The 108,477-nt window shown below is 34.8% G+C and overlaps 3 protein-coding genes and 3 long non-coding RNA genes across 11 annotated transcripts; 4 read left to right on the forward strand and 2 right to left on the reverse strand.

Moving 5' to 3' along the window:
* Positions 1–3,327: 3,327 nt before the first annotated feature.
* Positions 3,328–5,000, reverse strand: LOC127867270 (uncharacterized). Its single transcript, XR_008043412.1, has 2 exons — positions 4,338–5,000; positions 3,328–3,861 (listed from the first exon to the last, which is right to left on the reverse strand). It is a non-coding gene; the product is annotated as an uncharacterized LOC127867270 (long non-coding RNA).
* A 6,935-nt stretch (positions 5,001–11,935) lies between these two features.
* LOC127852206 (uncharacterized) lies at positions 11,936–70,978 on the forward strand. 5 transcript variants are annotated; one of them, XM_052386091.1, is made up of 21 exons: positions 11,936–12,055; positions 12,803–12,867; positions 14,330–14,454; positions 15,199–15,361; positions 15,699–16,007; positions 34,279–34,392; positions 34,739–34,810; positions 38,177–38,386; positions 38,889–38,989; positions 39,123–39,196; positions 44,171–44,341; positions 45,777–45,988; positions 50,103–50,203; positions 61,708–61,848; positions 62,140–62,242; positions 63,563–63,673; positions 64,940–65,063; positions 66,034–66,731; positions 68,355–68,629; positions 68,963–69,103; positions 69,257–70,978. In XM_052386091.1, the coding sequence occupies exons 2-21, from the start codon at positions 12,846–12,848 to the stop codon at positions 69,371–69,373; spliced, it is 3,384 nt and encodes a 1,127-aa protein (XP_052242051.1). In that variant the 5' UTR covers positions 11,936–12,055; positions 12,803–12,845; the 3' UTR covers positions 69,374–70,978. The 5 variants fall into 5 exon arrangements, with proteins under 5 accessions (XP_052242051.1, XP_052242074.1, XP_052242066.1 ...); XM_052386100.1 differs by lacking the exon at positions 11,936–12,055 and adding an exon at positions 12,291–12,313; XM_052386096.1 differs by lacking the exon at positions 11,936–12,055 and adding an exon at positions 12,404–12,495.
* LOC127852284 (uncharacterized) lies at positions 16,938–18,520 on the forward strand. Its single transcript, XR_008036161.1, has 2 exons — positions 16,938–17,448; positions 17,739–18,520. It is a non-coding gene; the product is annotated as an uncharacterized LOC127852284 (long non-coding RNA).
* A 328-nt stretch (positions 70,979–71,306) lies between the features above and the next one.
* LOC127852235 (probable tRNA (uracil-O(2)-)-methyltransferase) lies at positions 71,307–90,894 on the reverse strand. 2 transcript variants are annotated; one of them, XM_052386126.1, is made up of 12 exons: positions 90,757–90,894; positions 84,082–84,552; positions 83,399–83,504; positions 82,400–82,529; positions 79,012–79,098; positions 78,301–78,369; positions 76,991–77,098; positions 76,387–76,458; positions 75,298–75,404; positions 74,494–74,695; positions 73,139–73,808; positions 71,307–71,938 (listed from the first exon to the last, which is right to left on the reverse strand). In XM_052386126.1, exons 1-12 carry the CDS (start codon positions 90,791–90,793, stop codon positions 71,718–71,720), a joined length of 2,280 nt encoding a protein of 759 aa, XP_052242086.1. In that variant the 5' UTR covers positions 90,794–90,894; the 3' UTR covers positions 71,307–71,717. The 2 variants fall into 2 exon arrangements, with proteins under 2 accessions (XP_052242086.1, XP_052242095.1); XM_052386135.1 differs by lacking the exon at positions 90,757–90,894 and adding an exon at positions 86,322–86,414.
* On the forward strand, positions 73,728–77,167 carry LOC127852287 (uncharacterized). The gene is made up of 3 exons (XR_008036162.1): positions 73,728–73,822; positions 76,510–76,596; positions 76,915–77,167. It is a non-coding gene; the product is annotated as an uncharacterized LOC127852287 (long non-coding RNA).
* Positions 90,835–108,035, forward strand: LOC127852282 (uncharacterized). Its single transcript, XM_052386184.1, has 8 exons — positions 90,835–91,062; positions 96,379–96,609; positions 102,595–102,686; positions 104,417–104,487; positions 105,148–105,262; positions 105,710–105,768; positions 106,526–106,653; positions 107,410–108,035. Exons 1-8 carry the CDS (start codon positions 90,901–90,903, stop codon positions 107,692–107,694), a joined length of 1,143 nt encoding a protein of 380 aa, XP_052242144.1. The 5' UTR covers positions 90,835–90,900; the 3' UTR covers positions 107,695–108,035.
* The last annotated feature ends 442 nt before the right edge of the window (positions 108,036–108,477 follow it).

The following is a 108,477-nucleotide window of genomic DNA, read 5'->3' on the forward strand; positions in this document are numbered from 1 at the left end:
TTAGAATTACCTATTATTCTTTATATATGTATTTTCCAGAATTAATCACTATTTAGATGTGTCCTTTAATTTGTAGTTCGACGTAGACGATTGTTATTGTTTAATTAATTCAAAGTCAAACATGACAAACGAAATTGTCTTCAGTCAACTCCCAAGGCTAAATTTATAATAAGCAATCATCGTAGTATGAAAAAAATTAACGATAACAACAGAACTCTACAAATTATTAAATCGTTTAATGTTGTTAATTTACCATACGTGAAAATGTCCCTTTAATGTCGTCAGACTTGTAAATTGAATTAATTTAATACACTGTCAGATCCTACATCATGAATAACTTACATGTTTAGTGGTTACCTGTTAGCCTGGGCCAGTAGATTTAAGCACAGGAAACTCAATTTCAAAAGTAGGTTACAGTTGGGCTTAAAAGCAGGGAAACTGGCTTTTCAAAGTTGAAACAAATCATTCCAATTTAATATAGAATACAAATTGGCGACTGTGGATCAATTAGGCCTAGGAAATGATTCAATTTCGACTCACAAGAAGACATGATGCATTAAAAGTCTGTAATGTCGGCAAACGTGTTGCCCAATAATTTTAAGAAAATAGATAGTATAAGATTGATATCCGTTGTGTATAATGTAAACACAAGTTTGGCTCTATGAAAATTTCGCCTTGTATAATTACAGTTATTAATGAATCCTTGTTTGCTTTTGAGTAAACTTGTATCGTTGATAGTTTTAGATTACGTTGTCCTAAAACAAGTACTAGTATTATTTCTGAAAAGGTTTTCATAATGAAGTACAACTTTGTTTACATCATTACTACCAATGTTGTTTAACTGTTATAATCATCTAAATAAGCAGAATTTTCTGTACAGGTAAGTTAAAGTTGATGAAAACTAAGCAAACAATTTTCACATTCATTGTTTACCCACCGTTTCTGCGTTTATATATTTCATATATGCTCATCTTATATTTAGTGTGACCTTCCGTGAAAACAAAACGTTAAACTAACAGGACAATAAACATCATATATCATTATACAAAATACCTCGACATACATTTCAACTACACAATCAAACAGTTTTGATCAAAACAGATAATATCTTTATTCGATTCTTGGTACATTTCATCGTATTGAATGTCTGACAATTTATAATATTTCAGATCTTTTATCCATTCATTAAAGGAACCACATATTCTTATTTTACCATACTTTTTACATAGAAAACGGTATTCCTTTTAAAGACGCAAAAATGCTTCCCCATCCGAATGTACATAGGTTGTGGAGGATTATATACAACACCATTTAAAATATCACAAACCAGCGATAAAGTTATAAGAAAATAAAGCCAAAGAACTAGCTCACTGTCGGTGTTAATGATCTGTATACATGGTAAAATGTTATTTCGAGCATAAGACCAAAACTAAATATAAAAATCATTGACAAATTAAATCAAATCAAAATGAATTTGGTCTGATATTAGTCCACATTATATTAGTGACATACATTTACGATGGGTATAAATGTACAAATTGCTCGGACCTTGATCGTAAATACTCTAAATGTTTCTATGATAGCCTCAGGTCAATCGTTATCTCTAGTGGGATAGAGATTCGCAGTGTTCTTGGATATTGATGTTACTGTCTGTGTCATCATATCCTCTGAATAATTTTCCGGCATGCCTACAAATACCAGATTGTCGACCCTGTTTTTCAGTTTATGTTTAGGCATTTCTTATTTGTGAGTGTTAGTTCGCAATTAGAGATGATGAGTGCTTTCAAACATTTCACCTTGAATGATTTAACTATCTTTCGAGATATGCGAAAAAGTTTTTGTATTGAATAATTGCAATCGTCGATGAAGTCAATTAGAGACTAATTAAATGCTAGGAGTTCTTTCGCAGCAGACCTCATACATGTGCACTTGTTTTTGGCTGCTAACTGCCGATTTACGTTTGAAGAGCCAACATTTTAATTTTTATGAAGTCAAGTTTTGATATATTGTTTTCAATTGACTGTTATTTCGAGTCCAGCTTCTGGATGATGTTGATCAGCATGTGAGTTTTGTACGTTCGGTGCATTGCTCTACATATGCTAGTAGGACGAAAGTGGCAATCCTGGATGAACACAATTGTATTCGGCTATTCTTGCCAAAGTGTAAGTTTGGGCAGAGTTTGCATGTTGTACAGTTTTCATATGAGTGAAAGGTTAACCATCGGCACATGTACATTTCGTTGCTAAGGGTGTTTTTGCAATGGTTCACCTACTTGACGCAGTGCTGAAAGGTGAATTCGGTTTTAGTATTATAAACAACATTGTCTATAGAAATGTAAGTAAAAGAGTTCTGGCTCAACCGGACACTTTCACAAGTGTGTGCATATATCCGTACCATCGCTTGCGCTTTGTCAAATCGATAAGCGATATTCTTTGTTTTTGGAGTTTTACTGTCCATGTTTTGTTTATCCTACATTATTTTGTGTTTTTCTCAATCGTTTAATTATAACAACGTGTATTTAAATGCAATCATTGCAAATAAGCACTGTTTATTGTACATTTACTATACTGTAAGCAAAAAAGTCCAGAATTTCGGTCGAAATTAAATCAATATACTACATCATATCATCAGTCCTTTAATTTGAACGTCTATGGGGTGTGGACGAGAAGTATACGCTTCACATCGACAGGACAAGGGATTAAAATCCTGCCTTTAGAAAACACGTTTTATCAACTTGTTTGTTTGCTTTTATAACTATTTTTTTAATTTTCCAAATATTTAAGTGCTGTAAATAAATAAATAAATAAATAAGATGACAATAAAACAATTAACAACGTAACGTGTGAAGAAGTAAATTGTTTCTCAAGTAAAACAAAATTTCCCCTGTCCTGTCACATATATTTTGCAACACATGTATTATTAATTTAAAGGTTTAAGGAAGTAATATATTACTGATCTGTTAAGGTTCCATATACACATATCGCTTGTTATCAGACGAGTTGTTAATGAACTGTCAGTGAGTTTCACATATATCAACATAATGTTTCCGAATTAAACTACAATGTATTGAAACCCTGTAATTCTGAATATCAATGGTTAGTTGAGAATTACTTTGCTTTGCTTACAAATGATGTAATACATGTTATTCATAATTGTAAGCAGTCTATGTAGTTATATATAAATACAATATGCTTCATATGTTAATGCAACACCACATCCTCAAATCTGAAGCAAGGTTATGGCATATTTATTTGTGTGAACGTGGATGCAATAGCAAGTGAAGCTGGAACTTTAAATGTGTACAATAAGGGGAGATAACAGCATGTCCTCGCTTATGTTTTCTTTATTCCAATTGTCAAACCTCATTTATTATCAGTAATACACATATTATAGATTTATGTATAAATATATGTACTACCAAACTGTTACTTTGTCAATATTTATGTTTATAAATATTTATGTTTATATTAGTACCACCAACATTCTCAGCTGAGAACCGCCTTTCAACAAGTGAATCGGCCCTTTAATCACAGGATACTCTCCAGGCGGAGGGCCCGCAGTGTTGATCAGACACTACGTGTTGATGGTAGGTTTCCAGGTCCTGTCCTCTCTCTTCATCCACAACCAACTGCATGCACTTTCTGCTGCTGGGCTCAGTTTGCCCACTGCTCTCTTCCTGTCTGCTCCTTTGATGCCCAAGGCACTGAACATTCTCCACAGCGACTGTGCGGGGAATCCTCTAGCACCGATTTCCACGGGTAGAGCCACACTCGCCGTCCCTTCTCTCTGCACTGTTCTTACAGGTATGTATACTTGGCCTTTTTCCGTCCGAAGGCCTCTTCGCAACAAGATTCAAAGGATCTGTCAGTTCAACCATAATCAGACACATATTGTTAGTAGACCACATAGAGAATACATGGTTGGTGCCGAGATGGAGAAAGTTTATCCGGTGAGGCTTAGAAAAAGAAAATAGGGCGAGCTTTAGCGAGCCCTATTTTTCTTTTTCGGGCCGAACCGGATAAACTTTCTCCATCTCGGCACCAACCATGTATTCGATTTATCCTGCTTCATGCCGTTGACACATTTTATCAAAGACAAATGATTAATTTACATAACAAAATAATTATTCTTGTCGGGCCTCCTACATTCCTGACGACCGAATAACTACCGATTGTGTCACGCTAAAAATAGTTCCACATTAAACTGTTCCTTTTAATACTTTCCTATCGAAACTATTAAGAGAAGAAATAAAAAAACGAATCGAGAATGTGATATTTTTCTTGGTAAAAAAAGGAAATCAAAATGCATCAGCAAAACAAAAACTAAATTTTATTTACCTTAATGACAACTTTAATCCATTGCTTATAACAATAAATGTACAACGATATACACATTCATTGTCTGTTCTTCCATCCCTTTGTCGGAATCCATTTTCTGTTTTTCCATCTCTATTATCGGAATGTATTTTAAACCACACTCTTTTTTGATAGCGTTTGTATCGAATGCTAACCATTCTGACCCAAAACCCGATTAACGAAACCGTAATCCTGTCGTAGCGAATTATTTTATTCCTATCGAAGTTAACATTTATGATTCGTTCGATGCTTTAAAATATTAAAAAATACTGTTAAAACCACCACGTCAAAATTGTTGTCCCTAAAATCCTGAGAGAAACTAGATAGTATGTTTTGTCAGAGAAATGACGTCACACTAGATACGTCATAAATTGCGTAATCAAGTAAATGAACATGATAAATACGGAAGTCTGGTTCGGTAATATATTTTTAAGAAGATAAAAATGATGATATATAATATTACGATAACTTTCATGATGCGTCCCAATAAATTTCAAAGGTCAAATATTAGAACATGTTAATCGGCGCGTATGAATACATACTTACGGTTAGATCACGGTCACGTGATGTACTGCCGGATATCAACTAGTTTATCCGACCCTGCTTTATTTGGTCAATGTTTGCAACTGAGGCAGGATAAAACACAATATCAGGCTTTAATGTAGTCTGGATAATGTTCGGGAACACTAGCTTTTGCTTTAGGTCAACAGACATTTCACACTGATCAGATTCATATAACACAGAACTGGTAGGCTGCTGATTTTTAGGCGCCTTTTGTCCTACCTTCACAAACTGAATCATTCGGGGTTTCTGTCTGGGCCTCGTCTTGGTCCTCTCACGTTCCAACTTGTCCGTGAGTTCCTGAAGAACACTGTCGTGTCTCCACCCGTAGCGTCCTTGGGTGAGGGCTGAGGTACACGATGACAGAATATGTTCCATGGTTCCTGTTCTGTCACACAATTGGCATATTGGGTGTTCCTGTAGACCCCATCTGTGCAGGTTTGACGGTAGCAGGTCAAAGACTGATCCGAGCAGGAACGCTATCCTCAGTGGATCGTAGCTCCAAATATCAGCCCAGGCCAGTTTTCTTTCTGTCGTTGTCCATTTCGTCCACGCACCATGTGCACCCATAGCCACAGCTTTTGCTATTCTATCTTCTTCTTCTGCTGCTCTGACTTCATCTTGCACCATTCTCCTCCTTTCTATGTTTCCAGCAGAGCTCCATAATGTAATGTTGGAACTGCCTAGTCCCTGTCTTCCTACAGATGTGATACCGACAATGTCTTTTTGCTGGAGTCTTCTCTCAGCCTGTTCGACTGCTTGGCTTGCTAACCACTTTCTTTCTGTCCTAGTTTTAACTCTTGCGTTGCGGATTGAACTGTCATGCGATTGCTTGAGCGTCACTACCAGTCGTGTGTTCGCAATTTTGAACTCCTAGTGATGATTGTGGGAGTTGTAGCTGGTTGGATCGCCCATACAATCCGATGCTGGTAAAGCTTGGTGGTACCCCCAGCCATCGGCGCAGGTGTCTGCTGACCGTTCTCTCCAAGCAATCCACAGAGGATGTAGGTATTTCATATGGCATAAGGAGCCACATCAGTTTGGGGAGATGCGCATTCTGGAAGAGCCATGTCTTGAACTTTCCTGGTAAAGAGGACTTCTCGATTTGTTTCAGCCCTTCCTGGAGCTGTAATCTGATGCGCTCTACATTTGCTTTGTCACTAAGGCTCGAATCAATCCACTTGCCCAGGCACTTAATGGGGCTATCCATAATTGATGGTATGTCTCTGCCTTGGACTTGTAGGATGAACCGTTTTGAAATAGATCCGCGCTTGATTACCGGCATTCTGGACTTCTTGGGTTTGAAATTCATTCTAGCCCAGATGGCTGCCTCCTCCAATGCCTTCAGTACCCATCTTGCTTGTATGTGTGTCTGTGTTGTCTCTGTCAGATCGTCCATGAAGCCTCTGTTTGTTGGCAGGTGAACCCTGTAGATGTCTTTGGCCCGCGTGTTTCTTTGTTTGCAGGGTTGATTATGAGGTCCATGCCCATCACAAACAGGACAACTGAGATGGTACACCCAGTCACTGTTCCATTCTCCAGTCTCTTCCAAGCTGTCATCTTTTCGCCAACCATGAAGCGCAGTCTCATTCCCCTGAAGTACGCATTGATCATCCCGTGGATGTGATCAGGGATATGGTAATAATGGAGGGCATATGCGATGAGCTTTTGTGGAATAGATCCGTAGGCGTTTGCAATGTCCAGCCATACTACAGTCAGGTCTGCTTTGTTCACCTTTGCTATTCTAATGAACTGGCTGATTGCACTGATATGCTCCACAAACCCTGAGAAGACTGGCACTCCACCCTTCTGAACTGCCGTATCAATGTACCCATTTGTGGTAAGGTATGTTGTCAGCAGAGCTACAGATAAGCTTTTTGGGGTAATTGGGTAATACCCTTCAAAATAAGAATGAATTGGGTAATGGAAAACGTGATTGGGTATCCAAAAGTATGATACCCGCTCATTAAAAAAAATAATTGGGTATTTGTACCAAAACAAACAATTGAATTGGGTATTTGCAATAAAACGTGAATTTAGCTTCTCAAAACCGCACCTACATAAAGTCACTGTTATGTATTCAATCGCAGTATAGGTTGTTCCATCTTTCTGCTATCAGATTCAACAATCTGAAGACAAGGGAATTTCTCAACCCACTCATCGAAAGTGTTTCTACTTGTTTTTGTTCCAATAATATGGGCCAGTACTTTTGTTTTAGAAACCCAACACACCCCATCATAGGGGTTTGGAACGGTATTGTGGTAGTATAATATAGTGTATTTTGACCGAAAATGCCCCAAACAAAATTCATTATAGTTATCAACTATGCCCTTTGCAATTGTTTTATATTTAGATTGATTTACCACGACAAAGGAATCTAAATGTTTTTCTATTCTTTTGCGAAACTTTTTGTCTGCCTCGAGACGCCATTTTGTTTGACTCGCTTTTGTTATTATCTAAACGATTGGTAAATACGTTACCAGATAAAAACAAGCGCTTGTCGATTAAGACTCGATTCAAGACGGCCAAAACAAAACGGGATTTTTCATTACGCATAGAAGGCAGCTCGCATTGGGTATCGGCGATTTGTTTTGCGTACCGGTACGCACAGATTTTGAAAAAATTGCGTATCCATCTATTTTTTATTGCGTATTTACGCAAATACGCACCTTATCTGTAGCTCTGTTTGCACCATGTCTGTGAGAAATCAACCCCTGAGACATCTTAGTGCACAAACATATAAATGTTCACTCTATTTTAGTTTTAAATTGTAACAGCTAGAAAATCAACATACAATGCTGAACATTTCTTACTCATTTTATTGTTACCAGATAAAATTGTTTGAAGTCCCGGGACCCAAATAATGAGTTGGGCATTCTGGGATGTTTACACAGCTCAGAAATTGTATGACCAGTTTGCGTTTCAAAGCGCTCTTAAATGTAAGTTTACTATTTCACATGTTAACTTTAATAACTCAACTGATTACTTTAAGGGTTTAATTTATAAACTTAAGTAATAAGTTAAAACCAAAACTTTCTATAATTTTGGGAGCCCCAGGGTGCACCGTAGTATCCAGGGTGTCAAAGGGTATCCTGTGGTGTTTACCCCGGCCCCTATGTGATGATCAATTTAACCCCAGGGAACATGATTTGAACATTTTTTTGTAAAAAATATTGTTTCACACTTTTTAATTACCTGAGTTTCCTTGTTTCCAGTCTGTTTCGCGGCCTTTTTTGGTACCTTTTTTTTGTTTTTGTTTCGATCGAATGTTTTCCAGCATTTGTTTTATCCGCTTTCTTCTATTAATGTCCTGTAATATATACGTTTGTAAATGAACAATTTTATAGATCGTTTCACTTTGCTATAGATCTATACAATATATACTAAAGGAATATATTTAATTTATTTTCAGCATAACATCCCTACTCTCTCTCAGAGGTCATGTGGTAACTCCCCATACAGGGCTGCACCATAGTCTATATATTATATATCATATATGATTTTTTGTCTGCCGGGTCCCTATGGGCTGCACGATATGCCCAAGCCAAAGCATACCACGATTTGTTGTGATGCATAGTTAATGTAAAACGATATGTAGATATATCATCATACTTTACCTCATGAAGTTAACAAAAAGTCTTAAATCATCATTATAATTACAGTAAAAATAATTATCAAAAAAATGATCGCATGTAAACAATGACTAATTTACCGGATTCAAACTACAAATGGCGTTAAATGAAGAAGGGATGCTACTTTTTGAAAATACCAATAAGTCTTGTATGAAAAGTGGTACCTGACTTACTCTTAGCAATCGGTTCTGATTTCAAAAGTTCACATTATATTAATAAAAGGGTCAGAGAGATATCGCTAGAATCTCCCGTACATGAGATATAAATTGTCCTTTAACATTGAAATGTTTCTTACATCGTCAGAAGAATCGTTGTCTGCCATTTTATTCAAAAACGCGCCAAAATATGTCAGACAGGTAATTCATAAGTCGAAAGTCACAAGTCGAAAGTCATAAGTCAAAAGTCATAACTCACAAATCAAAAGGGCAAGTTTATGCTTCCATACCATCCAGCGCTGCCATTAATATAAGGAATTATAAATTGCATTATTGCACAGATTTGCCGATAGTTTTTTTTTTTGGCGAATGCTTCCGAATGTCCGTCGTAGTATTGTAAATGATAATTAACAATTGAATATTTTTTTCATGAAAAAACGCATTTAGTGTGCATATAACCGTTAATATATGGAATGATAAACTGCATTATTGCAAAGATTTGCCGATTACTTTTATGGCATATTACCACCGGTACTTGACTATTATAAAACGAGAAAAAATAGCAGACAGGTTGACCTATTTACTACATTATTTCTTTATTTTGTGCGCGGTCTAATTATCGCTTTCCCGCGCATTTTTCAAAATGCATTCAAACAATTTTGCGTTCCAATAAAATGAACATTTTATAGAAATACACTTATAGGTACTTTAAATAAATCACTTCTTCTGGTATTTTGGTATATGGATAAATAAAAACATGTAATCTTATTAAACTTAGTCAAACTTAGACAAATTAAAAAATATGCTATCTTGTCAAAATACTACAGTAATTAACAATGTTGCCAGATTCATTACTGAGGCAATGAAACTCCGTGATGAAAAATTAAAGTATTTGCTGCTTCTTAAATTAATATTGTATGGAATCGGTAGGGACTTATGGTTTGTGCTCTGTGTGTCCGTCAGTCCGTGTGTCCGTCAGTCCGTCAGTCCGTGAGTCTGTCACACTTTTGTGGATCCTGCGATAACTTTCAAAGTTCTTAATATTTTTTCATGAAACTTTAAACATGGATAGATGGCAATATGGACATAATGCACGTCATTTCATTTTGTTCCTAAGTCAAAAATTCTGGTTGCTATGGCAACAAATAGACTAGAAATACTGCTGAAAGTGGTGGTTTTCTGGATCCTGCGATAACTTTAAAAGTTCTTCATATTTGTTACTGAAACTTGAAACCTGGACAGATTGCAATATGGAAACTATGCACGTCATTTAATTGTGTTCCTACGTTAAAAATTATGGTTGCTATGGCAACAAATATATAATAAAAAAAACAATCTGACAATGGCGGAGCCGGTAGGGGACATATATTGATGGCAATAGTCTTGTTTCTTCTTACATAATTGTCAATACATTTGCTTTTGTAAATGATTATTGAACACTTTACATAGTTATTTATGTGTATAATTATGTGCGTTTTTAGTATTGTACTGATGCACTTCGATCATAATTTGTTAATTTGAATACGTACATGGTCAAAGGCATTTTGCCGATGTTCCAATAAAAACTTGAAACTTGAATTAAACAATGTATCTTTTGTAGTTTGGCGGTATTATTTTTACTTTCCTGATCTTACAGTTGTTCTGTATGTCTTTTCAAAAATGACTTATAGCGCGATCGAAGAGGTTTTGAAAAGAATTTGGTTGTAAGCTGTTATTATGAGAAATAGCACAAGTTCATCAATTTTGATTGAATAGTTAATGTATATATATATATATATATATATATATATATATATATATATATATATATATATATATATATATATATATATATATATATATATATATGTTTATGTGGTTCATTATGTCAATAAAAACCATCAATAACAACATTGATGCACTTAAGTCACCCTTTTTGACAGCCGTTCACTTCAAAAAAGGTTGCTTCAGATAAGTTGTCATTAAACTAAGTGCAGGATTGTCTCAAAGCCATCTATTATTATTGAACTTATCTTATGACAAAACGTTTTGCCATAGTGATCTTCTTGTGGTTGATTTTGTTATACAATTATTTGTTATCAATAAAAAAATAAAATTGTGTATACATTTTCACCTGAAATGATTGTGTGTCATATTCTTGCCTGGAGTTTAAATAGGCAATAAGTCGAACTGTTTTTGGTTTTCATGGCCGAATTTGTTTACTGTTCGTGTTTGATTGTCCGATAAGTGAGAGAAATAAGATGCCTCATAAACACACCAAATCCATTCAAAAAATTTGGATTAACTCAAATCAAGTTGGTTAACATAGACAAACCGCTTATTCTTTTTACTTCGAACAGTGTCGTCAGGATTGGCAGAAATGTACTCGTAATGAACTGTGTCGACCTGATAAGAACTGTAATGATGTCCGACTTAACTTGTTTGTAGTTTCATTTCATCGTTCCTCAAAAAGTTGTAACTCTGTTGCTCTGGTCTCTTTCCTACCATTGAATAATTAAATGATAATTAATTCCCTTGTATTATTGTTTAATTTGAGTTGCAATGCTATGAGTTTAAACTTTATTTACACTTATATGTATCATGAATATTGCTAAGCCAAATGTGAGGTTGAGTGCTCTAAAACCGGTTTAAACCCCCAATGCTTTGCATTGATCGTTCCAAGGCGGTGACCCCAGCTTTATTCTTTTATGTGTTAATGTTGTTTTGTGTTGTGCTGTTTTATGCTGTTTTGGCAATTGGTCACTTGTCTTAAATAAATTACCAACTAATTGTATATATAATGAAAATGCAATACTGCTCCAGCAGCTGTAGTTTCCCTTCTTTATATTAAGTTATACAGAAATTTATGAATTACCTGGAAGATGTTTACATTTGGAACTTTTGTAATCAAAACGCGACAATTATGTTTGAATCGAAATCAGATATAGGTCTTTAATATTATAATTCCTAACAATTCAAGTAGTGTTTTTATCCGCCATGCTCTTAGAAAAAAAGATTGTATAAGATCATTTACATATAATTATTGATGTATGGAAAGTTGTTAGTCATGTCGACTTATCAGAACCTACACGCACACACATGTACGGTCGCACGATCGGACAAGGGCAGTGCTTAAAATAAATCAAAGAAATTACTTAAGCCTTCTAAAACATTTGTCGACAACTCCTTTTTCCTTAATCGATACGCCAGATATAATCGATGTTACGCAAGATTCCGGAAATAGTCGATATAGCACGATTGTAACCTGACTTACCGATGGATACTTGTATGAATTGCAATGTTTGGGTATTTACCGTGTAGATTGTAGATAATTATGTTTATTTAGGGATAGTTCACACTTTTTGCAATAAAGGTTGGTGTTTAAAGATTATATTTTGCCATAGTAATGCTCCAGTAAGAAAAAGTGTATCAAAAATGTATTTAAATAGTAAATAACGATACGTTAAGATCTAGTTTCTTTTTCCATTATATACTCGTTATAGTTTCGTTTTCCATTATAAATTCGAGCGGACCTATGTACAGCTTGTTTATGACACCTTATATATTAAGTAAAGATTAAATGTAGTATGAAGGTTTGTTTCATAAGTTCTCTACCTGATACTAAAAAGAGGTAATCGAAGTTGCTAAAAGTTCAATTAAGAATTTCAAGTAATAAATTAGTCGTATTTAATGCTAGAAGGGAGACAACCCAGTACTACCTGTGACACCAATGATTAATAAGTCAATGTCACCACAAATGAACTTAAAATATGTCTTAAGCTGCAGCTCGGCGATTTATACCATATACCCTAGGTAAACAAAATTCTTTCTAAACACTTCGTTTATTTTTTTATATGTTATCTAGTGATAAGTATTCTCATGTGGTATTTGGCAATAAATACACAAGTAGCACACGTTTATCAGTTATTTAAGCGTAAAGGTTGGACTATTTTTCATGAGCAAATAATTCATAACCATAAAAAATCGTTATTGACAAGTCTAGACATTTGACTTTGTATACAACTTTAAAGTATGAAGGCATTTCGATGTAAATAAGCAGTAAGTCTGCTGACGATGTGGACTATATTGTGGACACACATATACATCATTTTCCTTTCAGATATACTGATGTCCAAATGTAAACTCGTGAACAAGTCGCGTTGATGATGACTTCATACCATTTGAGTAAGTTGGCTTTGCAGCTTATCTGGACATTTCATGGTGAGCTTACATTCTCCCCTTTACGACGTTGATTTTAAACATCCACCATGTGAACATCTGGCACATGCAAGAAACTTATAGCAAATATTCCTGGTCGCGTTTAAACATTTTTTTTGTATTTAAGAGTGACTTTTGCGACCATGATTAAAATGATCTCAAATACAAAAAAAAATATTTAATGCATTTTATATCCACATGAATCTTAAAAACAAGTCAAAACTGGAGGCCAAATTTATCAAAACTTCAAGAAAGGTTTTTAACGGACTAGGAGTCCTTGAAAAAAATTTGTAATACTGCATGAGCGCTCTAGAAATTGCGCTGTTTGCCACAGAGTCTTTAAACATTAAACTGAAAGTAGGTCACGTCGAGTTTAAAACTACTACACCGAGCTATTGATAAAACTCTACTTACACGGCCGAATAGCACAGTTGATAAAACGCCTGGTGAACCTGACACATTTTATAGAATTAATGATCAACCATTCAAGCGTAAATAATCGTTTACATAACAGGATTGCTGTCATAACTAAGTGGGCACAAAACATAATATAAATTTAACATCGTAACGTCGTGTTGAGTTGAGGCCCAGATAAAACATAAAAAGATAATCTTACGACTCTTTTTTGTCTTTGATTTACGAATGTTCTAGTTTTATAACCAAACTTGCAGAAAGGAGTAGTACTATTTATAAATATTAGTTATTGATAGCAGCAAAACTAACACAATGACACATATACATAATTCTCGTTGTCAGTGTTTCAAGAAATATCGGTATAAAAACGGATACACTATATGCTGCAAAATTTGTCTTTCAGATTTTTAACACATACAAATTAATCACACATATCGAATACTATTGGTACAAATTTCAAATATGAACGAACATTTAAATAATAAGCTCAAATCGAATTTCTAAGAAGACAACAAACACTCAGTTATTGTGAGCTGTTAACATTATGTTAACGGCTAAGGTCGAATTCGGGCCACTCGATAACTTTGTTTACAGGTGTCTTCAAATATTAATAACCCAGAATGTGTATTAACTAATTAAGAGTCGGCTACGAATATACGTATGGTTTAAGTTAAATATATCTTATAACGCCTTACAAAAAGGCTTTACGACCAATCATCTTCTTGTTTTATTATTGAGTTTACGAATGTGCCACCGTTAAGTTACTAAAGGTTTGTCCATCCATCAAACCTGTGAGTATGTTCACAATAGGTTTTGATTAGAATACGCTATGTACGTCAAAACATACACATGCGTAAATAACACTTTCTGTTTTGACCGGTTTGAGACTCATGAATGGCCTGCAATACCACTATTGACATCTAAACAAAACCATGTAGAATTCCGATACGGAATCCCTTTGCGAAAACAGAAAAATACATACGAATATATGTCAACAAATTATATGTTTCGGTAGATGATGACGGTTGCCAACGCGTGTTGTCTAGAGCTCACAATGACCTGATGGCAAACATAGATGTAGACAAAGCGCTAACGTTTCTTGAGGGCTTTCTGAAGAAAGACGACGTGGTTGATATCAAGGTAGACAACACACGGCCTATAATTTGTAAACAATTGAGATTTTATACGGTATAATTAAGCTGCAGTGGTCGTCGTCTTCTACGATACTACTTAAAAATACCCCGACTACTTTTAAGTATACTACACTATACTCTGGGTACAAAAAAAAACTTACGGAACCGACCATACACCTGGGTACATTTTAGTGTATGTCCGTACCTCGAGTACTTTGAAGTATACTTGATACTATCCGAGCTACATGTATTTATTATAAGTAGTACCATAGCCGACAATAACCATCCGAGCATTACTTTAACCAAACTTCAGCTGGATAATAAGTATGTAAAAGGACATTGTGCTTCTAAGTCTGGCCACGACACATTTGTAGTTCACTCCTTATGTGTATGCGTATCTTCTATATTTTCTCTCAGCTAAATAATTAGGAGTTGAATACGATGTATTGATCGCAGCTTATACGTGTCCGCTGTCCTCAGCAGGTTGTCAGTACACAGACGTACGATATCTATTTGGAAGCAGACTCTAATACAGAAGGATTAAACTAGGCCTTTAACTTTCATTTATACGAAAGTCGTGCTCGAAAAATGTGGAATGATAAAACCCTCAGTTGTATGGTTTTGTATATAACCATTTTAACAGTTATTGGCGCAGCTTGAAATCGAAAAGGAAGGCCACACATGCAAATGTGCTTACATACTTATTATTATTTTTTACACTGGTAATGCTTGTTTTCATTTTATTTTACAGAATTTATTCACGAATAGAGCAAAATGTCGTGTGTTGATTAGAGGGATATGTAAAGGTGGTGTGAACACCTACAGAAAGTTCAAAGAATACCTAGTCAGATACCACAGCGATTTGTTGAAGATCCTTGAAAAGCATGAAGAAGAACCAACTTTGGAGCACCCAGGTAATGTCAAATATACACTGATTTGGTCCCAAAATTATCTACTAGCATTGTACATGCATGTGTATGATTTAGTTTTGTCATTATACGTCTTTAAACGAATCAGAAATGTGTCCCACTCATCAACAAAACTGAAATTGAAATATATCTCTTTACTTCATTAAAAAGAGCATATAAATACAGTTTTAAATATGATATATGATTGTACTCTCTACATTTAGAATGACTCAACGACCGACTCTTTTTTATGTTTCGAGTTATAACTAATAACATTATGGTTCATTTCGCTTTCAATCAAAGTGTTACAAATGAACTGAAAAATTAATTCTGTTTTTGGCAGATAACGAAGTTGTAAATTCGAGCACACAGATTACAGACATCCATCTACAACGAATAACACTTCGGATACACCATAATTTTGACCTCTTATCAGCCAATTTGAGGATTGCAGAACAAACCGTAAAACAAATTAAGAAAGACTACAATTATTCTCATTACGAACAAGTTTATCAAATTCTGCGTGAATGGAAAGAACAAAACAAGTCTGATGCTACATATGGGTTTCTAATATCTCAAGTACAGAAGTGTCCTGGACTTCGGCCCTTGAAGTTGTCGGATTTCGGTAGACAGACACTCGAGGATGATGGAGGTTATATAATTGTATTACTTTTATCATATTAAAATTGAAATTTAGCAAATCATATAAGGCTTTAGTGTATTATAATGTAACAAATCAAAATATGCGAATTAACAAAATTACAGTACACCCCAAACCTGAAAAATTAATTTTATTACACCGAAACACACACCTTTTAAAGTGTTCATAATTATATTTTTTTCTAATAACCTGTCTTTTTGGATACAAATTTCTTCTGATAAACGGATAACCGAAAAATTAAGAAATAAATCCGCTTAAATTTTCCTTTCCTAATGTAGAAACGACAACAGCTATTGATTTGAGCAATTAAAGTGCATGTGCTTTTTATAGAGTTGTTTACATGCATGTACATTTTAGCCATTACTGAAAGATTTTAGTCAGTATTTTAAAATGTAAATAATATTTTATTGCTTAATTATATAAACACATTTATGAATTTTAATTTGTATAATAAATCTAATCATATAAACATAGAAGAGAAATAAAAAAAATGACAAGCATGTTAATTAAGTTGCAAATTAACACATTCATAAGTTTCGGCTTTGTCGTATCAATTTAATTTTATTCAAATACAGGAGAAAGTAATAATTTGACAATGATTCTACCTTTTATAATGATTATGTTACTAATCTGCATACAAAAAAGATTACTCAGGAAAAAACGCGTATGAATAAGAAGGTGTACTGGTAAATACATCCACATTTTACTGAACTCTTATTAACACTTCATATGAAAGCAAACATGAAGCAAGAGTTTTGAAATATAAAAAAGGCTAGGTAAAAAGTATTAAATGACATTAACCACTAATAATACCTTCAAAACATACTTCAGTTACACATTAACAAATTAAATGGACCCCTCTGTATTGTAAGTATCAAAGTGCATCAATTATTAAGTGAGTTGTAACGTTAAATTACCAAGTATTAAATTAAAATGTACAATAACGAGATTTATCGACCGATGTTTGATGCTTGACCGCTAATGACATACAAACGAAATTACCAGCCGATTGAAGAATATTATATACGGAATGGCAAAATCTAATTGGCGTTGTATACCTGAGGCAAGGCAATGAAGTGACTGTGGTAAAACTAATCATAATTGCCAGGTTTATGCGTAACTGTCTTTTAAAAAATGTATGAAATTTGGGTTATGTCGTTGCTAAGGAAATTCGATTTTAATATTTATACAATGATGCCCAAAATTTTCGTAACTTTACATAAAGAAAGAAATCAAGGTTCATTCGCCAAATACCTTTATTATGCCCCCCTTCGAAGAAGAGGGGGTATATTGCTTTGCTCATGTCGGTCGGTCGGTCGGTCCGTCCACCAGGTGGTTTCCGGATGATAACTCAAGAACGCATACGCCTAGGATCATGAAACTTCATAGGTAGATTGATCATGACTTGCAGATGACCCCTATTGATTTTGAGGTCACTAGATCAAAGGTCAAGGTCACGGTGACCCGAAATAGTAAAATGGTTTCCGGATGATAACTCAATAATGCATATGCCTAGGATCATGAAACTTCATGGGTAGAATGATCATGACTTGCAGATGACCCCTATTGATTTTGAGGTCACTAGGTCAAAGGTCAAGGTCACGGTGACCCGAAATAGTAAAATGGTTTCCGGATGATAACTCAAGTATGCATACGCCTAGGATCATGAAACTTCATGGGTAGATTGATCGTGACTCGCAGATGACCCCTATTGATTTTGAGGTCACTAGGTCAAAGGTCAAGGTCACGGTGACCCGAAATAGTAAAATGGTTTCCGGATGATAACTCAAGAATGCATACGCCTAGGATCATGAAACTTCATGGGTAGATTGATCAAGACTCGCAGATGACCCCTATTGATTTTGAGTTCACAAGGTCAAAGGTCAAGGTCACGGTGACCCGAAATAGTAAAATGGTTTTCGGATGATAACTCAAGAACGCATATGCCTAGGATCATGAAACTTCATAGGTAGATTGATCATGACTCGCAGATGACCCCTATTGATTTTGAGGTCACAAGGTCAAAGGTCAAGGTCACGGTGACCCGAAATAGTAAAATGATTTTCGGATGATAACTCAAGAACGCTTTTGCCTAGGATCATGACACTTCATAGGTACATTGATCGTGACTCGCAGATGACCCCTGTTGATTTTCAGGTCACTAGTTTATTCTGTTTTCACACTGTCCAGTAAAGAGACTTACAAATTGAATTTTTGACACATGTTCATTCATAATGATGTATAAGCCTTTGTTTCTGTGCCAGTAAATACTATGTTTATGGAAATGACGTGAGAATTCAACATTTAAAAAACCAATGTAATATGATATGTAATATTATATGGCAACAGGACAGTTGTGATTTGCTGGGTCAATTCTATTTAGCTTGACCATCCATGCGGTTGATAGCTTTGACAAACTGGTGGTCTGAAACATTGAGAAAATGTCACGATTCACTGACAATAAATCTAACATGTAATTCTTGCTACGCAACTTGCATTTAATTGTGTCAATTCAAATTATACATAAAAATATAATTAATTTTTAATCTGCTTGTTAATTGAAAAACAGCAACACAGTTTGTATGTATACAACAATGTAAATACATAAATAGGATCAAGCATATTAAAATATCAACTTAGATTTAGTTTCCTTTACTGTACAGGATTTGTGAAGTTAGGTTAATATTTGTGTATTGAACAAAAATAACAACAGTGTAAAGAAAAGTTAATTTGTGGATGTTCTATCCAAACCCTGAGAGTTCAGATTTCCTCAAATGCCAAGTAAAGATTGTAAATTTCAACCCACTCCTCTGGTTAGTTTTCAGAGGCACATATAATTAACTTTTGAGCTTAGTGTCTCATTTGTACATGCATTACTGTATTAACTCCAAATCAACTAGTACAAGTGGTAGGCCAGTATTACATGGACTGGTGTTCACTGTTTACACAGTTTCACAACCCCATCTGATACTGGTCAGTATCTTGGCAAGTGGCCAAAGTTGGAAGCGGAATTAATGGTCTATTACATAACTGACTTCTGTGTGTGGTAAACACATGATACTGGTCTTGTGGTCAAGTTGCACTTGTATACATTTGCCCAATACACAACACTAGCCTTGGCTATTTTTAATCAGATTGCATTGCTATCTATGGTTGTCATTGACTAGGGGAGTTAACTGCTATAAATAACATGTTTCATTACCATTAATATATAAAACATTACAAATTGTTTGCACGTTTCACATATTGTAAAATAAGTCAAAATGTGTGAAAGGAATCCAAAAAATCAAAGACTCAATCATATAATGGATATAATTGATTAGTATAGGTCCTGATTGGTTTTTGCACTATTAATTGGATACATTTCACAGGTCATTGACATACAGTGACAAAAAACATATTCACACAATGGCTGTCACTACAACGGAGAGCCCATATGGGGGGCATGCATGTTTTACAAACAGCCCTTGTTATTATTTTATTTTTGAAATACCGTCCAACCATCGCACCCAAGAATCCCCTCCCCCCCCCCTCCCCCTCACCCACCCCCCCCCCCCACCCCGAATTTATTTTAATGTTTTTGCTTTTTTTTCGGATTTTTTTAAGATAATGTAATAAATGTCCTCACCCCCACACTATACACCCCTCTTCACTCCACCCCTCCCTCCTTTTTGATTGAAATTGAGAGTCCCTTCACCTTTAAAAAGAAAATAGATGAGCGGTCTGCACCCGCAAGGCGGTGCTCTTGTTCTGGAATGTCTTGTTAACGCAAAATAAAATAACACTTAAAAAATATGTTTATAAATATCAAATATAAGGTCTTCAAAAATGTCTAAGAAATTTTTTATCTTACTGTCTCTGTAAACACTTGTGTCTTTTCGGCCTAGACCGTCAAGTGAGGAACTTATTCTCGCATGAATATGTAAACAATAAAATGTATGTCGTAGCCAATGCTTAAGCAGTTTTGCTTCAATAATATTTTGTTTACACTTTTTATGACACTCTCATGTTATATAGTGATGTTCTGTATTTACAATGCGGGTTAAAGAGATCTGCGAAGAACTACTTTGCTGCGCATGAATTAAGCGGTAATCGGAGTTTTGGGAATTTGTTTTTTGGCAGCCAGTCAATTCGGATAAGCTCAGAAGTTGGTTTCATTACTATGGTCTTGGGGCTCTGCCCCAGTCCAAAAAGCACAACTTAACAGTCAAACAGTGGAAGCCGTGTTTTTAGACCACGACTGCCTTTGATAAACTATGGAATAAGCAAATATTCAGCTTCTTTATGAGTAAGGAATAGAGGGTACCATGCTGAAATGGCTATCAGCGTTCCTTAAAACTCGTAAAATTAAGGTGCAATCAAACATCCGAGGCAGTGGAAACTGTCAACGGTTGCCCCCAGGGCAGTGTACTGTCGCCGATAATATTTTCAATTGCTATTAACACGCTAGACAAAGCAATACAGGAGCATAACTCTGCAAATAGTACCGATCGGATACAGTTATCACTCTTCGTAGATGATAGTGCGATATGGGCCACATCTAAATCACCGAAATTAGCCATAAAGAAAATACAAGCTGCCCTCACTGCAATAGAAAAATGGAGCAAACACTATGGTTTTCTAATTAATCCATCAAAAACACAAGCCATTTTATTTTCTGCCAGTGCACGAATCCCAAAAATGTAACGACCTTCCGCATCTCACACTATGCGACATACCACTTCCGTTCCTCGAAATCATTACGTTCCTAGGAATGACATTTGATAAACAGTTAACCTGGAAAGATAACATAATTAACCTAATTACTCGATGTAAAAAGACCTTCTTTTTTTTAAAGCAATTCAAAGACACAACTTGGGAACTGACAAAAAACCTCATGCGCATATATCCACTATCTGGGCAAAAATAAATAATGGTAGCATCGCGTACCACTCTGCTAGCGACTCACTACTAACTACGTAAAACTATCTGATTCGCTCAACGCTTTGCAAAGGTTAAAAGCAGGTACATCAAACACGCGACCTGACACAATATATTCTGTGTTAAAGGAAATAACTAAATTAACAACTAAACAGATCTCGCTTAAATTTCTTTGGAATCCGAGTCACGTAGGTATTTTGGGAAATGAACACGCTGACCAACTCGCCCGCGTAGGATCTCATGAGGGTCTACCTTCAAACCTACAGCCTAGCGCACGCGAACTGATCGCAATAATTAACCAGAAAGGTTATAGCGAACAGGACCACCGCTGGTCAATATACTGCGGTGATCATGATTTCCTGCTATGTAACAACCGTAGTCATAAGATCTACATATACAGTCCAATTAAACGGGAAGATAAGGCTTACATGTACACGCGCCTGAGACTTGAGGTGTCGCGGCTGCATGGGGACTATTACAAACCCCTCCCCTGTCTGCAATGTAACATTCCTAATACGTTTGAGCAGCTTTATACCCCACAAACAAAGTTTAGGGGGTATATAGGAGTGAGCTTGTTTCTTTTTATGTCCGGCTAACACCGTGCAACACATATATCTGAGCAGTGGTATACTAGCGGCCTACAAAAACACTTAATATAGATCAAAACTTTTGTCGATGCCGCCCAACGACATCGCCTCACGGTTGCGGCTTCATGCGTTTAAGTTCCTGCGTGACACGGGATACCTAGATAAAATATGACCCTTTTGCTGAAACGTTCACTTGAGAGCGCGCGCAGTTCCTTTAGTAGTAATAGCGATACTAGCGGTTCTCGTTTAAACACCATACACTCTATATAATGTACTTATCGGTATATATTCAAACAAATAATCACTTACACGCAAACTTGTGATAAACCTCCCTTTAATTAACAAATTAACTGCCCTATGACCATTTGTACTGAATTTATAAAAAAGACGCAAACTGATGACCGCCTACTGAAACCAATCAGTCGAAAGTAACACCCGCAAACAATTTGAATAACACCTTGCTACTTAATTTTCCTACCCGGTGAGATCTTCAGAAAATCACTACCGTCCCCTCTGTATCGCTATTACGTTCGTACCACGTTGCCTGTGCCGATCGTTCCCCAATCTATTCTCTGACTATAAGCAGCACTAAACAAGACAGTGATGACGGGCTGAAAGGGAATACCCATAAGCCCAGTTGTCTACACACTCACTACCACGTACCACGTGCCCTTGTCGATCGTTCCCTTCATTAAACCAATGGGTACATATCTAAAATTACCGTGAAAAAAAGATATACCGTAATTACTCTATGTTTTCGGACACTAATTTTTTTTTTCGTCTCCGAAAACTTAGATACGACAAATATTCACAAAATACAGGTGTCCGAAAACTTAGAGTCGAAAATCGAAGTGTCCAAAAATAGCGTCAATTAGATCAACGGGTATCCGGTGTTTTTTTGCATACCCGGACAGTCGGCACCCTGTAAATTTGTCGACCCGGACAATCGTATCAACGACTGCCGGTAATAGCACACGCTTGTAAAATACCATGCCGTATAGTATAAATTACAGTTATATATGTTTGCACTGCATTTTAAATCCTTTTAAATGCTTAATTTATTGACAGAAAGTTACTAAAAGGTAGTACTTTGACCAACGAGTTCAAAGATGAGCATGTGATGTACCGATACTAGCTAGTATGAACCTGTAATTAACATAATAAAAAAGCAAACTATGAATTCTTTGTTTGTTCATTTCCGATAGTTGTTGTCTAACACCTTCCAATGTTCGTAAAACTTGCAATAGGGTGCGTCACACTTTGAAGCGTTTAGTATTTGTCACAGTTATTTTTCTGAGAAGGGGTAGTACCATTGCGATAGATAATTGAACTGTTAATTGGCACTACCCCTGGTAATTGTCATAACGCTTATGCCATCGGGCGAAACCATTGTTTAATACCGGTTTACAAGGTTATTTTGTCGCATAATTGATGCATTTAATGTCGCATAATTGGTGTATTTCATGTATATTCCTTGTTCGGTGTAACTGAATACATAATATCTGTCTTCATGAAGAAATGCATAAATGGGCATCATATGTCGTCGTCAAATTAGACGAAAAAAATGCACCAAGTTATTGCCCATGGCTGGGTTCACTAATTAGTTATGTCTATGGTAAGCACGTGCGCACTGTTAATTTGTGTATATTTTCATGTTAAATGACAGGTGAACTTTCATATATGCAGTTAAACAAACGTGGTCTCGCTTAATTATTGGCATATATATGCACAAGATGTGTAAGTCACACATAAAGCCATCCCGTATCAGGTAATTCAACTCATGTTAAAGTCAATCATCCAGACAGCCGTCACCCAATTTATTTGTCCATTATTGTATAAATTGGTATCTGCGTTGTATGAAGAAGAGTCTTACTTAAACGGCCGAACATACAAGTCGCATTATTGCTGGCTTTCGCGGGATGGGCCCGTTGCGGGCTTCGCATGTATCTTGTATTTGACAAACATTTTGGAAACGTTGTGTTGTGTTAATAAGCAGAAATAAAACGCAAAGAAATCAGAAATGAACTTTGTTGGTTACTGTGTGTTCTCCACGAACAATACGCAATTACGCTACACAGTACATTTTATGGAGCCGTGTACCATGGATACGACCGAAGTACGAGCACAAGTGCGATCACGTGCCGAAAAAATGAAAACATCACAACCACAACGCGACATGAATTCAGGTCAGTTGTTTAAAAAAATTGTGGCAAACTTGGAGAGGGAATTTCAAAATTTATAAAGTAGAAAATGAAAGTAAAAGGCGTCATGACAACGAAATTTTTAAGAATTGTTTTAAAGAATTTAATGTAGTTAGATGTTTAAAAAAATAGTGTTGATAATAAATTATGTACGAACAAATTTAGCAAATATTAAAATCATGCCAATTTTGCATTTATCGGTACATTTTTATAAATATCGGGAAATTAAGAATAAAATAAATAAAAAAGAAAGTAATTTAAATTTACAGAATTTTCTGAGTTATAGAAATAATGAAATTAGAGGCGAACAAATCATTGAGAATATTTAAAGAATTCTGAATAAATTGTGTATGATTATAATAAAGATTGTATACGAACGTGCGTTTTTTTGCGCACAAATCCATTTTAAATTGTTGGTATTTTTTATAAAGTTCCATTTAATTAAAACGTACAAGGAAATAATAATATCTTATATAGTTTTGTTTATTATTTTAATAAAGAAACTTTGGCGGTGGTTTTATTTATTAATATAGTAGAAAAAACTCGGAGATGATACAAATATTCAAAGAATTTACCTAGTATTTTACATTGGCAGAATTAAGAATTTAGGAATTTAGATTATTTAAGACAGTTTTGTTTCTTATTTTAATAAAGAAAATAAGGCGGGTTTTGTTTATAAGAATGATAGAGAAAATTAAAGAGGACGAATAGATAAAATTATTGGAAAATTTAAAAATAGTTTTCCGAATTGTAAAAGAAAGAAAATAGGAAATAAGAAAAATAATGTTAATTGCGAATATGAATAGGGCAGACACTTAAAAAAAAATTTATGTAAATATGTATATACGTCATTGTGTAGATTGCAAATGTATGTAGGATATCGGTAATATTGAAGGTCTTGAGTAATTTTAAGTAAGAATTTAATGCGATCTGACGCGTATAGCGCAGTGAAAATATAACGATATGTACGCATTAAATTTCTAATATAATTGTTTAAGGGTTACAATTATATTTTATGAGCACGGCTGACTGATCAGCGTTCGGACATACCGAGCCCGAGGTTGTGATAACCTTAGCGTCCTCATGAGTAAGAGAATTTATCCCTGTGCCATCGAAGCAAATTACGCTATGGACAGAAGATGCGATGTCGCATAAGAATTATTTGAGTAGTTCGATTAGGAGCAAAGACCTGAATTTTGAAGTATACCGATACGTGTTCTTATATTATGAATGCATATATATAAAAGTCTGCCTTGTCATATTTGCGCATTTTTACAAGTGCACAGGTCAAACATGTCAATAAATCTATGCCCAACGGCAAAACTATAGTGATAAAGATGAGGTTTATGAAACCATGATATGAACAGGTACGTCTATCATTACCCATTACTCTAGGTCAATAAAGTGGTGCGCGCCTGTCAAAAATTTACCGGCCGCACGTGCGTAAAATGATTATGCCTAAGGAGGTACACAAGTCATATTAAGTAAATGGCTTGTCAGATGTCAAACTGTCATGTACTTATCCGAAGTTTGTTTTGAGGAATTGACGAATATTTTTTCGTTGTAAATAATTTATTTTTTTGAATAAGATATCACAGTAAGTTGTCATGACGATATTTAACAATAAATAAGGGGATATTTATAAATGTTTGCCATGATTTTGAACAACTGATACTTGTATCACCACGACGCAGATAAAAATATCGAGATTTGAAGACAACGCCGAAGAAGAGCGACTTCGCGAGAGAGCGCCTTCCACAACGAATAGAAGAAACAAACAACATAATTAGAATGGAACATCACGGCGTTTACTCTCAAAGTGAATACCTGGTTCTATCGCTAAAAGAAGACCAACGCCAGAAGATTTCGAAGGACAACAAGTGACGCAACACTGGACACAATACTTGTGACGTTAAACACTATAGAGTAGATGCAGCCGTTCAACTGTTTGACGTGCGTAGATAACGCATTTGGAATGATACTTCCGAGGCCTAAGACATCAAGGAGAACACTGCTATAGTTAATACCTCGTGAGCATTATGGCAAATAGAAGATCTTAATGTCCCAAGAGAAATGAAGACGCTGGAACCAAGAACAAAAGTACAATCAACAACAACAGAAACAACAATGCGATCACAAAGGTTTAAACATACGTCACAATTGATAAGCAACGCGGTACGCATCAACACCATATCCAGAGACAATATCACGATGGATTCAACAACAGAAACAACGACGTGATGACGGCTGGTTCAGCGACAAAAACAACAGAAACCACGATGACATATCCAGCCTCGATGTGAACCTTGATACGCAGATGAGTGCAATCGACCACGTGCGATTTGCCTACACAGCTTGGCGATAGATAGAGCTTCTTCACGACAGCAATGGTAGATAACATCACCCATGAATCAACATAGACAGAAAACAACAAACCAAGACATCTACTTGACAGCAACAGGTACATATTCAACCCGGGCAATACCTTCTTCGAATGGACAGCACAGGAGGTCACTAGTCAAACAACGCCTGTAGTGTTACGTGGACAATCGATCAACGTCATTTAACATTGATACATGATATTGTAAGACACTTGTCATTCAGGATTCGATCTTTCTAAAGATTTTAAATCATAAAATATAAAATCTTTCTTTAATGAAAATGAGGTGTGTCGCATAATTGATGTATTTCATGTCGCATAATTGGTGTAGTTCATGTATATTCCTTGTTCGGTGTAACTGAATACATAATATCTGTCTTCATGAAGAAATGCATAAATGGGCATCATATGTCATCGTCAAATTAGACGAGAAAAGTGCACCAAGTTATTGCCCATGGCTGGGCTCACTAATTAGTTATGTCTATGGTAAACACATGCAGCACTGTTGATTTGTGTATATTTTCATGTTAAATGACAGGTGAACTTTCATATATGCAGTTAAACAAACGTGGTCTCGCTTAATTATTGGCATATATATGCACAAGATATGTAAGTCACACATAAAGCCATCCCGTATCAGGTAATTCAACTCATGTTAAAGTCAATCATCCAGACAGCCGTCACCCAATTTATTTGTCCATTATTGTATAAATTGGCATCTGCGTTGTATGAAATACAGTCTTACTTAAACGGCCGAACATACAAGTCGCATTATTGCTGGCTTTCGCGGGATGGGCCCATTGCGGGCTTCGCATGTATCTTGTATTTGACAAACATTTTGGAAACGTTGTGTTGTGTTAATAAGCAGAAATAAAACGCAAAGAAATTATAAATGAACTTTGTTGGTTACTGTGTGTTCTCCACGAAATGAGGTGTGTCGCATAATTGATGCATTTAATGTCGCATAATTGGTGTATTTCATGTATATTCCTTGTTCGGTGTAACTGAATACATAATATCTGTCTTCATGAAGAAATGCATAAATGGGCATCATATGTCGTCGTCAAATTAGACGAAAAAAATGCACCAAGTTATTGCCCATGGCTGGGTTCACTAATTAGTTATGTCTATGGTAAGCACGTGCGCACTGTTAATTTGTGTATATTTTCATGTTAAATGACAGGTGAACTTTCATATATGCAGTTAAACAAACGTGGTCTCGCTTAATTATTGGCATATATATGCACAAGATGTGTAAGTCACACATAAAGCCATCCCGTATCAGGTAATTCAACTCATGTTAAAGTCAATCATCCAGACAGCCGTCACCCAATTTATTTGTCCATTATTGTATAAATTGGTATCTGCGTTGTATGAAGAAGAGTCTTACTTAAACGGCCGAACATACAAGTCGCATTATTGCTGGCTTTCGCGGGATGGGCCCGTTGCGGGCTTCGCATGTATCTTGTATTTGACAAACATTTTGGAAACGTTGTGTTGTGTTAATAAGCAGAAATAAAACGCAAAGAAATCAGAAATGAACTTTGTTGGTTACTGTGTGTTCTCCACGAACAATACGCAATTACGCTACAATTTACCCAATAACGCAAATGTGATGGTCCGTTGCCCTCAGGCATGCACCTGCCATGTTTTATGATGTTAATCTAGTTGTTTAACCCCATGATCGAAGTGTCATTAGATATCGAAAACAGGACCGAAATTTTGAAAAAAAGCGCTGTACAATATACTGTCCGAAAACTTAGAGACATTAATTGTGGACGAAAACTCGTGTGTCCGAAAATTAAGACTCACGAAAAATAATTATTTTTGCAAAAAAGGGTGTCCGAAAACTTAGAATGTCCGAAAACATAGAGTAATTACGGTACAACGAGAATTGGCTGAATATTAGTCATACGCATAATCCTACCTATCTATTGCCTACGTACCCCGAACCATAACCTGTCAATATTCTCAACTATTCTCTGACTATAATCAGCACTAAATAAACCAGTGATGACGGGATGAAAGGGAATACCCATAAGCCCGGTTGCCTATGTCAGTCAAACACTCAATACCTCTAACGATAAAAACTAAGCAGGACACCGACGACGGGCTGAAGGCGATTACCCATAAGCCCTTATGTCGTTGCCCTGCTTACACACCAATGGTAGTGGCCGGGGACAGGCTGATATAACGCATTGCAAAACTCGCACACTTAAACGACGGAAGGGTACTCACAATACACATTTCATTAGGCCGAATGACCACTGTGGTCACACTTTAATAAAATCGCTTTATGTAACAAAACCAGGGTTCCACGAGACCCTCTTACCTTCCCTCTCTTAAGCTGTAACTAGCTACCGACTACGCGTATAACAAAATTCCATCCATCGGTGCAATATGCAATAAGTGCGAACATGGGTCCACCTCATCTACCCACAGTGTTCTCTTAACAAAAAGTACGCGCACAGAAAGTGTAAATAATGTTGTATCTAAATATGACAGCTTTATGTTAGATTCAAAATGTAGTTATATGTATTATAATATTTTGGGTAGAGCATGTCAGCGGCGCTAGCGGCGCACACCTGGCGAATTTCCATGACGCCCGCGCGCTTTGGCACTGATGACATGAACCACTTAGCATTCAAAATTTTAAAAAATGGTGGCGGTTTACACTTGTCTATCGCATGCTCTCTCGTACTTTTCTCTTTAGCATTTGGCTTACAGTGCTTGATATTTATACCCCCATTACCATTGGTAATGGGGGCTATATAGGAGTTACTGTGTCTGTCTGTCTGTCTGTCTGTCGGTCTGTCCCAAAAAATTCATCCGATCTTCACCAAACTTGGTCACAAGTTGTATCTAGATGATGTCTAGGTCAAGTTTAAATATGGGTCATGCCGGGTCAAAAACTAGGTCACGGGGTCACTAAGTGCGCTTTAAACCAAAAGTTTGTCTGGACCATAACTATGTCATCTATCGTTAGATTTTAAAATGACTTGGTACATTTGTTCACCATCATTGGACGGTGTGTCGCGCGAAAGAATTACCTCGATATCTCCAGTGTCAAGGTCACACTTTGAGTTCAAATGTTCAATGCTTGTCCGGGCCTTAACTTTGTCGTTAATTGTGAGAATTTAAAATCATATGTAACATTTGTTCAACATCATTGAACGGTGTGTAACGCGAAATAATTACGTCAATATCTCCAAGGTCAAGGTCGCACTTTGAGTTCAAAGGTCAAAAATGGCCATAAATGAGCTTGTCCGGGCCATAACTATGTCATTTATTGTGAGATTTTAAAATTATTAAGCACATTTGTTCACCATCATTGAACGGTGTGTCGAGCGAATAAATTACGTCGACATCTCCAAGGTCATGGTCACACTTTGAGTTCCACGGTCAAAAATAGCCATAAATCAACTTGTACCGGCCATAACTATGTCGTTCATTGTGAGATTTTAAATCATTTGGCACATTTGTTCACCATCATTGGACGGTGTTTTGCCCAAAAGAATTACGTCGATATTTCCAAGGTCAAGGTCACACCTTGAGTTCAATGGTCAAAAATGGCCATAAATAAGCTTGTCCGGGCCATAACTATGTTGTTCATTGTGAGATTTTAAAAAAAATTTGCACATTTGTTCACCATCATTAGACGGTGTGTCGCGCAAAAAATTACGTCGATATATCCAGGGTCAAGGTCACACTTTGAGTTCAAAGGTAAAACATGGCCATTAATGAGCTTGTTCGGGTTATAACTATGTCGTTCATTGTGAGATTTTAAAATCATTTGGCACATTTGTTCACATATCATTGGACGGTGTGTCGCGCGAAAGAATAACGTCGATATCTCCAAGGTCAAGGTCACAATTTGCATTTAAAGGTCAAAAATGGCCATAAATGATCTTGTCCGGGCCATAACTATGTCGTTCATTGTAAGATTTTAAAATCATTTGGCAAATTTGTTTACCATCAATGTACGGTGTGTCGTGCGAAAGAATTACGTAAATATCACCAAAGGTCAAGGTCACACATTGAGTTCAAAGGTAAAAAATGGCCATAAATGAGCTTATCCGGGCCATAACTATGTCGTTCATTGTGAGATTTTAAAATCATTTGGTACATTTGTTCACCATCATTGGACGGTGTCCCATGCGAAAGCATTACGTCGATATCTCCAAGTTCATGGTCACACTTTGAGTTCAAAGATCCAAAATGGCCATAAATGATCTTGTCCATGCCATAACTATATCATTCATTGTGAGATTTTAAAATTACTCGGTACATTTGTTCACAATCATTGGAGAGCATGCAAAATATTCTGTGTCAATGCAGCATGTGTGGGTATACGTCAAGTCTGTGACAAAGCTCTAGATGTTAAATGGGAGACAAGTAAGCAGTAAAATTTAGGGGGAAAAATGGTAAAATCGCCCTGCATTTTTCTCTCAAAAGAAAAAAAAGAGACTACTATAATATCACCACATGTCTTCATATAAAATGTACCATGCCCCTCTTGAAATATTAAATTGCATATTTGTATCTCAGTGTTCGAGTATTGATTTATATTGACGGGCAGCATTAATACTCCATTCAATGCCATCCTCTAATTACTCAGAAACTACTTCTTTCTAATAATTCCTTAGTCTCATCATGCAAGTATTTATTACTAAGTTTTCATTCACTGCTCATATATATGGTTTTTATTTTTGTGTGCATTTGTTTAACTAATACTGTAAATACTATCCTAACTGACTAACATGTCTTCTGCGAGGGACATTAATTGGGGGTGCAGTATATCGGTGCTCTACACCGGGCTGTTAAAAGAACCAGTGACGCCTCTGGAATCGGGGCGTTTCCTGTACCCCGCTCGATCCCCCACATACACCTCTCTTGGGGCGGAGAGCACAGTAACAACACACACAATTTGATAAAGAAACTGTACACAATCGTTTATAAACATGATAACGGTAGTAATAATTATAATACCAATAATGGTGGCAGTACGGAGAATAACAATTATAATGATGATGATGATGGTACTTATAGCGATGATGGTGATGATTACTACCAGTAAACATTAAGGTCTCATTGGCCAACATGCACTGGTGTATTTGTACTCAAAAAATAAATATAAAAAAAACCTGGGAAGCCGGGATAAATTTGACCAATGGGAAATTAATCACCCCTAAATAATAAGAAACTCACGTTAATAGGTCATCACATCCTTCAGGCGTATTATCTTACTTTGGGTTCTAATTAGTATTTTAGTTATATAAATTACAAAGCTAGTCCCAAGGCTAAAAAGGCAGACTTTTATCTTCAAGACGTCGAGCCAACTTTAAAGAAAAAAAATACAATGACTCTGGTGTATGTGCACACAGCACAAGGTGGGATATTGTCATTCTTTGACAACGGAACTGTTTAAGAATGATTTACATTCTCTGTGAGCCTAAATAAACTAATCACAAGACGAGATAAGAGATCAGCTTGTATTCCAGTCATGGACCTTTCTAGGCATTTGAAACAAAAATAAAATAATAACATGCAATGTATAATATCATATTTAAAACAACGAAAGAAACTACGGCTTGAATTTTCTTATCTGTTTAACACAAACAAGTGAAGATTGTTAAACTAGTAAAATGCCTTTGCATTATAATAACAAAACATAAACTTATGTCAGACTAACAACTATCAAAACATAAACTAATGTAAGAATAACCACTATCAAAACATAAACTAATGTTAGACTAACAACTATCAAAACATAAACTAATGTTAGACTAACAACTATCAAAACATAAACTTATGTTAGACTAACAAATATCAAAACATAAACTAATGTTAGACTAACAAATTAACTATCAAAACATAAACTTATGTTAGACCAACACTTATCAAAACATAAACTAATATTTGACTAACAACTATCAAAACTTAAACTAATGTTTGACTAATAACTATCAAAACATAAACTAATGTTAGATTAACAACTATCAAAACATAAACTTATGTTAAACTAACAACTATCAAAACATAAACTTATGTTTGACTAACAACTATCAAAACATAAACTTATGTTAAACTAACAACTTTATTAGACTCACAGGTGGTTTGCGTGTGGCTGTGATAATAATTAGTGAAAACATCATTTTGAATGATTAATAATCATATAATAACGAAAAATTAACTTTTCTGAAGAAAAAAAAATCATTATCAAATATATATATACATAACAAGGTATTAGGGCTGTCACGATTCACCGGTATATCGGTATATCGCGGTGCATGTCGTGAAAAAAATCGCACCGCGGTACGGCGTTGCCGCACCGGTTTTTTTAATATTATTATATAAGCACAGATATAAATACATTACATAATTATTTTGATATAGATATTGTTTTGAAAACTGTAGAAGCGATTCAAAAGGGCTAAATAAATAATCCGTTAATATCCAGGTCAAGCAAGCGCTTCCACTGGTAGATGTTTAACTTTCACGTTAAAAATACGGCGATGTATGGGTCCGTACCTTTTTTGGAATTTGGGACAGATTTCCTTTGCAAATAAGTTCATAATTATCCAAACGATGTTTACTCTATTTCTTATTTTCTTTCTTTAGTATATCGATCGTTCAAAGCATGGCACTTCCGAATCATGTTATCTTAAGATTATGAATTAGTCGAGGAAGAGTCAGAACGCTACGGATTTTCAATACTGGGCCTGCTGACTCCGCATTTTAAACATGCCCTTGAAGCGTTCGAATTACACAGATTTAGTCACAGCTATTGTAAACAACATGGCGGACATTTTAGAAAAAGACGCGAATAACAATAACAATAACAATGACTACTTCTATCAAGTTTATTACAGTTTCTTTTACAGTTTCTAGTCATACTATGATACCAGTGTTTTCTGATTATTGAGTTCAATAAAGTTTGTAAAACTTGTTATTCTGCTGTTTTCTTCACAGATACATATTCTGTAAAATATCGATACAGTGTTGCCGTACCACGATATACCGCGGTACGCTCACGGCGTATCGTGACAGCCCTACAAGGTATTCAACTCGAGATCAACCGAAAACAGGGTGCATCGCTTTGAACAAAGCGATGCACCATGTTTTCGGTTGATCTCGAGTTGAATACCTTGTTATATATATATATATATATATATATATATATATATATATATATATATATATATATATATATATATATATATATATATATATGATAGTGAATTTTTTTTTTCATAAAAGTTGATTTTTCTTTATAATATGATTATTTATCATTCAAAATGATGTTTTCACTAATTAATATCATAGCCACACGCTAATCACCTGTGTATGGTGGCAAATGCTTATCCAACAAAATTTGGATGGCCAACGTCGAAAACATGCAGTCTGGTAACAGCAAGTATTAGGGATGAATTTACAAGGATTGTTGTCTTTCAGTAAGTGAATTATAGCCAATGTTCAAGCTTAAAAATGCCCAATGCTAAGGTATAATACCTTCACACTGCCTTCATAAAGCCTTATCAAAAACATATGTTAAAATATTAAATATTAATTTTAATCAAATGTTCAATATGACACGTGTTTCATATAAAGATATACAGGGAGTCAATCTCCAGAGTGACATATACATGGTGTTTATTAATGATTTATACAAGTATAATATTATTCTAGTATGTTAAACCATAACAATAACATGAGTAAAACCTTTTATATGTTGACACACTTAAGGACACCTGAGCTCATAGTGCTTTACGTGAGCTATTGTGATTACCCTATGTCCGACATTCTTCGTTGTGCGCTGTACGGTGTGCGTTGTGTGGTGTGTGATGTGCGTCGTCATGTTTGAGGTTTTGACCACTTAAGAAGCCATGTTTTTCATCCGATCTTGATATAACTAAATCTGTATGTTTTTGTAGACAGTATCTAGCCCGAGTTTGAATCTGGTTTACAATCGTCCTAAATCTAGGTACCGTAATAAGAAAATTAGTTCACGGTAATACCACGAAAATAAGCAAATAACCTCTATATATTGTATGCATAAACAAAGCATTAAAATACCAGTAAAATATATTTTGGTAATATAAATAATCACATCGAAGGAGCAGGAAAAGGTTTACAATATTTACTAATATTTCATCTTAGTTTAATCTTTTAAGGGCCTCGAATTGAAGTACTTAAATCATACTACGATGAATCAAAACAAATGCATTTTATTGTACTGCTTGTGATGAAACACACAGCTACGGACGAAAACTGGACATTTTTAGTAGGTAGGTGATACATGTCAAGCTAGAACAATTTAGTAATTAGTGTAAATGGAACCCTGAAAATACGCAAACAGACAATTGATCTAATTAAAAGAATCGATGATATTAAATGTGGACATTTTTGTGGTTTAAATTTGAAATATTTAATAAGGTAATGCTGTGTAATTAAAAATAAATACATAAATAAATAGCATAAATAAATATATATTTATTTACTTCATATTTCCTTTAAAATCGATTCACCACGTTTGAAAACACAAACATATCATGTTTATTTGTTCTGTTTTTCACTTTCATAATAGCATAGATACATGATGAGTTAGATGAAACTATTTTTTTTCCCTTACAGATCAATTCAAGTGGTGCAATGAAGACGGGTTTGCAGCGAATTGCGAGTGTTTTGTAGTCTACGAACCAGATGGTATTTGCATAAATGTTATAAATAATTTTAACTAAAAGATTGGAATTGAAGTTTAAACTTAAAGAAAATGAATGCTCGTCAAATCAAACACGACCGAAGGATTCTCTGGCTGCCTTTTGTCAACTTTCTACGTAAACTGTATGCAAATCTCTTTTACATATTTCGGTCATGTTAAATAAGTTATTATGATTACTAATGATACGAAGGAAAGGAACAGCTCTTTGTTTGAGTGCCATTTTTATATGCCTTTACTTTAAGCAGTAAGCATTTTGTCTAAAATTGATAGTAATTTGGTAATAATATTAAATTAGTATTAATTGTGAAGACACTGATAAACGTATTAACTTAGGTCACAACAAATTGATGATGTGTTCTACGGATTTTAGCCAACCAAAAATTGAGCAAGCGAGCGAAATAAAAATAAATTTACTTTTATTCCATTTTTAGCTCATCTATTGTTTGAAAAAAAAAATATGAGCTATTGTCATCACCTTGGCGTCGGTGTTGGCGTCCGGTTAAGTTTTGCGTTCAGGTCCACTTTTCTCAGAAAGTATCAATGCTATTTCATTCAAACTTGGTACACTTACTATCATGAGGGGACTGGGCAGGCAAAGTTAGATAACTCTGGCGTGCATTTTGACAGAATTATGTGCCCTTTTTATACTTAGAAAATTGAAAATTTTGGTTAAGTTTTGTGTTTAGGTCCATTTTATTCCTTAAGTATCAAAGCTATTGCTTTCATACTTGCAACACTTACTAACTATCATAAGGGGACTGTGCAGGCAAAGTTATGTAACTCTGACTGGCATTTTGACAGAATTATGTGTCCTTTTTATACTTAGAAAATTGAAAATTTGGTTAAGTTTTGTGTTTAGGTCCACTTAATTCCTACAGTATTAAAGCTATTGCTTTCATACTTGCAACACTTATTATCTATCATAAGGGGACTGTGCAGGCAAAGTTATGTAACTCTGACTGGCATTTGGACGGAATTATGGGCCCTTTATACTTAGAAAATTGAAAATTTGGTTAAGTTTTGTGTTTTGGTCCACTTTACCCCTAAAGTATCATAGATATTGCTTTCATACTTGGAACACTCGCAAACTATCTTAAGGGTACAGTAAAAGGACAAGTTGTATAACTTTGGTTGTCATTTTTACGGAATAATGGCCCTTTTTTGACTTAGTAACTTTGAATATATGGTTAAATTTTGTGTTTTGATCCACTTTACTTCTAAAGTATCAAGGCTATTGCTTTCAAACTTCAAATACTTTCATGCTATCATGAGGTTGCTGAGGTTGAATTTTACCTTGACCTTTGAATGACCTTGACTCTCAAGGTCAAATTATTAAATTTTGCTAAAATTGCCATAACTTCTTTATTTATGATTAGATTTGATTGATACTTTGACAAAACTAATCTTACCTGACATACCACAATAGACTCCACCCAAACCATCCCCAGTGCCCTCCCCCCCTCCCCCCCCCGAATCCTCCCCCCCCTAGTTTTTTTTTTTAAGATCATCTCACAAATGACCACCACACCCTCACACTTTACCCCCCCCCCCCACCCCACCCCCTAAATTTTTTTTGTGTAAAAGTTAAAAAACACAAATATTTATTTTTATTATTTTATTTTTGAAACCATCCAACCATCGCACCCAAGAATCCCCTCCCCCCCCCCCCCCACCCAACCCCCCCATCCCCGAACTTATTTTTTTTTGCATTTTTTTCCGCATTTTTGGAAGATAATGTAATAAATGTCCACACCCCCACACTATACACCCCTCTTCACTCCACCCCTCCCTCCTTTGTGATTGAAAATGAGAGTCCCTTCACCTTTAAAAAGAAAATAGATGAGCGGTCTGCACCCGCAAGGCGGTGCTCTTGTAATTTTTCTGCTATACACAATGTTTCCTATTTGTTTGAAACTGAAGTCATAAGACATTTTCAAAATATTAACACTGATTGCTTTAAAAGATAATGCATACACATTTTTATTCAGTTTTTATGCTCCCCCCAAAAAAAATTTGGGTGGAGCATATAGTCGCCGTTTTGTGTGTCCGTGTTTCCAAGAGTCCGTCCGTCGGTGCACAATTTTTATGCCCCCCTTCGAAGAAGAGGGGGTATATTGCTTTGCACATGTCGGTCGGTCGGTCGGTCTGTCGGTTGGTCCGTCCACCAGGTGGTTTGCGGATGATAACTCAAGAACGCTTGGGCCTAGGATCATGAAACTTCATAGGTACATTGATTATGACTCGCAGATGACCCCTATTGATTATGAGGTCACTAGGTCAAAGGTCAAGGTCACGGTGACCCGAAATAGTAAAATGGTGTCTGGATGATAACTCAAGAACGCTTAGGTCTAGGATCATGAAACTTTATAGGTAGATTGATCCTGATTCGCAGATGACTCCTATTGATTTTCAGGTCACAAGGTCAAAGGTCAAGGCCACGGTGACCCAAAATAGTAAAATGGTTTCCGGATGATAACTCAAGAACGATTATGCTTAGGATCATGAAACTTGATAGGTAGATTGATCATGACTTGCAGATGACCCCTATTGATTTTCAGGTCACAAGGTCAAGGGTCAAGGTCACGGTGACCCGAAAAAGTAAAATGGTTTCCGGATGATAACTCAAGAACGCTTATGCCTAGGATCATGAAACTTCATAGGTACATTGATCATGACTTGCAGATGACACTTATTGATTTTCAGGTGACTAGGTCAAAGGTCAAGGTCACGTTGACCCGAAATAGTAAAATGGTTTCCGGATGATTACTCAAGAACGCTTATGGCTAGGATCACGAAACTTCATAGGTACATTGATCATGACTGGCAGATGACCCCTATTGATTTTGAGGTCACTAGGTCAAAGGTCAAGGTCACGGTGACCCGAAATAGTAAAATGGTTTCCGGATGATAACTGAAGAACGCTTATGCCTATGATCATGAAATTTCATAGGTACATTGATCATGACTGGCAGATAACCCCTATTGATTTTCAGGTCACTAGGTCAAAGGTCAAGGTCACGGTGACCCGAAATAGTAAATTGGTTTCCCGATGATAACTCAAGAATGCTTATGGCTAGGATCATGAAACTTCATAGGTACATTGATCATGACTCGAAGATGACCCCTATTGATTTTCAGGTCACAAGGTCAAAGGTCAAGGTCACTTTGACAAAAAACATAATCACACAATGGCTGTCACTACAACTGAGAGCTTATATGGGGGCATGCATGTTTTACAAACAGCCCTTGTTTGCTCTTTTATTTACCTTTGCAGCGAAAAATTATAATTAAACATATTACAGAGAAAATGACAAACATACGTTCAAAAATTAAATTTATTTTACCTTTAGTTGCACCCCAGCCTGGTCCTTTATTTGTAACCCGGCCTGGTATCATTCAGTGTGATTATTGTCGAGAAGGAAATGAACCCAAAGAGATTTCAAGCCACGTTCATGACGGCAGACTAGTTGAGCTGCGAAGGGAGTACATTTCTCATCTGAAGATGTGTCTTAGTGCCACGAATCCAATTAGTAACGGTGGATTTGGAAAAGTATTTATAAGTAGGTTGCTGATGTTAAGTTGCACTTTGTATTACGTGTTAATAAAACAAATACAAACTAAGTGGGTCACTCACTTGTCATCAGCACGCTGTCTTCCATTGGCAAGTAACAAATGCAGATAACACACATGATAAGTTAACATAACCAAAATAGGAAATAAACTAGCGGATAGCGTTCAACCAAATAGAAAACTTACGTTTTATTAAATTAATTACTTACTTAATTAAACTTGTAAGAGTTTACAAAAAAATCAAATTGAACCGCTTTGAAAGCAAGATGCAAACATGATGACACAAGTTTTAACAACAAACTTCTTTTTTGCAGTGTATAATACATATCATTGTGAAGTAACATTCCATGATCGAGTCATGAAATTGCAAATATACATTGGTAAACTTGTTGTAAAAAAATTCATCTTGCATGCATCGATGTTTGAGACTATTGTATCAATGATCGCATTTGCCGATAGCAATCATATAATCATATTCAACTTTACTTTTAGCACATTCTGAAGTTCCCGCATTTAAGCAGCGAATAGTTCTTAAGGAGATCGATGTTGGATATCCGTATAGAAACAAGGAACTTCTTGGATATGTTACCAGCGTAAGAACCAGAGTTGTGTATTTTTGAATATATATTATTTTCATATTTACGATGTAAAAAAATTAATGTGTTCATGGCCATGATGTATACAAATTACAAAGCATCTCATTTCTTAATTTAAACTTTGTTAAAGGAGAAGCTCGCCTCACGTATTATGCACTTTGGCATTGTACCACTCTTGGCCTATCATGACGACCATGTGAATGGGTAAGTTTTGTTTTAACAACCTATATTACTGTTTGACTGACACGTATCTGTTACCATTTTAAGAAAGTTGTCTTAGTAGAATCTCCGTTTTCTACTAAAATAATTGTAACGGATGTAATATTTCATCTTGTTGGACATTATTCCACAATCTGTTTAATACTAAATTCTTATTTAGAATTGTACTTTCGTCATCAAATGACGTTTAAATACTAGCACGTTTAGTATGTAGACGAAGCTATGCGCTTTCGAGCACTTTTTAAGCTCACCTGATCATGAAGTTCTCAAACTGAGCTATTGTAAGGAACCTATTTCCGGCGTAATGCGATGTGTGGCGTGCGATGTGTTACGTCAACTTTTAGCTCGTTATCACTCTAGAGACCTCATCACTCATCTAAGTTTGATGAAACTTGGTCATAGCGTTTATGGGGATATACCTAGGCTTTATCCAATAAAAAAGTAAGTGCAACTCAAAATTATATCACCAGTTCAAATCTTAGAAAAGCTGTGTTACCTGTCTAGATGCCACATGTATGACTCAATCTTAATAAATTTTCTCAGAACTTTATCTTCACTTAATTTACGCTAAGATTGAAACACTAGATCACTAGGTCAAATGTTAGTTAACCTTGTTGCTACTCGGGAGGCCATATGTATGACTCGGTCTTGATTAACTTAGAGCAATTTTATCTTGGCATATTCTATGCTGAGTTTGAATCTTGGTGAGGTGTGTCAGAAAGTAGGTCACCAGGTCAAATCTATTAACCTTGTTACTACTCTAGAGACTAGTATATTCACCATATCAAGATAAAACTTGGTAAATATGTTTGGCTGAACAATATCTTTGCTGTGAATAAGGGTCACAAGCGCCCTTAAACTAAGTCCCCAGATCAAATCATTGTAACCACCCTTAATGCCACATTTATGACAATGACTAAACGAACCTTACTAAAATGTTAATTTAGACAATAATTAGGCCGATTTTGAATCTTAGCCAAACGCGTCAATAATAACGTCACCAGTTCGAATCTTAGAAAAATCTTGTTTTTTTTACAGAAGGCATATTTATGATTCAATTTTGATTAAACTTAGTTTATGACTGTATAAGCCGCGTGTGAATCCGGGTCACGTGCGTCTAAAATCAAGGTCACAAGATCAATTCTTAGCAAAACGTCGTGTCCACTCTATAGGCCACATTTATAACTTAATCTTAATGAAACATTATTATATGTTGCTCATGAAACTTATAAATGCCATTTATTTTTCTCGAACATCAGATACCACGATCCCCAAGACTTAAGTATTTTGAAAGAATCGGACTTAATTGTATTTCAGATAATACATAGATGACTTTTTTTTAAGAAATGTAAAGAGGTGCATCACAACTATATTACTGTTCTCTTAAACCGTTATAACATTTCATGACGCCTTCAATAACGAAATTATACCTAGTGGGATTAAGTCAGTGTGTGACAATTAAAACGTGATTTTGTGTAAGCATTTTGATGCGTTAATTGACGGTTTCGAGTTACTCAGTTATTTGTTGGGAAAAGTTGAAAAACGTGTTGTTGCTTTGTAAGCAAACTCATAATACTTCATAGACTAGTACGTTTACTTATCTTTGAATAGCATCTACATGCAAGGACATTTTAAAATAGTCTAAACGTTAAACTGCATACGCTATTTTGATGAAGTTGGATCATGTTAAAAATATATAACTCTAATCATTCGTATTTAAAAAAATGTATATTCATGCTTGGTGCATTAATTAACATGAATCCATTTAGAAGAATAACCCACTTCTATCACCATATTTTAGGTAAAAGAAATGTTTTGAACAGTCTTGAAAGGATAATACTAGTGTTAAACATGTTCATGTCTTAACAATTTAATTATAAAAGGACACCTAAGCATATTTAACACGTTTGTATATAAACGTCTATTGATTTATTTCGACAAGGAATGCATACATTGGCATTTACAACATGCACAATATATAAAAAAAATATCACATACATTTGTTTATTTTTCCAGGAACCCCGCGAGTCTTCGTATTTTAGCGTTAAATAATGCATTCAATGGTCACCATATAATTCATTTCTCGATTAAGTCATTTCCAAGATGCATTTGTAGCGCATAATTTTTAGTTACAATTTTTAACCGTAGAATTGTTGAAATCAATAGACGTTTTGACAGCTAAATTTGAAAAGATCTAAGAAGCCTGTCGGCGCAAAATGGAATTTGAATCTTTGTTATAAATGGATATTTGTTTTTTTTGTATAATGAAAAATTATTAACCTGGCACCCTAATCCGTATAAAATCGATACTTATTTATGGATATTTGATACTGAATTATTGTTTTGTAACTTTTGTCATCGTTATTAATGTCTGTTTAAGCTATAACTTTAAAAGATATCATGACAAAATGATGAAACCAACTTATTGTGGGTTGAACTTCCAGTCCATTAACCTTTTTCGACAATTATCTAAATGGCTTGAAAAACAATTTGATTTACTTGAATAAATAATCTTATGAAAATGAAAATACATTAGATGATTATTAACGGAATGTTATGTCAGCTTCCAAAAATGACTGAAATCAATAGACACCCTTCGACTTTTGCCGAAGACTAATGAGTCACTGGTTAATAACTTTGCATTATACCACGATTTATAACAATTTCACATTGTACACAGCATTTCCAACAGACTGCGTTGTCTTTTTGTTATATCCCTGAACAACCATTTTTGGATCCCCTAAAGGGTTTTCCAGCAACAAAAATATCAGCTATGGTCAAGACATGATAATTTTTTGTTGAATGACAAGAAAACAAATCATTTCTACAAAGCAATGTAGCTTTTTTTGTAGTTTACCAACACTTAATGGCGTCTGTTCTGCTCAACAAACATAACTTTCCACAATGTTTTAATTATGTCACACTTGACACTAGGCATGTCCTCTTAAACAGTTTTTATAATGAATTTATAACGTTATAACATATGATCAGGTGGACGTCAACGTTAAATGTTCATCAACTGTGACGGATCTTGAGCATATAATGGGCAAATAAGTACATCTTTTATCTTCAACGTCCTGGTATATATTGCTAAGGACTTTGAGACCATAGGGCCAGTAGTTTGTGGTAATAGGGTCTTAATGAAGCCTTGAGTGTTATATGTTTCTGAAATTCGTTTAGAAAAAAAAGATAATTTGTTAAAAATAGTGAATAAATAATATATTAAAGTAACCAGTTGTACCATTGTGATTTCTTTTTAGTATTGATGCAGATTAGAGAAGACCCAGTTTTGTAAATCAGTGTTTGTTGTACACTATAAGCACGTTTAGAGTAATGCTATGCCTCTGCTACTATCCATAGTAGCAAACAAACAATTGGTTTGAACAAAGTCAAATATTTCCATTTAATTTACTCCATTTATAATGGTAGAATGTTGAAATGGTAAAACACACCAATTTTATCTTAGATTCCAAGATTCCAATAAATAATATTTATACCGTCCTTATTGTTGATTTAACAGTCTATACATGTGTTGTTGCATATGTAAACACAGTGTGTGCGCGCATACTAGTGTCGGGTTAAACACCGTATAAAATGATGTGTAACCGTGACTGATCAAAAAAGGTGGTTTTTGAAAAACGTGGTAGGGAATACATGTATGTTATATCATATTCATGTCAATCAGTCACTGAGTATGGTCAATGAAAGTGAAATTTCATATAAAAATACTCTATAACTTCAGTCTCTAAATACAGTCAAAAAGTAACCAGAAGGCATGAGTTTACGTTTCATCATCGAAATTTTCTAGAGGGAGAACCTCCAAAGCCCCCGATTGCAGGAGGGGGACATCCACTCCCACACCCCCCCCCCCCCCCACCACTTTGCCGACAAAGATTCGCACCCCACTTTTCAAAACTCTGGCATGGGCCTGAAAACACTTTTTAAAAAAAAATAATAAATAATTTAAATATCACAGATAGCATCATTTATTGCAATATCCTAAAATACTTAGAATAAAAAATGGAGAATGCATTACATTTATGGGAGATAGTATCAATTTAGATACAAATTGCTGACTAAAAATCATTCTTTAAAGGGGCCTTTTCACAGATTTTGGCATTTTTTAACTTATTCATTAAATGCTTTATATCGATAAATGTAAACATTGGATCGTAAAAGCTCCAGTAAAAAAATCCATAATAAAATTAAATAAATGGAAAGAACATTGCCCGGACCAGGTTTCGAACCAGTGACCCCTGGAGTCCTGCCAGAGTCCTGAAGTAAAAACGCTTTAGCCTACTGAGCTATTCCGCCGAGTACATATATTTAAAGTATTTTATACCTTATATAAGCAATCTTCGTAGTTTCACAAAATTTAACGACAAAAACAGAACTCTCCAAATTATTCAACCGTTTCGCGTTGCAACGCTTTATAATTTTTAGGTTTTAAAATCGTCAAAAGATGCATATAATGGCTATATTAGACCATGGTAAATGTTCAGTATTACTGTTTCCTCACAAATATCATAACTAAAACGAAAATTTGCGAATCTGAAACAACTTTTTTCAATTTTGTCAATTTACCAAAGCGTGAAAAGATCGTTTTAAGCCGAAAAAAATGCACATAAAAAATTACAAATTTTTCTAATAAATGATATGCGCTATTTTTATAAGGAACGTCTGTTTTTTTAGGCTTTCTTCTTCTCCGCTTGCATTTATTCACAGGCCAAGTAGCCAGTTATAATTTGAAATAGCATTATAACAGGAAATACAAGATACACACGGATAATTCCTTATGTAGTAACCAATATCCTAACCCATTATTGCGACATTCAAAATACTTTAACTGTTGGTCAGCCTCCCCTTCTTAGACAGATGAGATTTAAAAAAAGACGTCGTACTATTAAACCAATACAATCTTTATTTTCAAATCAATTTTATATATATATATAATTGTAGGAAGTTTTATTTTATTTCACCGTACTTTGTCAACGGTGACTTGTACGAGGCAATCAAGTCAGACAGAAATGCTGAGGACAAAATGATTCGAATGCACATGAATACCAGGTTGAGAGCGATGTATCAGGTCGCGTGCGCTATCAACTATATGCATACCAAGAATTCCTTCAGGTATGTTTTTTTTATATATATTTTATTTATGAAAAATGTGTGTGTTTTTATGTCCATTCTGCTTTGGACTTTTTTCAGAGTTTTGCGCGGGACTAAGTTTGAGGGATGACTTGATTTTTTCATAAGTCGATATAAGTCTGAGCCCGGTTTTACACATCTTATTAACCAGGTTTGCCAAAGGAAAAAATGGGTGCTTAGATTGGCGAATGTCGGCGGGCGGGCGGAACAAGCTTGTCCGAGCCATAACTATGCCGTTCATTGTGAGATTTTAAAATCATTTGGCACATTTGTTTACCATCATTGAACGGTGTGTCATGCGAAAGAATAACGTCAATATCTGCAACGTCATGGTCACACTTTGAGTTCAAAGGTCAAAAATGGCCATAAATGATATTGTCCGGGCCATAACTATGTCATTCATTGTAAGATTTTAAAATCACTCGGTACATTTGTTCACCATAAATGGACGGTGTGTCATGAGAAAGGATTACGTCGATATCTCCAAGGTCAAGGTTACCACGACTCGAACTAAATTGAATTTGACACAAGAGAGGGGTAACTAGGAACAATAAGTAACAATGCACATTTTGAATTGTCTCCCATTATCAGACTTTTTTTCAAATTGAAATCAATGTTACAACGACTAAAAATAAATTAAACTTGACACAAGGGGGTAACTAGGAACAATCAATAACAATGCACATTTTGAATTTTCTCCCTTTATCAGACTTTTTTACTAATTAAAAACCTGGTTTTGTGATAATTTTGTCGCTTGTGTTTTGAAGTGTTTTGTTGTACGTATTGTCTCTCTTTAGACCTATAATCTTTCATCTTAGAAACATGTTCACAGTTTAGCAAACTGACAATTTTCAAATTTTCATAGTTTTATAAAAGAATGTATTTGTTATATTTAAACAGGCAAAATAGCACTCCTGCCTTATAAATCTGTTTTAAGTATCGATTCGTTGATGGATAATCTTCAAATGAATTTCAAAAAATAGATAAAGGTTCAGGTCATGTGAACAAGTCCCTTAAAGCCATGTGACATGCAAGTCAAGCCAATACAAAGCTAATGAAGTTGTATTTGAAGATGTTCTGATCTTTTAACTGCATAGATAATTTAGCATAAACGCTCCGATGTTACCAACATAACGTTTAAACTAACCCATAAATTCAAAAGCCTCTTAGGTGTTGTAGTTTGGTAGCTTTGTCATTAAGATGCCTCAGATATTTGCATCAGGAAAGGAACTTTGTTATTTAATATTTGTCCGTGTCATTATAAATATGGAAATGTATTCTTGATATTACTGTTTTGTTAGAAAAGTTCTTTCATGAAATACAATACATGGCAAATCATAAACCACATCACTGAACATAAAAAAAAATAAGATAATGAAGTTTTATTTGATGATGTTCTGATCTGTTAACTTCATAGGGGCACTATTCTGCACATGGATATCAAATCCAAAAACATTGTTCTGGACTCACAGCTGAACGCAAGGCTGATAGATTTTGGACTTGCCCGCGAGTTGAAGGAAGGAAACTGTTCAGAAACAATGACAACGGTTGATGGGACAAAAGGCTATTTTCCAACTGTACAACACAAAAGACTGACTCAACAACACGACTGCCACAACTTCGGTGTCGGTAAGGTTCAAGAGATCATATAAAAGTATCCTACTGGTTTCACCGAAAGGGATTATAGGTTTGCTCTCTGTACGTAATATAAGTGTTTCAGTCCATCCGTCACAAAAAATGTTCCTGCGTTCGTTTACAAAGTACTGAAGATGCTCTGAAGAAAATTGGTAAACTTACTATTGGTAATGTAAACATGTAATGATTGTTAACGACCTTTCCCACTAGAGACCATAGGCCAGATGGTTGTTACTAGAAACAGAACAAAACTTAATAATGTTAAAACTCAAAATGTATATAATAAATTTCAACGAAACTTAGTTTATATACATTCAGCTTTACGATTTCTGTAAGTCAGTGTTACACTTATTGTAACATTTCATCTGTCCGAGTGAGTGTGCATTAGACACGTTAATAGTGTAGATATTTGTAAAGTTCATACAATATAATAATAAAACATGTTTTACTCAAATTTGAATTAACTTAGTTTAATTTAAATTTAGGCGGTATTTAAGCCGCTTGTTAATCTGGGTCCCGTGCGTTAAAAAACAAGGTCACCAAATCAAATCTTAGAAAAACGTCGTAACCAATATATAGTCCACATTTATAGATTAATCTTAATGAAACATTGTTAGAATGTTTAATTTGACAAAATTTTAGCCGTATTGATAATACCTATGCTGTATTCAAATCTGGTTCACTAACATGCAATATAATAATGCAACTTGGTATGAAAAGTCAGCTATAGATTTTCTGTATGATTGTCTGTAAATCCATTCCTCTTTTCTTCTGTTCAACTGTCTGTCAGTCTGCAAAACTGACATAACTAGAATATTACTTTTAAAAATGACATTCATCTGGAGCCTGATATCTCATTAAAATCTGAAGATTATCGAATAAAACTTGGTATTCTTGAAAATGTTTCATCATTTGCTATTATGTGGAGTGTCATGTGGGAATAATAAAAGCCATTTCAGTTTTCACAAGTGGATAAAGTTAAAGTAACTGTTACAAAATATGGACATATACTAAATCATTTTATTAATCAAAAGCTACGTAGCATATGATAATGAAACTTGATGTACACATTTAGGTTTGTGTTTGACGTTTGTATTTCTGTCAATCCCTGCATTTCTTCATTTATGTGATCGTCTGATTGTCCGCACAAATATTATGTAAATTTAAAAGTATATATATTATATGATTATGTGATTGGTATACTTATTTTAGTTATTAAATAATTATGTATTTTCTCTCATTTCTACATATGTCAAATGTCATGAGACTGTTAAAAACTAAAATTATACGCCCTTGTTATACCAGATGTTAAAAAAAAATCGAAATTTTAAAATGGACGTTTGATTTCAGTGTACAGATAGGAGCGGTGTAATGGCTATGCACACTTTTTATAGCGGTTTATATGCTATTAAAACATGGCTCAATCTTATACAGTTGAATGACCTAAATGTGTAGATGATTGTCAATATAGAAACTCTGTTTTTTCCAACACGTTTTATTACAAGACTGGAACCAGATACATATATAAATACATATGCAACACAATATACCATATAATTATAGACAGTGACATTCAAAGAAATACATATGCAACACATTTAAAGTCATATGTTATCAACGTTATACGTAAGCTTATCATTTCCTCTATACATTTTACTCTAAATGGTGTATATATTACTTGTGTTTATAAACACAATCACAAGCAATATTAGTTATGTATTTTTTAGCGATTACATACCAAATTCTTACAAGAAAAAGACACAGCTTCATGTCAACAGACATTTCAAGTTTACAAGAATGCTGTAAATATAAGACAGTTGCATGCAATTTTGTGTTGGAAAAACATTAAAAGTATGTATAGAGAACAAAAGTAGAAAACTAGATGTTCAAGTGTATATATATATATATATATATATATATATATATATATATATATATATATATATATATATATATATATATATATATATATATATATAATTAAAGTATATATAAATTGTAATAAGCAAATAGCGTCTGCATATTCAGATGAACAGAAAGCATTAAAAACAATAATAGGTCCGTTTTCAAAATAAAGAAATTTTCCAGGATGCATACATATTTAAAGGGGCCTTTTCACAGATTTTGGCATTTTTTAACTTATTCATTAAATGCTTTATATCGATAAATGTAAACATTGGATCGTAAAAGCTCCAGTAAAAAATCAAGAATAAAATTAAAAAAAGGAAAAGAACATTGCCCGAACCAGGTTTCGAACCAGTGACCCCTGGAGTCCTGCCAGAGTCCTGAAGTAAAAACGCTTTAGCCTACTGAGCTATTCCGCCGAGTACACATGCTGAACGTATTTTATACCTTATATAAGCAATCTTCGTAGTTTCACAAAATTTAACGACAAAAACAGAACTCTCCAAATTATTCATTCGTTTCGCGTTGCAACGCTTTATAATTTTTAGGTTTTAAAATCGTCAAAAGATGCATATAATGGCTCTATTAGACCATGGTAAATGTTCAGTATTACTGTTTCCTCACAAATATCAAAACTAAAACGAAAATTTGCGAATCTGAAACAACTTTTTTCAATTTTGTCAATTTACCAAAGCGTGAAAAGATCCCTTTAAAGTACCGGTATGTATAAATTGTAGTAAGCAAATAGTATTTGCATATTCAAATTAAAAAGGCTTAGAAAAACAAAAATAGGTATATATAAATGTGATTTATGACACATAGGTACTACCTATAATTTGTTTTAAGATTTCAACTTGGTTCTTTGAGTTAAAAAAATATTTGTACAAAGTTGTAAAGAACTACAATATTCTTTAAATTTTAATATTTAGTTTTTTCGTCAATGGTAGTAAACAATTGCCTTTCACCGTCAAAGGATTTTGAATTATTTTTAGAAATTGATATTTTTCTTATTTTATCATATTCATACTTTATTATTGTATTTACACTTGTATAAGCTTGATAAACAAAATAACATTAATCATGGCTATAGCTGACTTCGTTTAATACCCAAAGAGAAAAATTTTATTATTCATGAGAGGAAATAATTGTCCTGGTAATATCTCATCAATTTATGTTTTAGCTATCTGGCATTCCCAAAATAAATGTTTCCTATTTTCCTCACTACATTGTACATTTGCAAAAAGAACACAATGAATCATCAGTTATTTTCATTCTGTTCAAAGACTATTTGTCCCAAGTATCCTATGAACTATTCTTTATTGGAACCACTGCACCTTTACATCATTTGTTATTTAAAAGGGTAGTTCAAAATGCAGTTCCGTTCATTTTCCTTAATAATAGTATTGAGTTTTAAACCCCATTTTCTTTCACTGAAGGTTGTTCATTGTTTTAATTTACAATATTGTATGGTCTTGTAGCACCAGACTCCTTTTTAGTCCCCTACCGGTGAAACCGGAGAGGGACTTTTGGTTTGCACTCTGGGTTTCTGTCAGTCTGTCACACTTTTCTGGATTCTGTGATAATTTTAAAATTTACTTTCTCTGTTTTTTTTACTAAAGCCCTCTCAAGCGTGTAGTTCCACTCTTCATTAACCACTTTATGTGAAGATGATCATAGTGAAAGGCTATTACGCTGCAACGAGTTTTGGTAGAATTATGGCCCTTTGTCTCTTTCCCAATATATAATATAGTCACACAAAATTTTGTTTTCAACTCCCCACAAAACAGGTTTGATCTTTATTTACTGTTACAGTTTGTACTGCTTTAATGTTTCGATTATTTTAAAGTAAGGAATTTTGGCTTCGACATTTTTTGGCAGAATTATGGTGCATTATCTGAGTTAACTATGTAGAATTTAGAGTCTCAAAATTTGGTTTTTAAATACCCTTTAAATACAGGGTAAAATCGCTCAAACGTTCACAGTTCAATATGTACACGTATATGATCCTAACGAAAGAAATTTTGACTGCAAACAGTGAATCCATATTATTGTTCTTTGTCTTTTGGTCCACTAGGCAATACATATTTTGTTTTAATGTTTCCAAACATGTGTTGTGAAAGCATCAGTGTCCGTGACCGTAGAAATTAGACAACATGTGCACACTATTGTTTTCAATACTTATTAATATTCAATAATTTTGCAGTTATGCGTGAATTACTAACTGGCCGCAATCCTCGAGAACTCGATACGAATGACCGAGAAATGCGCAAATGGCACAACTTTTATGTAAAAGAACATAAACAGGTAAATGTTTTCTATTTTGGTATAAGCACGTGTTTATGTAAAAAAGGAAAGACGGATGTCAGTTGTTAATATATTGATACATACAGTCAATCGTTAATGCAACCATTTATTATTTAGTTTATTTCATTCATTTATTCATTCCTTTGTTAAAACGTTAATTAATTAATGCATTAATTTATTAATACACTGATTCACCAACAAATAACAAATCAATAATAAATACAAGTGCAATATGTGTTTACTAGTTTGGAACACATGAACGTAACTCTCGAACATTTCATTAAAGTTATCAAAAACTTTAACATGACATTGTTTGTGATAATTATTGATACTGAATTTATAGATATGATAAATGCAAGATACATTTTCTGGAGAGAAACTCCTATGCACAACGGCTAGTATTTTGTATTTTTGTAAGTGAATTGACCTTTTGCTTACACAATACTGAGGCAATATTCCCATGGCTCCGAAAGACAAAAACTTATGGGAAAATCCTTGAATTCATGACATGCCTTAAGTCTCTGGCTATTTTGCCTTCATATCGTTTTGCATGCACATGTTTTAAACTAGAAAATATGGCAAAAATGACTCATATTTTATCCTGTGTACCAAGAAAACATTGTATTATTTATAAAAAGTTCAACGACCATTTTCACTGAATAAAGATTTCCCTTCTGAGCTTATTAGTGCCTAATAGAACAATTAATATACCACGACATAAAACAAACAAGGTTAAAGCTTTGGCCACCGTCTTGGAACGGTCCATGCAAAGACTTTAGGTTTCAAAAGGTTGAATCGTGCATCAAACTTCACATATTACTAAACATTAACCTAGTAGCATTGTTATACAAATTCAAAAGCAATTACAGAAATGTTCAATTGAATTTAATTGCAATTTATTTTTTTATGTTTTGTTCCAGATCAAACTAATAACAACCTACTGAGGCACGGTGAATTACGATAATCAATTAACAACTTAATTTATTATTGGTTGCATGATTTCAGAAAGTGGCATAATAAAGTACTAATCTTAGATCTTCATAATGAATCTTCGGAAAAAGCCGATATGCTTTTGTAAAAGGCCTGATTACATAGCTTGAATGTGTATACAACTACTAATATAAACACAACATTCCACTATATTTTTAATTTATAAACATTTAGGCCGAAAAGAACATTTTACATACTATAATTATTACACACTAGGAACATACTTTGGTTAATCAGACACTGAACGAAACTTCGGCATTGAGCGTTACAGTGCGCTTGATATTTGGTTTTTAGCAATCACATAGAAGTGGGGTGTACAGATACAACATCTATAAATACTCGTATATTGAAAGAATATGAGTGGTAAACGTTTACAAGTATTGTGATTAGCGCATGGCGATTAGATCGCAGTTCGTTACTTACGAATTTGTATTTCAATGATTGCTTCAGACAATTAATTAACAATATAAAGTTAAAAACGTGTCTCATAAAAGATAAAAACACATGACTAAACTTGGGAGGATGCTCTCTTTCTTAATTTGCCAGAGTCCTATTAGCCATCTCACAACTTTATGTTAGTGTTTTTTTTTTATTAGTCTATTAAATCTTATAAAGAGCAAGGTTTGTTTATGGTTGCCATCAATACATTTCAGTACAAAATGCCGTTGTGTCAGTACACACCATTTCATTCTCAACGGTAATCTGGAAATATTCTAACATAACGCACACAAAACGTACATTTGGGGCATTGTTGGATTTATATAATCATCGAAATTTGTACCAAATTTCATACAATCTTAACGAGGCAGCAACCTGGATTAACAAATCACTAGCCTCTGGTTATAAGTACCGGGCAGGAATATTTGCTTACCTTATGTGTCAATCTTCGGTCATTTCGTATGTATTCGTTATGTGTCCGTTGCATTCGTCATAGACATGGGACTTTACACAGCCAATCAGAATTGTACACGTAACAATTCGTTGTTTATATCTATGTTTATAAGGCAGTCTTGCTTGGGAAGTCGTAGATAGCAGACGTATTATTGCTTGCTGTCGCGGGTGGAGCCCGTTGCGGGCTTCGCATGTATCTTGTATTTGACAAACATTTTGGAAACGTTGTGTTGTGTTAATAAGCAGAAATAAAACGTAAAGAAATCAGAATTGGACTCTGTTTATGTTTTTTGTCACGAAGAACTATGCGACACAGTTTTAAATTGTGCTCGTGACAAGCAGGATCGAATCAGAAGTAAAAAGCCATTATACAAGATCTCGGGCCACGGAAAAAAGGACAACTTTGATGAAAAGGTCAGTTTATTCATTAATTATGGCAAACGGGAAGGGATTCTCAAAATTTATAAATTTAGAAATTTAAAGTAAACGGCGTCATGACAACGCAATTTTTTAGAATTGTTTTGAAGAATTTTACGTTGTTTGATATTAGAAGGATAACAATAACTAAAATGAATTATCTACGGATAATTTTTGCAAGTATCAAATTCAATAATATTTTGCATCGATCAATAAATTTTTCTAAAGGTTCTGATGAATTGAAAATAAAATAAATTAATAGAGTATTTGTATTTTACATTATATCAAGAGTTTTAGAAATAATGAAAGTAGAGGCGAACAGATAATTGAGAGTATGAAAAAAATATATCAATTTTGTATTATCGAATCATGTACGGGCACATTTTTCAGGATAAAATAAATAAATAAATTTTTAATTGTTGGTATTTTTATAAAGTTTCATTTAAAAACAAAATTTTGAAGAGTGATAAATACATTTTGACATTATAGAAATAAAACAATTAGAGGTGCACAAATCATTTAGGATTTTGTGTGAACATTTTTAGATAATTTTGTATTATTTTGATTTTAGAAAGTAAGAAAGTACAAATACAAATTAGGAAATATCAGAATTGTACGTTATTTTAATGTATGATATAAATTAAGAAATGTGCGATATACAGATGATCAAGCAAATTTAAAGAATTTTCCATAACGTTTTATTATTTAAATAAATGAGATAGGAACAAGCATATAAATGAGTATTTAGAGATGTACAAATAAAACAGAATATTCGAAAAAAAATACAAAAATAACGCAGTGTAAACATAAATTAATCAGGAATGTAAACAAAATAGGAATGTACATAGGGTTAAGACAATAAAAAAGGTAATGTATACATGTTTAAAATGTATTTTGCGTATGGGTATGAGAAAGTGGAAAAGTTGTATATACATATATCGAAGGTCTTAAGTAATTTAGAGATAGAATCTAATGTGTTTCTGTCGCGTCTAGCGCAGTTAAAATCCCACGATATGTGCTCATTAAATTTCTTTTATAAATGTACCTAATAGTTTCAGGATGCTCGGATCTACGATTAATCGGCTACCCTTGCTTAAGGTTACATAGAGAATTCTGACAGTAAGCGTGTTAAGCTTAACTGAAAAGATCCTGCCACATTTGCTTGTATGCATGGTAGACGAATGCTTTCGCATTAAATTTTTATATGAGCATGGCTGTCAATACGGCGTATGATCATATCATATCCAGGATTGTAAATCAAAATTTTGGCATCCTCATAATTTAGAGATTAAGACCCGAAATTGAGATATATCAAAAGGTAGGAATAAAAGTAATGATACTGATTGTATATAAAAAGAAAACAGTCTGTCTCACAACAAAGTAAATAAAGTAAACGGCAATTGATAAAGTCTTTTAGGTCACGGTATAAATAGATAAGGTATGTCATTATAAAATTTACTTCAAGCAAAAAGAGTTGCATGTTTCGAGATTAATTGATGTAACAAAGATTGTATTTACTTAGACGTTCTAGGAAGTTGTAATGTCGATATTTAAGAATAACTTAAAGGGATATTCATAAATGTTTGCCATCATTATGAATAACGGTTTATTAGAAGAATATCAAAACAACGCAGATGAAAATTTACAACGCTTTCCACAACGAATTGATGAACATACTACGCGAATAGCATTGGGACATCACTGTTTTTTGCTCTCAAAGCATAATACATGGTTCGTATTGCTTAGATGAAATCAACACCGGAGAATCTTCGAAAAGACACTTCGTGATGCGAATATGGTCAAAATAATTGTGACATCTAACAATATGGAATGATGCAGCGGTTCATCTTATTGACGTGCTTATATAAAGCATCCGGATTTCAACCTTATAAATATGGCGCCGTGAAGACATCATGGGGAACTACCATAGTTATGACCATGTAAGAATTTTTATCAAATGAAGACCTTAATGTCCCAAGAAAAACGATGGCAACAGGTTCAAAAACAGCACCACAAACGACTACGCGATGACGGCGGATTCAACAGCAACAACAACAACAGAAACAACAACGCGATGACGGTTAGTTCAACGACAAAAACAACAGGTACAACAATAGCCTGTCTCGATGTGAACCTTGGTACACAGATCAACGATAGCCGACCACATACAAAAGACGCGCTTATCTTCTTCACGGCTGCGACAGACCCGACTTGAAAGCAACAGCGTATTTACTTCGTGCCACTCACATACACAGATTGGCAACGAGCCGATCTTCTTCACTATAGAACCTACCTAATAACATCAGCGTATTCGCCGCGAGCAACATTTTGATGTTCCATCTCCTACTCCCGACGTACAGCCAGCCAAACGGTCAACGCCATTTGACATGTGATGATTTTCCACTCCATTTCCATTGACATTTAAATTGATTTACATTACCTACACTTTCAGCTGTTATCTTTGAATATCAGTATATATTTAACATGTTATGCATTTATTTTCTATATGTGTCTATTTTCATCTACTGGGGTTAAACTTGTTTTAATGATATATTAGGCCATCAATTATAATTTTTTCTATAAAACTTAAAAGATTTTTAATATCATGAAGCATAAAAAATCTAATTATTGAGGGTAAAGTATGTGTGACGTAACAAATTAAAAATTATATTAAATATTTGTATACAAAATAGTATACGCTTTGGAAAATTATAAGCAACAAATTCAATTGGAAACAATTCCTACATATGCTTTGGAGCAGTGTCAATATTGAATCAATAACGATCTAATTATGAAATGGCTAAGCTAATTGATAATACATGTTGGAGATGGATGCCAATTGATAATACAGAAGAACACATAAAGTTAATTACTCACTGCTTATCTCACTAATAGGACATGTCTCGGGTGTTGTATGATTTCATGTAAATAGCGGACTACCATCCGTATTTGTCTTTCGCATATCATGTTACTTCGCTACATTTGGGCATGTAGTTGTGCACAAGATCCCGTCAGAAATCAACATGTCAGCATTGGGTGTTCCATCTATATTATTACACTCTTTGTCAGTAGAGGGAAGTTAGTTGGAGAGCGAGAGATCGACGAACATAACGGTCACACAATTTGTTATTGTCATGGGGCCAAAAGGCCATTACATTTAACTAACAGTTAAGATTATTTTACGAAAATTGGAAACGTTGTGTTGAAATTAAATCAATAGAAATAAATCTAAATGAACATTGAACAGGACTTTGCGTATGTAAATTATTATTATGTGTGTCAAAGACTATGTCACAATATTATGCGTAAATGAGCTTCGTTTCAGGGGCTTATAATATATTGTTACAGCTATAGATTTGCTTTGTTTACTACAATACGGTTAATGTATTGCCCAATCCAAAACCAAAATAAATATAGAGAAATGAAACTAAGTCTACTTCATATGATAGTCGTTTTCAAATCATTCCTGTGGTGCCAAAATAAGCCTTGCTTTAAACTTGTGTATCCTATATAAGGTTAGGAAATTGGTATGTTATATCATATAGTGGAAATCTACCGAATTTATTTAAATTTTGAATACAAGGTCAAATTTGGCCCGCCCTTGTGATAAGACTAGGGGACAAAGTTTGAAATCCATGTCAATAAGAATTTCTCTACTGATCATGTTTCTGGATACTCATTGTTCCTATATATATTGTTTTGCTTGTTGCACATACCTAAACGTTTAATAATCTCCCAACTGACATTAACCTGTAAAACCAGGTGAGGCATCAAGTTAATTCATGGCACTCTTGTATATTTTTAATTTGAATCAACACCTTTAAATGTCATATTTATCCGCGTCAAACAGGTGGTTTGTGTTCACTGACAGTAGTTCACACGAACAAATAATAAAGAAAATTCAGATATAGCAGTCTAGTCCAGTCTATTCATAGTTGGTGACGTCACTACGTTATTGTCACCTCTATACTAAGACGCATCACATTCCCCTGGTTTGGGGAATTATGCTTCCGCCAAAGTAGTTCTGCGTAGGAATGAAAATGCCAATAATGAAAGACAAGTCGTTTTTTTATTGGTGTTTAAAATGGAATGTAGTTTAAAGAAATATTATATAATTATGTTAAAATGTGATTTTGAATCTCTATTAAGACTGATCGCGGTTATCAGAAGCACGATTACCTGACCTACTTTCGCTTTCACTTTTCACTCGTAAAAGAAGTGCTACCCACAATTCCTTTCGCGTTAGTACACAGGTCAGTAAGACCGGTGTGTACACAATGCAGTCTAGTCTGCATTAACAAATATTGATAAAACTGCGGATAAAGCAAGCTTGAATAGAGTCCAAGCTTGGGATTGTATTTAGGGCTAGTCAGGTCAAATTCAATGTCACTGTTACTTAAATAGGAAAAGTTTCCGGATATATGACCTCCTTTGATATTAAGGGATTGTATTCAGATTTTTTGTTTAGGTTTCTTGCATGGAGACTTAGTTTAGGATTGCATTTTGGCTCAGTCTGATCACGGTTATTAAAATAGGAAAAGTTTCCCGATTAATGACCTCCTTTGATATTAAGGAATTGTATTCAGATTTTTTGTTTAGGTTTCTTGCTTGGAGACTTAGTTTAGGATTGGATTTTGGCTCAGTCGGATCACGGTCACTGTTACTAAAAGTAGAAAAGAAACAAATAGGTGGTTTCTGGTGAATAACGTTTGTTATCAGAGACAAATCGTGATAAATCTTGGATAAAAGCATGTTTGTATGTGTTATCTGTCGCTTCAATTTGTCAGTAAAAATAGAAAAAACGGTGTTATTCAACAACTTGAATTTGTATGTAGGAATATCAATGTGTGCAGGTACATTAGATTCAGTCCTAGCATGGGGCGAGTTGGGTCACTGTAACAAAGTTGGGTCACTGTAACAGAGATAACAAGAGATATCTTTAAAAAAAGATATACGGCGTTGATTGTGGTTGGAGTTTGTGAAAGGTAAAGAGTTCAATGAATGAGATCAAGGATAGCGAATGTCTTTTTCTGTGCAGTTCTTAGCTGCATCACACGAAGTACGGGATGTTACGCGGCGTTTTCGCGGCTTATTTTACATTATAACATATTGCTGGTCATAAACCTATAGATACAAAACAGAAAACCAAAAGAAGAACGGAAGTGAAATTAAAAGATATGAGTCAACCGGCCACACGCAAAGTATCCGTACATATTTTAAATATTTATAGGCGCGTTCTTCGAACAAACCTGTTTTAGTGGTTTGTCGGGCATTGCTGTTTGATTCCATTATTAACAGTATCGCGAATCATCGCGCTCATGCTTAATACATTAGTCAATAAGGTTGAATAATTCTTGTTAAATTAATCAAAAATAATATTTATCATGGTATTGTTGAAATCACATTAAGAATCTATTATTGACATACCATAATTATATCGCTAAATATCTTCATTTAACATATTTCTGATCTAAAGAAAATTCCAGGTCACCTAGTTCACGGATAGCGTCTATATTACGTAACGATTATTTTACTGGCCGCGAACTCAGGTCAGCACATAAGGTAGTCGTGAAGACGCAGCGATGACTTTTAAATAAACTCTGACATTCACACACACTGGCCGCGAACTGACCCTGATACCTCGCGGGTTGAAATGCAATGCATTAAAGTGAGGCCACGCTTTCACTGCTCTTTATACTTTTACATGTTAACATGTTGACAGGAATATGGAAGTAAGTACTAAATATGATAACATAGCCTTTAAGTAAAAACGCTCTTGCGCTGGCAATCATCTGAAAATAACGCACAAACTGTACTGATGTCGAGAGTTGAGTGTAAAACTGTTCTATCTATTTAGCCTTTTCATTAGAGATACAATTGTTTCATGCAGTAAAACAGTGTTACAAAGACGCGGATATGTTTCCAATGCTCTGGTGGTAAACTCAAATCAGCCAATGGAATAAATGAAGTGTATTTATGTCTAGCCGCGGGAAATTTTATTTGAATTTTACACAGGTCAGGTAAGGTCAAAAGTGACGTTAAACAGCTACGCCGAAAAAAGTGTTATTCTCTAAAATACTTTTGTTTGGAAGGATACATTAAACCTATAAAAAATGAATGTAGCTTTCCTGCATACCAGGCGTGAGATAAAAATAACAGAATACGTGTTCAGTATTATGAGTTTGGAAAGAGGTATTGAGATACAATTGGATGTGTTGTTAGCTTTGTTTGTACTTAGATTACCTTTATTGCTGGCTAGAAAATGCAATATTATTTTATTTTTAGTAGATTGATAAGTAAAACATAGAAAATCTAGTTTGGCGGTGCTGCCTTGTTGCTGTCTCATGATTCTCTTTGTTCCAACACGTTTACAACACATGTATACATCTTTTACATATCAATGTTTTCTAGACCTTTAAACAGGGCGATTTTGTGACAAGTTTACACTCTTGTTTTTCTGATATTTTTTTTTAAATAGAATTACAATGCAATTACCTCTAACATTTCAATAGCTTATGAAAGCATGATTTTATCTGAATAATGTTCGTATTTTACGTAGGTCTTTAAATAAATGGAATATACAATATCTATCATGATGCAATTTCTTTATATAAAAGTATTTAAAGTCGTCTCGCAAACATTTAAGTGGTATTTCGCCTTATGAGATCTTTATTATCGACAAATATTGAATGGAAAATGTTTGTGTTTGGGGAAATACCATTTGTATAAGATTGTATTAACCTTTTTTTTAAGCTTATCTTAGCCTAATGTGCTCATGGTGGGCTTTTGATATTTTTGTCCGTCGTTCATTGTATGTTGTTCGTCAGCAACATTTGCCTTGTGAACACTATAGACGCCATGTATTGCCCAATCATCATGAGACTTGTCTCAATAATATCTCGGCTGAGTTTGGAACTGAGTCACGTGGGATCAAACACTAGTTAATTCGATCAAAGTAAAGAAAAGGCCTACGAATACTCTAGAGGCCACATAGTGAGCTTTTCTTTATATGGCAATCGTGAATTACTTTAAACATTCTTTTTTAAGTAAATATAGAGTTATTAGTCACAAAACAACATAATTACACAAAATAAGTAATATCAATAAAAAAAATAAAAAAAGCAATCTCACAATCATATCTGTCGAAATTTAAACACGAGAGAGTAGTAATTAACATACTTTTAAAAGGTTCGAAAAAGTTATCAAAGCACAAAAATGACAGAGTGCAAGTATATACATTTTACCAACAATATGATAACATTAACATCATTTTTGAATGACCAAATGAAACATGAAATTAGTCATAATCAACATTTAAAATGCATGTCAAATTCGCAGTTCGTACGATCATATGGAGACTTTTCTAACGCAACACGTATTCAAATCAATATAGCTCCCTTATTTTCAAACGGATTTTGTTGAAATTTGGACTCAGAATAATTCAACATGTATCTAATAATTCATGTTAATTTAATTGAAATTGATCAACATTAAAATATCAAACATAACAAAATAAAAAAATCTTAGAAAAAAGTAAAATTCTCAAAATCGTACATCGTAAAATAATCATGTGAAAGGTAAAACGCATTAACTTACACGTCTTAATGACCGACCTGCTTATATCATTGCGCTCATACGAGCCATATTGTTTTTCTAATTAATGTCATGTTTTCCAGGTGTACAAACCCACCTAGAATGATGCAATTGAAATTAAATTGGAATTACATAGCGCGCTGTACTACACTTGATGACTTTCGAACGCAGCATTTTTCAAACTAAACTATCTCAGTTATGAGTTAATACTTTGCTTTTAAATTGTACGTGTGATCAGTTGACTACAGTATGTGCTTAAGCAAGTGGGGAATGTAGACTGCAACAAGCCGCTTGCGCTGTTGTGCTCCTGAAATTTTATACGTTACGTATTGATTTCAAAATTAATTTTATGTTTTTCTTGTGTATCAACCCACCCAAAATTAAGAAATTGAAATAAAATGATAATCATATCGTGTTTCACCTGTTTCACGTGCACAAAGATGAAACCACACCTACTCCACGTGCAAAAGCGCCTGATTGTCACATATGAATTAGTTTATCATCATCTTGCATAGAATATAGCCAAATGATAACATGAGAAATTTTAAATAAAAATCTTAACTTATAACTGATATATTCAAGTTTGAAAAGTGTTGCGTGAGAAAAGTCTCCAAGTGTACACTTTTACTCCATACCGAAAACGTTGAATAACAGGCCATTGCCAAAGACATGTATATTCGAATCTACTGACATGCTACACAAATCACACGTGGAATATTAAAACACATATAAGTAAATAACTATTACTATAACTAATTGGAATAATTAAGATAATATATTTATACTGAAAAGTTCTAAGTTTGATGTCATGTGTCAGTCTAAACGATTGAATAAACAATTGATTTGTTTCTAATCCTTTGTACAGAATTACTTCCATTTTGTTATTGCCTTAATTGGATCGATTTGCTTGGGCAGTACGAGTTTTTCGCATACTCATTTGCAGATTTTGTAAGCATTCTAAACGTCACATGTTTCGTTCAATCTTCGTGAAACCTCATTTTTTCTAATGACTTTTATAATGAGTTTAAAAGTCCATATGATAAGGCCGACAGGGAGCGGGGCATTTTTTCGAATATGCCTATTGTAAAACATTGTGAACGGTGACTGTAGAATTCACTTTTTTATCCATTCGTCATGAATTATGTACAGATAATTTGTCATTATGATTTCTTGGCCGATAAATTAAAAATGGTTTCGTTCCATTGAAAAACATGGCTACAAGTGTATGGGTCAGTTTTCCTCATATTTCAATATTGAAACATAAACATTTAAGAAGGCATATGATTTTGCCAAATGTGCATAACAATTTATCAAAATATATGTTCTATTGGTATCTCAGCCACGTTTAAAAATGGTTCCAGGTGGAAAGCAAGGTCAGAATACACATTTATTATAAACACATCACAAAAACTTTTAAGATTTGTTTAGGTATTTGTGTTCTCGTGTGAGTTATCTCGGACTTTTGGCCCACAACAATCGCGGTTGTTTTACTATTGGCTACAAAAGGCAGCACGAAGATTGCAATTTCATGAAAAAAAGTCCACAAATGGTACGTGTTCACGAGTCTTAAATGTTGTACACCACTGGATACTTGTATATGGAATTGTTTTTAGAAAAATATCTGGACAGACACTGAAGTTACCGAACAAATAGTCAACATTTCTTACGAATGCATAAGAAGTATTGACGCGAAGGATGCAAACTATACAGGGGATGGAAAATTTACATCAAAAGACTTGTATTCGAAGCTAGAGGTTTGCTAATACAATAGTAGAGAAACTGAATGTGTACAATATATTATTGAAATGTATGTTATAATACAATGAGAATGAATTAATTATACCACACAACATTATCACGAGTGTTTGTCACCCAATTAACAACTTAAATGTTTTCACATGAATTTCCATAAAAAAGATGATACACTACTAAATTAGAATTTAACTTACCAATACTGCTCGAAACCGTGGTTTACAAACTCATTCAGTATGTGATTCAAGTCAAAGCATACCTATTTATAAGAAATGGATTCTTATGTATTGCAGAAGTTAATGAGGGTGTCGAATGATGTACCAAAGTGGATGAGCGTGGAAAATAACCGATGTGATATATGTCTTTTGAATGAATCCGTCCCAGATGTTCACGCTGGTATTCTTTTTCTGTATTTCATACATCACAAGCTAATCTTAAGAAGGTCTTTCGATAATCAGAAAATATAGTTATTAAATGCTTTTCACGTGCGATTTAGCATTTTATTAATGTATAATGTATAATGTTTTTAATGTCAACCTGATAACAAGCATTCTATGTTGCTGTTGTGATTTATAACGTATTAATTTATTTTGCGTGTATAAAATGGTCGAGTCTAGTGGAAAGTCTTCAGTGTTATTTGCCAAATTAGAGGTGTACCTGTCAACTGCTGGATACATAATAAATATCGCTATCTTAAAGAAAGCATAGTCGTCTAAAAAGTAAATGCAGGTCCCAATAATTGGATAATAATTTGATAAATATATGTTCCGTAACGTTTTAGCCCCCCCCCCCCCTCCCCCTGAGCATAAATCGAGCATAAATAATCTAGTTTTCCAGATTAAATCTTTGAAAACCCAACGGGCATTATTTATGACTCAATCTTGATTAAACTTGGTCGGATTGTTATTTTAAAGATATCAAGGCCAAGTTTCAATCTGGATCAAATGCGTCTAAAAGCTAGATAACCTGGTCAAATATTTAAAAAAAAAGTGTAACCTCTCTAGTGCCACATGTATGACTCAGTGTTGGTGAAACTTGGTCAGCGCGTTTATGTTCACAATATGAATTCCATAATTGAATCTGGTTCAAGTGTGGTCGAAATCTAGATAACCTGCTCAAGCTTTCAGCAATTTGTGTCCGTGAACTCAGGTGAGCGATAATGGGTCATCATGACCTCATGTGTTTTTGTAAATGGACATCACGGCGAAAAACTACGATGCAAAAGTTCAATAATATTTAAGTTTGATATCGTATTCATAATTTCATGATTATACATGTCAACGTTTTAGCTGATTATTCTGTAATACTTAAAAACACGAAGACAAATGATAGAACTGTATTTCAAAACGAACGTAGGTATCAACATTAGTCGTTCTTTAGGTATCAGTATAGACCTAAAACATTCCATTAACTGTATTCACAAAGTCAAGTGATTTTGAATGTGTAATCTGAAATAACTATAAAAGTTCCTAATGTCGAAATACATTTTTTCTCCAATGAAAAATAGTTACTTTATATGGTTTCATCTATCAAAATTGTTATCTAACCATTTGATCATCGCTGTTAAACGTATGTTTACACGCAGCAGGTTTACTTCTATACCTTTTATTTCCTACTTCAGCTTATCAGAACTGATACTTGACTCGCCCATTGAGACGGCACTTTACTAGTTTACGTATATGTTACCGTTTTTTGCTTTTGCCAATATCAACAAAGAAATCGACTACTGCCCACACCCTATAAAGACGTGCTGTGCCTGTATGCGAAACAGCTACATCAATCCTGTCAAATGTTACGATTGTGGAAATGACGTCAAATCTATAATAGGTGAGATATTGCAACAGAAGAAAATCAATATATCTTGATTGTTTCTGTTCTAGCGTTTAAAAATATACTCCATCGACCACATACTACAAGTCATTCTCGAGTATGCTCCGAATGCTCCCATGGTAATTTCTTTTAAAATTTCGTCTCTATATTATTGAGGCAAGTATTAATATATCTGCTCTATTTTATCTTAATTTTGTCACGTTTAACCTATTTCACGATGTTGCAAACGCTTTAGTTTGATTGATAGTTTATTAACACATATATTCAGTTTCATGTAGATGAAATTAGCGTGCTGATTCATAACGCGGCTGATACTACATCACTATTTAAGTACTAGAAGTAATGTCATTTGCGTTTGACCTCATTCTTTACCTTACACTTAATCCGGCAATGAATACAAGGTCAAAAGCAAATTTGATACCATAGAAGTTATATAATAGACGCACAGCATGACATAAATACAAAGTGATTAATTTTCGGGTCACCAAATTGAAATGGTCATTGCAAAAACAAAGTTTGAGCTTAAAATGGTTAAAGGACATGCCAAACATCAAACCTAGCATAGAAATAGTGGAGGTGGAACGGTCAATCTTCTTTGTTCTTATAGAGAATAACAAAGCATTTCGAAATTGTTTGCAGTATGTCCCTAATATTTTTGGGGATATAGTATTATATCATTTTCCACGAAACATATACTTTTGTTGGCGAAAAAAAATTCCAATTTAATAATTTTATACATGTATGCTTTTGTAGTGCAAATGTTTACAAAAAAAAGAATTCGTTCCATCAATAACATCGGTCTACCAAAGTAAATGGATGTACAATATTCAATAACATATGTTTAGCATTAAATACATACATGAAATATGTGTTTAAGCTACAATGACGCACACGTTATGACAATTTTACCCACACTCAAATAATGAACAGCGATGTTTTTATAATTATTGGAACCGTTTTATAACGTAAGAAAACACATACGAGCGAAGTTGGTCCGTATAGGATTTGGATACTTCGACAGTCGTTGCGTATGACAACCAGAGTCTACATTTTACCTAAAGTCGTGTTGATATTGACCTAATAAATTGAACTTAAATTATTTAAGGGAATTAAGCAGCACAAAGCAGTGTTTTAATAATATTTTGCTTAATTTAGTGGTGATCTGGTTTTCATTTTTCTTTTATTTACCTGTAATTTAAATTTTCGTACTTTTACGAGAAGTAGTGGATCAAAAAGCGTTTAATCTTTAGAACTATATTGCAGGTCACGGATGGGGGGCTATATTAATTGCTGGGCATAAACAGAACGGGCAAGAAATGTTCGACTTAGACATTAAGCAGTTCGCAGATGCTATTACAAATGTTGTCCTTCCAGCCATGTGTATAAGGTATGGACCAAGTCTATGCTCCTTTTTCTATTCTGAAAAGCTCAATTATAATGTTCAAATGACTGACTTAAGAATATCTCTATTAATTTGTAATTAATTAAAAGAATCAATAATAAACATGTGTGTGATATATTACATACTTACATCGTTAAATACTTAAACAGCTGTGCGTTTACTCACTTGACATTTTTTAATGTAATACTTTCATATCATACCATACATTGAGGCAGCGTTTGTTTGCGCATTATATTTGCGTTGGTCGAAACGCTTTCAAAACGCGTGTAATTCTTTTTTTTTTGCATAAGTATTTTTTGTCAAACCCCCGGTTGATGCACATGAATCAATTCACGAAATGTAATAACTAGTGATGAAACCCATGTTTAGCGTTGAAATTTTGGATATTGCTATTAGGAACACGAAATATTCGTTGATTTTGAGTGTTTATGGATCTTAAAAGAGACTTCTTCACACATTTTCGTATATTAGACGAATGTAAATGAATGCATTTACGAAAAAAAATAGATTTGGAATATGTTTAAGTTATTATAAAACAAGGAAAATATATCAAATAAAAACATTCCTGCTCTATGGTACGAATCTGTGACACCCTGAAGCAAATTATAAAACAGTATCATTTCACCACGCAGGCTTTTAAAATAATATGGTACTTTAAACGCTCTGTCGGTAACACGCGTGTTTGTAAAATGATTGATTGATTTTTTCATATTTCATTTGATGACTATCAATAAACAAACATATATATGTAACATTTTTTCTGTCAGAAGTGTTATTTTGCTTGTTTTAATATACTTTTTTTTATATTTGACTATCTTTTGGAAAATTGTCATTTTGCCAAACTCTGAAATGTTTTCCAAAACCTGTTCTTGTATTATTAATGTTTATTTAATTTGTAAACATTACATTTATTTTTACATCCTATTATAAATAAGACTTTGGTGCGTTATTTCAGTCGGGATAACATAGAAATTATTGATTCGAATAAAGAAACGCTGAAAGAATTGTCAGCCAAGATTGATAAAGCTTTTGACCGGCTGGACTCGAAAGATATACACACTTTGGTATTTCTTTACTCGGGGCATAATCATGCCAAAGAAGGATTTTGGTTAGGTGAAAACGAATACTACAGTATGGAAAGGATAAATAACAAAATAAAAGAAAGGGAAAAAATAGAACAAGTTATCGCATTTCTCGATTGTTGCAAATCAAAACCGATTGAAGTTCGAACTGAAACGATTCTGATACAGTTTAATGCCTCGGGACAGAAGGACGATGCAATATGCGTACCAAATGAAGATAGTTTCTTTACCAAATACTTGGTCCAAGCTTTCACAATGAAGGCATCTGGAGGCGAATGTAGTTTGCACAAGAGTCACTGTACAATGAAAGGTGACTTCATATCACTTGGATCTCTCTGGGACTACTTAAATGAACACAGAGAAGGTCTTATGCAAATGAATACGAGTATGCATTTGAAAAATGTGGATTGGAGGAGCACCTACTTGGCATATAACTACGCATTTAAAGTGGAAATTTCTTTCAATGTCATCGTTCCACAGTTCTCCTTGTCAAAAATAATAAATGTGACACCAGCGGCCTTGACCGACTTTCAAACTCTTAAATCAGAGATTCTGTTTCCGAAATATATTGGTAAGTATCCAAAGCAACGACATATTAAGTAATTTCGTTCAAAACATGTATTATTGTTATTAATGTGTTTTAACGTCATGTCTATAAAAAATGTATATAAAAACTTATGCCTTAGTACAAATTATATTAAAAACAAAGTTCGTGTTTAAAGGAAAACTTACCGACAACGAATCGCAATAATTCATCGAATTGTCTGTACACACTCGAATGCACTTCCAACGTAACACTTTTATTATTCTCATCGCAAAAACGACTTAATTACCAAATTGATCTCGTTTTGTTTAACTTTGTCTTCAACGTAGCGTTAAATTAATTTATCTATTACGCTCAGATACGTGCGGGTATGGTTTCCCCTCGCTGCACCTGAAAATGAAAGTATGCCTAGAATTTTTATTTTCTTTTGCATACTGTCATATTCTTATAACGATGAAAAAGCTTGTGTGTGCAATAATACAATAGCAGACTCGTCATCGTAAAAGCAGACATGTAGTTGGTAACAAGTTTTTACCCCAAGAACAACATATGTATTTCACAAGACTAACATTACATATAACAACCAAATGCTCTTCCATTCAAATTATCCTATCCAAATATTATAAAGCCTTTGTGACGAGTTGACATGATTGTAAAGAACCTATCTTTATCCCATTGTTGTTTAGTTTACGGTAGCTTGACTGTAGTTTGTATTTGGAATGAAAGAACATTATATTGGCAGTATGCCGATGTTATGGGTTTTCAATGAGATAAACGTGTCAATGTGTCAACCCAGCAATGTGTTCACAAAAAAGGGCACTGAGCCACCAGAAATGTATACTTAATTAGTTAATTTTTCATTGAGATTATGGGTTCAATGATTATTCAGTTAAAGTATATATGTTTATGCCCCTCAGTCTTTACTGGAGGACATATTGTTTTTGCCCTGTCTGTTGGTTTGTTGGTTTGCGTCAAACTTTAACATTGGCCATAACTTTTGCAATATTGAAGATAGCAACTTGATATTTGGCATGCCTGTGTATATCATTGAGCTGCACATTTTGAGTGGTAAAAGGTCAATGTCATCCTTCAAGGTTAAGGTCAACGGTCAAATTTTGCAATATTGAAGACAGCAACTTGATATTTGGCATGCATGTGTATCTCATGGAGCTGCACATTTTGATTGGTGACAGGTCAATGTCATCCTTCAAGGTCAAATATATGGGGGACATAGTGTTTCACAAACACATCTTGTTTAGAGTCTGTTATTTTGTGTCTTTTTTAAGAATGGTATTGATGTTTCAATGATATTTCATCGAATCATCAATCATTCGAGTCAACAATTTTAAGCAATATCTTAAAAAATAATTGAAAAATAAGGGAAAATGTAAGTGTTTCATTAGAAGTGACTTTGAGTGGATGTGCAACCCTTCTGAGGAAATAGTGTAGCTAAAATACGTTTGCTCCAACCTTACAGTAATGTAATTGCATTCGCGCTAAGCGTTTTTAAAGAAACAACTAATTAAACATAATTTTTACAAACAAACTTGTTTGAAGTTGCAGAATTAACAATACATGTTACATGTTGTGTTATTTAAAGTATATCGTATCGCTTCCCGGTTTGATAAACATTACTTTTATTTTCCAAAGCTCTTCTTGGTGAGCATTTTGAATATCACGCAACTGCAAAGGAATTTAAACTTGCAAAGTTGGTAAACGCCTTAGCCATCGAGGTTGATTTGGCCTCGAGACACGTCGATGAGATAGGCAACATGAAAACGCTCATGCTGGCATGGAATTCAAAACGAATGATACGATGTAAACTAAGGAAGTGCGAGCGAATCGATAAAGGCAAGCCTGTCGTACTCTTGCTAAAGAAAGGTCAGCGTGTCTCTGAAATGGTGTCTGAAATCTCTGATGGAAAGGTAACATAGAACGTCTAATACAAGAACGACTCTAAATAAATACACATATGTGTTTTGTGGAAGTGTTGTTGAAAAAAATTACTCAAACAAGTACATGAAAAAACAAAATCAACTTTATTTCATCAGATTTGTAATTAACTTTTAAATTACTAGTCGAGTTTTGCTTTCGTATGACATATAAAGAATTACAGATAACTCTCTTGGTTTGTAGGAATAATTCAGATGAGATGTTAAAATAATATAATAGCGAGGCTAGTCAATCTATGTAGAGTTAAGCTATAGTGAAGCTTTACTGTCAAAAATGAGCATTAAATATATAAATTTATTTTCCAGATGCTCTTTGATCTAAGAGAATTGGATCACATGATACAATCATTGAAAAATCAGTTACCAGAAACAAGTGGAGAGTTGTCAGAAGCTCTGATTGCCTTTATTATTGACGTCCATGCAATTAGAGATGAAACACTGTGCAAGGTACTGTTGGATTGAGAAATGCCGGATGTTACTTACGATTCATGTAATGCATTATGACAGTGACATCAATATTGACTACTGATAATACTGTTGTGTTTACTGATGTGCTAGTTTTGTTTACCGGATACTATGTTATGTTTTTTACACTTTTAGGATACAACGCAAAGAGTTGAAATCGAATTCATTAACATTTTTGACGACGAATCCATTACATTGGTGTATTTGGAACTGAAAGGAATGGAAATTCGGCTGCAGACTGAACCAATATAAGCTGGTATGATGGTTAACCATGTGCTATGAATCTAGTGTTATATCCATTAACTATACTCGTATTTACACGCAGGAGCTCTTATTACAGCCTATGGGTGACTATAAATGTGAAGTTATGCATAATTACCACTATTTATTTTTAAGTCATATGTATAATTAAGAGTGAGTTTTGTATTTCAGTAATAATATGTACCTTATATTGTATATGCGTCATTGAACCTTTTACCAGAATAAGTATTGTGTTTAATGATGATATCGGTGCCAGACATATTACTTAATTGTTTTCATGTCAACTGTGTGTTTTACTATTGTTCTGACATTTCTCCGGCTAGTGTTGATCGTGGTTTATGTTGTTGTGAAACCAAGAAATACTCCACAAGGCATATTTAAGAAAAACAACTTGAATATATCTGCAACCTGAGCTCTGGAATGAAAACATGTTTCGAGATCATGTTACAGACTTTGAACACTCGATGGATGCCAGCAAGCAATATAGCATCAAAATAATGTTCGCATTTTTTGTGTTCTGGAAAGTACAGGCGACAGAACCATTCATTTGTTTAAGATCCAGGACGTTGATATGTTCATTAAAATAGACCTTCCCTCACAGCACTGGAAACCTTGGCGGACACAATCCCCGCACTATAATAGTAAATTGTATAAGCTACACGGCCAGACAACAGCTTCACATAGGTAGACGTGAACTGAAGTCACGCAGCGGATTTGAAAACATCTTCATAAAGAACTGACCCAATACCGTACGCAGCTGTGTTCTGTCGCATGTGGACTGGCCTAATGGAAAAAAAAATGCCTGGTAAGCCGATGTAATCTTACCGATCAGTGTATCTGTAAACGCCGAAGCGACCATTAAATACATAGGCAGTGAATCAGAACTTAACAAATACAAAATTATGTAAATAAAGAACTAAATTGATTTCTTGATCAGTTTTAATTGAATTCGTAACTGACCTTAGATGCACGTAGATCATATTTTATTGTTATTTGTCTTAATGGAGCGGGGCACAATTGCTTGGAGCCAAGGAAGTCTGAGACTGGTAAATCAGACTATGGTATTCTCGTGGTTTGGTTGTGAAGAGCCCAGTGGCAATAGATATGTACATAGATGCCTGAGGTGGAGGACCTTGTCTTCCTTGCCTCGCTTTGTCATGATGTAGATGCGTCGAACGCAACTAGCAAATACTGACATTATATTAATAATGTATTAAATTTAATATGCATACAATGTGATGTATTATAATTATATCATTATATGCACCGTGCGCATACGGCGGTGCGTAATTGTGCTACTGAACTACTCTCACAAGTACTTTATTTTACACCGAAGAAGTCTTTCAAAATGTATTTTTGTTTTCCTCAATCTTCTGCCTTTTATAGTGCATTTTTTTGTCACATCTTTAATTGAAATTATTGTTTAATATTTTAAAAACCAATTATGTTCGTCTGACAATATTCAATTGAATGGCTACTGACGGAGAAAAACTATAGAAGACCTTTTCTTTCGTTCCATTACCCTGCAAACATCTACATGTTATATGAAATTCTATGTTTAAAAATGTTTGTTTGAAATAAATATGTTTAAATTAAGTATGTCGGTCTTGCCTATTCAAAGGCCCATAATTTACATTTAACCTGATTCGTGTTATGCATAATTGATAATGCATTTACCATTTAAAGACGATATTTATCGTATTGATTTCCGCTTTATACAGAAATACAAAATACCCATTATCAGATTTACATTACTGCCCACAAATCCTTACAATCTGCCCATAATAAATTTGTGATGTTTACCCGATATCAGTTTAGTAGGCTAATATATCTGACAATGTTTGGAGGTACGGCATATTACTCGGAAAAAGCAATCAAATATATATTTTCGTTTAAAATGAAGCAGATTCAACACAACAAAAAATAAGATGCCAAGCTGTATTAAATTGTCATCAAAAACAGCTAAAAATGCAATTAACAATTGTTAAGTTCAAGTACCCATGATGTCATTATAAAAATGTAAAACATCATACAACATATACATTCCTGCCAAGAATGCAGAGTAAAAGGGAATTATGTTTAATAAATTAAATTTCTTTAGAAAACAGTAAAAAGGATACTTTCCTATCGTGTTGTCATATATCAGGCTTGGCACAAATAAAAACAGCTCAGCTTTTATTTTTAGCCTCATCTGATACATGTATATTACAAAACAACATTACTGTCAACCGTTATTCTCCATTATTGTCACTTTCCCATCAGAGCTTCAATAAATAACTTAAACATGCAAATACATGTACATCAAATATCAAAATTTATAAAAGTTAAACGTTGATTATGATTTTTCCTTCCTTGGTTTTGTGCGCAGTTCTTGTATACCATGTGCATACGCACACTTGTCAGATGATCTCGGACATCCGTCAGGGTGGTGGTCATAAAACCAGCACAGCGTGGTCTTCACATAGTCTGTCTTATCCGTGTAACGACCCTTCATATATCTGCCTTCAAATGGGTTATCAAGAGTGAAATCACGCAGACAAACATGTCCTCCGCTTACTGAAAATACATGCATTAGTAAAGACCAATGCTTGCAGGAAGAAATTTACTATAATAATAAAGGACAAGGGAAGCAATGCATCAATATGGTCAAACTAAACATTGTTGAAAAACTTAATAACAAAACAATTGTTATTTAACTGAACATTGACATCTTTTCCAACAGTTAGTTACTCTGTGAAAAGCAACATTTATTATAATTTATATGTATTGTCTAAGCGTTAATTCCATATAACAGTATATTTCAGGGTCTGTAAATTAATATTAAGCAAGCGCAAAGCTCAAGCCCAATATACATTTACTACCCTGTAGCATTGTGCTGATTCGTTTAAAAGCAATGTAAAACAAGGGTCAAAATTGTCACAAAACTAGGTTTTCAATTTGAAAAAAAAAGTCTGATAAAGGGAGACAATTCAAAATGTGCATTGTTACCCCACTTGTGTAAGATTCAATCTATTTTTACTCGTGGCAATCTTGATTTCAATTTGAAAAAAAAGTCTGATAAAGGGAGACCAACTCAAAATGTTCATTGTTATTGATTGTTCAAAGTTAACCCACTTCTTTCCCATGACACACCGTCCAATGATGGTGAACAAATGTGCCAAATAATTTTAAAATCTCACAATGAATGACATAGTTATGGCCCGGACAAGCTCATTTATGGCCATTTTTTACCTTTGAACTCAAAGTGTGACCTTGACCTTGGACATATCGCATCATTCTTTCCCGTGACACACCGTCTAATGACGGTGAACAAATGTGCCAAATGATTTTAATATCTCACAATGAACGACAAAGTTATGGCCTGGACAAGCTCGTTCCGCCCGCACGCCAGCCAGCCCACCAGCTCGCCCGCCCGCCAACATTCACCAATCTAATGACCATTATTTTCCTTCAGAAAACCTGGTTAAAATGTCTTATCAAGACCCATAATTGCCCTCTATGATCTAAGAACAGGATTAAACTTAGATTGTACTGTATTTGATGACATCATCGTGTTTAAGTTCACCTTGTTTATGTTCGCATTGTTATACAATGTTTGAAAGCATTACTTCATCGACTGAATATAATGAACAATTGTTGACTTATACGGTAAATATGGATACCATGTGACTTGACTTAGCCAAGGAGAAACTAGTATTTTGTATGAGAGAAGATAATATTATGCTAATGTATGTAGTAATTGAACAAACTCCCTACCTTGGAATATATGAGAATGGTTCCTCAGCAGAGTCTGCAGCCCTCCACACTCGTTCTTCAACTGATGCAGAAGCGGCTTGTCAAACAAGTCTGCAACCTGGCCCAGCGTGAGACGACCCCCTTTTCTCCAACCACATTCGACCTTTGAATCTGTCCTCCCTTGTACACAGTTTTCATCCTTTAACAATTTTGCAAATTTAGAGCCATAAACTAAATTGCCTTTAGACTGGTCAGCATTCTTATACGTATTACTGTTCATTTTGGAAACTTTTTCTATACAACTTTCGCCTTTACCACATGTTTTACCCACATCACAGACATTGGGTGAAGTATCACACATAACATTAGCAGTTACAAATGAGTGAGTGATATCACAACCGCTGTTATCACAACCAAGTATTTTATTGAACACCGTCATAACTACAAGCGTCTTGATTTCCTGACTAATGGCCACACAGTTACGTGTGGTTTCCACCTTGCTACGAGGGGTGAAGTCTGCCGTCCATTGTCCTTCAGAATCAGCTGCAGTTTTATCTTGGTCCTGTATCATTGGTTCGTCCTTCTGTTGTGTAACTAAGGTCTGCTTGCAGGACAGGAAGTCTAGCCTGCTGGCGTCCATTTGTTCCTCCTCTAAAGAAGAATAGCTCCGGGACCTTCCAACAAAACACACCTGAAACGACCAAAGTTTGTGTAATTCTTTTGTTATATATTTTAATCATAAACAGGTATAACAACATAAGCATCATTTTAAATATTGCATATAACGTTATCTCTTTGTGTTAAACAGATCAGTTAAGTTTTAAAACATCTTCAAATACATTTTTATTCAACATTAAAGAAAATTGTTGGAAATGACTGTTGTAAATAAGAAATGTAGCCAACTTAAGGCCTATAACTTGGAATTTATGGTATTGGGCGATAAGGTGGATAACTAAATACCGGTAGTCTTTGCTTTTTAAGCATCAACCACGTTTTTAATTTTTTTAACTTTAAAAGTTTCATTACAGTCTGTCTTCAAACTCTTAAGTAAGGTCATGATAAAATAATATTGAGTAAATAAGGGTCACAACTCCATGAATCCTGAGATGTTTTGGATGCTGTAAAATGGCTGATTTATATTGCTAAAAAAATATTTATAAAGTGTTTAAAGATCCCATTAAAACTGCACAATCTAAGGAGATGAAACGATATTGGCCACTGACCAACCAATAGGCACACAGACTGCCTTCCAAAATGTGACAAATAAACCAATCTTGCTATCATCAATAGATGGTAGAGTTCTGAAACATTAACGAAAATGCTTCAAAGAACAAATTCTTAAAACAATTATCGACTTGACTCAAAGAGTTATATACCCTCTTGGTAGATGGAATGCGTAGAATGTCCTCCTCTGTTCTGAAGCCACATGTCTCTCCGATGTCCCTGATGTAGTTTAGATACTGGCGGTACTTGCCACTGGAGTCAACTCCCTTTGAGGAGCTTTTGTCAAAACTGAACCGCGTAATAAAGTCCCAGAAACAACATGGCAGCACAAAGTACTTGCAGTTGTAGGATGACCTTGAAAGTATGCACAGAAATATGTAACACATGATATGACAATAAAACATGACATCCTTTCAGGTTGTAGAAATGCTTATGTATGTTATATACAACATGCTTGTATAAACAAAAAACGATTCATTAAAAAGGATATTTGGTTAGCTTCAAAAACCAGGAGGCTAACATATTGATAACTGAACAAAGATCTAGACACAAATTCAAGCCACCAAGAAGCATGGGAGTTACCTAGAACAAAAAGGTTATTTGGTAATGGGAATAAAAATCAGACCTTAAAAACTGCATTTAAACGTCAATGTCAGATAACTCAGGGCCTATAACTCATGGCCAGTTTCTGAGACTAGCTTATAAACTTTATTAAAACAAACATTTGTATGAATTTTAGTAAGGATTGGGTGACAAATGTTAAAACATGTTCTCCAGGCCAACATATTTTCCGACCCTTATTAGTAAACCAATAATGCCATCTTTTTTGGAGGCATAATAACAGAATAACATCAAAAACTCACACATGGAATTCGTTTTTGTTTAAACATGAAAACACAGTCAGTGTTTATAACATAAATACTTGTCTACAAGAAATAACATTACAATGATAATACCTCGCAGCCATGACGGGTATCCAAGGTGTGAGCTCATCACTATGGTTACCTATCAACCAATCAACATCTGGGAATACACACTCATTGGAGGGAGTTATGCTTGCTTCCTGTTGACAGAACAGTAGATGATTATGGTTTTAGTATCACTCATAACCTTTCATTTGTTATGTGAAATGAAATCAATTGAGAAATAGCTTGGTTGTTAACTTTCAAAATATAATCTTTCTGAAATACCCCAAGTAGAAAGTGCAATTCTTTCAAATGGTTTTATAAGGTCTATTTCCAATATGGTCCAGTTATCTATACACCATTAGTGTATTAAATCCCTAGAAAGGCAATCTGCCGATAGGTTATTTTAAGTAACATAAATACTCAAAATCAACGAATATTTCTTATAATTCTTCGTAAAATAAAGTTGAGCCATTAAAAATCAGTTTTCCTTATGTGGAATGGTAATATATATTTAACGACATACAAAATGCTCATTTTTATTTTTTTGTGGCACAATATATTCTATTTTAATTTCCTGCAACGATATCTATTGATATGACACACAAACACTAACGTGGTAAATGAACATGTGTTGAATATATTGTCCAACAAAAAACAAAAAAGAGCCTTTTGTATCTTGTTGAATCTGTGTTATCAGACCACATTTAGCATTGACTTTTGACATTTTTGCCATTGCTATATGGAACATTGATTTTTCATATATTAACTTTATTTCTCAAAATATTCTATGAAATAGTCGTTGATTTTGAGTGTTAATGGGGTTTTAACCATGTTATCAAATAACAATGTCAAATTGAGTACCACTACCAGTACTTAGTTTCACAATAGGACTAATCATATCTCATGATTGTTTGCATTTAAAATATATCTGTAACATAATTATATCATAGAACATCAAATTTACGAACGCAAATATAGACAGTTCATTTTCTCAAACATCAATCGCATAATGGTAAATATGAATGATAAAGGAACATGTACACATATTTGTTCAGAGTTCAGATTGCAAAAAAAACTGTTTGTAAAGCCCTGTGGGTAGCAGGGTTGGGGATTACCACACAAGAAAGGATAACTTGCCCTGAGATCTGTGCCTGGCCCATACAAATCCCAGATGTTTCTCCTGCGTAAATCTATCCCATAGCCCGGGTGCTGGAAAATAATGAAAGATAATGACCCGGCTTTGCTGTTACCTATTTTCAGGCAAACTGGCCAAATGAAGGAAAAGCCGATTACAGTATGAATCCTTTACAAAATTTGGAGCATTAAAGTAATAATGGGCATTTGAAGGTTAAACATTGTTTTCACATCTTCACTAAATTTAAATACATTTAATCTGTAAACTGAATTGTTGGTTACATTGAATTGACACAAGAAGGAAGCATATATAATGCATAACTGCGTGTGTTTTTGTGCTTTTTCAAAAGCATGCTTTAGGTATAGATGTATAATATTCTTTAACACTTGGTAATATGCTTACTTTGTAGTAAAAACAATGATGCATTGAAAAGAAACATAAAAAAACGTGAAACATATCTAGTCAATGCAGTTGTATTAAAAAATCATTTCATTTGATGATGCCAAATTGAATATCATCAATATAAACAGCATGTGATGCAAGGCAACAACCAACACAAGCCAAAGAACAAAGAATTGATTGTTCAAGCAAAAAACCTTGTCTTACCCCTTCAGAGTTAAGTATATGTACCAGAAGACCATTGCCGCAGCCAAGGTCAACAAACCTCTGTTTCCTAGGCAACCCCGACCTCTCTGTTTCCCCTCTCCACAGACACTGACCAGTAAGAAATACGTGAAACAAGTGTGATTACAAACAAAAACATTTGTGAACAAGACATAAAGAAACAAGGGACAAAATTGTCACAAAACCAGGTTTTCATTGTGAAAAAAAAATCTGATAAAGGGAGAAAACTCAAACTGAACTTTTGAAATGAACAAACAAAATTAACCCCCTTTGTAAGTTTGTTTTTTAAAAAAATCTATTTTTAGTCGTGGCGACCTTGACATTGGAGATATTGACGTGATTCTTTCATGTTACACACCGTCCCATGATGGTGAACAAATGTGCCAAATGATTTTAAAATCTCACAATGAATGACATAGTTATGGCCAGGACAAGCTCATTTATGGCCATTTTTGACCTTTGAACTCAAAGTGTGACCTTGACCTTGGAGATATCGACGTAATTATTTCGCGCGACACACCGTCCAATGATGGTGAACAAATGTGCCAAATGATTTTAAAATCTGACTATGAACGACATAGTTATGGCCCGGACAAGCTTGTTCCGCCCGCCCGCCAGCCAGCCCGCCAGCCCGCCAGCCAGCCAGCCAGCCAGCCAGCCAGCCCGCCCGCATTCGCCAATCTAATAACCAGTTTTTTCCTTCGGAAAACCTGGTTAAAAAGTGTTTCCTATCCCGTTTGGTATGCATACCATAGTTATATTTACTACTATGATTAAACTGGATTTATTACAGTTTTAACAATCTAACAACTAAACATTTGTTGTAATTATTTTGTATCAGTATTGAGTTGAACAATTCCTTTTTTTCAATAATTCCTTATCTCCACTTTAAAGATGAAATTGAGCCTCGCTCTGTGAAAAGTGGGTTTAATGCATGTGCGTGTTGTCCCAGAATGGCATGTGCAGTCCACACAGACAAATCAGGGACAACACCTCCCGCTTTTATGATATTGTTCATTTAAAGAGTCTCTTCTTAGCATAAAATCCAGTTAAGGAGGAAAGCGTCATCCCTGATTAGCCTGTGACGACTATAAAGGCTCATCTGGGACGACACTGTACGCAGATTCATTTGACCCCTTATCACAGAGCAACGATCAATTATAATGGAACCAAAAGTATTAGTATTTTACCAACTCATTAGTGATATGTAAAATCCCTGATTGTGTTAAGTTATAATGTAAGTAAATGTAGCCCAATCCCCAGTCAATGTAAACAGATCTATTTCAGGTTACCAGTAGATAAGTTGCTATGGCAACATCTTCATACACAAATTTCTCTGGATTTGTTGTCTCAGGCCATATCTGTAAACGACAAAAGAGGTTTTGTAGCAATCATACAAATTACCATTGAGTTACTAAGAGCTATTCTATAACATGATATAATATCAATAACATGATATAAAAGTTCAACAATGAACAAAACTTATTAAAAATTAGTAACTTGTTATAAAATTATCAAATTAAACTCGAGCTCAGGGAATTTGTTTTATATTAAAAACACTTATTAAATGTTGTGCTAAGCATACTGTGGGAATTCTGGAAAATTAAACATTGTCTTTTTCTGAAATAGTAAAATCAAAACTTTAAAGTGTTTATACGCTTAAATGAAATAGCTTAAGAATTTATTATCTCACTACTGCAGAAAAACACCATACATGTGCATCACAATAAATACTGACATCATTTTATTGTGTGTCATGACATGTTCTTGAGTGTGTTTTCTCTCGTAAATACCAGCAGTCAAATTCAAACAGAAAATAAGATGAAACTCTTATTCTCGTTTGCTACGGCTTTCAAAATAGAATTGAGTATCAAATAACTGACTGAATATATGCGGCTATTGACATAGTGAGCATTCTGTACAATTATTGCAAAGTTTACAGAATACTTCATAAGCTTACAATAACCTTTCAAGGGTACTACATTAATTGTTTCAAAACATACCTTTGCAAAATAAAGACCATATGTCTTCTTCAGTTCGCTGTAGAGCCTGTTGTATTCCTCTATGTTCAACAGACACAATGAGGTCACCTATCACAAATATAAACAAACATTTGGTACATATTGAACTCATCTAGGTTCTACTGAGGTTTATAGTGTATATATGAGCCTTGCTCTGTGAAAAGGGGGTTTAATGCATCTGCGTTAAGTGTTGTCCAAGATTAGCATGTGCAGTCCACACAGGATATTCTAGGACAACACTTTTGCACAAACAATATTTTCACTAAAAAGAGACTTCATTTAAACGAAAAATACCATGAAAGGGGAAAAGTGTTGTCCTTTATTAGTCTGTGCCGACTGCAAAGACTAATCTGAGATGACACTTAAAGCACATGCATTAAACCCTGAGATGACACTTAAAGCGCATGCGTTAAACTCTGAGATGACACTTAAAGCACATGCGTTAAACTCTGAGATGACACTTAAAGTGCATGCATTAAACCCTGAGATGACACTTAAAGTGCATGCATTAAACTCTGAGATGACACTTAAAGTGCATGCATTAAACCCTGAGATGACACTTAAAGCACATGCATTAAACCCTGAGATGACACTTAAAGCACATGCATTAAACCCTGAGATGACACTTAAAGTGCATGCATTAAACCCTGAGATGACACTTAAAGCACATGCATTAAACCCTGAAATGACACTTAAAGCGCATGCGTTAAACTCTGAGATGACACTTAAAGGGCATGCATTAAACTCTGAGATGACACTTAAAGTGCATGCATTAAACCCTGAGATGACACTTAAAGCGCATGCGTTAAACTCTGAGATGACACTTAAAGAGCATGCATTAAACCCTGAGATGACACTTAAAGCGCATGCGTTAAACTCTGAGATGACACTTAAAGGGCATGCATTAAACTCTGAGATGACACTTAAAGTGCATGCATTAAACCCTGAGATGACACTTAAAGGGCATGCATTAAACTCTGAGATGACACTTAAAGCACATGCATTAAACTCTGAGATGACACTTAAAGCACATGCGTTAAACCCTGAGATGACACTTAAAGCGCATGGGTTAAACTCTGAGATGACACTTAAAGCGCATGGGTTAAACTCTGAGATGACACTTAAAGCGCATGCGTTAAACCCTGAGATGACACTTAAAGAGCATGCATTAAACCCTGAGATGACACTTAAAGAGCATGCATTAAACCCTGAGATGACACTTAAAGAGCATGCATTAAACCCTGAGATGACACTTAAAGAGCATGCATTAAACCCTGAGATGACACTTAAAGCACATGCATTAAACCCTGAGATGACACTTAAAGCGCATGCATTAAACCCTGAGATGACACTTAAAGCACATGCATTAAACCCTGAGATGACACTTAAAGTGCATGCATTAAACCCTGAGATGACACTTAAAGCACATGCATTAAACCCTGAGATGACACTAAAAGCGCATGCATTAAAACCTGAGATGACACTTAAAGCACATGCATTAAACCCTGAGATGACACTTAAAGCACATGCATTAAACTCTGAGATGACACTTAAAGCGCATGCGTTAAACTCTGAGATGACACTTAAAGCGCATGCGTTAAACCCTGAGATGACACTTAAAGCACATGCATTAAACTCTGAGATGACACTTAAAGCGCATGCGTTAAACTCTGAGATGACACTTAAAGGGCATGCATTAAACCCTAAGAAGACACTTAAAGCACATGCATTAAACCCTGAGATGACACTTAAAGCACATGCATTAAACTCTGAGAAGACATTTAAAGCGCATGCATTAAACTCTGAGATGACACTTAAAGCGCATGCATTAAACCCTGAGATGACACTTAAAGCACATGCATTAAACTCTGAGATGACACTTAAAGCGCATGCGTTAAACTCTGAGATGACACTTAAAGCACATGCATTAAACCCTGAGATGACACTTAAAGCACATGCATTAAACTCTGAGATGACACTTAAAGCACATGCGTTAAACTCTGAGATGACACTTAAAGCACATGCATTAAACCCTGAGATGACACTTAAAGCACATGCATTAAACCCTGAGATGACACTTAAAGCACATGCATTATACCCTGAGATGACACTTAAAGCGCATGCATTAAACCCTGAGATGACACTTAAAGTGCATGCATTAAACCCTGAGATGAGACTTAAAACGCATGCATTAAACCCTGAGATGACACTTAAAGCGCATGCATTTAACCCTGATTTCTCAGAGCAATGTTTAGATAGTTGTCAATTTTATAACTTTTGGTTTAAACACTATTTATTTAGTTTATAGAAAGTACATATATGCAATACAACACAACATACATACTATTTTCGAACAATATACAAGGCAGGAAGAAATTGCAGTATTGCTTAACATAAATGCAGTGGGATACAATTTGAAAGAATTGAGAAAAAAGCTTGAAGCTTATGCAATGTCTTATTACAAACGTATAACAATATTAATATAAATAACCACATAATGGTTATTCTGGTAATTCAATGACTGTTATCAAGATGAATTGCCATGATTTGATGTTCATGTAGGCAGGGTTCTCATTTGTCAAAAGGGTGTACTGTATCACCCCTGGACAAAATCCTCTCCCCCAAACTACATTATCTCACTTTCACAGTATTTCCCCAGTACTGTTTTTTGTTATCTTAAACCAGCGTCTTACTGGAAATGTATTTTATAATATATTTTGTTTCCATTCATTGTCAATATATTAAAGCATACTTCAATTTTAACGTATAATCTATTTTATTACATATATCATATATTTCATCAATTTATGTTATTTCGCAATGTATTTACATACATATATTTGTTTCAATTCATCCTCAACTTATTAAAGCATATTTCAGTATCACCTTTAAATATATTTCATAAAATACACAAAATATTTCATCAGTATATTTCATTTTAATGTGTCTTGTTTGCCATTCTGAACCATTGATTATTCAGTCTGAGAGTGATAATGTCCTCATTGTTCCAGGTAAGAGACAATGTCCGGGTGCATATTGTCTTTGGGACAAATGTTCAACATTTGCCAAAAGGGCACTTAAGTGTGCCCTGTCATATTATCTCTGTTGCATATTTTCATTATATTTCATGTGTAGCATATACATAGATATTTCATGTTAATATATATTTTACTGTGCAAATTAAGTAAAATTTATTAAAAGCTCAATACAATTCAAGGTTAAATAAAACGCTCAGATAAATAAAAGGCTACATGGGTGTCAAACAAGGTCAGACATTGATAGGCAGGATGCTGTCTTCTGCTGTTTAGACCTAGCTAAAGTACTGGCTGTTTATATTCATTGTTGATCATTTTTTATATGCGTTACTTACCTGCGTGCGCAGTGAGGGCTGCTCACTCCACCTTGCAATCTTCTGGAGAAGCTGATTTTGAATCCAGGTCACAGAGAGCTTTCTTTTTGAATCCAATGTGCAGTCATTGGTGCTTGCATACAGAGTTAGGCTGAAATGAATGTCATCAACTTATGACAGATGATAAAGTAAAGATGCTATAAAAAGAGAATAGAAACAAACATTATTCCTATGTTAGCATTTTACCAGTAGCCAATATAGTCAATGGCTACTGAAATCGATGATTGGCTAATTACTTCTCAAATTGGCTACTAAACTTTATGCAAATTATTTATATACAAGAGCTGTGTTTGTGAAACACAATGCCCCCAACTGCGCAGCTTTGAAGCCATATATTTGACCTTTGACCTTGATGGATGACCTTGACCTTTACTTTTCACCACTCAAAATGTGCAGCTCCACGAGATACACATGCATGCCAAATATCAAGTTGCTATTTTCAATATTGCAAAAGTTATGACCAAGGATAAAGTTTTGGGACGGACACACAGACACACACATACAATGACAGACAGGCCAAAAACAATATACCCCCGATCATTCGATCCGAGGGCATAAAAAGGTAGATTATCATACTTTCTTAGCTAGTATTTTAAATAACATGCATTTGGCTACTTATGAAGATATTTTAGCACCATTCTAAATTATTCTTAGAAACTAAACTGGCTCTGCATTTGCGTGTGCATGTACTGGTTGTATTCTGTAGACATCAAATGATAATGCTAATATTTTTAATGGGCTACTTTAATGTGTCATTTTCTCACAATTTGACAGGAATATTAATTCAAAATGATATGATCTTGACAAATTTGAAAACTATTAAAGATTGATTAATTACTTTGCATAACACAATTAACTATGTTTTATTTAATACTGTTATTTGTATTTTTAAAAATTTTAGTAGGATATTTTACTCAAGGACCAGTGATAACCTGCCTGTAAAATTCATGTTATACCCACCATGGTTTTGGATTGGCTGCATATTTAAAACTGTAGGCAACATCATGATATTCACCTGATCCTTGCTTCCTCAGTGGTATAAATGTACATTGGCATGTTTTCCTGTCTAAAACAAAATTTCAAAGTACTAATAAGCTATTCTGAGGAGTTGACGCATAAATAAAACACACAATAGATTGCAATACAACTTATAGGTCAAAACTTAAACAAGTGGTCATAATTCAACAAATGGTCAGTTATTTTAATTTTCAATAAAAATTATATTTTTTACATGTAGTGACCATATAATGCGACATATGAACTAATAGCTGCTTTTATTAAATGACAAACTGAAACCAATATGTATATTTTAAAAACAACTTCAAGTGAATGAAAAATATACACTTCTTCTATGAGGCAAGTCACAACTAATACTCTTGAAAATCAATTGGATTAAATAAAAATAAAAATTAATTGAAAGATGAAAAAATGGACTATACCTGTAAAAATACAAAGCACAGTTAATGAAGTTGAGTTCTCTTGTTGAGACATATAGACATGCAAAATAATGTTTATAAAGTTTCAAGTAAATACCTATGATAGAATCAAAATCATTAAGATTGAAAAAAATGCTATATAACAGCAGCCTGACATCTCAGGATTCAATAACATGCAAATAAATATTATCATGTTATAATATTTACCAATTATAATTAACTCGGCAATATTCTCATGTTTTTCTGGTTGTTTTTGTAACATCTGTCGCACTATCACCAAGAAGGCATCATTAGGGATGGCATCTATACAGTCTCTAATATCCTCCACAGCCTCATGCTCGTGTCTGTCATTTGCCCCAATAAATGGAAATGAACCATCTTCTTGAGGTTTGTCCATAAGGCTTTCATTTTTATTGTTAAAAAACGTTTCAAAATCGCACACAAGATCAAGATCAGAAAATGTTCTTTTTACCAACAGCCAATCTGGGAAGGCATTCAGAACAGTTACTACGGTAACCAGTTCAAACTTAGATCCACAGAGCCTTCTGTTAACAACGTGTGGCTTGTTTATCCAAATTGCAACTGCACTAAGAAAACCACTTTCGCTTCCTACGCAATTCTCAGAACAAACAGGTTGAAGCAGAGATGTAATAGCAGACAACATCCTGTCAAGATCATCTGAAGAACAGAAAATGTCAATCATTTCTGTTGATTAAGCAATTAATGAAAAATAAAAATAAAAATGCTAAAACTTTTACTTGATATGTCTCTGCCACAGATAACGCCATGACATATGTTCGGACTGAGCAGCTAAACTTTGCTGGAATTTGAACTTTGATCTTTCAGCGATTTTTTTTTGTCCAATTGGGAAAAGTACCTGTACCGGTCCAATTGGGAACAAGAGTGCCAAACTGTCACAAGATACTCCTCTTTGAAGGTTTTGGACAACTTGATAACTTTACCATGACACATATTTGAACTTGACCTACATATCATCTCTACACAACTTCTGACCAAATTTGGTGAAGATCAGATGAAAACTACTTCAATTAGAGAGCAGACACCATGCTAAATGCTTGAAATGCACTAAGTGACCTCGTGATCTAGTTTTTGACCCGACATGACCCATATTTGAACTTGACTTAGATATTGTCTAGACACAACTTCTGATCAAATTTGGTGAAGATTGGATGAAAACTACTTCAATTAGAGAGCAGACACCATGCTAAATGCTTGAAATGCACTAAGTGACCCTGTGACCTAGTTTTTGACCCTGCATGACCCATATTCGAACTTGACCTATATATTGTCTTGATACAACTTCTGACCAAGTATGGTGATTATCAGATGAAAACTACTTCTATTACAGAGAGGACACCATGCTAAATGCTTGAAATGCACTAAGTGACCCGTGACCTAGTTTTTGACCCGGCATGACCCATATTCGAACTTGACCTAGATATTGTTCAGATACAACTTCTGACCAAGTTTGGTGAAGATCAGATAAAAACTACTTCAATTAGAGAGCGGAAATTATGCTAAATGCTTGAAATTCACTAAGTGACCTTATGACCTAGTTTTTTAACCGGCATACCCCCGGTAACCCATATTTGAACTTGACGACCTAGATATTTTCTAGATAAAACTTCTGACCAAGTTTGTTGAAGATTGGATGAAAACTATTTGAATACGAGAGCGAAAACTGCTGTGGACGCTGCCCGCCAACCCGCCTGCCTGCCCGCCGCCAAGGTGAAACTAGAATACGTCCCTTTTTTTTTAAACGGGCGTATAAAAATTGAGTCATGAAAACCTGAAAATTGGGAAAAGTCAAGTCGTGAAAACCTCATATTGGGAAATTGATGTATTTGATTTTATGCTCCCAAATACTTTAAAATTGATAAATTAGTGTTTTAAAGCTGTCAATATTATATTTACCTAGGTTCAAGCCATAGGGCTGCATAGGGAAACTAACTAAATGTTGCATTTTCCACACACACACACACACAATTTTTTTATTTATTTTTTTACCTGAAATTGGGAATTTTTTGGACTGCAATTGGGAATTTTTTTGTTTTTTCGTAATTGGGAAAGTGCCGTTTACCGGTACTTTATCAAGAAGGAAAAAAAATTGCTGTCGTGACAATAGACTTCCATGTTTGAGATAGGTACACAGGTAGGGATTAAGCTTCAGCTGAATGGCACTGGGTGCCACTTTATGCACCATCCTTTTCAAATATGTCCCACCCTTTTCATTTGTCAATTTTCATGTGAATGCATACAAACCAGACCTGTTTTTACTGGCTTTTGGTTATTTTATAGAGTAACATACTGTATTACACAATATTTAAATCAAATTATTTTAAATAAAGGACATGCCTGATTATATCATGGACAATTGAATATATGACTTAAGTGTAAAATTTAATTCATGAAAAAGATCACCCTACCCCTATTTACGTTCCTCTGGCATTTTTTAGTCTTGCTAAATCTCTAGGAACAGATGATGTATTCAGTGGGTCCTCATACACAGACCCATAGTGATATATTTAAATAATATTTTGTTACATAATGATAGGAAATTAGGTCAAATATTTGGGTTTACTTTATGTAAGAGATATTGAAAATTTAATCAATAGCGAGTATACATGACAGTCACAAAGTGAGAGATTAAATATTTCGATATGGTGTATGTTTAACAACAAAAGGGGGTCGACACTGTTAACATAAGGATTTGAGCGGTGGTGTGTGTTTGCCTTGGGCACACAAAGTTGCATTGATCATACAAGGCGTGCACCGTCTATCCAGTCCCATGATGCAATTCAACCAACCGGCAATAAGCGCGCATAGAATCGACAAATCAAATATGTTATAGAAATTTTATGTTTATGTGTAGTTCGATAGAACGAGATGTTTGGTGTGGAAACAACGGTTAGACAGCGTTTCGACTTGGAGGAGTACGGATCGAGAAAGATACGATCATGTAGCTATCAGACTGTTTTTGTATAACTGAAAATATTAAGTATTAAACATTAAATTGGACTAGAAACTGATATATGGTGTTGTTGAATATTTCATCCCACATTATGCAGAGAAATTAACATTAATAGAAAGGGACGGACTTGTCCGATGCGCGATACAGCAAAATGGTAGTTAATGCAAATCCCGTCATCATGACAATATGCGCATGACGAGAAATCAAATGATAGGCTACATACTAGTAATTTAAGAGAAATGAACGTTATAAGTAACTGTGTGCACGGACTCTAGATTACACGGATAAGAAACGGGACCGTTACGCCAAATATCTTGTTGTGTCTAAGTCACGTGACCGTGTCGTAACTATCGATCTTTTATCGAAGCACCGATGTTATACATTTGATGTACCCACTCACGTATTTTGTTAAATTATAGTTTCATTTCTAGGCCGATTTTGACAAATTATATATCATTAGAAAGCTTACGTAACTTAGTTTTCAGATATATAAATATATATTAAGTTTTTCTTTTGATTTCAGCAGCCCGGCGAGTTATAACTTTAACTTTTGCAAATATCATACCGTTTTGGAGTTTTAGAATCTAGATTTACGGTTGACATGTTCGTACTTTATACCGATTTGTAGCGTTTATATTTGGAGTTCAGTTTTAAAAATAACATCTTGCTTAGGAGAATAGAATTCTGTATATGATAGAAAAAAAAATGGTTTAAAAATGAAAGCAAGTAAGGAATGAAGGCGGAAATAAGTAGCGCACGGTCCTAACGAACTGAACTGATGGCGATTATGCTTTTGTTTAGATACCGGCCATTGAATTTCCTTTGCCATGATTATTATATTTGTTTATGGAATATATTGAAATATTTTGTTCTTGAGACATATCAATAAAGCTAAGTATTAATGAAGCTTAATAAATTAACGATTTCAGCTCTTGATTATAACACAGAAAGGGTGTTAATTTTATGATGAAACAGCGTATATAGCGGACCCTCTTGATATTTTTTGGCTTTGCATACTTCAAATATAATGGGTGTCAAAACATTCATCGTTTGTTGTTTATTATCAAAAAGGTCATTATGTAAAATTATATGAAAGGTTATTAACCATAAATTATCAATTAATTAAAATTATTTAAAGATTCTTGAAAATCACGGCCAACTGTCTATGCATGTATATTGAAATATCTTTATAAGTTATCAGAGTTATAAATATATAGAATTCTAAATTATAACTCTGTATTATTTGTATTTTTCGGAAAGATTATTTAACCCCGTTGTGGTCAAATGAGAATGCTGTTTTTAATCATGTTGTTCCGTACACTACCATACACTCTTTATAGGACTACGAAATGACGGAGTTTTTTACCTGTACCCGCTAAATACGTTAAATGTTAAATATTAGATTTTTTTAATGTTTAAAATGTACATGTATAGGTATTAAGCACTTATAATTATTATGATTGGGCTGGCTGACATCTATACAGTATTTAGTTTATGGCAATCTGTATGGGCAGATGACTATAAATGTTTTCAATACGCTACATATCTTATAAATGCAAAATTGAGTATTTGGCGTTACGTTACTCCAATAAATGACCACTAATACCACGAGAAGACATTGAGGTATCATAAAAAGTGTAAACTGACCAGACATTGCCACCTGTGGTTAGGGACCAATATACAAGTATAGGTCCCTGCTGTGGCGTATGACACCATAGTGTTATTTAGTATTGGTCTGCACAGTATCTGATCATAACGAGATAATTGGTTTGTGCTGAAGACAGGATCTATCAATAAACAAGATTATTGAGATATCTTTTATTGAACACCGCGATAAAAATGCTCAAACCACGGACTCTAGATTACACGGATAAGAAACATGGCAATATTCTCAGAATCATCACTGCTATATGTGTAATCACCTAACAATTCGTCTAAAAATAATTTATATATTTGAGTTGAAGACGATGTACTGTTGTATAAGTCTGAATAAACTATCTGTCTGCCTGTCTAAATCTAAGCCGTCATCGTCCCAGTACAAAAAATCTGATTTTGACTAGTTGGATTTAGTATTGGTCGGCACAGTATCTGATCATAACGAGATAATTGGTTTGTGCTGAACACAGGGGCAATAAAACCACAGATCTATCAATAAACAAGATTATTGAGATATCTTTTATTGAACACCGCGATAAAAATGCTCAAACCACGGACTCTAGATTACACGGATAACAAACATGGCAACATTCTCAGAATCATCACTGCTATATGTGTAATCACCTAACAATTCGTCTAAAAATAATTTATATATTTGAGTTGAAGACGATGTACTGTTGTATAAGTCTGAATAAACTATCTGTCTGCCTGTCTAAATCTAAGCCGTCATCGTCCCAGTGAAAAAAATCTGATTTTGACTAGTTGGACATGATGCCCTGATGTCAAAATACGAAATGACCCGCGTAACACCGACCGTGATTTTCAAGAATCTTTAATAAATTGATAATTTAAGATAAATAACATTTCAAATAATTATACATAATTACCTCGTTGATAATAAACAGCAAATGATGAATGTTTTTGACACCCATTTATTTCAAGTATGCATGCAAAGCCGAATAATATCGAGAGGGTCCGCTATATACGCTGTTTCATCATAAATTTTACACCCTTTCTGTGTTATAAACAAGAGCTGAAATCGTTAATTTATTAAGATTCATTTATAATAAGCTTTATTGATATGTTCCGTGAACAAAATACTACAATATATTCCATAAAAATGTAATAATATGGCAAAGGAAATTCAATGGCCGGTTTTTAAACAAAAGCATAATCGCCAAGACCGTAGCATCAGTTCAGTGCGTTAGGAACGCGCGCTACTTTTTTCCGCCTTCATTCCTTAATTAATTTCGTTTTTTAAACAATTTTTTCTCCTATCGTATACAGAATTCTATTCTCCTAAGCAAGATGTAATTTTTAAAACTAAACTCCAAATATAAACGCTACAAATTGGTATTAAGTACGAACATGTCAACCGTAAATCTAGATTCTAAAACTCCAAAACGGTATGATATTTGCAAAAGTTAAAGTTATAACTCGCCGGGCTGTCGAAATCAGAAGAGAAACTTAATATATATTTGTATATCTGTTTACTACGTAACGTAAGCTTTCTAATGATATATAATTTGTCAAAATCGGCCGAGAAATGAAACTATAATTTAACAAAAGACGAGAGTGGGTACATCAAAATGTATAACATCGGCGCTTCGCTGTACGCTAATTGTAAAAAATCGATAGCCACAACACGTTAAAATGCGTGGTGGTAAAACATAAAATGTGTATTTCTTGTGTTTAACTCGCTATAAATCCATTAATAACAACGGGAATATACTAAAAGTTATATTTTTTTGAAAGAGGAATTAATAAGCAACTAGATAACGTATAAACCAATTAAATTGGATGAATAGTTTTTGCATAAGATTGAATTTACTACACTAAGGGTCAAATACCCGATTCATCTCCTATCAATTATCAATATACACTCCGTTCTGTGTGTCAACCATGAATGATGAACGATTATGTGACAATTTTACAATGATTAATTAGTAAATTAAGTAACACAAGATACAGTATGACACGTGCGTACTGTCAGACACTTAGAATTCATAATAACTCAAACTTTGTTGTGCCCAATAATATGTCCTTTATTATAAAAGTATCCGAAATAGTATTATCCGAAAACATATTCGTTATGGCATGTGTGAACAAAGCTATTTTGAACATTAAACAACGAATCCGATTATGAATTTCTGTTAAAAACAATTGAAGATATATATTTCGTCAAATAGTCATCCCTTTAGTTTCACATGAGAGTAAAAAAAAAACTAAATTACCAGTAATTTCGTCACCACTGGCCATGGGCGCCGCCATCTTTTTTGACTGGTTTGCTTAAAGCATTGGTTATTCAGCGTCATTTTAAAACAACACAACAACACCGTCAGCGCGGAAACCCAAACACTAGAAAGCAACTGTCAACAATGTGTTACACACCTTGTGGGTGTTTATTAGAATTTGTGCCATATATTTTGCTGGTTACAGTGCCGTTCCTAGGATCATTTAGCGGGACCGAACTTGTTTTGCGACTGTCATTGTTGCTACTTGGATTTATAATTTCTGGAGAGCTTATATCAAAGCACTTGGTAAACTGTCAACAGTTTGTTTTAAATATGTTTGGGCCTTGCTCTGTAAAAAGAGGGTTTCATGCATCATGTGCGTAAAGTGTTGTCCCAGATTAGCATGTGCAGACTGCACAGGCTAATCTGGGAGAACAATTTACGCACATGCATTAAACACCCTTTTCACAAAGCAAAGCCTATTTTAATTAAGTTGTTACTATAGTATTACTATACATTATGTGAATATGAGAACATTAATTTGTAGTTCGTTTTAAAGCCTTTCATGCCCGGTCTTTAGCATGTGATATGAAATCAGAAATTAAATTGGATCATTATGTGAAACCTCATTTATATTTTGCTCCTTTAAATCATGAAATCTATTCTATTCCATGAGATCATAACTACACAGTGTTTTTTCACCATTTTGGGAATGAGAACAGGTACCTTTGGATTTGGAAAATTTACCGCGTTTGGACTAAAATTGGGAAATTAGTGTTGTTGTTGTTTTGCTAAACAATGCTTCAAAATTGAGAATGCAAGTGTTTTCAGTATTATATTTACTAAGGTTGAACTTATATTGTTGGTAGAACTGTTAACAAGATATTGAGATCTAAAAAAAATAATAATTTAAACCTTCCATTGGGAATTTTTTTCCTCCCATTTGGGAAAAATGTATACTTTTTATCTATATCTAGGTCAAGTTTGAATATGGGTCATGCTGGGTCAAAAACTAGGTCACAGGGTCACTGAGTGCATTTCAAGCATTTAGCATGGTGTCCTCTCTACAAGTCCCTTATATGTCCAAAGCTAGATTATGGAGCCCAGATCTATGCATGTGCAAAGCCAAACGCCCTAAAAATGGTTGATGCCATTCAACACAAGGCCCTAAGGATAGCTCTGAGAGCCCTAAACTGTACACCGGGTGCACTGCTTGAGGAGGAGGCTGGTGTGCTGCCTCTTGACTTGCGTAGAAAACAACAGTCCCTTAACTTCTGGGCCAGGGCTAAGCCTCGGCATGGTTCAAACCCCGTTAACAAACTTGTCGGGACTGGCACCTTCATCAAGGGGAAATACTTAAGCGTAATCATGTCGCCCTACCTTTTGGTGCGAGTATTAGGACCCTGGTTGAGGATGCCGGCCTCGACAAGGTACCTGTAGCAGACCTGAGGCCCTCCAAGACCCCCCCCTGGACGCTTGGACCCATTGATGTTTACCTTTCACTCTCTAATAAAATAACGAAAACTGACTTGCCACAACTCATCAAGTCAGAAGCTCTCTCTCTTATAGATAATATGTATGCTGAGCATCTAAAAATCTACACTGACGGCTCCAAATGCCCTAACTCTGGTTTGGTAGCCAACTCTTTTGTAATTACTTCAAAAACATTAGTAAAACGCACAGGCTCAGCAACAATCTCTCTATTTTTACAGCAGAACTTTTGGCAATTAAATACTCTGTGCTGGATATTGGTCAATAAACCTACTAAAACTGCTATTTTATCAGACTCAATGTCATCTCTTGAGTCTATAAAAAACAGAAATAGCAGATCTAGGCCTGATATTTTAGCTAGCATTTTGGAACTTCATCAACAGTGCCTAGATAAATCTTTAAAGGTCACATTAGTATGGTGTCCAGCACATGTCAACATCAGTCGGAATGAGCAGGCCGACAGGGGGGCCAAGGAGGGCCTCTTGAGGGGGGCCGTAGATGCTGGGAAACCCCTGGCACCTACTGAGATCTACTCCCTGACAAAGAAATTTGTAATGGGTGAGTGGAATCTCCGGACCGACAATTTGTCTTCCCGACAACATACTTTTACCAGACCCGCGATAACCCTCAGGCGTCCTGACAGATACTCAGCAAGCATTGTGCTTGACAGAGCCATCACGCGCCTGAGGATGGGAACCACCCTATTACCCGGTGGCGCGGGAAAGTATGTCCTCGGTATAGACCCCGCATGTCCTAGGTGCCAGGAACCCCTCACTGCGCCCCACATGCTGCTGCACTGTCCTAACCATAAGGCGCAGAGGGACCACCTCGAAGCTGCAATGCACTCCCATGGACTAGTTTTAAACCTTTCCAACGTGCTAGACCCCAAGGGAGCAGCTAGGGGCCCGGTCTTCTCTGCCCTCGCCAAATACCTTCTGGATTGTCAGATAACTGACAAAATCTAGGTCATTGGGGGAGGGAGAGCAGCCAACACCCACCCAATTATCCAGTCTTGTGACTGTTTTCCTTTAAACTGTGTAATCTTTGCGCAAAACTGACGCAATCTAGTAATTGTGTTGGATTTGTGTCTCTTTTACACGACCTTTATTTTAGCTTTTAATGGGTTCATTGTTCTACCCCGCCCTTTCTAAATCAGGCCATTGGTATTGACCTGGTCTACTTTATTTTAAAACAATTTTTATGAGAGTATGACGTTTGTCCACCATAAACGTTATTCAGTTTCTTAATATATACATATTTTATGGCAGTTTTTATTTAAAAGAAAGGACGTGGCTGACCAGTAACCTGAGTATGTTGGCTGCATTGCACCCCTCCCTTTCCCTCTCCTTCAAACTCGAAGAGCCATGCCAGACATCATTGCCCTTGCAATACCATTTTATCCCTTAAGGGTATTTTCAATTTATGTGATTATTGTAGCTCTCCCTATAAGCGGTATATTAACAATCATAACAAATAAAGTACTGTTGTACAATTTATATCTTAATCTTGAGAAACTTACTAATTTTGTATAGTAAGTATATAAGGTGTTCTTGTACCTTTTCTTTTAACTTGCATCATCCCCTATATATTAATCTCTATAGTATGGATGCTAGCTTTTTGTGGGTTATTCCCTGCATTGTTGTATGAGTTGGTCCTTACCAATCCCACATTTTACCATAATATTTCAATATATTAAACATTAGAGTGTATTATCTCTTTCTTTTTATTTATTAATCACCATGTGTAGTTTACTTAGTTCCATCTACCGTGCACTCCCTCTGGTCTAGGGGACAAAACCATCAATACTTCTCCATACAAAATTATCTCCCTTACACAAACCCAAGTTGATTTGCCCCTGCTGGAAACCCCCTACCCCACCACACCTACCTACACTTCCAAACTCCTTCTTTTAACCCCCAGGGTGGCAACTTGTTTTTTTACCTAAAGATGAGTGCATATAATATTGTACATTCTGTACATAATTTGCCTTCATGTATAAACTTTGTTTGTTTTGTCTAATTTTTAACTGTAAAGTACATTGTTTTACCATTGATTTTTATGTGGCCCTAAAGAGGTAACCGTCTGGCGACACGCAAGTTACCTGTACATATATAAATATTATCATTAAATTTCTTTTAAATATTGTCTTAACGCCACTCTGGGGGGACGTCCTTCTTTCATAGCCCAATCCTCTATAAGTTCCATACAGACAGGGTCTTAGGTTGGAGCATCACAGCTATATTCCCTGTCTGTAAGTGTTCAACATTGTGCCACACTTACAAATACATGCTAATTTTAATACTAAATATAATTTTTAACTATATTGCATTACCAATCTCAATTGTTCGTTAGAAACTATTAAATTGCATGTTTACATGCAAATCCCCTTCCTTTTTTCTTTTTTTTCTACTTTTTTCTTATGAGAGCTATTAAAACAGGCTCTACCTTCCCCTATTAATGAAGGTTTACAAATCTCTATATCTTACCATCGCTTAGAGCTCCTAGCATAACATTTAACACAACAACCAAATTACACCTATCTACAGGTTTATTATTTATGTAGATATATAGTGGCAATGTTGAACCACTTTGTGATCTGGAAAAAAAATAAAATAATAATACTAATTTTTGCATATATTATACATATCACACTTTCGTGCAATCTTTTCTCTCCCTAGAAACATTGAATTAAAAATATTATTATGTTAATTTTAACAATAAAACCACAGATCACAAAGTCTAAAGACTCCAACAAACCCATTGCAGTATATACTGAACAATGGGTCTAGTAATGATGATGCCACATACAACAGTGTGTTTTCACCATCTTTACTTATAAAAATTGGGCTATTCTCTCTCTCACTCCTTTAAAAAAAAAATCAACAAAAACAACAAACATATAATAACAACATCATACTTATATTAATAATTAATAAGAATTATAGTAGCATAACATAAACAAGTCATAAATTTCTTTAAAAGTTATTTTGGATGTAATTATCCTTTTCCTTTCATTATATTTTCTGCATAGAAACTATTACTGTTTACTTTTTGTAAAGTGCAATATCAAGATCGTCCGCCGTGGGAAAATTCTATTTATAAACGGATTGACCTACTTGTAATTCTTAATAAGAAATTTCGGCCAATCAGCGCCATCGTTTTAAAAGTCTATCAACGAATAAAAACGCTGCTTTTTAACAGCGTTAGGCTCAGCCAGTGTAAAGGTATTTTTTAAACTACTAGATTTTTAGTAAAGCACCGCACCAACGCTGCAAAATTTTATATTTGTATCAATGGTACAGCCCAGTAAAATCGGGCTGTCCATTTTATGGCCGTTTTCGACCTTTAAAATGCAGAGTTTTAATGTTAAGCAGTGTGCTTGGGAAATGGTTTATTAACCGAAGTCCCGAGGGTAAACAACCCCATTAGTAGTATGGTGTCCTCTCTCTAATTGAAGTAGTTTTCATCCGATCTTCACCAAACTTGGTCAGAAGTTGTATCTAGATAATATATAGGTCAAGTTCGAATATGGGTCATGCCAGGTCAAAAACTAGGTCACAGGGTCACTTAGTGCATTTCAAGCATTTAGCATGGTGTCCACTCTCTAATTGAAGTAGTTTTATATCCGATCTTCAGCAAATTTGGTCAGAAGTTGTGTCTAGACAATATCTACATGTAGGTCAAGTTCAAATATGGGTGATGCCAGGTTAAAAACTGGGTCACGAGGTCACTTAGTGCATCTCAAGCATTTAGCATGGTGTCTGCTCTCTAATTGAAGTAGTTTTCATCAGATCTTCATCAACTTTGGTCAGAAGTTGTGTCTAGATGATATGTAGGTCAAGTTCAAATATGGGTCATGGTAAAGTTATCAAGTTGTCCAAACCTTAAAACGGGCGTATCTTGTGACAGTTTGGCATGGGACCGATTACCGAACCTGATTTCAAATGAAGAAAAACACTGCTATACTGTCACACAGGCAGTTTCGACGGTGTTAAAATGTTCTTATGGAAAAGTTCTTGATGTGGGGTAATAAAAAGTGTACCTGTAATTGTGCGGCGTTTTAATAATCTTGATTTCTTTGCTCTGATTTCAGCGTGTCTAACTCCTAAAACCTTGATCTGTATTTTTCAGTACAACGTATTGCCACACCTAAAGCTATGTGTCCTGTCAATAGTGCTTGTTTACCTGCCTATGAGTTTCATCCCATACGCCGTGGTGTGGCTGTACAGTTGGTTGCTATGGTTACTGGAGCCGGTGTTGCTGACAGCAGAGATGGTTTTGGCGCTCAACTGTGTGATGCACCTCAGTCATGGCTGTGTGGAGAAGATTGAAGAAGATGAAGACCAGGCTTGGAAATGGAAGGTATATGGAGCTTGGGGTAATGAAATATAAAGCTGGGGTATGCAATGATATTAATCAGATGTGCAAAAAAATGAAGTTCTTTTTATGAATTCTGAATTGGCCGTAGTGTGAGAAAATGTTGGCAAGGAACCCAACACTGTTGGCAATTGCTAAATAGTTGTGCAAGAGCAGAACTGCCAGATATTTGAAATATTTGTAAAACATATGAGATGTGCCCTGTGAATAGTAGGTTTAATGCATTTGTGTGAAGTGTTGTCCCAGAATAGCCTATGCAGTCCATGACATGTACAATGTATCATAAGTAACAACCCAATGTTCTCATTGTACATTCACATTGTAAGTCAATGACATGTATCATAAGTAACAACCCAATGTTCTCACTGGACATTCACATTGTTAGTCCATGACAGGTATCATAAGTAACAACCCAATGTTCTCACTGGACATTCACATTGTTAGTCCATGACATGTATCATAAGTAACAACCCAATGTTCTCATTGTACATTCACATTGTAAGTCAATGACATGTATCATGAGTAACAACCCAATTCTCTCACTGGACATTCACATTGTTAGTCCATGACATGTATCATAAGTAACAACCCAATTCTCTCACTGGACATTCACATTGTTAGTCCATGACATGTATCATAAGTAACAACCCAATGTTCTCACTGGACATTCACATTGTTAGTCCATGACATGTATCATAAGTAACAACACAATGTTCTCATTGTACATTCACATTGTAAGTCCATGACATGTATCATAAGTAACAACCCAATGCTCTCATTGTACATTCACATTGTTAGTCAATGATATGTATCATAAGCAACAACCCAATGTTCTCACTGGACATTCACATTGTAAGTCAATGACATGTATCATAAGTAACAACCCAATGTTCTCACTGGACATTCACATTGTTAGTCCATGACATGTATCATAAGTAACAACCCAATGTTCTCACTGGACATTCACATTGTTAGTCCATGACAGGTATCATAAGTAACAACCCAATGTTCTCACTGGACATTCACATTGTTAGTCCATGACATGTATCATAAGTAACAACCCAATTCTCTCACTGTACATTCACATTGTTAGTCATGACATGTATCATAAGTAACAACCCAATGCTCTCACTGTACATTCACATTATAAGTCAATGACATGTGTCATGAGTAACAACCCAATTCTCTCACTGTACATTCACATTGTTAGTCCATGACATGTATCATAAGTAACAACCCAATGCTCTCATTGTACATTCACATTGTTAGTAAATGACATGTATCATGAGTAACAACCCAATGTTGTCACTGGACATTCACATTGTTAGTCCATGACATGTATCATAAGTAACAACCCAATGTTTTCATTGTACATTCACATTGTTAGTCTATGACAGGTATCATAAGTAACAACCCAATGTTTTCACTGGACATTCACATTGTTAGTCCATGACATGTATCATAAGTAATAACCCAATTCTCTCACTGGACATTCACATTGTTAGTCCATGACATGTATCATAAGTAACAACCCAATGCTCTCATTGTACATTCACATTGTTAGTCAATGACATGTATCATAAGTAACAACCCAATGTTCTCATTGTACATTCACATTGTTAGTCCATGACATGTATCATAAGTAACAACCCAATGTTTTCATTGTACATTCACATTGTTAGTCCATGACAGGTATCATAAGTAACAACCCAATGCTCTAACTGTACAATCACATTGTAAGTCCATGACATGAACCATAAGTAACAAACTAATGTTCTCATTGTACATTCACATTGTTAGTCCATGACATGTATCATAAGTAACAACCCAATGTTCTCATTGTACATTCACATTGTTAGTCCATGACATGTATCATAAGTAACAACCCAATGCTCTAACTGTACAATCACATTGTAAGTCCATGACATGAACCATAAGTAACAAACTAATGTTCTCATTGTACATTCACATTGTTAGTCTATGACATATATCATACATAACAGCCCAATGTTCTCATTGTACTATCATATTGTTAGTCAATGACATGTATCATAAGTAGTGCTGCAACAATATACCGGTATATCGGTATATATCGCAATACGCAATCCGCATATTGTATTGCGATACGATTTTCATCATACCGGTACGAAATTTTACAAAAATTCATTCACATTTCGTCAAGAAAAGCCATCCGAAATAATGATAACAAGGTAAACAAAACAAAGCAGCGTAAATATTTTTTTTCGTAAAAATAGCATTCTGAAAGTGTATTATACGGAGTAGCGTTGTTCCATCGGAGCATCCGTTCGATGCTTTTGAACAGATTATCGTTGAATTAATTGCGCACAGCTGTAAATGTTTCGTTCGATTCTGAATTGAGCATTATTAAATTTGTAATCCGAATTTCGGAAATACGCTTCCAAATTTTAATGCTAATGCGACAATAAAAAATTCTAGCGTCAAATAAAAAGTGCTTTATCCTTTGTCTCAATAAAAAGTGCGCGAAAATTATACAGACACGTAGAACGTCGCATGGAAAGTATGGGTGTATTTTGTGTTGTATAAAAACGGGAACATCACGTCAGGTGAATTACACATGTTCAGTGGAAAAAAAACGCCCCGGTTGGGCGTTATTTCATCACATCTTTAAATAGTAACAAATGCCAAAATATATTTGATACTTAAGAAAATTTATAGTAAATGTATACCAGAATTTGCTTTAAAACTGGAATATACGGGATTATCGGGTAATTGGCAAGTTATAATTTTGGTACAAGTTAGCAATATATTGCGATATATTGCAATACGGGTTTTTGAACTGACAATATATTGCAATACGGTTTTTGGCGTATTGTTGCAGCACTAATCATAAGTAACAACCCAATGTTCTCATTGTACATTCACATTGTTAGTCCATGACATGTATCATAAGTAACAACCAAATGTTCTCATTGTACATTCACATTGTTAGTCCATGACATGTATCATAAGTAACAACCCAATGTTCTCATTGTACATTCACATTGTAAGTCAATGACATGTATCATGAGTAACAACCCAATGCTCTCATTGTACATTCACATTGTTAGTCCATGACATGTATCATAAGTAACAACCCAATGCTCTCATTGTACATTCACATTGTTAGTCCATGACATGTATCATAAGTAACACCCAATGCTCCCATTGTACATTCACATTGTTAGTCCATGACATTTATCATAAGTCACAACCCAGTGCTCTCATTGTACATTCACATTGTAAGTCCATGAAATGTATCATAAGTAACAACTCAATGCTCCCATTGTACATTCACATTGTTAGTCCATGACATGTATCATAAGTAACAACCCAATGCTCTAACTGTACATTTACATTGTTAGTCATGCCATGTATCATAAGTAACAACCCAATGCTCCCATTGTACATTCACATTGTTAGTCCATGACATGTATCATAAGTAACAACCAAATGTACTCATTGTACGTTCACATTGTTATTCCATGACATGTTTCATAAGTAACAACCCAATGTTCTCACTGGACATTCACATTGTTAGTCCATGACATGTATCATAAGTAACAACCAAATGTTCTCATTGTACATTCACATTGTTAGTCCATGACATGTATCATACGTAACAACCCAATGCTCCCATTGTACATTCACATTGTTAGTCCATGACATGTATCATAAGTAACAACCCAATGCTCCCATTGTACATTCACATTGTTAGTCCATGACATGTATCATAAGTAATAACTCAATTCTCTCATTGTACATTCACATTGTTAGTCCATGACTTGTATCATACATAACAACCCAATGTTCCTATTGTACATTCACATTGTTAGTCCATGACTTGTATCATACATAACAACCCAATGTTCCTATTGTACATTCACATTGTTAGTCCATGACTTGTATCATAAGTAACAACCCAATGCTCTCATTGTACATTCACATTGTTAGTCCATGACATGTATCATAAGTAACAACCCAATGTTTTCATTGTACATTCACATCGTTAGTCTATGACAGGTATCATAAGTAACAACCCAATGTTTTCACTGGACATTCACATTGTTAGTCCATGACATGTATCATAAGTAATAACCCAATTCTCTCACTGGACATTCACATTGTTAGTCCATGACATGTATCATAAGTAATAACCCAATGCTCTCATTGTACATTCACATTGTTAGTCCATGACATGTATCATAAGTAACAACCCAATGTTCTCATTGTACATTCACATTGTTAGTCAATGACATGTATCATAAGTAACAACCCAATGTTTTCATTGTACATTCACATTGTTAGTCCATGACAGGTATCATAAGTAACAACCCAATGTTCTCACTTGACATTCACATTGTTAGTCCATGACATGTATCATAAGTAACAACCCAATGTTTTCATTGTACATTCACATTGTTAGTCCATGACAGGTATCATAAGTAACAACCCAATGCTCTAACTGTACATTCACATTGTTAGTCCATGAAATGTATCATAAGTAACAACCCAATGCTCTAACTGTACAATCACATTGTAAGTCCATGACATGAACCATAAGTAACAAACTAATGTTCTCATTGTACATTCACATTGTAAGTCCATGACATGTTTCATGAGTAACAACCCAATGTTCTCATTGTACATTCACATTGTAAGTCAATGACATGTATCATGAGTAACAACCCAATGCTCTCATTGTACATTCACATTGTTAGTCCATGACATGTATCATAAGTAACAACCCAATGCTCTCATTGTACATTCACATTGTTAGTCCATGACATGTATCATAAGTAACACCCAATGCTCCCATTGTACATTCACATTGTATGTCCATGACATTTATCATAAGTCACAACCCAGTGCTCTCATTGTACATTCACATTGTTAGTCCATGAAATGTATCATAAGTAACAACTCAATGCTCCCATTGTACATTCACATTGTTAGTCCATGACATGTATCATAAGTAACAACCCAATGCTCTAACTGTACATTTACATTGTTAGTCATGCCATGTATCATAAGTAACAACCCAATGCTCCCATTGTACATTCACATTGTTAGTCCATGACATGTATCATAAGTAACAACCCAATGCTCCTATTGTACATTCACATTGTTAGTCCATGACATGTATCATAAGTAATAACTCAATTCTCTCATTGTACATTCACATTGTTAGTCCATGACTTGTATCATACATAACAACCCAATGTTCCTATTGTACATTCACATTGTTAGTCCATGACTTGTATCATACATAACAACCCAATGTTCCTATTGTACATTCACATTGTTAGTCCATGACTTGTATCATAAGTAACAACCCAATGCTCTCATTGTACATTCACATTGTTAGTCCATGACATGTATTATAAGTAACAACCCAATGTTCTCATTGTACATTCACATTGTTAGTCCATGACATGTATCATAAGTAACAACCCAATGTTTTCATTTTACATTCACATTGTTAGTCCATGACATGTATCATAAGTAACAACCCAATGTTCCTATTGTACATTCACATTGTTAGTCCATGACTTGTATCATACATAACAACCCAATGTTCCTATTGTACATTCACATTGTTAGTCCATGACTTGTATCATAAGTAACAACCCAATGCTCTCATTGTACATTCACATTGTTAGTCCATGACATGTATCATAAGTAACAACCCAATGCTCCCATTGTACATTCACATTGTTAGTCCATGACATGTATCATAAGTAATAACTCAATTCTCTCATTGTACATTCACATTGTTAGTCCATGACTTGTATCATACATAACAACCCAATGTTCCTATTGTACATTCACATTGTTAGTCCATGACATGTATCATACATAACAACCCAATGTTCCTATTGTACATTCACATTGTTAGTCCATGACTTGTATCATACATAACAACCCAATGTTCCTTTTGTATATTCACAGCTGCTGTTGAGTGTGTTTTCTGCTGGCTGCTATGCCTTGGTGGCAGTCATAGTGTCTGTTGTCTACACAGAGGGAACAGACCTGCAGTTCTGGTAAATGTTGTATGCAATATTGCTGCTGTTTTAATGTCAATGCTTTTTAGCTGATTTTTGGTGATATACCATTAATATTTTAAAAATAAATTTCAAGAATGTATTGCTTGTCTTAATAATCATTCTATACGTATGATATGTATTTCATATTATTACCAAAACCCACATACAAATACTTATGTTGTTATGAGGTATATAGTATTAAAATAACTGCAAGATGTAAGAACCTGATATACATTAAATTCTGCCATGAAAGGGGACTTGTTTTCAATAGACAAAGAAGGAAAATCATTGTGGGTAATTATTCAACAAACCATTAATGCAACCTTATGTTGTGGACGTGAAAATAGTTATAGGAATTCTAAGAAACTGTACAGTAAAATGCTTAGACGTGCCAGCTAGCAAACTTGACACACAAGTAATGTCTGTATTACTCAGCAGGTAAAACCAGTATATAAGTTGTACACTTGTTATATTTACATTTTTGCTCAAATATGTAAAGTTGGTAAATTTGGCATTTATTTTGTATTTATATGCGTAATAGCCGCATTCTGTTTAATAATGCCTATGATGTCACTTTGACTATTCTCTCACTGTTTATGAATAATAAAAATGTAATTTTATAATTGTGCTGTGTTTTGTGGGGGTTTTTTTACAGAAAAAAGAAGGATTATAGATTAAACTAGTCCTACTAGTATGCAGACGAATAATATAAATTTGTTGTAGAATGGGAATATATGATGTGTAAGACTAAGTGTTGGTTACTGGTTAACAACCACTTACCGGTAACTTTGCTTTTTATGAATAAGCTATGGATATCATCTTTTTGGTTTAAATCCTAGGCATCCAGGGCATTGGTTAATACCACAGTAACCAACACTTAGCTAAATATTATTTCTTTAACAATCTGTATGTATTTGACTTCTGAATACTGCAGTCGTCTTTCTGTGTCCTGTAGGGGTACTTTTGCAATCTATTTAATTAATGTTTATGCCACACACAAAAAAAATCAACCGAAAGCAAAACAACTGAGTTGAAGAGAAAGATTAGTATGTCTCTACTCCATTAAACATTTTATATGAGTCCTCTTTAACTATTTGGTGGATCTGCCTTAAATTTCCCCAGTTGAATGACCTTTCGGCTGCAACAAGTTTTGGAAGAATTAAAGCCTATTTTTCCACTTAAGAATATAATATAGTCCCAACATTTTGTTTTTTTTTCAATTCCTCTTTAACTACTGGGTTGATCTTGCTCAAACTGTCACAGTTTAAAGACCTGAATGCCTAAATTATCTTAAACAAAGGAAATTGGTCACAGCAAGTTAAGGCAGAACTATGGTACTTTGTCTTTTGTTCGAAAATGGAGCATTTAGTCCAACATTTTGTGTTTTTAACACTGCTGAGTTCTTCGCTAGGACTTTCAAATCTGAATAATCTATGCTTTATATGTACATGATGATAAAGAAAGTAATAGTGACTGTGACCAGTTTTGGCTGAATTATGGCCCTTTGTCTTTTTGTCCACTGTAGAATTTACAGTGAATTTGTCTCTGCTGTGGGGCAGTAGTGTCTGTGACACATTTTTAATGAAAATTCCTTTTTGTATTGAATTAAATGAGCCGTGCTGTGCCGGACTGCACAGGCTAATTTGGGACATCACTTGAAGCACATGCATTAAACCCATTTTTAACAGAGCACGGCCCAAATGTTCTGTGTCGTAACTTTCTTGCAGGATGGTGGCATTGGTCTTGAGTTTCAGCGTCCTTCTGGCGGCACACAACATGATGTGGATGTCACACCAAGGTAAGTATGTTAGGGATGGCATAGCATTGCATAAAATACCATAATCTTTAATATTTGCATTTTCATTCAATCAATTATTAGTATATTCGCTTGACAAGTATTAACAACTTCAAACTTTATGACTTAGGAGACACTTTTTGTCACCCTCAGTTATGTTGCAGGTATTGTGAATGATGTTGCATTTTTCACCCTTAGTTATGTTGCAAGTATAGTGAGTGAAGTTGTTTTTGTCACCCTAATTGTAGTAAGTGATGTGGTGTTTGTGTCCCTCAGTTATATTACAGGTATAGTGAGTGATGTTGCATTTGTCACCCTCAGTTATATTGCATTTATAGTGAGTGATGTTGCCTTTGTCACCCTCAGTTATATTGCAGGTATAGTGAGTAATGTTGCCTTTGTCATCCTCAGTTATATTGCAGTATAGTGTGTGATGTTGCATTTGTCACCCTCAGTAATTTTTCAGGTATAGTACTGTAAGTTATGTTGCGATTCTTGTTCTGGGACAACTGGGCATGTATGCTAAGTGTTGTCAGAGAAAAGCCTGTGTAGTCTGCACAGACTAATCAGGGATAACAATTTTTGCCACTATGGTATTTTTCACTAAAAGTAACTAAGGCATTAAGCCCAGTTTTCACAGAACGTGGCCCATTTATGTTGCAGGTATAGTGAGTGATGTGGCGTTTGTCACCCTTAGCTCTCTCGGTGTTCTCTATATCATGAAGGAGGAGATCAACATGGTTAAGTCTCCCCTACAGACGCCCTCATCCTGGTACAGGTCAGTGGTGTTAGTCTGACTCTTGCTCTGGGAATACTGTTCTTAATGCATGCTCGTAAAGGTTCGTCCCAGATTAGCCTGTGCTGTGTGCACAGGCTACTCAGGGACAAGTCTTTCCACTTTTATGGAATTTTTCATTTCAAGGAACTCTTTTCTAAATAAAAATCTATTTGAGGACCACTTTTGTTTCTGATCTTTAAGGTCATTTTAAACTGTAGTTTGCATTCATTTTTTTTCCAAACTTCAAGAAGACCTTTTTGTATGTCATTATATTTTCAGACAAATTATTAAATAAAGTATGGACATGGCTAGTCCAACAGTTTTCATTTAGTCTTAATCAAAATAGGGATTCAATCTCAAATCTCATGTATCCTTGTTGTGGTGTTAATGGTTAACAAACAGTTCTTGTTTTTCTCTAAATAAAGGTGCTGTTGTGTGTATTTTTAGATACCAATCCAAAGGGTCCATGTGGCAAGAGGCATACAAAGTGATCAACATGTCCATTGGTAACATTTAAATGAGTTGCTCTATGGTAAAATGGTGCTTAATGAATGTGTGTTGACCTAGATTAGCCTGTGCAGTCCATACAGGGTAATCATGGACGACACTTCCCACTTTCATGGAATTTTTGTTAAATGGAAGTCTGTTCTAAATGAAAATCCAGTCTAGGCGGAGAGTATTGTCGCTGATTAGCCTGTGCAGACTGCGACACTTAACAGTCATGCATTAAACTCGTTTTTTTCAGAGCACAGCTCAAATAATGACATAAATCTTTCTGAACATAAACAGGTTCATCAAGTTTAATTCACAGGACTCTGTTAGTTATTAACAAACCTGGATAGAAACCAGCATTTTTATTAAAAGTGCAATCTCTGTTTATACTGTTTTAATAACCACATTTTGTGGATGATACATCATATTGATATCAACCTTTTTAGTATTGAAAATAAATTAAATACAAATAAGACTTTAACCTGGTACACAATTTGAATAGCGAATATTCCGATTATGAGCAGGCTATTGTCTACTTTATTATTTTTAGCTCACCTGAGCAGGCAGTGCACAATGAAACCTATTATGATCAGTCTATATCCAGCGCTGTGGGGTGTGCATCCTGAACTTTTAGCACTTGATAACACTAGAAACCACTTTTTTTTCAATCAAAATTTATGGAACTTGGTCTGGACCAACTTAGAATCTGTGTAAAGTATTTCAAACAAACTAGGTCACCAGTTTAAATGTTACCAAAACATTGTGTTTCAGACACCGCCCAGGTGGCCATGTTATACATACAGCGGTTCCTGCGCCCCCTCGTGATCACAATGTTGTGTGTCCGTCTGTACAGCATCATATTCATTGTCCACAGAGCCATTAGAAACATGGACCTGGAGGTCAGAGCTTTATAGGACTGTGTTCAATTTAATAGAGCCCTCATTGGATTCTTGTTTTGAGAACTCTGGGTTTAATGCATGTGCGTAAAGTGTCATTCCAGATTAGCCGGTGCAGTCCGCACAGGCTGATCAGGGACGACACTTCCCGCTGTTTTGGATGTTTTGTATATAGGAAGTCTTTTCTAAACGAGAATCCAGTCTTGGCAGAAAGTGTAGTTCCTGATTAGCGGATGCAGACTGCACAGGCTAATTCGGGAAATTTTACGCTTCTGGGGTATTTTTCAAAATCCAGTCTAGGCAGAAAGTGTCATCCCTGCTGTGCCTGTGTTGACTGTACAGGCTCATCTGGGCTGACACTACGCACATGCATTTATCCAGTTTTGCCAGAACGTGGCTCTATTAAACTAAGGTATTTAAAATATTTTTTTCCCTACATCTTTATAATTGTACAATATAACATGGGGCTCTCTAGACTGCTGCCTGAATGATGTAGAAGTGAGCCTCGCTCTGGGTAAAAGGATGTTAAGGCATTGCTGTACAAGCTTATCAGAGACGAAACTTTCTGCATAAACTGAATTTTCATGAAGAATGGACTTCCTTGAAACAAAAATTACAGAAAAGCAGACTGCACAGGCTAATCTGGGGCAATACACCCCATTTTCCCAGAGCAAGACTTATTTGGTTGTTTTATTTCATATCAGTAACACATTCCAATGTATGATCACAAGTAACGCCTGCTCAACTGGTTTATTCCAGAATGACGACCTTGACCTTGAGGACATGGAGACCGGTGCCGCACCTTGGCGCTCCCCAACCCTTATGAAGTGTGCCATTGTCGTCTTGGTAACCCAGTACACTGTCCGTCTGTTTGAGCGCTCGAGTTCACGACACATGCCCTTCACGTGGCTTGACACGGTGCTACCAGATGACGTTATTTTAGGTCGTGTGCTGCAGGTGTTGCTAGGCAATTGTTTTTATATCTGGAGACTGTACCGCGCGGAGGACTGGCAGTGGAGCCATTGGCTGTCCCCCGGGGATTGAGGATTCTTATGAGCCTCGTTCTGGGAAATCTTGGCTTAATGTGTAGGCACTAAGTGTTGTCCCAGATAAGTCTGTGCAGTCTGCAAAGGCTAATCGAGACAACACTTTCCGCATACACTGGATTTTTTCGCTTAGAAGACCTATTTTAAATAAAAATACCATACAAGCAGAAAAATGTCATCCCCGATTAGGATAATACTTTAACCCTATTCAGCCCATTTTTACTAGAATGAAGCTCTTTTACTCGTTACGTTAATTGATATCTCATACAATGTGATTAACCACCATCAGTGTTCAGGTCATTTTAAAGTGCTTTCTGTTTCGTTAGACTGTTGAGACAAAATGGTTGTTGTTTCGTGTTGAAAATAATTTTTCACGATTGATTGATGCTGTGTTTATCATGTATATGCATGTACACAGCATATTCCAATATTAATTAGGTTTTATATAATATAAATGTGTTTTATGCCACATTCAGGTGTAAAAATTTGTTATTTAATCTTCATGTCTGTTTTTATGTCATTAAATCCCTTTACTGAGATTACTAAGTAATTTTGTCTTAACAAAATCCTGTTATTAGATTGAGTTTTTAAATGCGGCAGGTGACATGGTGATCTCAAAGTTTCCATGCATGTATTCCCTTCATATTAAAAATAAAAATTGTGTACAATAAACAGTGTAAAAATGTAGTGTGACATGCCATAACTGTGTTTCTAGTTCAAAAATCTAGGCAGCAAATAACATGCACAATACAGGTGTCTGTGTTCAAACATAGATTGTGGG

Source organism: Dreissena polymorpha, chromosome 1 (assembly GCF_020536995.1).
Source record: "Dreissena polymorpha isolate Duluth1 chromosome 1, UMN_Dpol_1.0, whole genome shotgun sequence".
Taxonomy (NCBI): Eukaryota; Metazoa; Mollusca; class Bivalvia; order Myida; family Dreissenidae; genus Dreissena; species Dreissena polymorpha.

Excerpts from the sequence above, each read along its gene's own strand:
- LOC127852206 (XM_052386091.1), top strand. The coding sequence starts at position 12,846 with ATGATGACTTCATACCATTTGA. Across the intron at positions 50,204-61,707 it reads ATGTAAAAGAACATAAACAG|AAAAATATCTGGACAGACAC; the intron begins GTAAATGTTTTC and ends AATTGTTTTTAG. Across the intron at positions 62,243-63,562 it reads CGTCCCAGATGTTCACGCTG|AAATCGACTACTGCCCACAC; the intron begins GTATTCTTTTTC and ends ATATCAACAAAG.
- LOC127852235 (XM_052386126.1), bottom strand. The coding sequence starts at position 90,793 with ATGGCGGCGCCCATGGCCAGTGGTGACGAAATTACTG. Across the intron at positions 75,405-76,386 it reads GGCCAGGCACAGATCTCAGG|GAAGCAAGCATAACTCCCTC; the intron begins GCAAGTTATCCT and ends TTCTGTCAACAG. Across the intron at positions 74,696-75,297 it reads ATACCCGTCATGGCTGCGAG|GTCATCCTACAACTGCAAGT; the intron begins GTATTATCATTG and ends CATACTTTCAAG.
- LOC127852282 (XM_052386184.1), top strand. The coding sequence starts at position 90,901 with ATGTGTTACACACCTTGTGGGTGTTTATTAGAATTTGTGCCATATATT. Across the intron at positions 105,263-105,709 it reads ACGCCCTCATCCTGGTACAG|ATACCAATCCAAAGGGTCCA; the intron begins GTCAGTGGTGTT and ends GTGTATTTTTAG. Across the intron at positions 106,654-107,409 it reads TTAGAAACATGGACCTGGAG|AATGACGACCTTGACCTTGA; the intron begins GTCAGAGCTTTA and ends GGTTTATTCCAG.